We start from the raw sequence: 121,920 nt of genomic DNA, 5'->3' as shown, positions 1-121,920 counted from the left end.
ATCAGAGCTCTAGTTAGCTAGCCTCAGGCAGAGATAATAGGGTTCCCCCGTGAATGTTATGGCTTTTTCCAGCAAATCAGCTTGTGATCATCCATTTATAGACATAATGCACAGAGTACAATATGGCTTGAAATGGTAATGCATCCTTATAAATAAGTTTTTCCTTGGATCTCTATTTTAAGATCAAGCATTTCCCATATAACCAAGATTTGGCAAGATTAGTGATGAGTTAAATATTGACTACAGTAAGAACTGAAATAACATTGGACAAATCATCCTTATTCAGTTTGTGTAAAAATCATCACATGAAAAAAAAATTTCGTCACACAAGCATAATTTTTGCAGAGTTTAGTTTTCAATGAAAAATATTATTTTTGTTTCATTAAAATAAGTCATATTTTTGAGTTCATCTCATATTTATAGCAAACAGATATCTTGCTAGCAGCTAAGGTGTAAGGTTAGTTTTTAAGTTTAAACTTTAAATCTATAGACTTAAGTTTATTATAAACTCTTTTCAATGACTATCATGAGTAGAGAATGTGAGGATATTTATTTTTTTTCCAAGTAGCGTAAAATGCTACATAGCTGACTGTGAAATAAATTTTGAGCACCTCAATCCCTGAAGCCCCTTATACACCCCCTAAAAAAATCTATGTAGAGTATTAAGCATTGCATATATAATTGTAGGCTAGCTGATTAATAATAAATATATAAACACACTTGATTACTATTAGAATTAATGCAATGTATGATAACACCTAAAAGATAAAATGCATTGTTTGCTGTAATGCATTATTTATTATTAACCAGTGCCTCGTTAAATTAGAATGGTGCATACAGCATGTAGAATTGCCAGTTAGGAATACAATTTGGCTTAGTAGTGAATGCCTCCTTTATTTTGGATCAATTTTTTTTCCTAAAGTGCATTTTATATGCTGTGTAATTGATTAGGCTAGCTATGTTAACATCTTTAGTGCGAGAATTATTCTCATTTGAAACAAATATTTGGAGTCTGCTCACCATAAATATCCCTTCTGTCAATACATAACCATTTGCTTCATGAATATCAAAATTTCTGGATTTGAATTGGCTTGGAGTATACACTTTGGCAATGATTAGTTGAATAAAAATCGAATATGCTACGTTGAAAATGTGCTAGTGCTGTCTTTTTTAGAATCCCCCCCCCCCCCGCCCAACAGTTCGCATTTATTCAGAAATAAACTAAAATTAAAAAAAAAAACAGTTTAAAAAATTTAGGCTTTTTTTTTTAAAACCATCGGTGAGACCAGACCATCATTCACCAGACATCATTGATAAATGTTGTCTGGTGAATAGATGTCTCGGTGATGGTTTGAGAACTGCTCTCCCCCCCATTAATTGTCAATCCTGTACGGCACTTGGCATCAACATAAAAGCATTACTAAAGAGTTAAGCTTTTTTTCCCTTTTTTTTTTTTAATAATGACATTAGTAACAAGTCTGCCAAAAAAATTACCTCTTAATAGGTTACTCATTACTGAATTTAGGATGGGAGGATCCTAGGTCTGACCCCAATACTGAGTTCAAGGTATTGAGAGTTATAACTGTTATTTTATTTAGCTTCCAACATTAGAAAGTATGACTTTGGGATTCTGTAGATCTTTTAGATATACACTCAATGTGCAGTAGCACCCTGTAGTGAATTTTTGATGAGATTAGGTATGTGTGGAGTGAGAACATGTTTATTATATTTTGAAGCTTTGCAGAAAAACTTTATATGTACTGTACATTCTTTTAACCCTGTATTGGTCATGCAAGAATGCATGACCAACATTAGAGTTAAAACATTTATGCCCACAAAAAATAAAAAAATCAGAAAAAAAATAATTCTAAATTATTTATTTTTCATATGAAAACATCTTTGGCAGCACATAGTAAATTTTGCGCACTCAAGTAAAACTAATTGGTAACAAAAATTCAAGATGGAAATGCTTATGTCACTCCCAACTAGTCTCTGACTTTGAACTGGCTTATCTGCTTCCACTCCACCTCATTTCTCCTACCTCAGTCACTAACGTTGATTTGGTAGAGTAAGTAGTGGGTGTGAGCATAAAAGGTTACATTGTTCATAACTTCAGTTCTAACTGCTCGATTTTAAAAATTTAAACGGTTTTGATTTTCTTTCATCATCCACTATCGAAATGTGAAACTACCAAATCTAATTTCGAGTGTTGAAAAAACCTACAAGAGTATTTTAAAGATGGCTAAAACTCCAGCTGAGCGAAATTGAGCATATCGTGCAAGAATAGTTTCAAAACCATCAAGAAGCCTCCCATGTTGATAAAAGAATAAGTTCAAAAACAGAGAACAAAAAAAAAAAAAATAATAAATAAATTCTTTAAAATGATAAACATGTTCTGATTCTTTTCATTCCTAAAACCTTTTAACCTCATCCAAGCCAAGGATGTTTTCATATAAAACATCTTTTGTCCGTAACCACACTTGAAAAGTAACTCACTTTAGACCCATCAGAGAGTGAATGCAAATTTAAAAACTGCACTTTTCAACCTACAGTTTGATTCGGGAGAGCGTGTCAGTAACAGGAGCATTTGCTGCATGAAACGTGAAGTGCATATGTAAACAGTTTGATTTCCAGATGATGCATCAGTCACAAAGCCAGAGAGCATTACCAATTGGAGAAAAGTGTGCAGCAGTAAAGCAAAATTACTATCAATATCTCTTCATGATGTGTCAGTCACCATATGCATATAATTAAATTTAACTTAACCATACATTTTTACTAATTGTGTGATAATTTTAACACATTTTTAGAATTTTCTATGACCATTTCAAAGAAAACGGTTTCTTTGAAATGGGCACAGGTCATAGGAGTTTTGGCTTTGTGGAAGGAGTAGATGAAGCACAAATCGCTTAGTCATGCAACTCTACATACAGTCAATTCAACTCTACATGGAAAAATACATCCTTATTTTGTAAAAGAAATGCATTATTTTTTTGTAGCAGTTATACCCTTACATCTATTACTCAATTTTATTTCATCAACTTCTGGATTTAAATACCCTTACATCTATTACTCAATTTTATTTCATCAACTTCTGGATTTAAATTCAGAGGATTTAAAATTCATAAACCAAAATCAGACAACAATGTCCAACATGTATGTCTCCATTCTATTTTCAAAGCTAGTCTTGTGCTGCTATCTGTTAAAATAGTGCATTATTTAGAAACAGATAAACGATCACAGTGGCAGTTTGTACATAAAAGTACACATTATTTGAAATGAACTGACCTTAAAATCCTAGCTCAATATACACACTCCCCAGAAAGGGTTAATGTTAAATCCTTTCCCCCCCTCCTCTATATGAATAAGAGTTATTGCCAATGAGATAGAAGATATATCTTTCATGAAATGTATTTAACTTCAATTGGTGGTGGACTGTGGGTGAGCAAATGTATTTACAAATTAGGTTGTATGATAATTATTTGTGTTCTATGTGTGACTGGTATTAAAAATTTTAACAAATTTCAAGCTTAATGCTCCTTTTAACCTCATCATCATTATACTTTTTTCCCCACCTGTCGGAAAGACAGTCTGGAATAATCTCAGGCTTCATTTCTAGCCATCATATAATAAAAGTATGTATGCAAATGATATTAAACAGCAACCTGTTCAAAAACTTGAATATTGTGTAATCAGTACTATTTATATGATTTTATAGTTTTTTTTTTAATATGTTCATCGGAGTTGGTAGTTAGAAATGATCTTTCGTTGACCTGTAACTTTAGCTGCCAAGTAAAACAGTTTTGGGGGAAGTTGTAGCAATTTCTCTCTTATGAGTATCTGTTATGTTTATAAGAAGAAAGGAAAAGGAGAGTGGGAAAAAAAAAAATCACGAGGAATTGAGAAAAAGAATTGCTTGATGTACTGTTCAAAACTGATAAAGTAAGGAAATGAGGGAGTGTAAGACTTGCCAAACACATATATTATACTACTTTAAAGTATTTCCATTGTGAAATATGTAATCTAAATATTGCTAAGACAATGGATAAATTGTAAAATATGTAGGATATATTCTGTAGTATGTATTTATTGAGAGGAGTTTAAATTCTCATAAAAGTATGAATGAATGTGTGCATGTATGTGTGCAATTTAACTCTGCCATTTACTGTATTGTTGTGCATTTAAATGGAATTACCCGTGAAATGGTTGTTGGCCAATAGAAACTTACAAATAAAAATTTTGAAGATTTGTTTGTTGCACCTCTTACTTTTATTGTTAAGAATCACTGAAAACCAATGGACACCTTATGAATATTTAACCTTCTACCACTGGAATGACATCTGACAGGCACCCATCTATTAGTTTTTTAGATTTGTAAATGAAAATCAAATCCTCCCACGTACTCGTACTGGTTGCACAACATTTTCTGCTTTAATTTCAATATACAGTGGATGCCACTTATTATGATCACTCAGTTTATTGATGAAAAGTGGAAATATGTACACAAAAAATGTAGCAGTAGACAGAAAGAAAATTAAAATAAAGAAATTTAAAAAAAACTTTAATTTGACTGTCCACTATTTCTTTGAGAAAATCATTAATAAAAAATGAAACTCTCAATGTTTCTGGAAATCCATAAAATCATTAAAATCAAATAAAATATGAAATTCATTAGAATGCTCTAATGTAAAACAGTGACTGGTAGAAAGTACCAGTCACTATACAAAGCAACATCAGTAACTAACCATGCAATGCGTAAGAGTATAAGAACAAATTGGGATGTATTGCTTCTGCTGCACATATGTAAACTGCAATAAGGCAAAAAGAAAAAAGTGCTGATTACAATAAACTACGTATTGTGAGTCTGATTGGGACATCACAATAGTGGCACGCACTGTACTACGAATTACAGGACATAAAATTTTTGTCTGACATTTAAATTTCCACTGCTGTCTGACACGTTACTTTTCTAATTTCTCTGTTATTTTAAATCAAAATTAAATCAGATCCTCCTATTTACCTTTCTCCACCAATATTGTCCTACTGGTTATTTTGTGTTTATATTATATTTTCTGTTTTCATTTCAACATGCTATGAATTCCGACACATTCCACTTTTATTTGGAGTTTAACAGATGCCAGGTGAGCAAAAGTGCCTACCTTTCTTCTAAGCAATGACGGGAGTATAATCTTGCTATAATGCTTTGATTTTGCTGGCTAAACATGAACAGCTGACAAAAATACTTTCACGTTGCATCTGTCAGATGCCACACAAGCAGCAAATTTCAACCTGGGGGGAGGGGGACCTTGAAAATTGTAGAAAAATGCTGTAAAAACTTTCATATTATTTGTTTCTCTTATTGAATATCAATTTTTGTCCAACATTTTTTAATTGGGTTTAGCAAATCATAATTAATAGATCACCATTTTCAGTTCAGTAAAAATATTTTTTGGATTAAATAGACACCATGCCAAGTGTCTTTGTTATAACTGAAATGTGAGTGAGTGAAAGCTAACACACATCAGGTGAGCAAGAGTCTACCTTTCTTCTAGGCAACTATTCCCACATGGCATTTGTGAGATGCCAGCAACAGGTGTCTAATCATGCAACAGAGCTTTGGTTTCACCAGCTAAATGTGAAAAGTTGATAAAAATACATATGTTGACGATGCATCTGCCAGACACCATGCAAGTGTTTGTGTTTCAATCTGAAGGATGAGTGACTTATACGGGCCCAAAAACTTTTCATAAAATTCTGCGCTCGAACACAGAGTTGGACTGGTTTATCTGCAAACCTAGGTAGGTGAAATCCTGAACATGCTCACATGAGAAGCCGCTGGTTCTTAAATTTTCCACGTTGTCTGCCATTCTCCAGACTTCAATATATTTTGCCTCCGCCTCATTTATCCTGAGTCCTCTTCTTTGTGCTTCACTATCCAGCCTGGCCACTATTTCCTCCAATGCTCCTTTAGTCCTACTGATAACAGTGACATCATCGGCATATGCACAGACCTGCACTGTCTTTGCGCCTGTGTCCAGTCCCTTCTAATTTTCTGACAGCCACCTCTAAAACCAAGTTAAATAACACAGTAGATAGTGCGCCTTGTCTAACACCAGCGTTAATGTCAGAGGAAGTCGACGACTAAACAAATTGTTTTTAACAAAAAATTGAATTTTACTATAATTTCAGACTTATGTACCGAGTATGCCACTTGTGTTCATGTTTCTACCAGGGTGATATCTTTTTGTGTAGTATCATTGTATTGTCCTTCCTCCATTAATATAGATATTTCAGTACATTATATGGAGAGGGTTATGCAGTTTGTCGCTTCAAGTAATATTATCTTGGCATTAGATTCTAATGCTAAGTCAAGGTTATGGTATAGTAATAGTTGATTATAGGGGGAGATATAAGAATTTGTACTATGTCAAAATTTTACTATTTTAAATGAACCTTATAAGCCACCTTTAACAACATTCATGGGTCTTCTAATATCGATATCACCCTGGTGTCACGTCAGTTGAGTAGAAGGGTAATTGCAATTTTAATTAGAGTAAATTTGGATGAGGATAATGACATGAGACAGCTGATGATGTCACAAGATGCTGTTATAAAAATATTAAGTGGAATAAATTTAGTAATGCTTTGAATATTAGTTTTTCTACTGAAGTTAAGGTAATGTTAAACGTGCTTAATGCTTGTGAATATGCCTATTATGCCCAGAGTTCCGTATTTAATGCTTTAAATTTGGCTTCTAAAAAGAAAAAAAAAATGTTTGGTCACTAGGTACCTTGGTGGTCTTTATAGTTAACTAATTTAAGGAAAGAGGTGTTTAATTATAGGAAGCTCTTTCAGAGAGTTAGAAGTTGAAGTAATAGAGATGCATTGTACTATAAAGAGATGTACAAAATTAAAAGGCAAGAATACCATAAGGCCATTTATGTACATAAGTTAAATGCATGGAAAGACTCGATACGTACAGTTGGAAATAGTAACCCTTGGAGTTTAGTGTTCAAGCTTACCACGAATAAACTGATCTGCAAATGTTAACAATCTAATTAGCACTGTATACAACAATGACTGTGAATCAACTGATTGGTATACAACCATTAATACTATTACCAGTGTTTTATTTTTGAAGGATAATTGTGACAAGGATTCTGTTGATCAAAGGTCAGTTAGGCAGCTGAATGAACATTATGTGGGGGAGGGGGAGTTGATCTGTTTAGAATATATTAGTGAAGTGAAAACAATTTGTTCTAGTGTGAATGAAAATAGGACACCAGCAATTGATATGGAGAATTGTATTAGTAAGTGTGCTGAATTTTATCCGGAAGTTTTGATGAGTATGCATAATAAGTGTATTTTACAGGGAGATTTCCCTGGTTTTTGGAAGATTGCTTTGTTAAAATTGTTGAAGAAACCTGTTAAACTCATTACAGATCCATGTGGGCATAGACCCATTTCATTATTGACAAATTTGGGGAAAATATTTGAAAGGCTGATATTGTTAAGACTAGAACAGTTGTTTAGAGATAAGGAGTTAGAATTTAAGCATCAGTATGGTTTTAAGAAAAAATGTTCTACTGAGGACGCCATAGAGGATTTAATTAGTTAGTGTTAATACTGTAGACAAATATGCACTTGTTGTGTTTGTTGATTTTGAGGGAGCATTTGATACCGTTTGGTATCAAAGCATTCTTGCCTCACTCAGAGATTTAAGTTGTTCCCAGCTATTGTATCAGATCATTAGGAATTATTTGATGGGGAGGAAAATAATAGTTAAATCTCAACACTTAAGGTACAAAAGAGATATTAATCGTGGTTGCCCACAGGGTTCTGTTTTAGGTCCCAGGAATCTTGTTTTAAACCAGTGGTTGAGTAGATCCACAGCTCACTGCTACAAGGTGGCTTATGCAGATGATCTGGCTTTATGCGTGACTGGAAAGTCAAAGGCAGTTTTGGAAAGTAGGTTAGATATGATTATTCCGGGTTTAATCAAGTGGGCTGAATTAAACAAATTAAAGATCTCTTCCAATAAACCAGTTATGATGTTATTAAAAGGAAAGCTGAATTACAATAGACCACCCAAATTAAAAATAAATGGTAAACAGATTCCTTTAGTTTCTCAAGTTAAATACCTAGGAGTAATTCTTGATGATAAATTGCAATTTACACCGCATTTAGATTATCTGAGTTCTAAGGTTAAAAATTATGCCGCTTCCATTATTAGATTAACTAGAAACGATTGGGGTTTAGATAAGAAGGTTATACATTTATAATGCTATTTTTATAACAATAGTTACTTATGCTGCCTCTATTTGGTATGCAAGAACCACTTGGGTAAAATGTAAGCAGAAATTATCGTCTCTGCAAAGAGTTATGTTACAGATATGTAAGACGGTGTCGACCAATGCATTGCAAGTTTTAGCTGGGGTGATACCTTTGGATTTATTTCTTGTTTATAGATCATTCTGTTATTATTTACGTAAGGGAGGTCAAATAACGTTTTTGGGTATTACTGTAAATCCATCATTAACGATTACAGAAAACAAGCAGGATATATTATCTACGTTTATATTATTATTTTATTTTTGTGGGCATCCTGGCACCCACTAGTCTTGCACTTCACTAGTGTGTGTGTGAGAGTTGGGTACATATCGTACCATCTGTTATGGCAGACCCAGGCCTAGCTTTTCATGCCAGGGCAGGCACCGGGTGATATTTGCCCAATTGTGGTTATCACCTGGTGGCTGAGTGGCCTGTTCACTATAACATGCTACACACATTTACATTAACAGGCCACCATATTTAGATGAGTAATATGCCTTCAATTATATTGGTGGAGATGGATGTAGGTCCAAGTGCCACCCTGTGGCGGAAACATACATATATATACATACATACATATATATATATATATCGATGACTAAACGAGTTATCAACTCGTCAATTCTCACCATCGTCAATTCTCACCACTGCTTTAGAATCAAAAGCTTGTTTGAAATCTACATATAGGTTAAATAAGTGTATATTGTACAAATGCTTTTTTCTGTATCTGCCTCAAGATGGAAATCTGGTCAATTGTTGAGCGATTGGATCTGAAACCACAATCATATTCTCCAGTGAATTTCTCTGAATATGCTACTTGTCTGTTATAAATAACTCCTGACAAAATCTCGTAATGCTTGGCAGTGTAATATCTCTAGAGTTAGAGGAAAGCAGTTTATCACCCTTCTTGTGAATCTGCTGTACGATTCCAAGCATCCATTAGTCCGGGATTTTTTCCTTAGACCATGCTAATAGTATCGGATTACATATTCTTCTCCATAGTGTCACTACACCGTTCTTCAGCAACTCTGCACAGTTATTCCATCAAGTTGTTTACAAAAGCAAATCTATTATGATCTACTAAACTCAAATAAAAAATATCGCACAAAAATAAACAAGAGAAACCAATAATAACAAGGATGTACTGTATCTTTTAGAATTGAAGGTCACTCATCCCCTGAACTGAAATGCAAACACCCATGTGGCATCTGGCAGATGCAACATGAACATCTGTATTTTTATCAGTTGTTCACATTTGTCCAGTGAAACCAAAGCTCTACAAGATGTTGGTACCACGTGAGAATGAGAATTACCTGGAAGAAAGATAAACACTTTTGCTCACCTGGAATCCATTAAACACCAAACAAAAAATTAATGCCTTGTAATTCATAGTACATTGAAAAGAAAAAAAATATTGAATAGAGAATATTGGTGGGCCAAAGGTAAATTCAATTTCATTTACAAATTCATAAACAGAAAAGTTTTAACCTTTAACAGTTTTCAGAAGTTAAAACTTCAATAAAATGTATTAACCAATTTTGATTTTGATGCAGTTAAATATAAATACATGTACTGTTAATTATTTAAAATCAGGGATTTTAAAGAACATTAGGTGGTCCAGCAGTTTGGAGAAACATTTTAGTGAATATTAAACACTAAAAATTGAACTTATTTACATCTGGAAACATTTGAGTAAAAGATAGTGCTAATAATTAAAAATGTAAATAACAGTTCAATTTGTCAAATGTATACAAAACAGAAACTGAACACAGAAATGCATACAATTCACAAATCATTTTTATTTGATAGCCATGAAGTTCCAATATACAACATCAACAAATATACAACATACAATGTTAACAAATTAAACTTAATTTAACCTGTGCAGCCATTTTGGAATGGAAAAGTAACTTAGGTGAATCATTAATATACCAATTAGGTTGCCTTTAAACATTCCATCTTTAAATGTTCATCCCAATGATACTACTAAACAACATGCTTTCCTAAGACATGCTCGATGCTCTGATTTTTCAAAAAGACTTGTTGAAATCTGGCTAGTCTGCAAAAATGCCTTTTAGTAGTTATAGTTTAATGTTCTACCTATGTGGACAATGAGAAAAGCTTCCTTATGCATAAATGGCTATTTTTTAACCCGTTTTCCATGCCTTTGAAAGGTTGGATGATTCCCGTGATGAGCAGCTTCAGCTCAGAGCACCTTAGAGTTACTGCAAATTTGTTCTGTTTATCTCCACTAATAATCAAGCAATTGATGCAACCCAAAACTGGGGAATATTTTGTGGCTGACTTACACTTCATTGCTTGAATTTGAAGTGCTGGTCAAGACATCAAAGGCGGATAATGTTGGGATATCAGAAATATGGTGTCACATAGATGTAAGGAATGCAGAATTGGAATCTGGGGAGTACAATGTGTACAGGAAGGTAGGAGGGTTTATGAAGTAATCAAAAATCTAATGAGGTGCATCCAGTTGACAAAGATGGACAGTGTAATGTTGAGTCAGTTTGGTGTGACATAAACACTGGGAAAGCAAAAATGAGGGTAGGAGTTTGTTATAGGCCTAATGACTCTGATGAGTACAATCAACAATTATAAGAGAAAGAGTGCGGCAGTAAATCAGAGTGTATTATAATGGGGGATTTTAACTTCCCAGATATAGACTGAAACTTGTTGGTTGGTCACTCCCACGCTAGCAAGGCTTTTGTGGCCTTATTGGATGATTGTTTACTACAGCAGCATTTTCGAGAGGCAAACAGAAGGAGTAATACTCTTGTTCTGATTATCAGCAGTGATTATTCATGCATTAAGAATTTGAAGATAAAGAAACTACTAGGTGGCAGTGATCAGTGTACTGATGTGGGATTTACTTAAAGATGTAATTACCATCAGGGGTAAAAGGAAGGGGTTTTGCTTTTGTAGTGGTCTCAGACAATTTTTAAATTCCATACATTAGGATTGTTGTTGTTTTGGTTTTTAGGAGCTTTAGCAACTAAGGCCATATTGCTCCGGGGATATGCAGTGGTCATTCCCTGACCTTTCCGCATCCTCCATATTTGGTGGCCACGGGCTCGAACCCCGGTCTAATCGAGAAGCGTGTGTTACGCACTGCTGCTCCTGGCTATGGAGGCACCATACGTCGGGATCAACTGACTGACAGCAAATCATAAATGGGAAGCATTCAAAGTAATCTTGGAAGCTACTGAGCTTTTTGTCCCAACGAAGAAATAATTTTCAAGGTTTGGCCTAAATGGATGGCAAATGAACTACTGACACTCAGGGCAGAGAAGAAAAATACATGGGATGCATATAAATTTTCAGGGGGCACGGATGCATATGGTAGATATAAAAGTCTGTAATCAAGTCACAAAGGAGGTTAGGCAAGCAAAGGCAGATTATGAGAAATCTTTGGCAAAGGATGCAAAGAAAAACAGCAAAGCCTTGTAGCCTATAACAGCTACAAGGTGATGTGTAATAGAGCCACAGAAAAGGTTCGACAGGCAAAGGCAGTTTATGAGAAATCACTAGCAAACAGAGCAAAGAGGGGGGGGGGGATAAAGAATTCTTCACATATATAAATGCCAAGAAGAGCAGGACAAACCAGATCGGACCTTTTTGTAAAGGGAAAATCATGTTTAACAAATCTGGTTCGCTATTTCGAAAGGGTCACTCACGAGCTGGATTTAGGGAATAATTTCGACATTTATTTAGATTTCAGCAAAGCTTTTGACTCAGTCCCACATGAGCGGTTGCTTTATAAGCTGGAACAGGTTGGAATCACTGGGAAAATCCTTAGATGGATAGAAGGATGGCTTCAGGGCAGGAGGCAGAGGGTTGTGATAAATGGCTATTCCTCAGATTGGGTTGATGTAAGAAGTGGGGTTCCCCAAGGATCAGTATTAGGACCACTGTTGTTTTTAATTTTCATAAACAACATTGATGAAGGGATAGAGGGCGTGATGTCTAAATTTGCAGATGATGTTAAAATTGGTACAGTAGTTAATGATCACTGTCAAGCTGAGCTTCTTCAGAGAGACCTAGATAGACTTCAGGAATGGTCAGAAAAATGGCAGCTGTGCTTTAATCCAACAAAGTGTAAGGTATTACACCTGGGAAACAGTAATCCCAAAAAAACTTATTCACTTGGTGGAGTTCAACTAAACCCAGTACTGGAGGAAAGGGACTTGGGTGTTACGATACGGTCAGACATGAAATTCTCTGAGCATTGTAAACAGGTTGCAAGGAAGGCCCATGGTGTCCTATCGATGATCTATCGAACTTTTGCAAGTAGAGATAGGGACGTGATAATCCCATTATATAAGGCTTATGTTAGACCACACTTGGAATACTGTGTTCAAGTATGGAGACCGCACCTAAAGAAAGACATCGAGCTTCTTGAAAGGGTGCAAAGAAGGGTAACTCGCCTGGTGAGATCGGCAAAAGGGCGCCCTTATGAAGAAAGACTTTGAATATGTGGGTTGCAGAGTTTGGAAACTAGACACCTTAGAGGAGATTTGATTGAGGTGTTTAAGGCTCTGAGAGGCATCAGTAAAATGAATGAGGACAAAATTTTCAAGATTATAAATGATGCTAGAACTAGGGGACATGAATTCAAGTTACGGGGGGAAATGTTTAGATTGGACTGCAGGAAGTTTTATTTTAGCCAGCAAGTTATAAATTACTGGAATAAGTTGCCTTCATGGGTGGTAGAGGCCGACAGTTTGGGGAAATTCAAAGGTCATCTGGATAGTACACTTTCGGGTAAGGGAAGCGCATAGGATGATAGGTTTAATTTCCTTTTTTTTTTTTTTTTTTTTTATTAATTATTATTATTTAGTTATTTATTATTATTTTTTTTTGTTTTTTGGCTGGTGCAGCATAAGCCATAGGCTTTCTTGCACCATGCAGCCGTTACTAATACTAAATACTAAAGACTTCTTTATTTATGTAAATTCTAGCAGGAAGAAGATGAATCGGATTGGTACACTTATTATCAATGCTTCGTTTGTTGATGAACCTGCTGAGGTAGCTAACAAACAACGAGTATTTTGCATCTACATTCACACATGAGGAATTCTGTAGGGAAGAAGAGGACAAGCTTATTAAACTCTAACAGGGAGCTAAATGATTTTGCAATAACTGAGCAAAGCAGAGGACAAATTGTTGAAGTTAAACAGAGGAAAGGCACCTGGGGAGAATGGGGTCCATTCGGTTATATTAAAGGATGCAGCAAAGGAAGTAATCGAACCCTGAGCCACAATTATGAGAGCATCCTTGGATTCAGGGGAAGACAGCACCCCAATTCACGAAGGGGATCAAAGGATGACATGAGTAATTACACACTTGTTTAACTTCTGTTCTGAGGAAAATAATGGAGTCACTGGTTAAAGAAACATTGTGGGATCATCTAAACAAGATCGCAGTAATAATTCAGACACAGCAAATGGGTTTGTTAAGGGAAAGTCTTGTCTGACTAATTCGATTGGATACTATGATGTGGTCACAAAGGAACTGGATGCAAAAAAATAATTTTGATATCATATATTTGGATTTCAGGAAAGTTTTTGATACTGTTGCACATGGAAGATTACTGTACAAATTGGAGCAGAATGGCATTAAGGGCAAGTTAGATGACTTTCATCAACTGGTGAAATACCACCACTTTGCTTATTGGAGGCTTGAAGTGGTGAAACCCATGTTTAGTCTCTAGAGCAAAGTTTCCGACATCCCCTTCCCCCCATACTTCTCCTTCAACCCATGCACGGTACTAAGTACTATAGGTTTTGATACCTTTTGTGTTTGGGGTTTTCATAAAAAAAAAAAAAAAAAAAAAAGTTGGTACAAAGGGTAAAAGGATGGTTGAGTGGGAGAAGTCAGAGAGTGGTAATCGATTGACACTGCTCTTTGTAAAAACATTATTAGTGAAGTCCACAGGGCTTGGTGTTGGGCCCATTTGTTGTTTTGTATATTTATCAATGATATTGACAAAGGGTTAATGTCAAAGTTTGCAGATGATACAATGGTTGGCAGGGTTGTTAATGACAGTATGCTACTGCAACAGAATCTAGAAAAGTTGGGCAGATGGGCTGAAAAGTGACAACTGAAGTTTAACACTGATAAATACAAAGTATTATTACTGTTGTGTGTTGTACCACATATGTACCAACTATGTGGTACAACACTCAGGGTAGTGGAGAAGGAAAAAGACCTAAGGGTAATTCTGCATTCAGATATGAAGTTTTCTGAACAGTGCAGACAGGCTGCAAGAGTAGCTCATGGTGTTTTGTCAATGATATACAGGAATTTTGCTGGCAGGGATAAGGAAGTGATTATTCCCATTGTATAAGGCAATGGTCAGATCACATCTTGAGTACTGCATAAAGTTCTGAAGACCTCATTTTCGGAAGGATGAGGAGCTGCTGGAATAGGTACAGGAAGGGCAATGAGGCTGGTGAGGGGAACAAAAGGGTGCTCTTACAAAGATCGGCTTCAGTTCTGCAAATTGCATCTGGAGACTAGGAACCTGCAAGGTGATCTGATTGAGGTGTTTAAGGCTTCGAATGGTTGGGCAAACTCAATGTTGATGGTATTCTTCCTCTTGCTCAGACTATGCACATGGAGGGATAAATTCAAACTGAGGGGAAGATGGTTACAGAAATGATGTGTGAAAACTTCAGCCAACAGGTGGTTGATTAATGGAACAAAGAAGAATTAGATAACTATTGGAGGGGATGGATGGGTGAAATGGAAATTTTTCTTTTTTGAAAAATTCATTAAATTTTTTTTTGGCTGATGATGTAAAGTACTACATATGGGAAACAGCAACCCCAGAGCAACGTATCAACTCTGTGGTACTACACCGACAGTGGTAGAGAATGAAAGGGACCTGGGGGTGGTTGTGCAGACAGATAGCCGACCGGGCTAGCTGGGTGGGTAAAGCGCCTGCCTGGCAACCCAAAGGTCGTGGGTTCGAATCCCGCCTCGGGCTTGGATCAAAAAGTACTGCAAAAACCTTGGGAGGTGCATTATGGCCCCAGAAGCCGATGCGCCAACAACTACCAAAAAAAAAAAAAAAAAAAAAAAAGCAGACAGATATGAAGTTTTCTGAGCAGTGCAGACGGGCTGCAAGAGTAGCTCATGGTGTATTGTCGATGATATATAGGAATTTTTCTAGCAGGGATAAGGAGGTGATTATTCCCTTGTATAAGGCAATGGTCAGGCCACACCTAGAGTACTGTATACAGGTCTGGAGGCCTCATTTCAAGAAGGATGTAGAGATGCTGGAACGAGTACAGAGAAGGGCAACAAGATTAGTGAATGGAACAAAGGGGTGCTCTTACAAAGAAAGGCTTAAGTTTTGCAAATTACAGTGTCTGGAGATTAGGCACCAGCGAGGTGATCTGATAGAGGTGTATAAAGCCTTGAATGGTTTGAGCATGCTCAATGCTGATGGGATTCTTCCTCTTGATCAGAATAATCACCTGAGAGGGCATAAGTTCAAATTGAGGAAGGGCAGATGTAGGATAGACGTGAGGAAATTTGCCGTTAGCCAGCGGGTGGTTGGTTGGTGGAACAGACTTCCATCCCTTGTCGTGGAAGTTGATAGCCTAAATAAGTTTAAGGCTCAGCTTCAGCTGGACATGTATTTCGAATGAACAGAGGGGTGAAGTGGAAGTGGTTATTTTTTATTTATTTATTTTTTTTTTCTTTTTTCTTTTGGCTGATGCTGCATAAGCTTGCTTTCTTGCATCAAATGCCTCTACTAATGCTAAAGTTGCTTTCTTGCATCATTTGCCACTATTAATACTAATAATCTGCCATAAATGACCCAAAAAGATTCTCCTTCACCAAAATAATGTACCATTGCACATATTACTCTTTATTCAGCAATTCTGACCAACAAAAATGTTCTTGTCATATTGCACCACCTTATTTTTCTGATTTAGTACTATGAAGCTTTTTATCTATTCCCAAAATGGAAAAAAAAAAAAAGAAAGGAGAACAGTTCTAGTCAATTCAAGAAATACAATCAAACATGAGAGACTGCCTGAAAACATCAACATAAGATGACTTTCAAAAATATTTTAATCAGTGGCAGGCTCAATTCCCTTCATTTAAATTATTAGACTCTAGCGAAATAACTTCAATACTACTAGAAATTGAATCTTCCTGGACATTTTCTACATTGTGATCAGCATCTGCAGAGCGACAAAGAAGTTGACACTTTGTTTTTCTGATAGAATGAATATCACTCTCATAGTGGGATTGCATTTCTTGTACACTGGAAAAGGTTGATGTTCCACAAACATTACAGCCCCGTATAATGTTGTCTGAAAAATATGTTGCATCTCTACTTGGAAAACTGCTGGGATTTATATTCTCGGTAACTGGAAGGTTGCTCTGGATATTTCTATTGCTGGCAATAGAACTGTCACCCCTGTCCACAGCAAAGGAATGCTTGTCTAGATCAACAGTTTCGGCCAAACTTAGCTTTCTTAAATTTTCTGCAAGTGACATTTTCTTCAAATTCTTTTCATGAATATACGACATTAAATGTTGTTGGTATGGTACAGGACCTGAAAATGATTTAAGGCATAAATCACAAGACATAATTAAATCTTTGGTTTTGGTTAAAGAATTATTAATAACATCATTACACGATTCTGCTTCCAGAAGATTCTGCTTCTTGGAAGATGCTGCATCTACAACTAAGCTCTTGTCTGATGACTGTTTATAATCTTCAAACTGGTTCTTTGAAAAATAATTTTGATTAGTTAGGTCCTCTCTCAGTTTCTTCATTTTCAACTGTTTTTGATGAACATCACTGTTAAGATGCTGCTGATAAGGTACTGGTCCTGAAAACTTTTTTGCACAAATATCACATTGTGCATAAAAATAATTAATAGAGCTGGTAAGATAAAAATCCTCTTTAGGCTTAGGATTTAAATCATGATTTGCATTTATGATCATAGACTTTTGATTGTGCTCATTCCAATTCTGTATCTTGTTAAAATCAGAACTTTCAACATCTTCCTTATCTACATTGCAATCTAAGGCTTCTTCAGGTGTTATACCTTCAGCTTCATTTAAGCTGTCTGGTGACTGCTGGTAATGTTCAAAATGTTTTTTTGAGCTCTCTTGATTAGTAAGAGCTTCCATTAATTTCTTCTTTTTCAACTGTTTCTGATGAACCTCACATTTAAGATGTTGTTGATAAGGTATTAGTCCTGAAAATTTTTTTCCACAAACTTCACAGTTTGCAAAAAATTCGGGGTTGAGGAGGTAAGCCATTTCTTCAGGTTTGTGATTTAAATCATGACCTTGCTCTGAGACCATAGACGATGCAGCCTTTTCCCTATCTTGCATGTTGCAGTCTAGACCTTCCTTGAATGGTACACCTTCAGCTTCATTTATGCTCTCAACTGATTCCTCATAGCATTCAAAACTTGAACTATCTTGATTAGTAAGATCCTTCATCAGTTTCTTTATTTTCAATTGCTGCAACTGTTTCAGATGGGGGGCACTGATGAGATGCTGTTGATAAGGTATTGGTCCTGAAAATTTTTTTTTACAAATTTCACAGAATGAAAAATAATCACTCATAAAGTTTGGGAGATAATCCATTTCTTTAGGCTTCGGATTTATATCATGGTCTACTTTTGTAATCAAAGAGTCCTGATCACATTTTTCATCCAGATTCTGTATCTCTTTGTTAAAATTGGAATCTGCAGGATCTTCCATATTATTTTTGTAGCAATCTAAGGCTTCTTCAGGTGTTATACCTTCAGCTTCATTTAAGCTGTCTGGTGACTGCTGATAACATTCAAAATGTTTTCTTGAACTATCTTGATTAATAAGATCTTCCAACAATTTCTTTTTTTTTAGCTGTTTCTGGTGAATATCACTTGTAAGGTGCTGCTGATAAGGTATTGGTCCTGAAAATTTTTTTTTACAAATTTCACAGAATGAAAAATAATCACTCATAGAGTTTGGGAGATAATCCATTTCTTTAGGCTTTGGATTTATATCATGGTCTACTTTTGTAATCAAAGAGTCCTGATCACATTTTTCATCCAGATTCTGTATCTCTTTGTTAAAATTGGAATCTGCAGGATCTTCCATATTATTTTTGTAGCAATCTAAGGCTTCTTCAGGTGTTATACCTTCAGCTTCATTTAAGCTGTCTGGTGACTGCTGGTAACATTCAAAATGTTTTCTTGAACTATCTTGATTAATAAGATCTTCCAACAATTTCTTTTTTTTTAGCTGTTTCTGGTGAATATCACTTGTAAGGTGCTGCTGATAAGGTATTGGTCCTGAAAATTTTTTTTTACAAATTTCACAGAATGAAAAATAATCACTCATAGAGTTTGGGAGATAATCCATTTCTTTAGGCTTTGGATTTATATCATGGTCTACTTTTGTAATCAAAGAGTCCTGATCACATTTTTCATCCAGATTCTGTATCTCTTTGTTAAAATTGGAATCTGCAGGATCTTCCATATTATTTTTGTAGCAATCTAAGGCTTCTTCAGGTGTTATACCTTCAGCTTCATTTAAGCTGTCTGGTGACTGCTGGTAACATTCAAAATGTTTTCTTGAACTATCTTGATTAATAAGATCTTCCAACAATTTCTTTTTTTTTAGCTGTTTCTGGTGAATATCACTTGTAAGGTGCTGCTGATAAGGTATTGGTCCTGAAAATTTTTTTGCACAAACTTTGCAATGTGCAAAAAATTCATTATTTGGGTTGAAGACATAATCAGTTTCATCAGGCTGTAATGAACTTTCTAGTTTATTTTCCAATTCTTCTTTAGATTTAGAGAGCTGTTTATAGAGCTCAAATTTTTTTTTGTGTTTTTCACTCTCAATATGCAACCGGTATGGAACTGGGCCAGAAAAAGATTTCTTGCATATTTTACACATTAAGGTGTCCTCCATTGTTTATATCTGAAATAAAAATAATAATAATAATAAGCAAAAATATATGGCAATCACAAAAAGAAACAAGACAATGCACTCCACTTGTTTAATTTGTGTTTTTAAAGCAAGGGATACAAAAATCAGTGGATTTAAGTATCAAAGGATATTTAAATCCAAGCATTTGATTAAAAAAAAAAAAAATCTTAAAAATTCTAAACATGAAAAATCTCGATTCTTGTCCAATTGTTATTGAAACAGTTTTCACCAAAATACTGACTACATGGATCTTAACTATTCTTTTGGTGGCATGGTACACAGGTATATCAAAAAATGTAAATTGCTGATATTAATGGGCAGTTCAACTTGCATGGAGTGTAATCTGCCTTTAATTTCTTAAAGAATTACAGATTATTCTCAGACATTTCATGGTAGAATCCCATCAGCATTAAGCTTGCTCAACCCATTCAAGGCTTTATACACCTCGCAGATGCCTAGTCCCCAGATGCTGCACCTTGCAGAACTTTAGCCTTTCTTGGTAAGAGCACCCTTTGTTGCCTTCACCAATCTTGTTGCCCTTCTCTATACACACTCAAGCAACTCTACATTCTTTCTAAAATGAGGTGCACACAGTACTCAAGGCATGGCCTGACCATTGCCAAGGGGATAATCACCTCCTTTTCCCTACTAGCAAAATTCCTGTATATCATTAGCAATACTCCATGACTTGCTCTGGCAGCCTATCTGCATTGCTCAGAAAGCTTCATATCTGACTGCACAATTATTCCCAGTTCTTTTTCATTTTCTACCATCCTAAGTGTAGTACCACACAGTTGGTACGTTTCTCTGGGGTTACTTCTACCCATGTGCAGTAATTTGCATTTGTCAATGTTAAACTTCAATTGCTACTTCTCAGCCCATCTTCCCAACTTTGCTAGATTCTGTTGCAGTGGAACTGCTATTGATATCATCAACAACCCTGCCAACCTTTGTATCATCTGCATATTTGGAACATTAAGCCTGATATACCTTCATCAATATCACTGATAAATATACAAAACAGCGGGGCAAACACCAAACCCTGGGGGACTCCACTAATAACATTAGTCCATGAAGAGCAGTGTCCATTGATTACAGCTCTGTCAACCCCCACTCAACCACCATTTTATCTATTGTAGCAACTTGCTCTTAATACCATACTGCTCCAACTTGTACAGTAGTCTTCCACGTGCAACAGTATCAAAAACACTCCTGAAATATAAGTATATGATATCCAAATTATTTTTTGCATCCAGTTCCTTTGTAAGCCCATCATAGTATCCAATCAAATTTGTCAGACAAGACTTTCCCTTAACAAACTCATGATGTGTCTGAATTATTACTGCAGTCTTGTCTAGATGATCCTGCAATGCTTATTTAACCAGTGACTCCATTATTTTCCCCAGAACAGACATTGAACTAACAGGTCTGTAATTACTTGTGTGTCCTTTTGATCCCCCTTCACAGAGCCGTGCTGAGGTGAGGCAACGAGGTTCTTGCCTCAATGAAAAGGTGAAAGGGGTGCCAAAAGAAAGATTAAATAATTGCCATCATTAACAGTAGGGTGCAATTTTTTCATTCTTGCCTCGGGTACTAAAATGGCTTGGCACGGCCCTGGATCCCTCTTTGTGAAATGGGGATATATTTGTACATTGCAGTCCATGGAGACTTCTCCTGAGTCCAAGGCTGCTCTCATAATTATGGCTAAGAATTTGCTTACTTCCTTTGCCACCTCCTTTAATATAACTGGATAGATCCCATCCACCCCAGGTGCCTTACCTCTGTTACAACAATTTCTCCTCCACTTTGCTCTCAGTTATTACAAAATCATTAGGCTCCCCATTAGAGTTTAATAAGCTTCTGCCTTTCACTTCCATTCAGTTTGTCAGCTATCTGAGCATGATCAACAGTCAAACCATCGATATCAAGTGGACCGAACTGATTCAACCCCGTCCTTCTAGAGTTTATATAAGTAAAGAAGTCCTTGCTGTTTTTCTTAACATCCTTTGCCAAAGATTTCTCGTAATCTGCCTTCGCTTGCCTAATCTCTTTTGTGACTTGATTACAGACTAGCTTATATCTATCATTGGCTTCTGTGTTGCCTGATAATTTATGTACATCCCATGCATTTTTCTTCTCTGCCACAAGTCTCATTACTTCATGTGACAACCAATTTAGGCCTAAAATTTGAACAATATTTCTTAGTTGGAACAAAAAGCTTAATAGCTACCAAGATGAATACCTTGAATGCAATAGCAAATTTAGAATTTGATGTTACCAACAGCAATACCACCGAAGAAGTGGTACTTTCTGTACCACTTCTTCAGTGACTGTAAAGGCAGCATAAGTGGTAAATTTATTAGTTATCGGTTATGCTCTGTATAGTCTCAGAAGAAGTGGTACAGGAAGTACCATGAAACAAATAATCTGTAGTTCTTTAAGAAATTAAAGGCAGATTACACTCCACATAGGATGAACTGCTCATTACTTCACCAATTTCCAATACTGAACACATCAGAGATTGGTTTATTTCAACTCCTGTATTAAAATCACCTGCTGTTATTACAGACAGTATTACTGCCATTATTTTATTGCAATCAATAAGAGCTTAATTCTCATTAATCTCAGATTACAACTACAAAAAACCATAGTATTAATTCAAAGAGCAGGCTGGATATAAAAATAAGTAAAATTTAAGTAAAAACATAAAAATAAGTGTTCAATAAAGCAGCTCAATACTGTAACTTACAAGAGCGATTAAGTTCACTTGATACAGCCATAAACAAGGCTTACAAGTTGTGTAAAAAAAAAAAAAAAAAAAAAAATACCAACAATACCCATAAGAAAACAATGAACTAGTATATATATATATACAGGGTGTTTCAGTTAAACGTTTCAGAACTTCTAAGAGGGGTAGGGTACATCCTGACAACTCGAAATCATATAGCAATGTGGGGTCGGAAATGCTTTCCTGAAGCGGTGTTGTACACAGAAGCACCATAAAAAGAAAAGAGACCGTAAGTGAGAAATCGTTTTAATAATACATGAAAAGAAGCAAAAGGTACATGGACTAAAGTAAGTGTTCGAAGTTTCTTCAACCTCGTATTGCTTTCGCACAGTGGTACCTTGGAAAATGTGCTACAAATCCCCTTTTTCCTGCTGAAGTGTTGTTTTCCGATGAGGCATCCTTCACAAGGGAAGGAATTTTCAACACGCATAACGACCATATCTGGGCGGTCGAGAACCCGCATGCAATACGACGTCGTGCAGCACAGATTCGATTTTCGGTCAATGTATGGGCCGGTATTATGGGAGATCACCTCATCGGACATTACCTGTTACCGTGTCGTCTAACCGGACCTATCTACTTGATCTTTCTGCAGCAAGTATTGCCACAACTTTTGAGAGATGAACAGATTTCTGCATCGACGCAACAGACAATGTGGTTCCAACACGATGGAGCCCCTGCCCATTATAGCGGAGATGTTCGTAACTACCTGGATGTCACATTTGGTCAACAGTGGATCGGACGTGGTGGTCCCGTGCGTTGGCCTGCTCGGTCACCCGACCTATCATGTCTTGATTTTTATTTCTGGGGTCATATGAAATCGCTAGTTTATGACACCCCTGTTGACAATGCTGAGGAGCTGGTTGCAAGAATCGCAGTAGCTGCCGAAGAAATTCGAAATTCGCCTGGAGTATTCCAGAATGTTCGGATGTCCATGCGTCGGAGATGTGAGGCGTGCATTGTAGCCCGTGGAAGAAATTTCGAACACTTACTTTAATCTATGTACCTTTTGCTTCTTTTCATGTATTATTAAAACGATTTCTCACTTACGGTCTCGTTTCTTTTTATGGTGCTTCTGTGTACAACACCGCTTCAGGAAAGCATTTCCGACCCCACATTGCTATATGATTTCGAGTTGTCAGGATGTACCCTACCCCTCTTAGAAGTTCTGAAACGTTTAACTGAAACACCCTGTATATATATATTAAATCATGTTATTGAGTAAACCATAATTAATGCAGCTTGATCACAAGCATTATGCATGTGCAAAATTATACAAAAAAAAAAAAAAAAAAACTGTTAACAGGATTTTGGTTAATATAACATAACACAAATTAAAAACTTCGATTAAAAGTACAAAACATTACAGTTAAAAAAAGCCACATTGGTTACCATGGTGTTCAGTTAAGCTTGACATCAACAGTAAAATGAAATCAATTTTTTGACTAACAAGATATCAAAAGTTCAGCAGAAATATTTTTTAGGGCTAGTTCAAAGGTTTACTTGTAAGCAAGAGGTTCTGAATCAAGATTTAGAACAGTAATGTCTTTAACTCTGCAGAAAAGAAATGAGGTTTCAATTTACCCTAACCTGTTCAGAGGAATCATTTTTAAGTTTTTTTGGATCAGCAAAGAATATGCAAACCTATAAAAGTCCATTGATCAGAGCAATGTACTAAGTCGTAAAGACTACAGAAGAGATACAAATTTTACTTCAACAAAGTATTTTTAAAAGTGGTGTAACAAACAATCAGGATATTGAAATTGCCTCTTCATGATAACTGCCTTTAAAACCAATATACCATGCCATCAATTTTATGAAGGCTGCATCAATACCAAAGAAAAAAAAAGGATATTTGGTTTAAATATTCTATTACAGCATTTAATGATTAAATTCACAAAGAATTTTATTGCTATTGACTAATAAAGAATTAAATAACCAAATTATAAGGCTGATTGATGAAGAGAAATATTAATTTTAAACAGGGCACGATAACATGTAACTAGGAAATGTGACTTTAAAGGATTTAAGAATCAATTGAACTATGCTATATATTAGTATCAGTATTGGAAATAACTTTGACAATATCGCGTGATACAGCATGTACTCAGTTACTATTTACAAAAGTGAAATATCGGGTTACCAATGCGAGTTAGAACTTATCGCCATTTACAAAATCAGACAAGCAAAATTAAAAGTATACAAGGTTTAGGTTACAGTTTATAAAGTTCGTATTACTCTTAAATATATGATATTACATTACTTCGCAATTTTCTAACTTATTCTACACTCCAAAAGAGAGAACGCCAAAAAGTTGGATATATAGCACAAATTTTCTACAACTCTACTTACATTTAGACTTATTTTATCTTATTTTCTTACTTGCCTATAACTAGTCCGGAACACAAAAATGCTACGTTAAAAGCTTTTTACTAACACAACAAAAAGTTAACTTTAATATAACTCCTGGACAATTCCAACACCTAAGCCATTTTTAAATCCCAAACCAAAACCAAAACCAAATTACCGCTACAACATAAACACATGTTGCAACTTGTTGCGCAAGTGCGAAATCCGCCCACCTTGAGAAGTACTACACGTGATAAGTGCTTCACTACCCGCTCAGCAGTGCTCAAACTTTAAAAAGATTATTATTATTATTATTATTATTATTAATAGCCATATGGTGCAATGAAGCTTGAAGCTTATGCTGCACCAGGAAAAAAAAAAAAAAAATTCCCACGTTTCCTGACAGAGAGAGAGAAGTAGAAGTGAATCACCAAGAAAGAGAAGGATGATGATATCCAGCTCAGGACCCTGGGTGTGCCAAGCCCATACTCATCAGATGTGAGCCTTTTAGACCTTTCTTCTTTTAAAATTTCATTCGCATCCCGAAACTTAACCTCTATATAAAGCAACAGAGTTCAGCTGGTTTAGTACACCCATTGACAAGTACATTGCAGATGATACAAAAGTTGGCAGGGTTGTTAATTAATAACAGGCTGCTGCTGCAACAGGATCTGGAAAAGTTGGGTAGATGGACTCAAAAGTGGCAACTGAAGTTTAACATTGACAAATGCAAAGTACGGCATATGGGTAGCAGTAATCCCAGACAGTGGCGGATCCAGAAAAAAATGACAGGAAGGGCACCATTTTGTGCACTCGAATGGCGATCACATTAACATTGCTACTGTAGTCAGTTCAAAATAGCTGAGCCACAATGCAAAAATAGATAAAATCCTATGTTAACAATGAAAAAAAAAAAAAAACAACTTCTTTGTAGTTAAAGGGAATTTAAACGATTGGTGTATATTTTCCGAAAAACGACAGGGGGGAAACGTGCTCTGAGCGCCAACTCTGAATCCGCCACTGACCTCAGAGAAATCTACCAACTATGTGGTGTTACACTAAGGGTAGTGGAGAATGAAAGAGACCTGGGGGTAATTGTGCAGTCAGATATGAAGTTTTCTAAGTAGTGCAGACAGACTTCCAGAGTAGTTCATGGGGACTTGTCAATGATATACAGGAATTTTGCGAGTAGGAATAAGGAGGTGATTATCCCCTTGTATAGGGCAATCGTCAGGCTACACCTGGAGTACTGCGTAAAAGCCTGGAAGTCTCATTTTAAGAAGGATGTAGAGTTGATAGAACGAGTACAGAAAAGGGTAACAAGACTGGTGAAGGAAAAAAAGGGTTTCTGTTATGAAGAAAGGCTTACGTTCTGCAAATTGCAGGTTCTGGGAACTAGGCACCTGCGATGTGGTCTGATGGATGTGTATAAGGCCTTGAATGTATTGAGCAGGCTCAATGTTGATAGTATTCTTCCTCTTGCTCAGATTACAAACCTGATTACAAAACTGAAACAGGCAGTTGTAGAACAGATGTGCAGAAGTTTCCCTTTAGCCAGCGGGTAGTTAATTGCTGGAACAAACTCCAGCTGTTGTTTTGGCAGGAGGAAGTTGATAGCTTAAATAAATTCAAGTCAGAACTAGATAAACAGTTGGAAGGAATGGATCAGTGAAATGGGAAGGGATTTTTTATTTTTTTTTTCGGCAGATGCTATATAAGCTTGCTTTTTTGCATCATGTGAGTCTAGTAGCATTAGCATTAGTAGAGGCATATGATGCAAGAAAGCAAGCTTATGCAGCATCAGCCAAAAAAAAAAAAAAAAAAAAAAAAAACCCTCTCATTTCACCCCTCTGTTCGTTCCAAATACCTGTCCAGCTCAGTTAAATTTTTTTAGACTATCAACTTCCACAACAAAGGATGGAAGTCTGTTCCACTGAACAACTGCCCGCTGGCTAAAGGCAAACTTCCGCACATGTATCCTACATCTGTCTTTCCTCAATTTGAATTTATGCCCTCTCAGGTGATTATTCTGAACAAGAGGAAGAATCCCATCAGCATTGAGCATGCTCAAACCATTCAAGGCTTTATACACCTCAATCAGATCACCTTGCAGGTGCCTAGTCTCCAGACACTGTAATTTGCAAAACTTAAGCCTTTCTTTGTAAGAACAACCCTTGGTTCCATTCACTAATCTTGTTGCCCCTCTCTGTACTCGTTCCAACAGCTCTACATCCTTTTTAAAATGAGGCCTCCAGACCTGTATACTTGTATACCTGTCAGGCCACACCTGACAAGGGGTGACAAGGCCTGACAAGGGGTGTAGCCTTATACAAGGGGATAATCACCTACTTATCCCTGATAGAAAAATTCGAGTATATTATTAACAAGATACAATGAGCTACTCTTGCACACCATCTGCACTGCTCAGAAAACTTCATATCTGCCTGTACAATTACCCCCAGGTCCTTTTCATTCTCTACCACTGTCAGTGTAGTACCACAGAGTTGATACGTTACTCTACGGTTACTGCTTCCCATATGTAGTACTGGACATTTGTCAAGGTTAAACTTCTTTTGCCACCTCTCAGCCCAACTGCAACATTTCTAGATCCTGTTGCAGCAGCGTACTGTCATTAATGTCCTTAACAACCCTGCCAACCTTCGTACTCGTATCGTCTGCAAACTTGGACATTAAGCTTGATATACCATCCGTCCTTCTAGAGTTTACATAGGTAAAGAACTCTTTGCTGTTTTTCTTTGCATCCTTTGCTAAAGATTTCTCGTAATCTGCCTTTGCCTGCCTAATCTCCTTTGTGACTTGGTTACAGACCAGCTTATATCTATCATATGTTTCCATGTTACCCATTAATTTATATGTATCCCATGCATTTTTCTTCTCTGCCATATGTTTCATTAGTTCATCTGACATCAATTTAGGCCTGAACCTTGAACAATATTTTTTAGTTGGTATGAAAAGCCTAGTAGCTTCCAAGACAAATTCTTTCGATCCTTTTCATTTTAAATTTGTTATTGGCAGCATCATCAGTTGGTCCCACTGTATAAAATTTAAATACTGTCTCAGACCACCGTAGTCGCCTTTACGAAAGCAAAAACCCTTCCCTTTACCCCTGATGGTTAGCATTAACATTAGCAAAGGCACATGATGCAAGAAAGCAAGCTTATATAACATCAGCCAAAAAAAAAAAAAAAACTCTTATTTCACCCATTCACTCGCTCCAAATGTTTGTCAAGGTCGGCCTTGAATCTATTTAAACTATCAACTTCTACAATGATAGATGGAAGTTTGTTCCACCAATCAATCACCCGCTGGCTAAAGGCAAACTTCCGCACATCTATCCTACAACCGTCTTTCCTCAATTTGAATTTATGCCCTCTCAGGCGATTATTCTGAGCAAGAGGAAGAATTCCATCCGCATTGAGCATGCTCAAACCATTCAAAGCTTTATACATCTCAATCAGATCACCATGGTAGTTACCTCTTTGAGTAAATCCCACATCAGTACAGTGTGATCACTGCCACCTAGTGGTTCCTTTATCTGCAGATTCTTAATACAGGAATGATCACTGCTGATAACCAGATCATGAGTATTACCCTCTCTTCTTGCCTCTCGAACATGCGCTGCTGCAGAAAACAATCATCCAATAAATTCACAAATGTCTTACTAGTGTGCGAGTGACCAACCCACAGGTTCCAGTCAATATCGGGGAAGTAAAAATCCACTATTATAAGACATTGGTATTAAGGTCAAGTCGCTAAAATGGATAAAAGGGTGGTTGAGTGAGAGAAGACAGATAGCGGTAATCAATGGACGCTGGTCTTCGTGGCTAAGGTTATTATGGAGTTCCCCAGGGTTCGGTGTTGGGCCCACTGTTGTTTTGTAAATTTTTCAATGATATTGATTCAGGTATATCAGGCTTAATGTCCAAGTTTGCAGATGATACAAAGTTTGGCAGGGTGGTTAATGACAGTAATGGCAGTGTGCTACTGCAACAGGATCTAGAAAAGTTGGGCAGATGGGCTGAGAAGTAGTTTGCATTTGTCAAATAACAAATCGCATTTGTTAACATTGACAAATGCTAACATAAATGCCATTGACAAATATGGGTAGGAGTAACCACAGAGAAACGTACCATCTGTGTTGTTCTACTCTTAGGATGGTAGAAAATGACAAAGACCTGGGAGTAATTGGGCAGTCAGATGTGAAGGTTTTTGAGCAGTGCAGCCAGGCTGCCAGAGCAGCTCAGGGGTATTGTCAATGATACACAGGAATTTTGCTAGTAGGGAAAAGGAGGTGATTGTCCCTTTGTATAAGGTAATGGTCAAGCCATGCCTTGAGTACTGTGTACATATCTGGGGGCCTCATTTTAGAAAGGATGTGGAGTTGCTTGAGCGTGTACAGAGAAGGGCATCAGGACTGGTGAGGGGAATAAAGGTGTTCCTTTACCAAGAAAGGCTTAAGTTCTGCAAACTGCAGCTTCTAGAGGCCAGGCACCTGCAAGGTGATCTAAATGAGGTGTTTAAGGCCTTGAATGAATCGAGCAAACTCAATGTTGATGGGATTGTTTCTCTTGCTCAGATTATGAACCTGAGGGGGAATAAATTTTGTGTTGTGGAAGTTGATAGCGTAAATAAATTCAAAGAAGAATTAGATAAAGCTTTGCAGCAAATGGAGTGGTGAAATGGGAAGGTTTTTTTTTTTTTTTTTTTTTTGGCTGATGTTAAGCTTACTTTCTGGCATCAGATACTACTACTACTCTACGTGCTTAATTCAAATTAAATAAAAACTTTTTTAGCAAAACGTTTTTACTTTTTGCTAATATTAGTAATTTTAGCAAAACTAAAATTAACACTACATCAAATAAAAACTAGTAATTTTATGTAACTAAATAAAAAAGTAAGAAACTTTATATGAAAAACAAGATATTTGAGTTTTCCACTATAATCGTTTTGTTGATTTAAATTTGTGGAATTATTTAATAAGCACTGCTCGACAAAATTAACAGAATAAAATGTTTTTCATTGTGAACAGTGTCACCAAAGTCGAATGTGTTATATAATAGGCATCCTGCCATGCAAATTCAAGTATCCGATAAAAATCGATTTACCACCATAGAGAGCCGCACACCATGCGACTTATTCATGCCTATAAAAATACGAATGGCGCCCACATCACCTTATTCTCGTTTTGTCAGCTTGCTCAGTGAGACAGTAACATCTCCACTACTCAGGATGGCAAATCATTGTCGTTTAGATGATTCTTTAACATGGCGGGCCGTTAGACGACTTGAAGCCATGCAGTCGCAGACGGCCTACAAACCAAAGATTCTAGACGTTATTTCATCTGCAGATAAGTAGGAATGTGGTACCGTCACCCCAACAACAGAGAAAAGGGCACTTATGTTGAAGGCATTATTCTCGTGCGTGCGGGATTGAATAATGATCAACGGCCGCACCTCTCCATGTTTTTGATAGGGGTACTGTAACTGTACAGAGGTACCGAAAACAACCCTCGAATCCTATATGCGAATTTTTAGGGATGTGTTTGGCTCATATTTTCTTTTCATGCACGACAATGCCACTGCACATAGAGCTCAAACGGTGGAAGAATATCCTGAAGCTGAAGATTCCAACCACTGCCGCGGCCGGCACGATCACTAGACTTAAATCAGATCAAACATGTATACGACACACTTGGACATTGCATTGCAGGTCGATAACCAACTCCTCCCTTCCTGATTTAGACTCTTTACAAATTGTGATATTATGCAGCTCTGCTGACCCAGTGACCAAATGGACAGAAGCCCTGAAACCGTCCCCAAGTCAGACTGCATGAACATACATCTCTAATTTTGACTTAACAAAAGGGACAAATCCGCTGTGAGACCCGTACTAGTGAGACAGTCTAGTGATAACCACACATTTGACGATCAGACCTGAAAGCTCCGAACTCGTAGTGACAAGTATACATCGGGCGGGACACATTCGTACAGTCCCAAGTGTGATAGCTTTGCCAGACTCTGAAAAAAAAAAAAAAGACAAGATGGGACAGGACCTTCGTCCCAGCTATGACACTCCAAAGCACAGCTCAGCTGCTGCCATTAAGCTTTCTTTGCCACGCTCCCTTGCGTGGTTCTTTTTCTCCACCAGCCAGGCAGGGGGGAGGTTACTCCTGGTCGCCTGTCCCCTTGCCATCCCTCTGGTGGGGCATTGGACTGCTCCACTGATTTGGGGATTATCTTCTCTACGGACCCCTTATCTCTGTCTTTTCCCCCTGCCTTCAATCTCCCTTCCCTTCCCTTCTCTATCTTATAACCAGCGTCTGAACCATCTCGAAATTGCCTGAGCCCTACATCTTAATAACACTTAATAAAACTTAATAACAACATCAATTGCATAATCAGCAATCCTTTTGGCTGACCCCTATCTGTAGCGTTTTTTTTAGGTCCTAGCCACTGAAATCTCAGGAAATTAGGTGGCAGGACCTGTTAGAGTAAATATAATACTGGTGTACCTGGTCTGCTTCCACGGGGCAGAGTGTGGACAACGTTGGAACCCATTAGGGGCCCATTAGCTAAATGACCAGAGGAACAATGGTACACGACATTACACATATACAAAATCCATACACTTTTAAACCTCTGGCATTGACAGTGTTCTGTTCCCCACCCACAATGTATACTACGCAGAGATGGGGGAAACCCCTGGTGCCGTTTGACACTAAACACACTCTACACTCTTTCCTCGGTCACTTGGCTCACCAAGTGACCATTGGTGGAAGAATGAGATTTGTTGTCTGTCTCTTCATTTCATACACGCTCTTATATCCAGTGCGGTTCATCGCAGTCAAGCCTCTTTAGCCGTTGGAGGGGATCATACGCCGTATTGATGTCATTGACCATATTTTCGAGCATCCTGTATTGACTTCTTTAATGTGACCGTTTTGGTAATTCTTGTACAACCCTCATAAATGTCCTTTATACCTGTCCGAACTTTCTCGCTGTCTCTTAATTTCATGGTTATTCTGTGGTACACCACCATACCAAATTTTATGCCGCTTCATCGCAAGGTGCACGAGTTACACCACGTTTTAACGTATTATGTTAATTTTGTTGAGCACTGCAGCAACATTATATTAAAATAAAAATCTGTTAATACAGATATGATATAAGCTGGTTTTTTTTTTTTTTTTTTGTAGTTTAGAGTTTCACTACTTTTACAGGCAGTAAACCAACAATTCTATTTTAATAGAATATCTTATTACTTGTGGTCCGACAACTAATTTATCTATATGATTGTCTGCGCGGGTAGCACAGTGGTATTGTTACCGTCCTCCCTACACCGTGGTGGAGAAGGCCTGGGTTCATTAATCCCCTCGATGATGCGAGGAACTTTTGTGGGCTTTTTTTTACTCCGATGCTGTGTTTGTCGGTCTCAGGCGTAGGTAGCAAGGTTTTCCTCCCCCATAAACTGGGGTTTTTTCGTCCAGCAAACAGGCAAGTCGACCAGAGCACACGCGTAATTTACAGACAAAATAAATAGATGGGTAGATGTAATCATTTACAGGGGATCCTAATATATCATTTTTTTTTAATCTTTCCTATTATATCATGTTAATTACAATCCGATGACATGAAGCAAAAATCAAATTTTATCTCTTTTACTGCAAACACTTAAGTACTGATATCATAAATGACAAAGACATTTCTGGAACACTTATTTTGAAATATTCAGAACAGCCATCACGTTTTTTCATCTTTAATACTAGAAAATCTCTTCCCTTTTCAGTTTGTTTTTCGATAAAAGGAGTGCAATGATTAGTAAAAAAAAAACTATCTTATTAGGGCCACTGGAGAACGACTCATTTGCCCATGCGTAATACGTTCATAAAGTGCGTGTGTTCTGTGGTCAATTTGCTTCCTGTTTTGCTGGAGGAAAAACTCGAGTTTCCGGAAGTGGGGGGGAGAGCCTTGCGATTCACGCTTGAGACAAACCACGAATTGAAGCTCATAAAAGTTTTTCGCATCATTGACAGGATTGGAACCAAAGTCTTTTCCACTCAATGTGGAGAGGACGGTGATTATAACCACTGGAATACCTGTGAGGACAGTAGTACTAAGTAATTAAATACAGTGAATAACGTTCAAGACAGAGTGCAAATTCCCTTTTTTATCAAAAACTGTCTTGCAGGTTCAAGTGCCATCAAAATGAATTACTGAAGCAAAAATTGTCCAGTCAATTTTTACTGTAAACACGTATACTGTTACCGTAAAAGAAAAAGACATCTCTTGAACACTTATTTTGAAATATTCATAAGTCATTACAACACCAACTATCAGTTATCTTGAATTCTACTTTAAATGTAATGAAATGTTTCTCTTGACTCAAAACTTTTGTCTTGTTAATTTTATTTTGTACAGTAAATGAAGGCCACTTCAACTCAACAAGTGTTCACTCTGCTTTCTTGCATCATATGCCTCTACTAATGCTAACGTTAAAGTAATATTATGAATATTACGTTCTTAGCGTTTTTTCACCAACCTTTCATGGAGTAAAATAAAATTAAAATAAAATAAAACAAAACAAATCTTGATAACTATACATTTGTATTTACAATAACCTGTATTTACAAAATTAATATACGTATTACAATATTAAAAGTATTAAAACACAAGATTAAAATGCATTAAAATATACTAAGTTAAAAGCGATAAAATCCCGTAGCTTTCAAAGGCTCCAGCCTTCTTCTTCAGCAGTACTCTCTATTATTCAGTACACCTTTAAATATCAGCAGGGTAATGGTAGGCATCACATGTTTCCATTCTCACGTGTTCCGCTCTCTCGCATTGTGGAACCGGAAGTGGCACGAACGGAAGTCGTACGGAACCGTTCATCCTTTTTTAGGATAATAGTCTCTAAAAGGGGGTGAATCCGTACACCCCTATCCCTATTAATGTTGGTTGTAGAGCTGATCCGCAAACTCTCGAGCCACTTACGGTCCCAGAACCTATGCGCCCGATCGGTGATAGTGGCATCGTCTGGGGAGATCTGGTGCTGCTTCTCCCAAAAATGTTCGGCCACGGCGGACTTGTCATATTCCGCATTTCTTATTGCTTTTTTGTGTTCCCCCAGACGATCTTTGAGACGACGTTTTGTCTCCCCTACATAACATTCCCCACAATCCGGGCATCTAATATTATATACGACCCCACTAGCATCCTCTTTTTGAATGGGGTCCTTAACTTGAGACACAACTGTGCGCAGTCTTCGTCCCGGAAGCTGCACACAGCGTGTCTGATATTTTCTTAATACTCTAGTTATATAATCCGTCAAGCCCGGATAATAGGGAATGTATGCAGTAGATACTGGTATAAAAGATTCATCTGTCCTCTGATTTTCATTAATAAATTTATCTATAATCCTCTGGGGGTAACCACATTTAGTAAAATTATGATATCATTTGATGTAAAATCGTTATTCACTTGTATTCCTATTGACCATGGAGTGTGGTGTGCAAACATAGTTTTACAGAGGGATACTACCCTAAATACTAGGACGCGACTTAATCCAGAAGATATTAGGAAGGGTATAGAATTGTGCCTCTCAAGTAACACTATGGTTTTTGATAACATTATATATAAGCAGGTTAATGGTACAGCTATGAGCTCCCCCATTAGCGCAATTATAGCAAATCTAGCTATGGAGGAGCTCGAGACCAGAATATTTAATGCTAGTGTTCTCCCTATGCGCCCCTGGAAAAGGTATGTGGATGATACGTTTACATTTGTTCGGAAGGGGAGTGAAGATCATGTGTTGAATATCTTAAATGGCTTCTCCCAATTCATACAATTTACATCGGAAGTTGAAGATGGAGGAGTTCTGCCGTTCCTGGATGTGTTGGTCTGTAGGGAAGACCAGCAGTTAAAGACAAAAGTCTTTAGAAAAACGATGTGTAAAGGGCAATATACGCATTATAATTCAGCCCTGACCAGCCATCATAGGAACAGTGTGATAAGAACGCTAATTAATAGAGCGAAATCACATTGCAGTAACTCCGATGATAGGAAAGCAGAGTATGAACGTGTCACGGCGGATCTTACTAAATGTGGTTACCCCCAGAGGATTATAGATAAATTTATTAATGAAAATCAGAGGACAGATGAATCTTTTATACCAGTATCTACTGCATACATTCCCTATTATCCGGGCTTGACGGATTATATAACTAGAGTATTAAGAAAATATCAGACACGCTGTGTGCAGCTTCCGGGACGAAGACTGCGCACAGTTGTGTCTCAAGTTAAGGACCCCATTCAAAAAGAGGATGCTAGTGGGGTCGTATATAATATTAGATGCCCGGATTGTGGGGAATGTTATGTAGGGGAGACAAAACGTCGTCTCAAAGATCGTCTGGGGGAACACAAAAAAGCAATAAGAAATGCGGAATATGACAAGTCCGCCGTGGCCGAACATTTTTGGGAGAAGCAGCACCAGATCTCCCCAGACGATGCCACTATCACCGATCGGGCGCATAGGTTCTGGGACCGTAAGTGGCTCGAGAGTTTGCGGATCAGCTCTACAACCAACATTAATAGGGATAGGGGTGTACGGATTCACCCCCTTTTAGAGACTATTATCCTAAAAAAGGATGAACGGTTCCGTACGACTTCCGTTCGTGCCACTTCCGGTTCCACAATGCGAGAGAGCGGAACACGTGAGAATGGAAACATGTGATGCCTACCATTACCCTGCTGATATTTAAAGGTGTACTGAATAATAGAGAGTACTGCTGAAGAAGAAGGCTGGAGCCTTTGAAAGCTACGGGATTTTATCGCTTTTAACTTAGTATATTTTAATGCATTTTAATCTTGTGTTTTAATACTTTTAATATTGTAATACGTATATTAATTTTGTAAATACAGGTTATTGTAAATATAGTTATCAAGATTTGTTTTGTTTTATTTTATTTTAATTTTATTTTACTCCATGAAAGGTTGGTGAAAAAACGCTAAGAACGTAATATGAATATACCCAACCTCAGAGGCCTATTTGAGGAGTAATATTATGAACATACAAAAACACTGTAAAACCAGGAAGTGGCAAATACTAGATAACCCACTTCCAGACTTCTGTCCCTGTTATGAGGTGGCCTCCACTATCTACACTACTGGACAAAATCAGTAGAACAAATATATTTTATGAATATTTTATTGTGAATAGTGTCACCGAAGGCAAATATTTTATAATATGCATTCTGTCATGCAAATTCCGAGTATCCAATATAAATCGATCTACCATCTTACAGAGCAGAACATTATAGTGGGATAGAAACATCTCCAGTACTCAGGGTGGCAAGTCACTGTAGATGATTCTTTGAGATGGCAGTTGGAACGACGCATTGAAGCTGGGCAGTTACAGGCGAAGGAGGTACATTGGCTTAATGTGTGTCCGAAGATCATCTCGGCAATATGGAAGCAGTTTCAGGAGACATAAACCATTACAAGAAGAGCTGGTCAAATTCGTCCGAGGGCTAGGTTAACCAGAAGAGACCGCTATCTGGCTCTACCAACAAAATTGAACTCTACGATGTCCTATCATCAACAGTCTCTTGAGGTTGCTTCAGACACAGGCGAAATATTTACAACCGGACTGTGTTAAGAAGGCTCGATCCAAGTGGACTCTATGCAAGGAAGCCAGTGATTTGTATCCAAAAGTTCGTCGAAACTGGAGCCATGAACATGTGACTTGAGTCTCACAAATGGGATACAGTTCTGTTCGCGGATGAGTCCCGTTTTAGTCTACAAACATATTTATTTCATTTGGCGGCGGTATTCTTGTGTAGGGCAGATTAATGATCAATGGCCGCACCCCTCCATGTTTTTGATAGGGATACCATAACTGTGCAGCGGTCCGAAAACAGATTCTCGTGCATTTGGGATGGTTGAGTGGCAGAAGACAGAGAGTGGTAATCAATGGACACTGCTCAACGTGGACTAATGTTATTAGTGGAGTTCCTCAGGGTTCAGTGTTGGGTCCATTGTTGTTTTCTGTATTTATAAATGATATTGATGATGGGTTATCAGGCTTAATGTCCAAGTTTGCAGACGATACAAAGGTTGGCAGGGTTGTTAAGGACACTACTGATACTATGCTGCTGCAACAGGATCTGGAAAGGTTGAGCAGATGGGCTGAGAGGTGGCAAATGAAGTTTAACATTGACAAATGTAAAGTACTACATATGGGAAACAGTAATCCCAGATCAACGTATCAACTCTGTGGTACTACGCTGACAGTGGTAGAGAATGAAAAGGACCTGGGGGTAATTGTGCAGGCAGATATGAAGTTCTCTGAGCAGTGCAGACGAGCTGCAAGAGTAGCTCATGGTGTCTTGTCAATGATATACAGGAATTTTTCTAGCAGGGACAGGGATGTGATTATTCCCTTGTATAAGGCATTGGTCAGGCCACACCTTGAGTACTGTATACAGGTCTGGAGGCCTCATTTCAAGAAGGATGTAGAACTGCTGGAACGAGTACAGAGAAGGGCATAGTGACATAGTGACATAGTGTTTTTTGACAAGCGGCACCGGTGCTTTCGCACAACTCCGCATTTGAATCTCTTGTGAAGTAAGACAGTACAGTACTGTCAAGGCCAGATATCATATGTTAGTGTATGTTCATGTTTGCTTAGTGCGGGTTATGTTGTTCATCTGGCCGCTTAGCCTAGGGTCTGTGGAACACCACAGACTGCTAGTTACCGTCACTGGCACTGGGAGCCGGACCAGGTATGTGGAAAGAGAACTCTGGCTGGCCGACCCTGGGGTTAGCCTGAGCTTCCCAGGGAGGGCCGAGAAAAAAAAAAAAATAATAAAATAAAATAAAAAAGAATAATAATAAATAATATAAAAAAATAAAAATAATAATAATAAAAAAAAAAAAAATTAATAAAAAAAAAATAATAATAATAAAAAATAAAATAAATAAATAAAATAAAATAAATAAAAATAAAAAAATAAATAAAAAAAAAAAAAAAAATTTTTTTTTTTTTTTTGAAATAGGAGAAGGGGTGAGAGATTGAGGAGAAGAAAGAAGGTAAGCAGAAGAGAGAGGGTGAGGTAGGGTGGGCTCCCCCCTGGGGGGAGCCCACCCTACCTCAGGAAGAAGAGAAAAGGTTGTGAGGTCAAGTGACTCACAAAGTCAGATTGCCTAATAGCATGATCCTGCATTTGAAAGTCAAATGCCAGCCCCACTCCCAGAGGAGTATTTATATGAGTTCCTGCACAAGTAGGAAAATCAGATATTGTCATACACCTTGAAGAGAAGAGGTGCCAGCAAGTGAGTGGGTCCCACAATGGGCAGGGGGCCCAGGGTCAACAATTTAATCTTCTTCATCCAAGGGTGACTTGTAGGCAATGGGCAGTGTCCCACACTGGGACTTGGATAATCTTCTCTTAGGGGATGAGAGGAGGCACATGGATTCATGAAACTCAAGGATTGCTTGGAGTTCTTGTGGCTATTGTAGAAAAGTCCTTTTTGGGTTCGTGGGTTTGTCAGATAGCTTCCTTTGTGAACGTCGAGAGATTCCTGTTAGGTCATGACAAAGATCAATATTCTGTTTGTGTTTTCTTTGATTCCATTCAGGATATGTTCTGTGAATTGAGTTTTGGGTTCATTATAAGATGGGGGTGCGTTGAACAGTTTGCTGTAGGTGAATTTGACGCATTTCAAATACAGTCTGGGCAAAAGTAGTGAAGGCTTTGTAGTTGGTTTCGTCAATTATGTAGAGGTGTTCCTGCCCACTGGGTATATTTCCAGTTTTGGTAATTAGGAGACTTCTGGGTAAATCATAAAGAGGGCAATTATACATGAGGTGAATCCAGTCTTCATTGTCACCGCATGTGCAGAGAGGAGAATCGGTGAGACCCAGACAGAGAAGGGCAACAAGATTAGTGAATGGAACAAAGGGTTGCTCTTACGAAGAAAGGCTTAAGTTTTGCAAATTACAGAGCCTGGAGACTAGGCATCGCCGAGGTGATCTGATAGAGGTGTACAAGGCTTTGAATGGCTTGAGCATGCTCAATGCCGATGGAATTCTTCCTCTTGCTCAGAATAATCACCTGAGAGGGCATAAATTCAAATTGAGGAAGGACGGATGTCGGATAGATGTGCGGAAATTCGCCTTTAGCCAGCGGGCAGTTGGTTTGTGGAATAGACTTCCATCGCTTGTTGTTGAAGTTGATAGCCTAAACAAATTTAAGGCTCAGCTGGACAGGTATTTCGAACGAATTGAAGGGTGAAATGGGAGTAGTGGTTGTTTTTTTTTTTTTTTTTTTTCTTTTTTTTTTGGCTGATGCTGAATAAGCTTGCTTTCTTGCATCATATGCCTCTACTAATGCTAATGCTAATGCTAATTTGGCCCAGATTTTTCTTTTCACGTACAACGGCACCGAACACAGAGCTCAGAAGACACAGATATTATTTACACAATTTGTGCGAGGGGCCCTGTTCGACAGAATCGGTTGAAAATACTTGTGGCCAGCACTGAACATGTGGGATATCCATAGACGTTGCAATGCATGACAACTCCCCCGGTCACTTGGTAAGCTAAGGTCTGTGCTGGAAGAAGAATGGGATTTGTTGCCACAGAATCTTATACAAACTCCTATATCCAGTACGGTTCACCACTGTCAGGCGTTTATCCACTGGAGGGGTCATACGACGTACTGATATCATATGACCATATTTTCGAGCACTTTCTGTGATGTGATATTTTTGGTCATTCTTAGACTCCTATAAATGTTTTCATACCTGTTCAGAGTTTCTTGCTGTCTCCTCATTTTATCGTTATTCTGAGTTATACCACCATACCAAATTTTGTCTCGGTTCGCCAGCTGCACGAGTCATACCAAGTTTTATACGTGTTCTGTTAATTTTGTACAGACCAGGTCTGCAAAATACACTGCAGAGGGTTGCCATTACGTGGATTATTCAAGATTGTCCATTCAATCTTGAATGATCCACGAATCGTCCAAGATTGTCAACATACTGCCTCTGAATGCTCAAATTTCTGACATCTGAAGCATGATAGCGTTCGGTAAATACGGTCAGCCATAACAGTTCAGATGTGGCCTTTACAGAAGTTAGTAAATTTGGTAAGTTGAATGTTAGTATGTTTCTCATTGGAAGTAATGAGCCATCCCTTTTAATTAGGACTAGCTGTACCCATTGCGAAAATTTCACAATTAGTAGCAGTTTTTCTCTAGCTGTCCTAAAGAAATGTAGTCAGTGTTGTGAGCAGGTAAGCCAGTACGCGATGAATACTTGGGAAGAAATATCTTCAATTTGAGACCACTTTTAGCCCGATTGGGCTGAAAGTGGTATCAAAAAATCCCGCCCAACCTCAATGCACTTTGCAACTCTTGTGGTGGTAATATGACATGTTGTTCTTCTGAGGTTGTCTTGGCTTTCCTTTGAGGGCAGCAGTATCCAAAATACAAGTGAACAATTTCTCTCGTATTCATCCTTTTGCTGTATAATACACTGTTCATCCATCCCCAGAAACAAAAATCTAACAGTGAGGTCTGGAGACCTTGGTGGCCAATGAATGGAACCACCTCGACCGATCCATCATTCAGGGAAAGTTCGATTTAGATATTGTATCACCAAACAGGCATAACGTGAAGGAGCTCCGTCATCCTGAAAGTCCATACCAATCCTTGTAGCGAAAGGAATATCCTCCAATGGTAGTGGAAGTTCGTTTTGCAGAAATTCTTGCTAAATGGCCCCTGTAACACAACAGGCCCAATCAACTGATTTTGTCGATGATACCGCACATGTTTACACAGAAGCGATGTTGAAAATTTGTTTCTACAGTGGCATGTGGTTTTTCGTCTGACCACTATGATAGTTACGGGTATTGATACTGTCACGGGTGATAGTAGCTTCATTGCTGAACAGTATTAATGGAATAACCAGCGATTAATAGCATTTACCTACCGACAAAATTACAATCGTCTCCTGGTTGAAGGGGTCGCGTTCGCTATATGTGAAATGTATACAAGCTGTGATCATGTAACATTCACCATACTTGTCTGTGCAACACCAATATGCGTAAAAACCCTTCGTGCTAATAGAAGTATGTTCTACCGACTGAAAACTGTGTTCTATCTCCTCCACATTTTGTTCATTTGTTCGTTCAGAAGATGAGCGCTAGGAACTGTACCTATCTCACGGTTTGGCGTAAACACTAGTAAATGCTCTTGAATTCAGTATTCCTTAGTTAGGAATCTGTTGACAGTATTCTCGGCAAGCAGCAGTAGCACTTCTACCACAAGTGGTAGGAGTCAGATAACCCATAGTGCAACGGGAAAGCCTCTCCCTAGAGGAGCTGCCTTACTGATCATGGCCTCTCTAGCGCCAGGTACATTACACTTGTAACTAATGAAATTGTGTCTGCATATAATACAGGATATTTCTTTCTATTCACCACTAATGCAATGTTTTTAATATTTAAATATTTGCAATCCGATCTTTAAGAGAATGATTATTGCAAAGTTATCGTATTTTATGGAGTTTCTGGCCCGTTCCGTAAAATCAAACCATTCGGAATTTTTGTATTTTCCCATTTTTCTGTATGACATGTTGTTAATAACAGAAAAGTACTGTGCTTGAGACCACTTTCAAACCAATCATTCACAATGGCCGCCTCAAGAAAACAAGTGTTTTCAATTTAGGCAATTGTTCGGTGCTTGTGTTGCATTTGATTTTGGGTTTACTGGCATAACAGCAACCTAGACTATAATGTGCCAACCACGACTTGTATTGCATTGATTCAACAAGCAGGTCACCTGATTTTAGTTGGCAACCTATTTTTGGTGAGTCAGCAGCATTCTCTAAAACATTTCTGGGTCAGGAAAGGAGAGAGCTTACTGATTGGCTGGTCAGTCAATGAATGCATTATAAGAGAGACTAGACATTCTGGTCTGTATTCCTTTACCTTTTAGCATAGGAAGGGTTGTGATCTTCCTGCTCAGAATGTGATGGGACATTGGTTGCACAAGGGTCAGTATTGGCAATCCATATTTTCTCCTTTCAGGCCTTGGCAGATTAATTTTTCTACCAAGGTTTCTGGCCACAACCATGGGAATACAGGAGCAGTGCCTGGTGTGACCAAGTGGAAAAGTTATTAATAAAACTGAGCAATAAAGGTGGCTTTCCTTTTTTGCTCTCGGTGCCTCCGTAGCCAGGTGGGAAAGAGCAGCAGTGCGTAGCACACGCTTCTTGATTAGACCGGGGTTCGAGCCCGTCACCACCAAATACGGAAAGGTCAGGGAATGACCACTACATATCCTGGAGCAATATGGCCTTAGTTGCTAATGCTCCTAAAAAACAACTTTCTTGCTCTGTACGAGCACTTTTGTAACATGAGCTGTTATTAGATTTCTTAACGATAACATAACTATAATTTGCTTGTAAGAAATCAGAGAAATTGTCACAATTGCTTGGCATCTGGGGTCAAATATTTTAGTGTTACGTGCTGTTATTCAGTCTGCTCCTAAATATGTGAAAAAAAAAAAAGTATAAAACAGGTGTCAAATTGGGCTGAGTGTTGTTCTAACAGGCCAACCAAATTAGACTGCAGTAGTGGGTGCAACCTACCAGAAAACTTCTCTGCCCTGTAGTCATCATATGCCATCTTCTAAGATATGACGTTTGATTTGCTGACACTGGCTTCAATTGGCCACTGTGGCATTAATAACAGAAAAGTACCGTGTGTCCATAATGTCATCCCCCACCCACATAGGGTGCCCAGCAACTTCTCTCCTACAATTTTGTCCTTCCCCACCTGGCACTTTTTAATTCATTTCACAAATATATGTGGTCTCAATTCTAATCTATCGGTTGATTCAACTACTGCTCATCTCAGATGCCCAAATTATTTGCTGTTATGATTCCTTTCGCCTCAAAGGTGGTACTTGTGCATGTCTGTTCTGATATTCCGTCAGACTTGGCAATTTGGAATCTCCTCTTTGATCTTCTATGGCTTAAAATCTCTCTACCTCATTGTGTCAAATTCATCTGTTGTCTCTACCGTTCTCCCAACTCCACTAATCACTTGGAGCTCTTTGACTTCCTCTCTTTGCAACTTGGCTTTCTCCAGTCCAACTTTCCTAACAGTGAGGTAATTTTAATGTTCACAAATCCAGCTGGCTTCTGTTTTCTGGTCACACCAACCCAGCTGATCGTGATGCTGGGGGTTTTGCAATTACGACTTTGCACAGATTGTTCATTTACCTACAAGAATACCGGACAATCCCAATCATACAGCGAATACGCTTGATCTTTTTCTCACAAACAACCCTTCTAAGTACACGGTCGAAGTGAGAGGTCCTTTAGGCACTTCAGATCACAACTTGGTGATTGTCTCCTCTCCAATTGAACCTTTATCTCATGGCTATTCCGAACTTCGTGTTGTTTGGCATTACAAGAATGCAAAATGGGATGACCTGCGAGACTTCTTTTCCTTGGTCGGATTACTGTTTCAAAATTTCTGATGTCAACATTTGCTCAGATCGTGTCAGTGAAATTATTCTTGCAGGAATGGAATCCTATATCCCACACTCCACTTTAAAATCTCATCCTTTATCTAAACCTTGGTTCTCCAACAAATGTGCTAAGGCTGTTCAAGAGAAGAATGTTGCATATCATAATTGGCTTGTTTCTAATTCTCCAGTTTCATTTTCTGCCTACACCAGAGGCAGAAATTGCAACAATTGTAAAGCAGTTACTAATCAGTCCAAACTAGATTTTGAACAGGCTAAGAGTAGAAAATTTCCTTCTTGCCCTAATGGTAGGCGAGCATTCTGGTCTCTCGCAAAGCTATTGGCTGCAACCTTTGCCCATCTGTCCAAACCAGATGGTTCTGTTGTCACTTCAGCCAAGGATAAAGCTGACTTGCTAGCATCCCAATTTTCTTCCAACTCGTGTATTAATTATCTTGGTAAAACAATTCCCACCATGCCCCGTGGTCTTCCGTCAAAAGGATGTCAGAAGGATTTTGACTAATCTTGATGCTAAGAAAGCTCCAGGTCCTGATGGTATTTCTCCACTTGTTCTCAAAACCTGTGCTCCTGAACTTACTCCTATTCTTTGCCGCCTTTTTCACTTTCTTATTCCAAAGGTGATTTTCCTTCTGCTTGGAAATTTGCTCATATCCAGCCAGTTACTAAAAAGGGTGATAAATCCCTCCCATCCAATTATCGTCCCATTGCAATTACTTCTACTCTTTCTAAAGTAAGGGAGAAATCAATTAACCGCCAACTCTTAAACTACCTAGAAACCTTCCGTCTGATCAACGATCGCCAGTATGGATTCCGTCAGTGTCGATCCACTGGTGATATTCTGGCTTATGTTACCCATTTATGGACTAATTCAATGGAAAGGTTCGGTGAAACACAAGTAGTTGCTCTTGACATCTCAAAGGCTTTCGATCGTGTTTGGCATAAAGGTCTTCTAAACAAGCTTCCATCTTATGGTTTGCCAACTGTTTTTAGTAATTGGTTATCCAGGTTTCTCTCTGATCGCTCGCCGAGGGTGACAGTAGATGGCTGTCTTCTAGCTTCTCCATTAATGCTGGTGTCCCCCCCAAGGTTCAGTTCTTCCCCCCCACTCTTTTCCTCTTGTATATTAATGACCTTCCATTGACTGGAAATCCTATCCATAGTTTTGCAGATGATAGCACATTGCATTCTACTTTCCATTTTGAGAAATCTTGTCCTGCTCAATCAGCTTCAACTTCTAGAAAATCTGTTACCAATTCCTTAAATGCCGATCTTCACGTAATTCTCCAGTGGGGCAAAGATAATTTAAGTTGATTTCAACCCTTCTAAAACTCAGTCTTGTCTTATATCTCGCAAAAAGGATTCTTCTGTGCCTATGCTTATCTTTAGTGACACTCTGATTTCTATGCAAAATGATATATCTCTTTTGGGGATTACCCTGCCTTCTAATCTCTCTTGGGACAAGCACATTACAAATATTGCTTCCTCTGCATCTAAAAAACTTGGTTTTCTCTTTCGCTCTCGGCGTTACTTTTCTTCCAAACAGCTGCTCACTCTATAAATCGCAAATCGCCCTGCCATACAATATTGTTCCCACATCTGGGGTGGAGCCCCCAAAACCTCTCTCAATTCCATTCAGAAGAGGGCAGTTAGGTTAATTAATGATTCATTTTTAACAGTCTCCCCACTCGCTGTCTCATAGACGTACTGTTTCTGCTGCATGCCTCTTCTACAGATACTTCCATGGGCACTGTTCTTCTGAATTGGCTTCTATAATTCCCGCTCTCTCTTTTAAAACAGTCCGAACACGTGCCGCCACCTGCCAACATCCATTTACTGTCCAGCTTCAAACCCACAGAACCAACTTTTCGTCTTCCTCATTTATTCATTCAACTGCCGTTTTCTGGAACAACCTTCCTTCATACGTATTTCCTGAAAATTACAGTCTACAGAAGTTCAAGTCCAATGTTCTAATACCTCTTGTGTTTGGGGTTTGCATATAAAAAAAAAAAAAAAAAAAGGTGGACTACCCACAAATCTTTTTCTGCACTAATGACCCCCCCCCTTCTTCAACAGGGGTGCTTCTCTATCCCTTTAACTTCCTATTTCCAGGTGGAAAGTGTTCCTATCATCCACCTTCTTTATCTGTTCTTCATGTCTTTCCTTCCACTCCCTTTTCACTTTCCAGTTTTTTACTTCTGGGGTTCCTCCCTGGGAAGCTCAGGTGTCTTTTTTACTTTTTACTATACCTAGTATCTCTGGCCTTTACAGAAATGCATTGTTGGGGGGGGGGGGGGAGATCCTGATGCTGCTTGACAATCAACAGTATATATGTCCAACTCTTACAGAACTTTTCGACCTCCTCACTTATCCACTCTACTTCTGTTCTTTGAAACAAGATTTTTTTACATGTATTTTGCTGACCCTACAATACATAGTAAGTGAAGTCCAATATCAACAAGTATCTTCTCAGCTTTCAACCCATACAAATGCTATTGGTTCTAATACCTTTTTCCATTCATTTTCTATTATTCTTTCTGAAGTAAATTTTTTTTTCAATATTTTTAAAAGATTAGCAAAAGTGTTATAACACAAAATTTTCTGGTTCAAAGAATCAAGAAGGGGGGAAAGAGGGGTTGTGTGTTTAATAATAGAAGCACTGAAGCATTTGTAGCATGTAATTTATTTATGGAATGGCAAAAAGTTTATTCAAAATTCTGTTTGCATTGAGCCGATGCACATTTTGTCATGGAAACTTGGCTTACAGTAATGCTTTCAGAATAGTGAACAGAAACAGCTATATTCATGTTTTTTTTGGTTTTAATCTGGCTGAGTATAAATTGTATTGTGCTATCATCCACTGTCACAAAAATATTTATCAACATGTAATTTTATCCATCAACTACAAAATTGAATCATTGAAAAACTGAGTTTTAATGGTACAAAAAGGCAAAGATCCATATAATCTACAACCTAAATTTGGTTCCTTCAGAAACCTTTTTCTAAACAAATCAATTCATATTGCTTTGAATAATAAATGTCCCACATATATGCATGTTTTAGGGATAAAATAATTTATTTTTCTGCCATTAAATCCAAGACCAATAAGGCAGGAGTCAACAGAAACATAAATGGCAAAAATTTTACACATTATAAATTTGTAGTTTAAGAGATATGCATATTTTTCAATCATCTGAATTGTATATGAAATCATGAGTCATTCATAAATAAAAACAATAAATACCTAAAAAATTTTGAATTTTCTTTCCATAATTATTGCCATAAACATCTAAAGTATAACTATTCTTCAAATTTTCCAGATAACATCACTGTTTAAAAGCTTCAGCTACAGCAAACTCCATGTTATGATATATTCAATAAACTATAATCATGTAACAGATCATCTTTACAACTTTTACATTATATTTTTCAAAGATTAAAAAAAAAAAAAAAAAAAAAACACACATGGATTGCTCGTCGCTTTTCATTTCAGTATCAGTATTTAATTCTTTAGTGGGTGCCCCATTGTTCTGGATGCACCAATAAAGAAAATGGGAAGGGAGGGGGGAAATCAAGAAAATTCTTCATGTTCAATGAATTACTTCATTCTTTATTACTTTTTCACAGAGTTTTGGAAATGAGATAGCTGGGAAATAATTTTTTTGGATACCGAGATTGCTCAACTGTTTCTTCTCTGTTACTAAAGATATTATTTATTCTTATTAATCAAAATTTTAAAATAAAGAATAAAATTTAAGTGCACCATTAAAACTTTTGCCTATCCAAGAAACTTAACCATAGAAGATTAAAGTACCTGGATGGGCAGTAGCTTATTTCTTCCTCTATAACTATTAGTTGTTTCTGTGATATTCATTGAAATAAAGAAGTTAAAGTTGTCCTTTAAATTAACTCGAGCTTTATTTAGCATTATCTACATATGGTGTACTTACACAAGACTGTACATAAAATAAAAAGATTAATTCATCTCATTATTTGAAAGATATTACTCTTTAAAGCTCGGGACTTGAGAAACCAAGTTAAAAAAATCCAAACCTCAATCTCCCAACCTGCCTTTCAAAAAAAGAAAAAGAAAAAGTATACATGCTTTACTGTAACATATGCAGAGGAATCTGCAAGAAAAAGCTTCAGAAAATTCCCAAGTGGTAGCAATGTACTATTTGGAGCCCAGTGGCCATTCCTTCTAAGCTTTCCCATGGCAATCATCATCACTCAGACCAGCAAAATGAAGTTTGAACTATAATCACTGGAAGCAGTCAATACCATTTTTCATTTCACTGGTTATCATCTCATACAGGCATCTTTACATAAAATGTAATACTTTATAATGTGCATGATAATCAGATACATAATTTTCTTGCAGTTAGATTTCTGTACACTTATATCCAAATATTACACAGCCTTCCAAGAACTTTATTTAGGAAATAAATTTTCTTATGGTAGCCTTGTGAGGTACCAAGGATAATATTTCAGTTACTTCCTGAAGGTCTGTAAAAGATAAAATTTAATGAATGAAAGTGCTTTTAAAAGCAAAATAAATAATTTAAGAACATTCACAAGAGCAATTAATTATTAATGCAATTAATTCGTATACAGCATTCTGACATAAATAGTAAATACATAATTAGAATAAATAATTCTGAGTGGTCTGTTATTAATATAAATGGTATTAAACTGCATTTTTAATACCAGTTAGATTTTTCTTGAATGCTAAAATTCAATCATGTCATTAATATGTAATAACTTGTCATTACATGCTCTCATAAAATGGAATCTAATAACCTGTTCTACATACAGAAAAATGAAAAGTGCAAGCAAATGCTTTGGTTGGAATTAGTCTCACTTATCATATCATATGAAAGTTTTTGTCCACTAGCCCAAGGAGGGGGGGCGGCGCTTTTCTGAACAAAGAAATAAGAATTAAAAGCTAGTTATAAGCAGAAATTGCTAGTGTCAACTGAATTATATTGCCTACTTTCATATGTTAAATAGTTTGAAATTGGAAAGTCACACACTGCTTGGAAATTTTTAAACAGCCTAAGAGCCTCCATCTAGAGGAACAAAAATCAAAAGCCGTGTAACTTTTCATGGCACTGATAAAAATTTGATAGTGTTTGGCGTATCTATCATTTAACTGATAAGCATGGTGGGCTTGTCATTTAACTGATAAGGCATTTGGATATAAGTACTTCTGGCTTTTGCATGTAAACAGCTCTGACTGGAATTAGAAAGTCACATATTGCTAGTGCTGTATTCCCCCCCATATATATTCCCTTCTGACAATAAAAAGACAATAAATAAAATTTCATGATAAATGACCCATAACATAACTCTCTTCAATGAGTCACTTGTTATTGCAGGATTTTTTGGCACACCAGCTGACTCAGACCATATTGTATGGGCTGACACATCTTAACTCATGGGATAAACCTACTCCCTCTCCAATGAGCATGCAAGTGTAGTGGCATCATATTTTATCATTATATGTACATAACATCTTGAAAGAGTGCTGATAACAACTGTGAATATCACGTGGTATTCAAGATGCAAAAATAATATAATACTGTCTTTTACCATTAGAATTTAAAGATGTTTAATTGAATTAAAAATGTTTATCCAATGGATAGTTATCACAGTATATATAAAATCTATACACACCATAGCAATAAATATATATTTTCTCAAATAACTAGTCCACTTTTCTTCTAACATATTAAAAGTAACCAAAAATTTGGGCATGTAACTTAATTTGCAAATTTAATCTGAAGCTTGAGATTTCTTCTAAGGCTATAGCTAGATCAGCAAACTCTATTTTTATTAAATCCTGTGTTTCTATTTGCCCATCTGGACAAAGTATTTTGTTTATTACCGATATTTATTAAAACATGACTTGGAATGTGGCACTGGATAAAAACACAGATTCTTTCTTTTGTAAACAAGACCTGAACAGATAATCATAATATTATTTAATGCTCAGTGGAAATTAGAAGTACACTGAAAGGACAGAATTCATGGGATATCTGGATCCAGAACAATGCAATGCTGTCACCCCTCTCACTAGTAGATGAACCCACCACTTGGCAGGTGGGTTCATCTACTAGTTCATCACTGCATTCCCGTAGACAGTAATTTGATGTCAGCATGGATAAACGTCGTGAATTAACTGACTTTGAAAGAGGGATGATAGTGGGTGCCCAACACATGAGTTACTCTATCGTGGAGGTGGCACAGGAATTGCACTATCCCCATTTGACAGTATCAAGGGTGCATCAAGAATGTGCCATTTCCAGAATAACATCTCATCATGGACAGCATCATCTGCGGGCAGAGAAAATCTCATCATCTGCGGGCAAAGAAAATTGGTGGATGAACAACCTGTTTGTCTATGCCTGTCTCGCATTGTTTCAGCCAACTGGAGAGCAACAGTGGCACAAATCAGCACCGACTTCAACGAGGAAAATGTCAGAAACGCCTCCACCAAGACCATTAGCTCTAAGAGGTTATGGGAGCCATTGACCCACCAGAGTACCATTGCTAACACAATGACACAGGACCCTGTGCCTCAATTGGGCAAAAGAACACCGACACTGAACCTTGGATGATTGGAGACGAATCACCTGGTCCAATTAGTTATTTCAAGCGGACGGGAGGGTGCACATCTGGCGGAAACTGCATGAAGTTATGCACCTGTCATATCAACAAGGAACTGTTTAGGCAGATGGACAGTCGGTAACGGTCTGGGCATGTTCAACTGGCACATGTTGGGACCTCTGATACATCTAGACACATCTTTGAATGTGTCCAGGTTGTGTCAATCCGTGCAGACCATCTGAATCCCTTCATGGTTACTAGTGGTGACCAGAACACAGTTCGAAAAACATTATGCACCCACAGGTCAATGTGCCTCCCCACAGTGCCGTGGTGACTAGAATACAGTTTTTCACAGATATTCCACCACGGAATGGACCCACTGGGCACCGGAAAGAAATTGCCAGCCAACTTTGTGTAGCTTGAGATTAGTTCTAAAGTTTGGTACCCTTTACTAGAAAATGCAATCTGTTAAGTATTGTGTGTGTGTGTGCATTCTGCTAAACATCAATACCAAAGGCACATGGTTACGATCTTTCATAGTGAAAAGCAAAATAATTCAAGAGGCAGAAAAAAATCAGGAATCATATCGATGGCAGAAAAAAAGTAAATTCAGATAATTGTTTTTTCCTCTTTATGTCTTAAAAAAAATGGGGTTTACAGCTTCTTTAAGGAAGCAGGGTATTCAAGAAATTGTGGTATATAACAAAAACATTATTTACTAAAACACAATTTGTAAGCAATGTGCTTTAAAGTTGGAATATAACTTGGAAATAGACTAAAAACTAAGACCTGCTAACAAGTACATAAAACAGGAACCAAATAATTCAGGCTATAAAGAGATGATCTATTTGCACAGGGAATGGCAAACAGCTGTATGCTATTCCCTTAAAGGCATTTTTGTCCTTACTGGAATCTCTTCAGTGAGGAGCTAGACAGAACAGAACCAAAAATAGAGACAATCCAATACACGTTTCTTTTATATGAACTGGGCACAACCATTTTTAGTGTCAAGTAAACCATAAACCATACTGTGAATAAATAATGGGGGAAGACAAAAAAAAATCAAATCAGGCAACAAAAAACTTAGGAAAATCACTGCATTAAACAAAACAAAAATCATATAAAACAAGTCAGAATTACTCAAACTAAAATCATTGTTAAAAAAATCACTGCACAAAATGCTGCAAAAATACAAAGGGAATACTGGAATTCTAGAAAACAGGTAAATCAAAATAAGACATTGAAACTGTTGTGTGTTACACGAAGGTACAGTAGAACTTCGGCTGTCCATTAGTGTATGGGACCGAGACAACGACAGATAATAGAATATGTACATTAAAAACATTATACATACAATAGACAGGGGCATCTAACTTGTTTATTTTATTACATAACCAAAATTACATTTCGTTTCTAAAAAAAGTCAGTCAATTTCTTTCGTTTCATTACCCTCTGAGCCTTTTGGGAGGCAATGTTACGATTTTTACGCAAAAGTAACATATCCAGCCAATCATTTACTTCCTCTATCGAAATATTTTTAAAACCAAGAACATTCGAACATAACTGCAAAATTTCAGTTTCTTTTGGAATAGTTTCTACATCACTTGAATATACTTCTGGCCACAACTTATTCCAGCTTCTTTGTATTGTTTGAACTGGAACATCATTCCAGGCATGGGCACATTGAAAATTGAAAACTGGAACATTGAAAATTGCATCGTTTATAGTGTAGCTTTTCCAAAACTCTATCACATCTAATTTATTTTCTGTCGAAACAAGTTTTTGAATGAACACTTTGAGATAACGACGCTTCATACTCTCAATCGCGCCTTGGTCCATCAGCTAAATGAGAGATGTCATGTTTGATGACAGAAAGTGGCATGATATTTTGCTATCATTGCTTTTTAAATCACATGTGTGTATGGGATGAGTAGGCACACTGTCCATCAGTAGCATTGCATATTGTAGAAAATCATTTGATACCAAATGTGACATCAAATTTGTATACATGGTACAAATATTTTATGAAACATCTTGGCTCATCCATATGTTTTGTGAGAAATATTTAACTGGCAAAGCATTTAAATTAATATTTTTAAATGATCTAGGCCTTTTTCGTTTTCCTATAACAACCAAAGGCAATTTATGACTACTGCAGGCATTAGCACATACCATTATAGTGATGCAATCTTTTTGCATCTTATATCCAGGTGCCATATGTTCAGTCACCGAGGTCAGCGTCTTTTGAGGCAATGCCTTCCAGTTAAGGCCAGTCTCATTGCAGTTGTATATTTGGTCTTTAACCAAACTTCGATCAGCTATTTCCTTCTGTGGTTTTTCACGATAAACAGAAATTGCTGCTCTATCTGCACTTAGCTTCTCACCCTGGATACCATGGGGAAAATTAAATTTGCCCAACCATCCAATGCTGGCCTTGAATGAGGATCTCCACCTAGTTTTTTAATTGATTCCAATGGTTTTTTCGATTATTATAGGTCCAGACAATGGAATTCCTTGGCTACATTTTTAAACAAACCATTGAAACATTGCCATATCCAATAGTTCATTTTTAGCAAGCTTCACTGTTTTACGACTTTTAACATTACCATCAGTAGTTTCCATTTTCGACATGTGATTTTCAATTTTTCTGCATCACACTTTATATCATTTACTGTTGTTCTTCTTATTCCATAAACTGATGCGATACTTGTAGCACTTTCATATTTTCTTAGACGATTGATTATTTCAAATTTTTGCGATAACCCCAACACTACTCTCTCACGTTTCTCTGTCATTTCAATGTATTTACTAAATAAAAATTATTATAATATGAAACAAGAGGTTAAAGTAAAACCGTATACAGTGAGTTGTAAACAAAGACTTAGTGACACATGGTGTCAATATCACAATGCATTATGGCGTAGTGGGGTTAGTGATGGTTAACAGAGACTGACGGACAATCGAAGTTTTACTGTACTATATTAGAGGACAGACAAAAACAAATCAAACAGATGGAAATATCATAAGCAGTCTTCATATTCTAATCAAAACAATACAACAATCCAAATTATGACATTACTAGCAACTGTAATGAGTTCTTACTATTGCAAAAAAACTTGGAAAAATTAGGCAGATGGGCTAAGAAATGGCAACTGAAACGTAATGCTGACAAATTCAAATCAGTTTCAAACCAATCAGGATTAGTACTATACTCAGAGTAGTTGAAAATGAAAAGGACCCGTGGGGGGGGGGATTTCTCAGAGGAATTCAGATGTGAATTCCTCTGAGCAGTGCAGACAGGCTTCAAGGCAGTTCATGGGGATTTGTCAATAATATACAGGAATTCTGCTAGCAGGGATAAGGAGGTGATTATCCCATTGCGTCCCAGCCACATACAACCCTCATTTTAGGAAGGATGTAGAGCTGTTGGAACGGGTGCAGAGAAGGGTAACGAGATCAGTGAAAGAAACAAAAGGGTGGTCTTACCAAGAAAGGCTTCTTCAGTTCTGCAAATCGCAGAGTCTGGAGACTAGGCAACTGCAAGGTGATCTGATTGAGGCATTTAAAGCTTTGAATGGATTGAGCTAGCTCAATGCTTATAGGATTCTTCCTCTTGCTGAGACTACTACACAGGAGGGGGGGGGGTCATACATTGAAATTGAGGAAATATGGTTGCAGGATAGAAGTGTGGAAGTTTGCCTTTGGCCAACAGGTTCCAACAATCATGCTGATTGTTAGAACAAACTTATCTGTTGTTGTGAAAGTGAATAGTTTGAATATATTCAAGAAAAAAATAGAGAATATATTGGAAGGGATGGATAATGTGGAATTTTTTTTTTGGCAATGCTATATAAGCTTACTTTCTTGCAATATTTGCCTCAATGCATAATGTATAAAATGGCACTCTGAACATTGTGCCACAATGCACAAATGCATTCAAAATGCACCCAAGAAGTGGGCCATATAAGTGGTCAACCAATAAGTGCCATAAACATAAAGGTATATGACAAAATCAACTATTCAGTATTGGCACGCTGACTCAACACTTTACAATAATACATGGCATTTGTTTATAGACTTGGCATAGTTTTGTTTTTTGTTTGTGCTGATGTTCGTTTATGTACACAAAGAAACTTTTTATAAAATTTTAAAGACTTGTTCTGGTTGACAGATCAGCAAAAGAAAAATTTTTACTTTTAGCAATGAATTCCAAACTTTTAATTTTCAACCATTATGTATGAATTTTCAGACTGCTGGGGATGTCGAAATGTTGATTTTTTTGAACATTCCAAAAATTATGGCACATTGAATGAGTTCTCTCACATTTAGATGGCAGTGAAAGTGTTAAACAACAACAGAAACTGGTTTCTAAAAGCAGCATCACATTAGGGTGGATATTAATTATGCCTGTAGAAAAGACAAACTCAAATTAATGCATTAGTTTGCATTTTCAATTGAAAATGCAAACTAATACATTATTTGGTGGCTAGAATCCATATATACTAACCCATCATGAACAAGACCCTTAAAAGCATGAGACATCTGAGCTATGCAAAAACTCTGCTATAACAAGTGCCAATGATATATCAAAATAACAATATAACTTGTTATATTGTTATTTATATATCAATAACCCAATAAGTGCTGTGAACTGCAATGATAATGTACTTTTGCTCATGCAAGTTTTTGAAAATGTGCATCTCGTTTACCTTGTTTATGTAAAATAAATACAATTATAGGCAATTTTTGTGCATGGGTGGGTGTGGTGGTGGTGGGGGATTTCTGTTTAGTCGTCTCATAATGTGAAAAATATCCTGTGACTACGAAGTATAAAAGTCCAAAAAGTTAAGTAATGTACATCATGACAGTAACTAGTGATGTGCAGAAAATCAAAATTCCTTTAATGCTTGTACTTAAAAATGCAAAAGAGTTTTTACCTCAGTACTTCTTCACAGGATAACTTCTACACAAAAGACTGATTTAAAATTTCTTTAAAATAATTAAATGTGTTCATCACTCTTAGTACATGAACAATCAGATGTGCTGGGACCACAGTGGAAAACCCCAGCTCGACCCTCAACGAAACCTCGAATGACTACAGACATTATGTCAACTATATAATAATATAAAAAATAGACAGTGATAAAATTATATCGTGGAATAAAAATTGCTAAAATTAAGAATGCAATTCCGAAAATAATTTACAAAACTTTCCTTCCTTGAAGGGACCAAGCCTTTTCTACATTCGTCTTGTTCATAGGTCAGAATACTAATGCGAGGTGTATGTACTCTACAATATTAATGGGAGATTACTCATTACTACACATGCATGCAAAAGCCTATGACTCTGAAATGAGAAACAGATGCCATATGTTAATGAAGCTGCTATGTAGTTTCATTTCCAAGGTTCCTGCAATCAGCAATTTTGTATAATTGTGTTGTATGTTTAAAACCTTATCTTCATTGAACAGGAAAGTGTGATTCTCATTTATGGCATGGAAGGACAATTCTGATAGTGTGGCTTGTAATATTCAGACCGACACAGCATGCTGTGCATTTTCATCGTCACATTCTTAATTTTAGCAATTTTTATTTCATGATATGATTTTATCACCATCTATTTTTTATATTATATAGCTGACATAATGTCTGGAGTCACTCTAGGTTTCATGGAGGGTTTGATGGGTCTGAGGTTGGGTTGGAGCTTTCAGCTGTGATCATGGCACGTCTGATCATTCATGTACTAAGAGTAATAAACACGATTAATTATTTTAAACAAGTTTTTATGCATTTTAAATCGGTCTTTTGTGGAGAGTAGAAGTCATCTTATAAAGAAGTACTGAGGTAAACTTGTTTGCATTTTTAAGTATTAATAAACCTTAGGATATGTTGAGCCATAGCAGCTCTAAGTTTCATATTAATATTTTAATGCATGTGAATGATTTCAGTGGATTATTTAAAAATCAGTTCATTTCTCTGTTGAAAATTTCCAAACCAGAATTCCCTAAGTGCTCTTGAAAATAATTAAACATTTTAATAACAGAAAACAAATTAATGTGCACAATAACATATCATGGTCCCAGAAAAAAATTTTACACCAATGTACAAACTAATGTTAAATGGATGTTTCAGAGTGAAATATCCTGTGCCTACTTGCATTAAAAGGACTTACTGCTCAAAATGTTTTTAGCAGATTGTAAAATTTTTGAAATGTTTGTATCTTGAAGAAAATAGTTTTCCAGGTACAAAACCATCTTGAACAGTCTGAATATTTTAAATTAAATATCCCACCATTCAACAGCTTTTGGCATAAATAACACTTCATTACAAACAATAATTTATGCTCTACGTAAAGTTGAGTACAACATAATTGCTGTTCCCAGTAACTGCTCATTATTGACAGACAACTTTGTGGAACTGACTGCCACATTCCACAATAACTTTTTCAAGCAACCAATAACTGTTAAAAGGAAATATTTACAATATAATTATCTTTACAGTATAATTAAGCAAAAAGTATCTCTGACCAGTATATAAAAGATCTTTTACTGTTACTCTACTCAGGGAAATGAAGGGATCCAATTTTTGGCACATGGGAACCTGTATTAAAATTTTGTAGTTCTGACTGTGAAAAATGATTTCACTGCAATTTTTTGAATGATTTCAGTGGATGAATTTTGTTCATCTGCTATGTAAAGTATTACAAAATACTTCTAAAAATAGTAAAAAGAAAAATAAAGAAATTAATATAATAGAATACTTTTCATTTAAATTTGCCAATAAAAAACTGGATAAATCCAAAACAGTGATAAATACACAAGTTGGCCCAAAAGTCCTTTACCTACTTCAAATGACAACTTTTTAAATTTTTAATAAAAACTGTATAAGACAATTTATTTTTCATGGAAATTTTCTTACATATCATTTATGAAAAATCACATCCCTTAAATGTCCATCATCACTGTTTGACAATTTTTTACTCTAATGATGCCACTCTCCATAACTCTATAGTCAATATCTATGGTATTAACCGATTAATTTCACTCTGAATCTTGTCTTCTAACTCATTAATATTTTGTTTTTTATTAAAATAAAAAAAAATAAATAAAACCGGGTCTGAAAAATCAGGCAAGCAGGAAGTTTGGGAGATCTTTTACAAATTCTCATTGTTTCTCTTACTGTATGGTTCTATCCTGTTGAAACCACATTTTCTTGGCCAAAAAGGTAGGTTCCAAACCATGGATCATTTCTCCAGGACACATTTCTCTGAGTCAATGTTTCATCATTATCATGAATGCTTTCCTGTATGGGCTCAAAAGTTGAAGATACGATCATGGCTGATCTTAATTCCAACAGCCTCATCATGAAATTTGGCAACAAGCCCTAAATAACTGAATGTGCTGGTGCTATTCATGAGTTAAAATTCTACCACTTTCACTCATTGCTGAGATGGTAAATTTCCAAGGACTAATTTATACCTGAATATAAAAACATTAAAAAAAATTAATAAGTCATTTCAATGGGTAAGGGACTTTTGGACTACCCTGTATAATGGGCATAAATGTTTCACTGTTTGTGACACGTAACAGTTATTAAGAAACAAGAACTTACTCACCAGATAATAAAATTAAAATCTTAATAACCTCTAAATTACTTTTGTTCCATTATAAGCAACTGTAGTTCAGAACTTAAACAAAAATCCACACAAGCATCAGGTAATCAGTGAATGAACATACCTAATTATATCATGTATAGATTGTGAATTTAGTTCTTGATAGCATCTACTGTATATATCAATAAGTGCAAAATATTATACAGTGAATCAAACTATAGTATATTGAAGAACAAGAATAGCACTAGTGGACCAATGAATAAAATATTTACAACTAAGTTTTCTACAACAAAGGAGTTCATTAGATATCATACCAGTTATTTTATTTATAATATATTACTTACTTTGCCCATTCAACACTAAGAATAAGGTTGTCATAGCCAAAACCATCAACACCATTAATAGCTCGAGCTGCATCTTCACGCCGTTGAAAATTAATAAATGCAAAGCCCTAAAAAAGAAAAAAATAATAAATAATTGCATACCTATACATGAAAGTACATTATATATATAAAAACAAAATTATGCTTATATTTTAACTATTGTACTAACTTTCTTTATTCATATATAGGTTGTCCCATTAACATATCTTTAACCCTTTTTTCTGTTTACAACAGAAAAAAGGGTTAATGGGTTTTTATAATTATAAAAAGATATAATTATTGTAAACACAAGGTTACATTCACTTTAGGAGACAAAGTTTGAATATATTCAAACTTTGTCTCCTAAAAATTCTTTCAGCAAGAGAATTAACTCAGTAACTAACTGATAGTGATATTAATCATGGCAATTATACATAGCAAATGCTAACTATTTTTGAAAAGTCCTCTGAGCAGCAGCCTTCACCCAATATCAATATAGGGTCAAAGTATCAGAAATTACCTAATAGTGCAAGTAAGTCTGGTATTACTTCCTCCTCATGAAATTGCAATTTTCAGACAATACAGAAAGTACATTATCTTTAAGATAAATTTCACAGATTACAGTATCTAAGTAGTAGAGCATATGAAGAATATTATTTAGAACCGAAGGTAACTTAAGTAAACATGAGAGGCCAGGTTTGGTATTAAAATGGTAAAATAATGCAAGAAAGCAGAGCATGTACTTTTTTTTATGGTAGCATCAAAAAATAAAAAATGCGCCTCACTATCATAATTTATCTCGTCGTCATGATAGTACAAATCAGTCCTAAAACACCAGCCCTCCATGCCACTCTATTTTCTGTTAGAATGTCTTATCCAAGCCAAACCTTTGCTATAATGCATGCTAGACAGCAAATCCACATTTCTCTTGGTCTGCCACTATTACAATTCATTTTGCTTCAAATCTGTTTAGCAAATTCTCTTTTCCCATTCTTTCTATGCTACCCTCTAACATGTACTGGGACATCTTCCCCTCAGGAAGTAATTTTAACTTGTATTGTACTTGTCACATAACCACTGTAGTGGTTACGTGACAAGCAGACAGCCCACCCATTTAATGACAGATAGACCACACAGAATGGGACCAGAAATGGACCCAGATCATGATGGCAAACATTTTTTACCCTGCAAGACAAAAATAAGCTGAAACAAAAATGACACTTTTCTTGTGCAATAAAAAAAAAAATAATAATTACAATAATAATTTTCATGTGCACAGGAGGATGGGAGGGGGGGAAGCAAGAGAGAGAGAGAGAAATAAAACATTTGACTAAAATTAGCAGTAATCTTTATTATTATTATAATAATAAAGGCAACAATACCCAAAAGTTTCTAATGGGAAATTTGTTGCTATATAATAGGGTGTGATATCACATAGATGGTATGTTCATTCACCACACTGCAGAAAGTTTTCAGACAACCAAAATCAAATATAGTAGTAGTGGCATGTGATGCAAGAAAGCAAGTGTATGAGCTTATGCAGCATCAGCCAAAGGAAAAAAAAAAAAAAAATCACGTCATTCCCTCCAAATGCCTGTCCAGTTCCTCCTTAAATTTATTTAACCTATCAACTTCCACAACGACAGATGGAAGTTTGCTCCAGCAATTAACCACCCGCTGGCTAAAGGCAAATTTCCGCACATCTATTCTACATCTGTCTTTTCTTAAGTTGAATTTATGCCCCCTTAGGTTCGTAATCTGAACAAGTGGAAGGATCCCATCAGAATTCAGCGTGCTCAACCCATTCAAGGCCTTATACACCTCAATCAGATCACCGTGCAGGTGCCTAGTCTCCAGCCACTGCAATTTGCAGAACTGAAGCCTCTCTTGGTAAGAGGATCCCTTCATTCCTCTCACCAATCTTGTTGCCTTTCTATGTACACGCTCAAGCAAATCTACATCCTTCCTAAAATGAGGCCTCCAGACCTGTATGCAGTACTCAAGGCATGGCCTGACCATTGCCTTATACAGAGGGACAATCATCTCCTTCTCTCTGCTAGCAAAATTCCTATATATCATTGACAAAACCCCATGACCTGCCCTGGCAGCCTGTCTGCATTGCTCAGAAAACTTCAGATTTGAAGTTTTCTGAAATGTTGGAGATATCATACAAAAATAGAAAACAGAAAGTGATTTATCTAGAAACATCCATGCTGACAGAAAACAGTGAGAAAAATCACAAAGGACCCCTAATGAGATGACTCAAGACGCGACAGAACCAACAGTTTGCAGAATGGATTACCATGAGCACACAGCTGTTTATAAGCTGAGGCTGCTTTTTAGCAATACACATCAACTATTCTGGTGCAGAATAGGGAAGAATTGGACACATTGCAACAGTAGAAGAATGTGATGTATAGTGATAAATACATCACATACATCCAAAGAACAGTTTCACCCAGATTTAAGAGCAAAGAATGTATAATGCACTGGGAAATGTTGTTTTTAACTTACAGTTAATATTACAATGGCATTTTATTTTTAAAAAAATGAAATATGCACATTAATGTCTAATTAACATCTATCTGACTATCCTTATTGTTATATTAGGTGAAGAAAGAAACAGGAATCAAAAACACAAAAAATATGAATTAACTGTGAAGGACGTAATAATAAAAACAACTTTTTATGATGGCTAGTTTACCTGCTTTAATAAGTTTAGTTATTTATAGGAATTTTGAATTAACAAGGTAAAGTTATATGGGGTGGACCAATATGTCAGTTACTGAGTAGTAGTTTATACAATTTAAACTGTAGCCAATTTCATACCCATACCACATTATTAATATTATATTTGCATGATTAAATTGGATTTAATTTTTCTGATTCTGATTGAATGGCATCTGTAATTTTCCCACTCCCTTCCAAACCAGTCAGCACTCTTCCTCATTTATCCCTTCTACTTCTGTTTCTGGAATAACCTTTCTTCACATGTATTTCCTGAACATTACAATCAACAGAAATTCAAATCTAATGTCCATAACTATCTTCTGTCTTCTCAGCATTCAACCACTGCATTATATACATTACATACATATTTTGATTTACCTTGTTAATTAAAATTTCCCACAAATAACTTGTAAAGCTCATTAAACCAGTTAAATTAGTTGTGTTAATAAATTTTATTTTATCACTGCATCCTGCATAATGAAGTGCTGTCTTTCTAGTGGTATGCACACTGCTTAGTGATATAAGGATGGAAACTTGAATACAGCTAAGTGGCAGTAATACTGGTTGATGCTCTACATCATTAGGTGTTGGTGCAGTTGAACAACAGCTAAAACTGGCTTTGAGTGCAAAACTGAATGACACAATTATTTATGACGATGCTAATTAATAGCATCATACTATATTTTGAGGTAAATAATAACTTTACTGCAACAATTTTTCTTTCAATATCTAGCTTGCCTTGCCTTGCCTTTGCATCAAAAGCTTTGAATAACACAAGCTTCTTCCTCAGGAAACATTCTATGAATGTGTAAAAAAAAATTTTAATCAGATTTCAGAAAATTATTTTGACAAAAACAAGTTTCCAAATTTTACATTTACTGCTATATTACCTTTGATTGGCCTGTTGCTTTATCTTTAGCTAAATATATGCGAGTAATTGTACCAAATGGTCTAAATAATTCTTGCAAATCAGAATCTCTCACATCTTCAGACAAATTCGTAACACGAATTGTGGCCGTTTCATCTATTCATTATGGGGAAAAAACAAAAATTATATTAAACAAGGTAGTCTGAAAAAAAACGAACACTATAAAATATTTTAACACAAAACTAAAATTAAGAACTAGAGAAAATTTATTAAGATTATATACACATTACCCAAGATCTGAGGATGAGTCAAATAAATATGGGAATTAATAATATATCTGGTTAATAGGACCAAATACATTATTTCTCACGGCCTCCGTAGCCCAGTAGCAACATGCTCTTTGAGAGACTGGGGATCAAACCCGACTGCTAAATATGGTCGATCTGTCAACTGCACTGGACCAATGTGGCAGATTATGGTCCATTTCCCTCAGCATGAATTGTTGAGGAGGCTTCCATCCTGCAGTGGGTTGATAATGGCTGCAGTTTACCCTTTTTTTTTTTACATTATTTCTTGGAGCACAGAATTCCTATAGCAACTGTTCAAACACCTATTTTAACTATCCACAAAATTTTTTATATACTGGTTGAAACATAAACCATAGGGCAGTCTTCTCCATTTGAAATAATTTCCTACAACATTACCTTGCAATTTCCCAAAATAAATAATAGCTGCTGTTGTTGTTGCTTAAGGGTTTTACAACACAAGGGCAAAGGCCAAGATGTGTCACTCCAGGTTTCTTAATGTAACTCATGTTTTGTTATACTTGTTTATCAAATTGGATTTATCCTGTCAGATGCAACTTACAGTTCGTCATTTCCTGGCTGATTGTCCCTTACATTCAACCATCCGGTCAAACACTTTTCAGTCACTCTCTACATTGAATATATCACCTGATTTATCTCGCATCTTAGGAAATGAAGCAAATATTGAAGAACTTTTATTATATCTAAAACATATTGGTTTGTACAGAAGCATATAATTTAATCTCTCTAACAATACGCTTTTGTGAATTAACGATGAAGAGACACAATTTGGCCGTAGTAGCCCTTGTGTCGTTAAACCGAACAACAACAACAACAACAACAAATTGGATTTACTGAATGAAATTAAACAGTTCTACATTTGTAGAGTTATCTAATATCTGTAGAAGGGTAGGTGCATTCTGATTATTACTTAAGCTCTGGAAGCACAGCAGTTTGAAATTTCTAAACTGAGGGCATACAAAAAGAATATGTTTTATTGAAAGTTGAACTTGGCACTGAGCACGGGAGGGGGAGAATTTTCATTAGCTAACAGATGGTAATGTGTAAGATGTATGTGAACACTTCTCTGCAATTTTTACTGATGCTGGAGTCCCATATTTGTGTTTTTATTTCATTTATTGTTGGTTTCTCCATGCCTGGGTCCATTTGTCTTCACTTGCTCTTCTAATAATTGGTCTAAAGTCAGTGTAAGGAACTGTCAACGTTTTGTTTGGCAGTTGTGATGCTGATTTAGTTGCATTATATGCTTTGTCATTACCTGCTATTCCAGGTGCCCTGGGATCTAACAAAGAGTTATTTCAGAGTGATTTTTTTTTGACAGAAGTCAATTAGAATGCCAATTTCCTGGAGGGGGCAATGATAAGAAGGGTGTTTATGGCTGAGATGGCACCGAGTGAACCAGAATTTATTAACACAGAAAATGAATGCTGACATATTTCATTTAATACATGCTGGATAGCATTCCGCAGAGAGTATGTTGTACTCAACCGGAAGGGATTTTGAGACTGCATGTAACAGGAATACAGCTGCTGCACCTGACTCGGACTTAGAACCATCCATATAGACCCAGCGTGTTCTGAAGCTTGATTAGCATGTAGTTGTTGGATGTAATGTGACAGAATGGTATTTTTTGATCACTGAGTAAAGTATAGATCAATGTCTAGCTCATGTCTATCCTATGGGGTAAAAGCATATTTGTACTATGAGAAATAGTACATAAATGGAATTTTGTTTGAGATCAATTTTCCATTTATGTACTATTTCTCGTAGGTAGATCCCAGGAGGTTTACATTCATACAGTGTCAGTCAGAGAGGTTGGTTGGGGTATATACCCAACAGGGTAGGGATGGAAGGTTTCCTATTTTGGCAGCATATTGGCAGAATAGGCTTTGTTTTCTAATGTAAAGCAGGGGATGGGGGTCATGTGCTACCAAAATAAGAACAGAACTTTGCTGTGAACTGGCAAAGTTCTGTGGGCACCTAGTGCAGATGGAAAAGATGGTGGATGGTGTTGAGAGACTGTAAGAGACTCTTTTTAGCTATATGTATATACTATAGCTCCATAGTCTAATCATGACCAGAATAGAGCACAGTACAAATTCATCAAAGACTGTTTGTCAGCACCCAAGACATTGCACAAAGGATATTTAATTTCTGGAAACATATAGTTTGCAGGTAATATGTTTATGAAAATTTAGTTTGGTGTCAAAAACTAAACCTAATATTTCCTTATGGAATTTGTCATGGGTATTTCTTTCCTTTCAGTCTTAAGACAGGTTCCGCAAGAAGAGACCTCAATTTACAGAAGTGTAAATTTCCCCCTCAGTTAATTGATGGTAAAAAGGTTAAGCTTCACACTCTAGCACTTCCCAACAGATTTGAAGAAGCACTGTTAGTGTTTTATTCCATGTGTAGTCATGCCCTTTCCTCTAAAAAAATGACACTTTCACTTAAAACATCTAAATCTCATGTTTTTGATAACATTATGTCATTCATGATCACAATACAGCATTAGAAATGCATTTCCTTCAGTTTTATAACACATCAGATTATGCAGACTTAGTCCCGCACTTGCAGTTATTTCTGGTCACATTCAAGACATTTCAGCATCTATTACATGCAGGTAATGAATTATAGTGCAGACAGACTTATGACTGATGCTCAGCAGCCAAATTGAAATAACAATGTGCTGAAACATAATAGAGACTTGTGCCAGAGTGAAAGCCATCTAGCTCCAATATATACTTACCGATAGTGTTTGTGCCCATAATTCCATCCAGGATGCACATAAATTAACTTCAGGCACTAGAAATTTTGTTTTGTTTGACTCGCACTCATAAGTTTTCCAATTATTAAATTCAATCTGACTGCAAAAATTATAAATTTGGTAATATTAAGTTTTATACTATAGTAGTAATTGTACTTAAATGTAAAATAATAAGCTCAGTATAGTTTCTTACCTCTGGTCCTAGAAGGTGTCATTGACTCCCCACGCCGATTTGCTCCTTCTCGCATCCCAGGAGGTATATATTTACCTTGTTTCACCTTTTCTTCAACTTGTGGAGTAGAAGGAGTGGCTAAAAAAGCAATTTGAAATTATAAGCATTTTAAATAATGCATATTTTTTGTGCATTAATAAAATAATGTGAACAAAGCTCTTAAATACAACAAGGATAGCTAACTTTTTTGGCTAGGGATCAGATTAAACGCTAAGTCACCATCTGCATGTGTTTTTGCAGACAGCAAGTCTGTGTGCAGTAAGAAGAGTTCCTTACCGCTAATTATGAATTTTTCAAAATATGATTTAACTTTTGTGCATCAATTTATATTTACTTTTTTAGATGTAATAATTAAATCTAATAATATTCTTATTATTAGATTTAATAATAAGAATAATATTAATATTATAACTAATAATATTATTCTTAATAATATTCTTATTACACGATTGTAATAATATTGAGGATGACACAAAAAAACAGCATACGAAAGAATAGTATGCATGATGCTGGTTACTGATTTGTCAGGTCTGAGTTTGAATCCTGTCACTAACTATAGAAGTTTGTAATGGTCTTGTTACCTGGAACCAAGTTAGTCAGCATTATTAGGAAGTGTAGGATTTCCTAGATTTTCTGAATTATTTATCTCAAAATAGGCAAATTAGCCTGTGAACACATGCACTTACAGGCATCACACAACTAAACATTCAAGAATTACTATTTAATGTAATGATTCAGCCAATCATGTAATAAAATGGCCTCTTTCATCCAGGCAGAGCTGTCTGTATCTAAAATTCTCATTCACAAGATACTTTGCTCCACAAAGAAGACAGGGCGCCTCAGTAGCCAGGTGGGAAGGAGCAGCAGTGCGTAGCACATGCTTCTTGATTAGACCAGGGTTCGAGCCCGTAAGGAGCAATATGGCCTTAGTTGCTAATGCTCCTAAAAAAAAAAAAAATAAAATAACAAAGAAAACATAAGTAAATTAAAATCAACAGCATTACTTCTCAAACTCTGGTCCATGGAGTTAATATTTAAAAGGTGAAAAATTTACAGGACAGAAACAAATGTTAAACTTGAGAAGGGGAGGACTAGAAAACTTTAAGTTAAAACGATATTCTAAACTAAGGTTTGTGAATCACTGATCTACATGATCACACGATGAAACATTCAATTAATCAATCAATTAATTAGTCTTGCTCACCAGGTTTCTGTTCATCCTTCAATAAATCAGGCAATGCACCTACTCTGTCTTTAAAAGGACACTGCGTAGTCCAATGGTCATCTTTACAGATCCTACATTTAACCATTTTCTGTCCTTTTAACTTGGTAAGAGGATCTTCCTCATTCCTCTGTTCTTCCTATATAGAAAACATGTTACAAATAGATATGATAAAAATTCTAGTTTACACAATAACATATGTAAAGGCAGAGCAATAATCCGATACAAGAAAAATTAAATTACATAACTGTTTAATAAACAAAGAGGCAAAACAGCCTAAGTTTACCAGTATCAAAAGACAGTATATTCCCAACAATGCCTGCTAATAAGAGGATCTATCTTGAACATTTTATACAGGCTGGCCTCGATTAACGCAATTAATTCATCCCACTAGAGCATTGCTCAAAACAGAAACGTGGTAATCGAACATAACAATCAATAGGAAAAATTATAATTGGTCCGTGACCTTCAGGAATGTCCATAAAGAAGTTTAAAAATACTTACAGAATTAATTGTTTATTGCATAAAATAGATAATGAAGAAACTATTTGCTACAGAAATATTTGAACACAGTCATTTGAACAGTGCTGGCTTTGTTGGCTTTCTATAGGCCCTGGCAAAATAATATGCTTCTTTCGACGTTAGGATCAACATCCATTATCTTTTGTTTGAAGCTCTCTGCAAGGCGAAAGATTTCGCCTAGTTCTTTTACCATTATCTCCTTTGCGGTAACATTTTCAGCTGGCTCACACTCTTTTTCTTCAGCTTCTTCGTACGCCCTGTTCCTCTGTTTGAAGGAGATCATTGTCACTTAGCTGTTCTGAATGCAAATTCAATGATTCTTGAACATTAGCCATATCCAAGCCTTTGAAACCAAGGTCATTACCAATATTAGTTATGTCTTCAATAACTTTTTTAACTGCATCCTTGAAGACAGCAAAATTGTTTGCACAATGGGATAAAAGATGCTTCCAAACTGCTCTCATATTGCTGGCTGTCACTTCTTCCCATGCTGCATGAAAGTTTTCAATGGCCACTCGTATGTTATATTATTTCCAAAATTCTGGTACAGAAATTGCATTGTCTCCTGTTGTAGCTTGGAGTGCCTGTGCAAATGTTCTACAGAGATAGTAAGCCTTAAAAGTTGCAACTGTCCCTTGGTCAATGGTTTGCAATAATGAAATCATATTCACCGGTAAAAAAACAAACAACTTTCACATTTTCATTTAAGTCGCCAAGTGCAGAAGCATGTCCAGGTGCAATATCTAAAAGCAACAGAGCTTTAAAAGTAAGATTATTTTTCTTGCAATAGGCTTCAACTGTTGAACAGAAATAAGATGTAAACCAGTCTTCAAATCGGGCTTTGGTCATTCATGTTTTTTTATTTGAATGCAAATTGACTATAAGAGTTCAATGGCCCTTTCCTTTTAAATTCCTATTCAATTCTATCCTCTTAAATTCCTAGTATTTTGTCTATGGTACACAAGCATAAGTTTCAATTTAAAATCACCTTCAGTGTTACCTCCTAATAAAAGCTTTAGTCGATCTTCTGAGACTTTATACCCAGGTTGTGATGCTTCATTTGCAGTCAAATAAATTTTAGTTGGCATCCGTTTCCAAAATAGGCCCATTTTGTCTACATTAAATATTTGCCGATCATTGTATTCACCATCCTGAATGATTTTTTGCAATTCTGCAGGAAATTTGGCTGCAGCATCTTCATCAGCACCAGTAGCATCCATTGTTACTTTAACATTATGCAGTCCTGCTAGATTTTTGAAATGTTCAAGCCACCCTGAACTAGCAACAAGCATTTCAGTCTCCCCTTGATATTTTGTTTCTTTGAGCTTAGTAAAAATGTTAATAGCTTTGCTTTGGATATTGTCCTTGGATAATGGAATTCTTATTCGCCTGCAATCTTCTATCCAAATTGATAAAAGACTTTCCATTTCAATCATTATTGGAGTTTCATTTCTGGTATTTTGTAAAACAAAAGAAGTTAACGAAACTTTACCTTTCTCTTTTTATTCTTCCTTATGGCTAGAGACAATTAATACTGTAGACTCACTGCATCCTAGATCTCTTACAATTTTCGCATGGTTTGCACCACTTTCACATTTTTTAACGTCACAAGTTTTTTTTTATTGCAGTCGCGTTTTTCACTCTGTTTTTCAGTCTTTCTTTTATCCATAATTAACAGGGGTAGAAAATTTGCAATTTTAAATGCATCTGCAAGTGACTTTATTAGCAAGAGACAAACAAGTAACATGTCTGCTTCCGATGGAACACACTGAGGTGGGCAAACACTTGTTCATTGGCCGTCAGACACTTAGCACACGATTCAATTTTTTCAACTATCACATAAAAATGATCGCATTAGCTGGAAATATGCATCTCGTAAAGTAAAAAGTGGTATAATTTTTTCAAATAGCAGTAACTGAAAAATACATTAATTGAACTCGTGTTATGCAAGGCCTGGCTGTAGTACAAATATTTTAGGCTACATTGTGCCAGTGTATTGTCTGAAAAACTCAGAATAACTAATGGCGACAACCAAATCCCCCACTGAGAACAGCTAACTTACAGCCGCAAATGAAAAGGCCTTTAAGAATTCCTCCAATCTCCAATGTGGTTTGAGCTCAGAACTTTCCAAACAAGTAGCAAAACCATTATACACTATGGAGAACTAATAAGATAGCAGTCTTTTGACCAAATATTTTCAGAAGCTTAAAGGAAGCTGGAGAGAATTCATCCTCTTCTTTTTCACTGGCTTCAACATTTTGCATTTTAAGTATAAGGTTTTCTTTTCCTTGTTTTTCTAACAGAAAGCCATAACGTGTAAGAATAATGTTTGCATAAGATTTTTCCAAAGGCAATACAAATGTGTTTCATCTGACACTATTTTGCATTATACAAAACTCTAGTCCTTTACTCTGGTGCAACAAGGAAAATTAGTGAAAATCAGAGAAAACCACAAGTGGATCTTATCGATATATGTTAGAGGGCTTCACCCCTGCTTGCTTTGCTTGCCAACTCCCGCACATACTTTTCTACATAAAATCTAGAGGTATGATAGAGTAAGTCAAATCTTTTCTATGTAAAAGACACACCTGTCGAAACACATTGATTGAAATCTAATCAGGAAATGACCAATGTAATTATTTACTTGTGCATTTGTAGTGACGTAACTGCCCCCACACTTGTACCACATTCCTCTTCTCCCATTGGCTATGCTACCACACGGCATTCTCAAGGTCGAATAAATATCACTATGTAATTATATTTACCTGCATTTACGTAGGTCACTTAGGAAAAGGCCATCTGCTTCGGGTTCCATAATGCATGAGGAATATTGTTGCATCTGAAAGAGCAGGACTAAAATATTTGATAGTATGAATCAGAGCTATAATGCTCAATACATTCTACGTTGATATCAATATTTGTAAAAATATAATAAGAGAAGCTTACCTCAATATGATACGTAGAACACTTCCATATGATACTCTCCCATAAATTAAAATGAAAATTAAAAAAAATTTTTTAATCTTACATTACAGTAATAAATAATTAACAATAATTAAAAATCAAATGAACACAATTAAAAATCAATTTAATGAAAAAAAAAAATGCAAAATGATTTTCCTTCCTGAAGCTGACATACTTTTTGACCATATGTTTTGATCACAGGAATGAAAATTACCGAATAGGGGTGAGCATGCAACTTAAAAAAGGGTTATTTGTCTTCGCGCATGCGCGTAAAGGACCAAGAGTCAGAGATTAGATATGGCTGGCGAACATTAACAGAATTCTCATGTAATTTAATTTTGATGGTTTCTGCAATTAATAGTCTCGTATAATTACGTTGGACACTTAAGTATTTTGGCCTCGTTAAATAAAAAAGTGTTTTTCATTAACGTCATGAAAGACTAATTCTGATGCTGCTGAACAAGAAGCACGAACTGAGGCTGTGTGTTGATTAACACGAAAATTCAGAGGAAACAGAGTAGAACCCTGATAAGATGAGTCACAATCATTGCAAGAAATGTTGTCTAGGTCATTTATTTGTGTTGCAAACGAGGAAAGGACTGAGCAATTGTTCAGTGTAGTGTGTAATTTCCGTATTGGCCTGGCTACAATTTTAAATTCGGTATCTTTAAAGAATCTGTTAAGATGTTTGTGCCACTATTCAATGTATGGGAAAGAAATAAAGTATTTTTTGATATTACTATTGGTGGTTGGTGTATTTTGATATTACTATTGTTGACTGGTTTATTTTATAACTCTGGTTCTTACTATCAAATTCATTTTTAATCTCTTATTGACTATTTCCCATAGGTTGAACAGTGGCACAAACAACTTAACAGGTTCTTTAAAGATAGCGAATTTTAAATTGTAGCTAGGCCAATACAGAAATTACACACTATACCGAACAATCGCTCAGTCCTTTCCTCGTTTGCAAAACAAATAAATGACCTAGTATACAACATTTCTTGCGGTGATTGCGACTCATCGTATCAGGGTTCTATTCTGTTTCCTCTGAATTTTTGTGCTTCCTGTTCAGCGTCAGAATTAGCCTTTCATGCCATTAATGAAAAACATACTTTTTTATTTAACGAGGCCAAAATATTTAAGTGTCCAATGTAATTATACGAGACTATTAATTACAAAACCATCAAAATTACATGAGAATTCTGTTAATGTTCGCCAGCCATATCTAATCTCCAACTCTTGGTCCGCTACGTGCATGCGCAAAGACAAATAACCCTTATTTAAGTTCCATGCTCACCCCTGTTCGGTAATTTTCTTTCCTGTGATCACAACATATGGTCGAAAAGCATTGTCAGCTTCAGCAAGGAAAATCGTTTTGCATTTTTTTTCATTAAATTGATTTTTAATTGTGTTCATTTGATTTTTAATTATTGTTAATTATTTCTTACTGTAATATAAGATTTTAGATTTTTTTTTAATTGTTTTCGTTTTAATTTCTGGAGAGTATCATATGGAAGTGTTCTACGTATCATATTGAGGTAAATTTCTCTTATTCTTTTACAAATATTAACTAAAATATTTACAAACTATACAAATATTTACAAAATACTAAACTATTTACATATATACAAACATTATGGAGGCAGTTGTCTTTCAATGTGCGAACGTTGGCATGTGTCCCACATATGCACTATACATTGTCAACAACAAGTGTTTGATTCTGCCCAGTAACCAATCTGCGTTCCTTCCATTTAATATTCACCAACCACGTGCATGTGCTTCACTGTCTAATACATGACCATGCCCGGCATCATTTGATGCTCTATTGCAACATTTTTTGTATATTAATATAGCTGATGAAGGGACCCATTGTCCCATGATCCATCGGTATGATTGTAAATAGTTGTTTTTTGTAAATATTTCATACTATCAAAAACTATTTTACGCTGCTTCCTGTACAGGAAATGACCTAAGTAATTATTTACTTGTGCATTTGTAGTGATGCAATTTCCCCTGCCCACTTCTATTGGCCCGAATAAATATCACTAGGAGGAAAACTTTTTTAATGTATAGAGTGATATATACCAGGTGGTTATAAAATAAGTTTCCCTATTCGGGAGACCCCAGTGTCAAAACAGTTAGAGTTAGCATTGTGAAAATTGGTGGGTATGTCACTTAGGGTATGGGGAAGCGATTTGTAGAAGGAAAAAAAAAATTAGTTCAAATTTCCACTACCAGGAGAAAAAAAGGCACTGCACATATGTATAAGTTGTCATTTACTTCAAGACACTGCTTACACAAATGACATCCTGTTAGATAAAAGCAGAAAGGTCAACGGCACCGTCATAAACCATTATGGCTTATACAAAAAAAGGAACGAGCTCTTTTAGTAAAACTGTTCTACCAGAATAATAGTAATGCTAATGCAGCACTACGTGAATATCAGAAAATTATGGTTTGTGTAAAGGACCTTTGATGTCAGTGGGGCTTCAAAAACTAATAAAGAAATTTGAAGCAACCGACTGAGGAGTTAAATGCAATTCCAGGCAGGGAACGAACACAATTGGAACAGAAGTAGTGGATGAAATGAACTCCAGGTCAGAATGAGAAACACTACCACTCAGTAGTGCCAGAGGTGTGTCAAGGGCCTTGAACCTTCCTCGCTCTACTGTACGTAAAGTGCTTCGAATAATTTTACGCTGGTTCCCATACAATATTCATGTAGTGCAAGAACTAAAGTCTTGTGATCAGCAATAACGAATGGACTTTGCTCTACGATTTCTGGCTCGTATGGAACTTGACAATACATGGGCTCAGAGATCTTGTGGTCTGACGAGGCACATTTGACCCTTCATGGGGCTGTAAATGCACAAAACTGACAAATTTCAGGAACTTCTCGTCCATCCGTTACAGTATGGCATGGACTCACAGCAGAGTTTATAATCGCACCATTTTTCTTTGAAGAGTCTACACCTCATGGCCCCGTAAGGTGTACGGTAACTAGTGCATGGTATTGCACTCTTCTAAGAGATCACATTATTCCTGTTCTGCAAAAAAGGCAATGCTCGAAGACTGCAGTGTTCGTGCAAGATGGTGCACCTCCCCAAGTTGGTCGACAAATGAAGGAACTGCTCCGTTCAACATTCGGAAATGATCGCATCATTTCTAGAGACTTTCCACAGTTCTGGTCAGCCCGAATCCAGATCTCAACCCCTGTAATTTCTGGCTATAGGAATATCTGAAAGATAGAGTTTGACATGGCGGTTTGTTGTTTGTTTATTTGGATTTTAGGACCATTAGCAACTAAGGCCATATTACTCCGGGGATATGCGGTGGTCATTCCCCGACCTTTCCGCATCCTCCGTATTTGATGGTCATGGGCTCAAACCCCGGTCTAATCAAGAAGCGTGTGCTACGCACTGCTGCTCTTGCCCACCTGGCTGTGGAGGCGGCCTTATCGTGGCGGCATACAGATGCTTGTCAATTTGAAAGCAAGCAAGCATTAAAACAGCATGTAGCCAACATCCCCCAATGAGATGCTATGCAAAACTGTGTCGCATGCAGTCCATTTACAGAATGTCATCTCAAGTGAACAAAAGCACCTAGAACAATATCTGGAGATTTCTAAGTTCTGATATTACAATCTAGCCTAAGTTAAATATTCCATCTCATGTTTACAGTGCCAATCTCTCTCCTGGTGGCAGAAACTTGAACTAATTTTTCTTCATCTACAAATCGCTTCCTCATACCCTAAATGACATACCCACTGATTTTCACAGCGCTATCCCTAACCGTTTTGACACTAGGGTCTCCCGAATAGGGAAACTTATTTTTAACCACCCGGTATACCCACTGTATCTTCAATTAGGTGTTTAAGATCCTTTTCTAATATTAATTATGCTATCATCTTTGTCATGTTTCCTTCAGATAAACTTGTTGCTACCTTATGCTGAAATATTGTTTTTATATTTAAGAGTGCATGATTTACACAAAATTCTATTAGATTTTTACCATTATTGTTAGTTTTATATTTAAAGAGATATTTCAAAAAAAATCTGGCATCCAAATTTTTCTGAAGTATCGCTTTAGATATAATTACAATCACTACTTTGTCATTATGTTTCCACACTCATTCTAACCATATAAAGGTCTCTACTATTTCTCCTCTTTTCTGAAGCCTTCAACTAGGCCATATATATGAACAAATTTCATAACCAAACTTTCATATTAAATTTCTTTAAAATACTTAAAAAATATATTTTTTTAAATTTCACATGGCTAGTGATAATACTCTTAAGTATAAACTTTCTTCCAAACTAGTTCTAAAAGCTATTGCTACACACCTTCCTCATATACTGTATTGTATTCCCAGAGTAAATTAATTTCTAATTATTATTTAGCTGTTGTAGCTCCCAGTATTCATCACAAATATAAATCAGTATCAGTATTAATTATAAAATGTCAGGATATCATGCTGAGATATTTTTTTAATTTAATAGTAGTCAACATCCAAAAACATACCTGTCTTGGTTACTAAGATTGAAGCTACTCCTGGTAAAAACAATTCTTGGTAATAATTCATTTTTGTGTTGACATTTCTTTTCAATCTTTCTAATTTTTTATTCCTTTACTTTACCTAAGTTCTCTGGAACTATTAAGAACTCAAACTTAACTCAACTATTAATAAATTTTATTGTCTAATACACCTTATCCTATAATTATGAATTTTTATCACATGTGTGTATAAATAAAAATTTACCTCTTTGTTTGTGAGGAACTGCATGAATATTTCTTCACACACAATAGTATTTGAAGGGTTTGGACCTGGAGGATCATTTGTAGCTAATCCAAATTTCTTCCATAACTACAAAAATTTAAGATACTTTTTATAAGGGTTGGCAATAATTTTATAATATTCTGAAAGATAAAAGTTTCAAACTTAACCTTAAGTTTTATATAAAATTTTAAAAGAAAGACCATGACTTACCTTTCTCCTAGCAACGGATTTTGAAACTAACTTTCTTTCAACCTTGTAGTAGCGTACAACCTGAAATGAATAAGTATAAAAACAATTATTTATAAAACAGCAAAGGAGCTTAGCACTAAATTAAGAGAACTCTAGATAGTACAATAAAGGTAAAAAGCAACAGGAATAATTATCTGTATAAAAAGGTACACAGTATTCCTTCAATATGATATACATGATTTCATAAAATTTCAATAAAATTCCATAAATCAAATGAATATTCATAAATCTTGTTGACCAGGGTATTTGTGCATTTTTGTAAGAGTCAACAGGATATAATATTTAATACATCCTCAATAACTCATGGAGGTAACCTTCCAGTAATTAACAATTCACTGGTTAAAACAAGTCTCCTACAATTCAGACTAAATATCCTTCCACATAATTTGAATTTATGGCCTCCAGTTCTGGAATTATTTATAACAGTGAAAATTTTGCCTTCATTTTACTATCCCTCTCAGAGCCTTACAGACCTCAATGAGGTCACCCTCTAAGATGACTGATTGCCAAACTATGTAGCCCGCATATTTGATATTTTCCTCATTTAATGCCCTTTTGCATATTTCAAAAAAAGAGGGTTTTCTCTTTGGATCCTTTCAAGAGTCTCAATGTCTTTTTTTTTCAGGTGCAGTTTTCACACTTGAACACGGTATTCTTCCAATTGTGGTCTTACAACTGCCTTAAACACTAGGATTATAACCTTCTGATCTCTGCAAGGAAACATTCAATACATCATCACCAGGAGAGGACACCATGGATTTTCCTTGCCACACTGCAGTATTGGAATACTTCATGTCCAGCTGAGCTGTAACTCCCAAATCCCTTTCTTCCATCCACTACTGTTTTTTTTAATTTAACCTCACCAAGTGTATTTCAGTTGCTATGCCCTAAGTGCATTTCAACCCTGCATTCTGTTGCATGTGAAAATGCAACAAAATGCAAGGTTTTATGAAAATCCTTGAAGCCTATCCATGCTATCCTATTCAGGAACTTGGCATAGATCATTAACCACTCTGCCAACCCCTCTATTCCTTTGTTGATGTCATTTGTGAAAATCCAAAACAGTGGTGGTCTCAAAACTGATCACTGAAGGGACCCCACTTTTAACATTAGACCAACCTAAAGAGTAACCATCAATCACAACCCTCTGCCCCACAGTCACCTTGCAATCCTTCGTAGAGTATTACCTGTGATTCCAACATGTTCCCATTTATATAGTAACCTTTCATAAAGGACTGAGTCAACTGTTTGCTACAATCCAAATAAACAATATTCAAAACTATTACCTACATCCAGTTCTTGTATAATTGTGTTGAAATAGCTAACCAGGTTAGTTAAGCATGATTTTTGCTTATATCTAAAAAGGGTATACTCTTACTTGATTTTCCCTAAAGCTGAAGTCAGACTGACAAGTCTGCAGTTAACCACTTTGCTCTCAGAATGATCTTTAGATTGGAGAAGTGTCAGTGTACTGGCGATATACCAACACTTCTCCAATCCAGAGGAACCTCTCCCAAGTGCAATGTTGCCTTTATAATTAACCTTAATGGTGCAAAGCACTGTTGTCTTCTTCTTCAAGGTTACTGGGTATGTGCCATCAACTCCAGACATCTTACTTTCCCTTACAATCAAAAACCAGTCCATAAGATTTATGATGTGCCATGTTTATAAAGCTGCGTATTCAAACTTACTTGTATATTATGCAGAGATGAAAAGCGCAGAATAACTTATGGAGAAAACCTTACTCCCCACCTGAAAACTGACTAGATACAACTGCAATTGAAGCAGTCTCTAAATCACCAGTGTTAGCACAATGTGATAAAAATTTTCATTTCAGCTATCCTCTTCATTGCCTTTCAGAATAATTTGAAATCAGGTAGTAGCAATAAACTCCATTTACATTACCTCTCATGAGGTAACTGAAATTAAGTTAACACCTTCACTGCTAGCTTAACCTACAACCTTTATGAACTGAATTCAAAAATTACAGGATTGAATCAATCTGGATCAGGGAGGGCAGAAACATTTCTGGGGCTTTTCACTATTCCTGAATCGGTCAGCTACTGGTGAAGGTTGCTTGACAAAAATATCCATTTTTCTCCCCATCAAATTGGAAGAAAATGGCTCTTAAAAGTCAGGTATTTTTTCATCCAAGCAGATTAAAAACCCCACGATGCACCCATGTGCAATTAGCATATTTTGAAATTAACATTAATCAGCAAGAAATTAACATATGAAACGAATTGAGAATATCAGTGACTGCATACAAAGTTATGGTCAAAATACTCTCTGAAATGTCTATCTCTAAACTCATGCTTTATGTTCTTCAATTCTGATTTAGAGGTTGGGATGGTTCCTAACTTGTAGCAATTCATTTGGGACAGTGATGCTAATAATTTTCCACAGCAATGGGGAAGACCACTTGCAGGGATGACAAAAGCCATGCGGTTTCATATTCCTTGAGCCAGTGAAACATTTAACACTTTGATTTTTGTTAGAAAAGGTTGTGTGTGCTACTCATTTTTTTGAAAGTTAAGAAAAGTGATAAGTTTTAGAAAAGTGAATGGAGGAGTTGGATAAATAAAACACAGTTTAAGTGTTTATGAAAAAATTAATTACTAAAACACACATGACAATTTATTTTTAAAACAGTCATAGTATTAATGACCAAAAAAACCCCCTTTAATTCAGAAATAGTTACACACAGCAACATAAGCTTCTAAAGAGTGTGAAAATCACTTCTAAAGTATGAAAATTGGCTTTTTTTAAGCACTTAGATTACAAAATTAAATGGGGGGAAGAAACTTTCATTATGATTATAATATTATGTTAGAGAAAAGCATTCTATTGAGAAATATTCAAAACTGCCTGCACTATAAACATCTTAGAATGGGATGGATTTCTAAACCACTATCAAAATTTGACAAAAACTGATGGGATATTAATTCCTCCAGGATCCAACAGAATTTTAACCAAACCTCTCCAAATAAAATGATAAGTGTCAAATCTACTGTAATGCCACAGAATACCACATTCATAACTTATTATTTTAAAATATATTCAAGGGATGATTTATAAAAGGTATTCCACAAATTGTTGCTTTAAAAAAATTTAAAGAAGCAGCAACAAAATCACTTTTTGCCTGTGGCCACCTTGTCTCTTTTGCCAGTGATATGTATTTGAAAGGTTTTGATTCCCAAAATACTTATAAAAGCAGAATTTCATCTGCTGGAGTCAGTATCATCAGGAATGACAAGGCCTCAGCAAAAGGAAGGATACTGCATTTCAATAACCATTTAAACTTATGATTTGGATTGAAAGGCTGTTCTCAATTTAACTGCAAAGTTTCTAGGCTTTTGTCCCAAGATGATTGTATCTTCTCAGTGGAAACTTATTCAGAAATGTTACATCTACAATATGAGGCCTTAATGCACTTAATACTATTGGAGGGGAGGGGGATGAGGGAAAAAAAAAAATGAATGAATAAATACTTTAATATCAAATAAATTATTATGTTAAATAATAATATTAAACTTCAATACTATGTTACCATCACCAGTCTGGCTGCAAAACCTAACAGAAATAAAATAATTCTATGCATGTTAAGTTGAAACAATACAGACAACACAGGCCTTAAAAGCTACTTAAGGAACACTGAGTAGCTTTTGAGCCTGTGTTCTCTGTATTCTTGTTTCAACTTTACATGCATAGAAATGCATTTTATTTCTGTGTCAGATTTTATTACATCGATGAGCGCTAGATGTTTGCAGTGGTACTTAGCCTACTGTTCTTGGTCACTAAACAAGTCCAATGGAGTGAAAAGTCACATTACACATTTATGTCATATATTGCAACGTATTGTGGTTACAAGTTCAGTTGTTTTGTTGGTTGAACAGTGCATCAGCATCTTAGCCCATACTGCACCAGTGTATATAGTCTATAACAGTGTGTGTGTGTGTGTGTGTGTGTGTGTGTGTGTGTGTGTGTGTGTGTGTGTGTGTGTGTGTGTGTGTGTGTGTTCACAAGCTGATCTGCAGGTAAAACTCCATTCCCTTTGCCCGAGATCAGCTAACTCAACAGAAGAGGCCTCGCAGACTTCTTCCAGTGTAGGATGGGATTCAAACCCAGACCTCCAAATATAAATGCCAAGTAGCAAAGTCATTACCTGTCATGAAAGACACTGAAGTTGGGGTGGCAGGACCATAGTGTGCGGTGCATCATGGCCTTAGTAGCCCTTGTGCCATAAAAACCATAGTGTGGTTTGGACAGGGATCATTGCAAGCTAATAATTTGGACCGGAGGAAAAGGAATGGATACAAATTACTGAAAAAAAAAGGAACTGATTAAAAGTATTTCCACAACAGATCAATGCTTTAATTAGAGACAAAGTTGGGTCCTTAATTTTTCATTAAAACTCAAGTTTTTTCCCAAATGTGATGGCAAATACTTTTGGTATCCTACCAGAAGTATTCCAAAGTAATTTTAAGATTTCAGAATATTTCCAGTCTAGGAAGTATTCTCGTGGACTGGAAGTATCTATTCTGAAATCTTAAAATTACTTAAAATTCAACTCATCTTATGAAGACAGCTATTAAGGACCTCCCTACAAGTTCTGTTGTAAGTTTCCACGTTTTTGTACTAAGATCACACTTTTAATGTTAGATGTTCTTATTGCTTTATTAATAAAGTGATTGACAACAATTTTTTCAAATTCCTGACATACTTACAGGTTATATTCCGAAGAAAGTTAAACCCTTTTCCACATTTGACTTCTAATATTCCAATATCAGAAGAGAAACCAATACACTGAAATAGATATTCTAATATTAATTTCCCTTCTCTTGAAGTTGTTGGAAAGGTTATTACATAAACATTTCATGGAACAGATTTTTTTTTTTTTTTTTTAGTATGTTTTCTTCAGTACTGTTTGATTTAACTACATGTTCTACTTTTAACATGTTTCAATTTGCTGCCTTTTGTAATACATTACGCACTGAACTTCATGCTTAGTTTATATTCTTACTCTTTCTCTTTTTTATGCTCTTAGTAGCTTTTAATTGTGTTAATTGCTCTGCTTTTAATAAATCAGGTATGTATTTGGAATTTAGGGCTCTATTTTTAAGTTAGTGTCAGCAATCTTATCTAATCTGTAAGGAGGCATCTTCTTCTGCCAGTTGGAATCCCTCAAGGAAGCTCCTTACTGGCATTCATTATTATTCTCTGCTTTTGTGTGTAGTAATGATTTTTTTGCACCTGCCGATGAACTGAGTCATTTTGTAACATTGCATATGTGGTTTAGTGTCAGACTGATCATTTGTTGTTTATTTACAGTATGGTTTAAATATTAATCCACTCAAAACTTCATTATTCTCTTCATCAGGTAGGTTTCTGTTCATTTATTTTTTCCCTCTGATACCACACTAGCCTTTAAGGAGCATTTTATTGCTTTTTATTTTAGCTGATTTGGGCATGCTAGGATTCTAAAGCTGATATATCTGATGTCTTGGATCTAAAAGTTATTCTTGAATATTTTCATCTATTTTTAATTCACATTTACTTAAGGTGCAATGGTCTGGCTGACCACTGCACCTCCAAATATAAATATCCTGTTAAATGCTGGATACTGGGTATTAAGTTGGTTGGCAGTCATGCTGTGTACTGTTTGCTATCAAAAACTGAGTTGCTAAGTCTTATCCTTTCCAGCAGTACAGAATGTGTGGTGCTTTCTTCATTTGAAGTGTCTGATGAATTCAATGTTTTACAGATTTGACCTTTTGATTTTTCATAGGTCTTTACCAATGGGACTTTTGTCACATCCCAAGGAATCATTTACATGTAACATCACATAGGCCGCCGTAGCTGAGTGTTCACGCGCGCGGGTGCATAAGTACACATGCCTTGAGTGACCGGGGTTCAAGCCAGTGACTGCTGAATACAGTGCTGTTTCTTGTATTCTCTCTACTTTGTGACCTCCTCTGACCGTGTGGTTGTCCCAGCGTATAAACAGAAATTTATTTATGTATCTGGTGCCTTTAATGAATAGAATAAGAAAGTGCATCAAGTTCTTTATTAATGCTGCTTTGACTGTTTTTAATTTGTCAAATCTGGACACTGACTTAAGAAACTCTCTCTCTCTCTCTCATTATCGCAAATTTTTAATAAAAAATAATAATAATAAAAAAATAAAAAAAATAGAGAAAGACTGTAAACACCTTTGAAATTTCTTGTACTGGACTTTCACATATGTAATTATGCATTTAATTTGATAATAAAGTGATTTTATATTATCATTCAATCTGTACAATGTACTAATGGTGCATATTATTAATAAATTCATATATAAATATATACACCTTACTGAACATGTCACTATATTCAACATATACCATTTAAAATTCAAACAACAATATACTTACTTTCACTTTCTTTCCCTCCTCATTTACTTTATATTCAGTTACTACCTTGGTATTTTCATTTAAAACTTCACCAGCAGGAGTTATGCCTCCATGGAAAAAAAAGTTATAAAAATCTTAGAATAATGAAATACTTCCTCTTGAATTGACAGCAATCAAATAATTGTAAGAATAAAAAAAATTGATAAAAAGCTGCATTTCTTATACACATTGCATGGAAAAGCATTACATTATACAGTACCAATGGGGTAAAAATAATAAAGTAATTTCTCCACCCATTATAAGCAATAAATAGAAGTGAGGGGGGGTGGGGGTTCAAAATAGATTTTTATTTGCCCAGAAGCAGTTGTGATAGAAAGACAAGTTTTTTCTTTTCTTTTATACCTTGAAATCTCTATAGTAACCACACAAATTTTGGTTTCAATCTGACAAGTCATTTTTTTTTTCTTTGCAGCATTGGACGAAGTATCACAATGGATAAAGTGGAATACAGAGAAATGAGCTGATTCCCCTTTCTGCAAGGGAAAACACCCAAAACAATTCACAAAGAAATGGTCGCTACTTATGGGGAAGACTGCTCAGGGTTAGTGTTGTGGCACATTGGTATAAACAACCCAAATGTGGAAGAACATCAGTGTACGATGAAGAAATCCTAGTATGTCCAGCAACTGCTGTTAACAGAAGAGTGTTGCAAAAATGGAGGCATTAATACTGGAAGATTGCCATATTAGCACCAATGAACTAGCTACAGAACTCCAAATTAGTGTAGGGTCTGTAGAGAACATCATTCATCAACAGTTGCACATGAGTAAAGTGTCTGCTAGATGGGGCACAAGACTTCTGACCTCTTATCAAAAGAAGGAAAGGGCATAATGTGCACATGAAATATTATTGATGTGTCAGGAAAAGCAAGGGAGTTTTTTTTTTTTTTACACAGCTGGTCACCATGGATGAAACTTGGATCAATCACTATGATTCCAAAACTAATGTCAAAACAATGGAAGTATGCAGAATCACCAACTCCACCCACCCCAAAAAGGCAAAGGTGCAACTAAGTGCTGGAAAAGCAATGCTGTCAGTTTTCTGGGATCAGCCTGGTGTAATACTAGCAGAATACTTCAAAAGGGATGTACTGTGATGAAGTATTATTCCAACCTCCTCATAAAGCTATGTGCTGCTATAAAAGAAAAGAGATGGGGAAAGTTGTCAAAAGGTGTGTGCCTGCTCCATGATAATGCCACTGCATATTCCTTGCATGCTGCAGTGAGGTTAGCCTATAAATGTAAGTTTGAAATATTGTTGCATCCTGCTTATTCTATCAACCTTGCACTCTCGAATTTCTTCCTCTTTCCTGCCCTGAAGTCCTTTCTTCGTGGAAAACACTTTGCTGCTGATGATGAGGTGATTTCTGCTGCCAAGTCATGGTTTGAAGGACAGTCAGTGGACTTCTACAAAACTTGCCTGCAGAAGTGAGTGTATCAAGAGATGGCAAAAATGTGTTTTGTCTGGTGACTATGCTGAAAACATGTAACACATGGTGTTTGTTACAACCCTCTATCACAACTACTAGGTGAATACAAATCATTTTTTAAACCTCTGTATAATTAAACAACTTTTTACAACATGAAAAAAATTATAGTTTAAAGCAAGAAATTTTCTCTACAAATTTCATAACCCTGTACAGTACCTGAATAAACTATTATAGATATTTCTGAATTAATCTCTGGAAACCTGTCTTTGGGTCAGGAAAAGAGTTCCTCACTAATTGAAGAGTAACCTTTGCAATCACACTACATGAGTTCATTTTCATTTTATTAATGTCTTATTATATTTATTTCATTTTATTTATGAAATTATGCTTCTGTGCTACTCTAGTTCATAAACACATTTGCATTTATGAACTTGTGTAGTATGAATGTAAACACAATAAGTTATGTCACCCTAATGCTTCTTATTCAAATCAGAACTCCAAAATTCTGGCTTCACAGCTAATTAACAGTACACAATTCTAAGATTTTCTAAAAAACGTCCCCATGCCACAAATTTATTATAACAATGCAATCATGCTTTAATTCAAAAACTGTATTGTGTGTTACTGTCTTCCTGTCTAATTGGTTAAGCACAGTAAAACATTTTTTCTTTTCTTTTATGGCTTTGGCATGAAATCAGTTCTCTGACTGAGTGAATGGACAAATCAACCAAGAACTAAATTTGACTTGGGTGATTTACTGGATTTATAACACAATCTGCTTCAAGTGTTGCTATTGAACCAAACAGGGTGAATTGAACATGATTCATCAGCTAAGATGTAGCTATCAGACCTGAATTTCTAGAAGAACCACTGGCACTTTCACATATCCTGCCATACTATTCCCTTTCTTAAATTCACAAAGCATTATATGGTCAAATAAAGTTGCAACAAGTATTTCAAATGAATTTCACACAGCAGATACAATGCAACTAATTATATGCACATTCTAAAGAGGCAATGGGTGTTGCAGGAATTTTTATTTAACATAAAAGAAGCAGCTGTATAGAAGCATTGGTCTTTATTGCTTATAGATATGGATGATATAAATAAGGCAACTAAATAAGCAATGAAGGAGGCCTGAAGTGTTAAGTACTGAAGATGTATTATATACCCCCAAACCACTGGCAATTCCAATTAAGAATTACCTTAAGAAACATAAAATGATTTCTATTTAACAGAAAAGTAAATAACTGTATAGAGGGGAACGAGGTGAAAAGCTCTGACACTAGTCACTCAGATACCTCTACAACCATAATACCTTACTGTTGGAAGTAAAGCAACCAGCTTTGAGAATCACTTAATTAAGGCTACAAAATAAGTCATTCCAAACTTCCAGTAAGTAAGTTTACAAAGTTGCTTATAATATTACTTTTTCAACAGCAGATAACAAATCAATATTCACATATAAAAAGGAAATAAAAAAAAATGTTCTATATAGATTTTGTCGTATAGTATAGCATCTTACAACAGCAACAACAACATTTGGAGTGACTGGATGGGTGAAATGGGAAGGGTTTTTTTTTTTTTTTTTTTTTTTGGCTGATGCTCTATAAGCTTGCTTTCTTGCATCACATGCCTCAACTAATGCTAATGCTAACTACCACCACCACCACCACACATATAATCTAAAAAAAAGTAAGAAATTATGCTTCCCAACCTAAAATCTTCCACACAGAGAAACAGAAGTCACTCATTCTACATAGTATAGAATATCATCAGTTGTGGAGGAGTTCTATGGTTTAACTTATCACTGATGAGAAGAGTATTTTCTGGTCTCTCTCTCTCTCTCTCTCTCTCTCTCTCTCTCTCTCTCTCTCTCTCTCTCTCTCTCTCTTAACGAGCACAAGACAGTCAATCAAATGGTGATAGGTTTTCAACAAGAAACAAAGGTTTTTTTAAATAATATAAAAATAATGGTAAATGGCGATACTTAAAAGAGAGTTACACTAAGGTAAAATTTGTATAGCATTCACAAATTATACAAACCTTCATAAATGTTTCTTGTCATTACAGTATATATTTTTGTGCAGGAGAAAATACAGGAAAATATTTAATATATAAGGCATGTCCAGAAAGTAAAGACAAAATTTTCATAAACACAAATATTAGAAAAACAAAATTTGAATCAAAATTATTCATTCAGATTCCATTTCAGTTTTTTTGGTCCTTGAGGTTGTCTCAGACATTCTCTCAGATATGCCAGACAAGTTGTGCTTGCTACCTGGGAGTCTATAACGCTGATGGCACTGATATTGGTGGTGACAATCAAGTCAAGTGGACCCAATTTCAGAAAAGTCCGGATGGTCTGTGACAGCCAAATTCTCTGCGTGTACCTTCACGATGGTGGGACTGTTAGTAATCCTTGGTATAACCCACATGTGCACGCACACTGTGGGTGACCACCCAGGTGTGAACCAACGTAAACAGGGGTCGAGGTGTGGCATATGCCTCAACACACGGAGGAATGCCAACCCTCTGTGTTACCAGGTAATATGAGGTGCTAGATGACTCATCAATGGGTGCAATACCATCACTTTGCTTATTAGAGGCTTGAAGTGGTGGAAGTCTCCAGAGCTACGTTCCAGTCAACTCTTCCCCATCTCTTCCATCATGCAGTATGACTGATATCTTTTGAGGCTATGATTAACACCAGGGTGAGATCCAAACTTCCTTATGTTTCAAGAGTGCAGCTCTAAAACAGTGTTCACAGGCCGGCCACTAGTTAGTACACTGGACTGAACCTATTGGTAACTCTAGGAGGCTTCTGAGATCAGCTAGTGTATAATCTTGCTACCTCTACTCTGCCACATAGTGACTGGAGGGAGTCCAAATAGTGTGTATGTGGGGGGGTGGGGTTGTCGAGGCCACGTTATGTCAAAGATCTGGGATATTCTTATCATGTGTACACCATATCTAAAAATTTCATTACTTCACACAGCATGACCCCCCCCTCCTTTTCTTAATATCGAATACACCATGAATTGACAAACTAATAGAGCAAGCTTATCTGCAAAAAGATCTAAACCTCGCAAACACTTCCTAGTTCATTTCACAAATATACGTGGTCTCAGTTCTAATCCCAATGATGTCCATTTCCACTTGCAGTGTGCCAAACCCAATGTACTTTTTCTGATAGAATCTCAGTAATCAGTTGATTCAAATACAGTAAACCCCCGCTATTCGCGGGGGTTATGTTTGAGAAATGCCGCGAATACTGAGTTATGGCTCCCATTGTAATAAAGGGGTTCCGTTTCAAAGTATGACATATATAAGAAAAACTAGTCTAAAATTTTGTCTATGTATTTATTATATGTACCTTCATAATATGACTATGTACATTGACAGTACATAGTGAAATGCAAGCATAAGGCATCGAAATGAAAATAAGAAACAATTTAATATTAAATGTAATATTTATTAGAAATTTCAAACAAATCTTTCAAACCAGCATCTTTGCTAGCTAAAAAACTAATCCCGCCAGTGCTATCACCAGTTTCACTAAAGTGTTGATAAAGGAGTTTTGCCTTTTCACGAATGATGAGTGAACTTAACGGAATTATATTTTGAGTTCGGTCTTCTATCCACAGATTTAAAGCTTTTCCATTTTTTCTAATTTAACATCACAAGTTACAGAGCAAATTTTTGAAGCAATTAGCCCGTTTTCATGGACACTATGGTGGATTTTTTCTTCCGATTTCTTGATTGATCGTACCGTTGACTCATTGATTTTATAATATTTTGCCACTGAGGAGACACTTTCACTATTAGAAATTTTATCTAATAACTCAATTTTATTCGCAAATGTCACCTTCTTTGATCTTTTCACATTTCCCTTGTTATTCGTAGCCATATTTTTGTACGGGTTAGAAAGAAGAACTTGTCCACAATAAAGTCGCTTTCTTCCATTAACACACTCGAAAAAGTCTGTTTTACACTGCAAAACAGTAGATTTATCACTTTTGTAAGCATATCAATTTATAAATTTATTAAATTTTTAAGCATATAAATTAAAAGCAAATGACAAAAACCTTCCATGACAAGCGCATAACACATACTGAACAAGGATTAGCGAGAAACATCCACGCTCGCGATTTTGTCACCCCTCTCCCCCCACACCCACTGAGCGCTGTTTTGACCGGGAAAGATAATTTTAGCCACGCCCACATTTTTTATGGCGGAAAATGTTCACGGCACTTTAAAATTAAAAATTTTTTAGGTTTCATTTTATATTAAATCAGTGACTGCGAATACAGATAGCGTGAATAGCGGGGGTTTACTGTACTGCTCATCTCAGTTGCCCAAATTATTCACTGTATGATTCCTTTCACCTCAAAGGTGGTACTTGTGCATATGACTGTTCCGATATTCCCTGTCAGAGACTTGGTAATTTGGAATCTCCTCTTTTCAATCTTCTCTGGCTTAAAATCTCTCTACTTCATCCTGTCAAATTCATCTGTTGTCTCTACCATTCTCCCAATTCCACTAATCACTTGGAACTCTGACTTCCTCTCTTTGCAACTTTACTTTCTCCAGTCCAACTTTCCTAACAGTGAGGTAATTATCCTTGGTGATTTTAATGTTCACAACTCCAGCTGGCATTTGTTTTCTAGTCACTCAGACACAGCTGGTTGTGATGATGAGGATTTTGCAATTACTAATGACCTTGCACAAATTGTTCGTTTACCTACCATAATACCGGACAATCTTAACCCTATAGACAACACCTTGATCTTTTTCTCACAAACAACCCTTCTAAGTACACGGTTGAAGTGGGTGGTCCATTAGGCACCTCAGATCACAACTTGGTGATTGTCTCTTCTTCAATGGAGCCTTTATTGTCATGGCTATACCCAACCTCATGTTGTTCAGCATTACAAGAATGCAAAATGGGACGACCTGCGAGATTTCCTTTCTTACTGTTTCAAAACTTCTGATGTCAACGTTCGTGTCAGTGAAATTATTCTTGTAGGAATGGAATCTTTTATTCCACACTCCACTTTAAAATCTCATCCTTTATCTAATCTTTGGTGTTCCAATAAACGTGCTAAGGCTGTTCAAGAGAAGAATGTTGCATATCGTAATTGGCTTGTTTCTAATTCTTCAGTTTCATTTTCTGCCTACCCCACAGCTCGCAACAATTGTAAGGCAGTTATTAATCAGTCCAAACTAGATTTTGAACAGACTAAGAGTAGAAAATTTCCTTCTTGCCCTAATGGTAGCCGAGCATTCTGGTCTCTTGCCAAAGCTATTGGCCACAACTTTTGCCTATATCTGCTCCCACCTGTCAAAACCAGATGGTTCTATTGTCACTTCAGCCAAGGATAAAGCTGACCTGCTAGCATACTATCTTTCTTCCGACTCATGTATTAATGATCTTGGTAAAACACCTCCGACCATTCCCAACACGCTCCATTCAATGCCTCCTGTGGTCTTTGACGAATCTTGATGCCTCCTGTGGATTTTGACGAATCTCAATGCCTCCTGTGGATTTTGACGAATCTTGATGCTAAGAAAGCTCCAGGTCCTGATGGTATTTCCCCACTTGTTCTCAAAACCTGTGCTCCTGAAGTTACTCCTGTTCTTTGTCACCATTTTTCACTTTCTTATTCCAAAGGTGTTTTTCCTTCTGCTTGGAAATTTGCTCATATCCAGCCAGTTCCTAAAAAGGGTGACAAATCCCTCCCATCCAATTATCATTCTACTGCAATTACTTCTAGTCTATCTAATGGAGAAATCAATTAAACACCAATTCTTAAAACTACCTAGAAATCTTCTGTCTAATCAATGATTGCCAGTATGGATTCCATCAGTGTCAATCCACTGGTGATATTCTGTCTTAATGTTACCCATTTATGGACAAATTCGATGGAACACAAACAGTTGCTCTTGACATCTCAAAGGCTTTTGATCATGTTTGGCATAAAGTTCTAAAACAAGATTCCATCTTATGGTTTTCCAACTGTTTTTTTTGATTGGTTATCCAATTTATTCGCTCTGACCATTCACTGAGGGTGATGATAGATGGCTCTCTGTCTTCTAACCTTTCCACTCCTGCTGGTGTCCCCCTAGGTTCAGTTCTTTCCCCCACTCTTTTCCTCTTATATATTAATGACCTCCTTCCACTGACCGGAAATTCTATCCATATCTTTACCGATGATAGCACACATTGCATTCCACTTTCCAGTTTGAGAAACCTCACTCTGCTCAATCTGCTTCAACTTCTCAAATATCCGCTATCAATTACTCAAATACCGATTTCCAGGTAAATCTCTAATGGGGCAAGGACAACTTAGTTCATTTCAATCCTTCTAAAACTCAGTCCTGTCTTATATCTTGCAAAAAAGGATTCTTCTGCTCCTATGCTTATCTTTGGTGGCACTCCAATTTCTTGGCATCATGATATATCTCTTTTGGGGATTACCCTGACTTCTAATCTCTCTTGGCACAAGCACATTACAAATATTGCTTCCTCTGCATCTAAAAAACTTGGTTTTCTCTTTCGCTCTTGGTGTTACTTTTCTTCCAAACAGCTGCTCACTCTGTATAAATCGCAAATCGCCCTACCACGGAATATTGTTCCCACATCTGGGGCGGTGCCCACAAAACCTCTCTCAGGTTTCTAGATTCCATTCAGAAGAGGGCAGTTAGGTTAATTAATGACTCCTCTAACAGAGTTTCTCCACTCTGTTTCATAGATGTACTGTTTCTGCTACATGGCCTTTTTTACAGATACTTCCACGGACACTGTTCTGAACTGGCTTCTATAATTCAAGCTCTCTCTCTCTCTCTCTCTTTCAAAACAGTCTGAACATGTGCCACTACTAGCCAAAATCCATTTACTGTCCAACTTAAAATTCACAGAACCGACTTTTCATCTTCCTCATTTATTCATTCAACTGCTGTTTTCTGGAACAACCTTCCTTCATACATATTTCCTGAAAAATACAGTCTTCAGAAGTTAAGTCTAATGTCAACAAATATCTTCTTTCATCTTCTGAACCTACAGCTCATGCACAGTACTAAGTGTTTTTTTTTTTTTTTTGTTAGTTGTTGGTGCATCGGCTTCTGTGGCCATAATGCACCTCCCAACGTTTTTGTATTTTCTACTCTGATCCAAGCCAGAGGCGGGATTCGATCCTGCGATCTTTGGGTTGCCAGGCAGGCACTTTACCCACCCGGCTAGTCCGGTCAGTGCACAGTATTAAGTACTATAGGTTCTAATACCTCTCGTGTTTGGGGTTTTCATTAAAAAAAAAAAAAAAAATTGTATACGTATTTTTTTCCCTACATAATCACCAGGGACACGTAATCACTTGTCACATTTAGGGTCTAATTTTTATATTTTTCTGGTCATAAAAGCCTACAGCCTAATCTTTTAACCATTTGTGACTTAAATTTCACCACTTCATCATTGTTGAACTTTTTTTCTGCCAATGTGCTCTTCAAATGCAAAAAGAAGTGTTAATCACTAAGTGCCATGTGTGATATATGACAAGTAACCAACATTTTCTAACAAAATTACATTAGTTCTTGCATGCAAGCAGAAAAATGAAGTGTTGCACTATTGTGCAATAAAGAAATTCCCTCAGAGTAAACTGTGCCTTTTGTTAAGTTACTTGGTGTAGTTTCTGTAAAGTTGTGCAGCATGTGTTTACATTTATGTCATTCCTTGAAGCATAAATTAAACTAAAAAAAACACCCATGTTGTCTCAAAAAATAATAGCCAATTTTTCTCACCAAAATGTTCTGTCTGTCTGAATTTCTTAATTTGAGGTGGACCCATATGCTTCAATTGTAGTGACTGCTGTTAACTCTGAGCTGTGCTGGCTAACTCAGGTCTTAACCCCCCCCCCCCACTAATCAGCGTAACCAAGAATCGTCGCCCTCTTCTGTGTAATGCTGCAGAAATGCTAATGCTCAGATAACGTTTATGGTACCCATGTGGCAATTTAGATATTTTTTTCATAATTTCATGAAACAATGACCTTTAACTAAGGCACCTCCGTAGCCAGGTGGGCAGGAGCAGCAGTGCACAGCACACACTTCTTGATTAGACCGGGGTTCGAGCCCGTGACCACCAAATACAGAGGATGTGGAAAGGTCAGGGAATGACCACCGCATATCCCCGGAACAATATAGACTTAGTTGCTAATGCTCCTAAAAACCAAATAACAACAACAACAACCTTTAACTATCAAGGAAACTGTTATGAAGCTAGGAATTCATGTCCTCCTGAATTTTCATCCACTCCCTGGATCAGACTGAAAACAATAATGGACAGTCACTCCTTTTCTCATTGTGGATACAGGTCCTGCCTTCATCGAATTCATGGCACCACTCTGCAAAATTTCAGCAATCACATTTTATCCACAAGTCTCTGCGAACTGCTGATGACTGTTGGGAAACTGAACATTCTTAGCATTTGAAAATCTGATAGAGCAAAATCTTACATTTGGTGGGATTTCTGCCATGTGCACTTACTGCTAACTTGTTAGCTAACACAATGTGTAGCATGATTCAGTTGCCACTTCCCACCACTTGTTTGTAAAGTTGCTGTATGCGCTGGATCTTACTTCATATTTCTTTCAATAATGTTATGCTGACATGCACTTTTGAAAGGCAACTGGTGCAGTCTGCAAGCAATTCTGAGTTTGATACACTCAGGTTATAAACTATGAAGCACCATTTCTTTGTATAAAACATTCCCTGTCAGATGGCTGTTACAGATTACAAAATTAAATTAATTAACAAACAAAATATATTGTATTGACCCATAATTAGTTGCTATCCTGATGGCACTACAATCATATATGTATAGGTGGAGTGTCTGGTTTATACCTAAATGAATTTTTCATATATTTTAGAAAATATGTAGTCACTGAAACATTGTTGATCCCAACAACTAACTGGGGTGGGCAATCAGAGACTTGCCAATTTACCAAGAAGTGAATTACCTGAGTCACATAAAAGGATATCTATGTAATGCAAAATAAATAAATAAAATAACTGTATAGAGGGGAACGAGGTGAAAAGCTCTGACACTAGTCACTCAGATACCTCTACAACCATAATACCTTACTGTTGGAAGTAAAGCAACCAGCTTTGAGAATCACTTAATTAAGGCTACAAAATAAGTCATTCAAAACTTCCAGTAAGTAAGTTTACAAAGTTGCTTATAATATTACCTTTTCAATAGCAGACAGCAAATCAATATTTCACATATAAAAAGGAAATTAAAAAAAATGTTCTATATAGATTTTATCAGTATAGTATAGTGTCTTACAACAACAACATTTCGATGCTCTATAAGCTTGCTTTCTTGCATCATATGCCTCAACTAATGCTAACAACAACAACAACAACAAATCTATTTAATACAAAATAAATAAATAAAATAACTGTATAGAGGGGAACGAGGTGAAAAGCTCTGGCACTAGTCACTCAGATACCTCTACAACCATAATACCTTACTGTTGGAAGTAAAGCCACAGGCTTTAAGAATCACTTAATTAAGTCTACAAAATAAGTCATTCAAAATTTCCAATATGTGAGTTTACATTAGCTCACAACTGAGGTGGGCAACCTTTTTAAATTACAGGCCAAATAAAATGTCTGTGAGGTACATGAGGGCCAATTTTTTTTTTCTTTTTAGCTTACCGCAATTTTTAGGATTATTAAAATGGTGTATAATGAAAAATTTTCATAGAGTTTTATGTCATTTATTGTAATATTTATACATACTTGTATATATAATTAATTTTATTAATAAGACAAAATGAAATACAAATTCAAGATAAAATTACAAATACAATTACAGCATGCAATTATAAAAAAAATTAAATCAAAATTATTATAATTTTAAAGATTTTATAAAACCTTAATAATCTTAAATTTTCAATTATGCATTGTGATAGATTTCGATAAATACCTTCATAAAAATAAAATGGCAAATGCTCTCCAAATTGTTTACTCTTAGCCGTCGATTATTCACTGACATCTGCCGTTGAAAGAACAATACACTTGCACTGCAATCACATTCTGTAGAGCCGACACTCTGGGAACCAATACTCACCACATGCAAGTCTATGCCCACTTAGTGTTGCCAGAAGAAGCTATGCTTGCTTACCGTTTGGCAACATTGCTGCTTACTTGAGTCATGACATATGGCACAAATTCGAATGATTCATTAGACATCAAGCAATCAAAATGTTAAAAACAATTTTATAACGGTAAATATAATAAAAATTACGATAAACAATTTCATGATATATATTCTTCGGTGTGCCATTTATTATATATATTTTGAAAATGACTGTGGGCCGGAGGTTGCCCACTCCTGGCTCACAACTTTTCAATAAAGCAAATTAATATTTAACATACAAAAAATGGGCTCTATACAGATTGTCAGTGTAGCATGCCTTACATCCAAAATCCTAAACCTTCCCAAACTCATATCTCACAGTCAAAGAAACTGAAGTCACTCCATCATGTGTATCATAATGAGTTATGAGTTTATCACTTACCATAAGTTGTGAGGGAGTTATAAGTTTTAACTCATCTCTGATGAGAAAAATCTTTTCTGGGCATGTTTTTTTTTTTTTTTTTTAAGACTGAATTGATCATCTCAGATGGTAATTGCAAAATATTTTCAACTAAAAACTAAGGTTTTTACTATACACAAATAAGCAAACTGGCAGCCTGCACATAACCATGAAATGTTATGGTTCCACACCTAACGTTGGTTTGCTATGATTCAAAACATTATGGTTCACTAATGTTGTCAAGTTTTACAGGATAACAATAAGAGATTTGAAATGAGTGTTAAGCACTGAAACCTTGTTGATCTCAAACCAGGATTTGGAAAATGCAGCAAGTGAATTTATGTGAGTCACATAAAAGGATTTCTATTTAATGCAAAATAAATAAATAACTGTACAGAGGGGAACGAGGTGAAAAGCTTTAACACTAGTCACTCAGATACCTCTACAACCATAATACCTTACTGTTGGAAGTAAAGCAACCAGCTTTGAGAATCACTTAATTAAGGCTACAAAATAAGTCATTCAAAACTTCCAGTATGTGAATTTATATTAGCTTACAACATTAACATTTCAATAAGAAAATTAATATTTCACATATAAACATTGAATAAAAAAATAAACTCTATACAGATTATCAGTGTAGTATGTCTTACATCCAAAACCCTAATAACCTAAAAGCCAATAAGAAATTATGCTTCCCGACCTCATATCTCCCAGAAAGAAACTGAAGTCACTTATCCTGTGTATTGTAATGAGTTTATCACTTACCATGAGTTGTGGAGGAGTTCTAAGATTTAACTCATTTCTGATGAGAAATCTTTTCTGGACTTTTTTATAAAGTAAGTCTGAGTTCATCAACCTCATATTGTAACTGTAGAATATTTTCAACTAAAAACTCAGGTTTTTATCATACACAAGTAGCCAAACTGGCAGCATGCGCATAACCCTGAAATGTTATGGTTCCCCACCTAATGTTAGTTTTTTATGGTTCTCTAATGATTAAGTTTTACAGGCTAACAATGTAAAGGCATATATAGAAATAACAGTAAATGTTGATACACTAGATGGTACTTATTGTGATCACTTTGGGATTCAGTTAAAGTGATAATAATAACCAATGGAACAAGAAAGCAGCTGTTCAGCATTGTTTACTGATGCGGGGGTGGAAATGTGTTTTTTTTTTTTTGCTATGAAAACCCCAAGTTGAGCAGATGTGCTGAGAGGTGGCAACTGAAGTTTAACATTGATAAATGCAAAGTACTGCATATAGGTAGCAGTAACCCCCCAGAGTAATGTACCACTGCGCAGTACTACACACAGGGAAGTGAAGAATGAAAAAGACCTGGGGGTAATTGTGCAGTCAGATATGAAGTTCGCTGAGCAGTGTAGACGGGCTGCCAGAGGAAGCCATGGAGTCTTGTCAATGATATATAAGAATTTTGCTAGCAGTGACAGGAAGGTGATTACCTCTCTGTACAAGGCAATTGTCAGGCCACACCTTCAGTACTGTGTACAGATCTGGAGGCCTCATTTTAGGAAGAATGTAGAGTTGCTAGAACGAGTACAAAGAAGGGCAAGAAGATTGGCGAGGAGAACAAACGGGTGCTCTTACCAAGAAAGGCTATATGCCTCAACTATAGTTCTGAAAATTGCAGCACCTGGAGACTAAGCACCTGCAAGATGTTCTAACTGAGGTAAGGCCTTGAATAGTTTGAGCAAGTTTAATGCTGATCGGATTCTTCTGCTTGCTTAGATTATGAATCTGAGGGGGCATGGAGTCAAACTGAGGAAAGCCAGTTGTAGAACAGATGTGCAGAAACTTGCCTTCAGTCAGTAGGTAGTTGATTGCTGGAACAGACTTCCATCTCTTGTTGCAGAAGTTGATAGCTTAAATAAATTTAAGGCTGAGCTAGACAGGCATTTGTAGAGAATGGATGGGTGAAACGGGAGGGGTTTTTTATTGGCTGATGCTGCATAAGCTTTTCTTTCTTGTATCATATGCCTCAACTAATGCTAACTTTACAGGGTTAAGGCAGAAACAGTATTATCACGTCACACAAGTTCACATTTTGCTAAAGCACATTTCTGGAGGTCACTACCATAAAACAATGAAAACAATTTGCAGTTTCTAGTTTATTGGGCTTTTCTGTTAGTGCAATTCATTATAAACGGGTAGCAAACTCAATCTTATTGCATTTTCGATAATACTGATTGCTGGAATTCTGTGAGTTTTTATGTCATTATGGTGAAATGTGAGTCCCCTTCACTGACATCTTCAGTCATATAAAAAAAAAAAAAATTTTCAGAATCTTTTTTGTTCATTCTTTTTTTTTTTTAAGCTTGTTACTCTGTATCTCACTTGTACAATTTGTGTGTGCTGTGTTCATCATTACTGATTGCTTATCGTTATTATTTTTTTTAACTGTTTTAAATTTTACAATCCAAAAAAAAAAAAAATTACATAAATCAGGGATAAATATAGAAAACAACAATGGTCCCAACACCGAATTAATGGGGAACTCCACTAATAACATTAGTCCATGAAGAGAAAAGTGTCCATTCATTACCACTCTTGTCTTCTCCCACTCAACCATCTCTTTCTCCATAGCAGTCAACTTGCCCTTAATGCCATAACTCCTCCAATTTGTAGAGCAGCTTTTATGTGCAACAGTATTAAAAGCTTTCCTGAAATCCAAGTGCATGATATCAAAATTATTTTTTGCATCCAGTTCCTTTGTGACCACATCATAGTATCCAATCAAATATGTCAGACAAAACTTCCCCCTAACAAATCCATGCTGTTTCTGAACTATAACTGCAGTCTTATATTTGTTGAGAAGTATTGTGATTGTTGAGGAAGCTTCCATCCTGCAGTGGATTAATAATGGTTGCTGCTTATGCTAAGAAAGATTAGAAGTGAGGATAATCCCTAATAGAGATTATCCTCATTTTGTCTAGAAATCTGAGTGTATCTTGCCTAGAAATCTGAGTGTATCATTGAAGATAAGCATATGAGCAGAAGAATCCTTTTCATAAGATATAAGACATAAGAGTTTAAAAGGATTGAAATTAATTAAGTTATGTTTGCACCACTGGAGAATTACCTGAAGATTAGCATTTAACAAACTGATAGCGGGAATTCAAGATGTTGAAGCTGTTTATGCATGGAAAGATTTCTCAAACTGGAAATGGATGTAATGTGCTATGATCAGCAAAACTACGGATAGGATTTTCAATCAATAGAAGAGGGTCATTAATATATATCAGCAGATTATAATATATATCACCAGAGCTCCAGACCTGTGAAGCATAACCCTATACACATCACAATGCACAGTAGACCAGAGCAAAAAAGAGACTTGGCCACCTGTAGGAACTCCAGTTACTATGACTACCACCATTCGAATTGTCTATCAAAATGCAAGGAGTATTTGTAATAAGCTAGACACTGTCGAACAGCTTCTCCTTTCTAAAACCTTTGATATTCTCTGCATTGCCGAAACGTGGCTTGGGAATGGGCAGGACTCCCTTGCCTGCGCTCCTCAGGCCAGGTACCAGATGCTCTGTTCCTCTAGGGAGGATCGTAGAGAGGGGTAGTTGCAATACTCTATAATAGCACTATCTTCTCATTGGTACATTCTGTGGTAACCCAATCCCTTGCATTTGAAGCTGCTATGGTATCCCTCAAGTTCAATGCCAACCTGATAGCCATAGCAACAGTATACATTCCACCAGGCCCAAACAGTGACATCAGTGAAGATGTGATCCACCAGCTGGTAAATCACCTCCAAGCCTCTGCTAAGCACATTATTTGTGAAGATTTCAATCTTCCACCTACTCTCACACATCTTAGTAGGAAACTCATTAGCAGTATGGATTCATTGAGTATCAGCCTACTTAACTGCCACCCCGCAAGAGGATCTAATCTCTTGTATCTGATATTCTCTTCAGCACCATGCGACCTCAAAAACAGTCCTCACAATCTATTTCAAACCGATCACGAACCAATTGCCATACTCCTGCACTTAGCTATGCCTAACTTTGATATCCAAGGCCCAAAAAAGAAAAAAGACATCGCAGCACCCAAATTCATTGATCCATCACGATGTCTCAAAGCCGCATCCTCGATACTTTGGGAGGCTCTCAATAATTGTAATCTCGAGCTAGCTGTGGACCTCATGACCAGATGGATTCAAACCATTGCAAGTTATGGTGCTACAAAGACTGTCTGAATCACAATCGTTTTTAGAGCTTGGTGGATACCAGTATTGAACAACAGCTTTCAAGAAAAACAAAAGCTGCATAAGAGAAGGAAAAATTCAGGCGCTATACAAGATCGTATTGCCTTCTCCAGAGCCTGGGCAGTATTCAACCGCCAGAAATCATTTGCAATTAAAAAGCATGTAAATGCAACCCTATGAAAAGGCAAATTGTTTTATGACTGTCAGGAATTCCTAAAACACTGGACTCTGAACTGTGGATGGAACACACTGCATGGTTCTCAAACACTGTGGCCTTGACATACTTAGGCAACTTACCCATCAACGTTTGTACTGATATGCTCGCCACCGTTTGCATCACCAGGAAGCAGCTTATAACTGCTATAAATGGATTGCCACCTACTGCAACCCTCAGGTCCCGAACTTGTGCCACAATTCATGATCAAATGTCTCAGCTTGTTTATCATCAATCCTCTATCAATTTTTAACTGTGTTTTAACACAGCACTAAGTTCCCCCTCTCTAGAACAGATATGCTGTGAGGCCACACCATAAATGCCAATCTGCAACCCTCATTAAACAGTTCAGGCCAATCTCTTTCTTCCAGCCTCTTGAAGCTCATGGAGAAAACATTACTTTCAACCATCACCAATCAAATCATGTCTCACAAACACCCACAGATTCACTATGCCATTCCAGGAAGCTTCAGTCACCAATTTAACATCCATAACCAACACCATTCTCAGTGCACTAGAAGCTAAAGCAGAGCTTGCCATCACGTACATTGACCTGGAAGCTGCCTTCGACTCCATCAGTATCTCCTCGTTTGTTCACCTCCTAGAAAATTACTTCTACATAAAAGGTGACATGTTGTGGTTTATCACAACCCTGCTAACCATTCTTCTCAAAGCAGATCAAAACACAATTTGGAGAAAGATCACTGTGGGAGTTCCCCAAGGTGTTCACAGCAGTTATTATTCTGTTTGTGCAACAGAAAGAAGACATACTCTGCTATGCTGATGATATTAAGATATATACTCAGATTAATTGACTGGTCAAACATCAATAAAAAGATCAATGAAAAGTTACACAACTTATGGACCTATCTCCATCAATTTGGCCTCCTCATCAACCCGGACAAATCGGCCCAAATTGTCTTTTCTCTGAAGTGCCAACCCACTGAAATCCAAGCTTCTCTAGACGGCATTCCCTTTCCAATGGTCAATATGTATACATAATTGGGAGTTGTAGTAGTAGTGGCATGTGATGCAAGAAAGGAAGTGTATGAGCAGCTTATGCAGCATCAGCCAAAAAAAAAAAAAATTTACAAAACAAATCCCACTAAATGTTTGCCCAGTTCCTCCTTAAATTTATTTGACCTATCAACTTCCACAACGACAGATGGAAGTTTGTTCCAGCAATTAATCACCAACTGGCTAAATGCAAATTTCAGCACATGTATTCTACATCTGTCTTTCCTTAATTTGAATTTATGACCCCTTAGATTCATAATAGTAGTAGCATATGATAAAAGAAAGCAAGTGTATGAGCTTATGCAGCATCAGGCAAAAAAAAATAAAAAATAAAAAACAATCCCCTCTAAATGTTTGTCTAGTTCCTTCTTAAATTTATTTAACCTATCAACTTCCACAACGGCATATGGAAGTTTGTTCCATCAATTAACCACCCGCTGGCTAAAGGCAAATTTCCGCACATCTATTCTACATCTGTCCTTCCTCAGTTTCAATTTATGACCCCTTAGTTTCGTAATCTGAACAAGTGGAAGAATCCCATCAAAATTCATCGTGCTCCACCCATTCAAGGCCTTATACACCTCAATCAGATCACCTCGCAGGTGCCTAGTCTCCAGCTGCTGCAATTTTCAGAACTTAAGCCTCTCCTGGTAAGAGAATCCCTCCATTCCCCTCACCAATCTTGTTGCCCTTCTCTGTACACACTCAAGCAAATCTACATTCTTCCTAAAATGAGGCCTTCAGACTTGCACGCAGTACTCAAGGCGTGGCCTGACCATTGCCTTATACAAAGGGACAATCACCTTCTTTTCCCTGCTAGCAAAATTCCCGTATATCATTGACAACACCCCATCACATTTACTCCCATGTCTTTTTCATTTTCTACCACCTTAAGTGTAGTACCACACAGTTGGTACATTTCTCTGGGGTTACTTCTACCCATATGCACTACTTTGTATTTGTCAATGTTAAACTTCAGTTGCCACTTCTCAGCCCATCTGCCCAAATTTTCTTGATCCTGTTGCAGTAACACACTGCCATTACTGTCATTAACAACCCTGCCAACCTTTGTATCATCTGCAAACTTCAACATCATCATCATCAGCCATTTTCAATCCACTGCAGGATGAAGGCCTCTCCAGCAACTTCCCAGTTCCTTCTGTTTTGAGCACTGGCCATCCATTTACTACCCAAAAACTCATGAATTTCATCTATCCATCTCCGCCTTTGTCTTCCAGGTTTTCTTCTAGCTCCTCTTGGGTACCATTCTGTTATTTTCTTAGTCCATCTGTCATCATGTCTTCGAGCTATGTGTCCTGCCCAAGACCATTTTAGTTCTTTAGTTTTGATAAGAATGTCTGTCCTTTACTTGAGTTTGCTGCCTAATCCATGTGTTTCTCTTCTTATCTAACAGTCTGATTCCCAATATAATTTGTTCCATTCTTCGCTGTGTAGTTCTCAGCTTCTCTTCCATTCTTTTGGTGAGTGCCCAAGTTTCACTTCCATAAGTCATGGTGGGGAGTATACATTGATTCATTATTTTACGTTTCAGACAAACTGGGATATTGCTCTTCAGTATGTGACTATATTTCCTGAATGCTATCCATCCAAAATTTATTCTTCTCTTGACTTCCAGCCATTTATCATTATTACAGCTAATAACTTGTCCCAGATAAGTATATGACTCCACCTTTTCAATTACTGCTCCTTCAATCATTATTTCCCTTTCCGTGGCATACTTGTTCATCATTACTTTTGTTTTAGCCATATTCACCTTTAGTCCAAAATCCTTACTAACTGTGCATAACTGATTAAGATTTTCCTCTAATTCTTTGGGATCATGGCTTATGACCCCAATATCATCTGCAAATCGTAAATGGTTTAGGTACTCTCCGTTCACATTGACTCCTTTCTGCGACCAGTCTAATCTTCTGAAAGCTTCCTCAAGGGCAGCAGTAAACAGCTTCGGAGATATTGTGTCTCCTTGTCGAACTCCTTTCTCAATTCAACACTAACCCTAATATACCTTCGTCAATATCATTGATAAATATACAAAACAACAGTGGACCCAACAACAAACCCTGTGGGATTCCACTAATAACATTAGTCCATGAAGAGTAGCACCCATTGATTACCACCCTCTGTCCTCTCCCACTCAACCATCCTTTTATCCATTGTAGCAACTCATCCTTAATACCATTCTGCTCCAATTTGTACAGTAGTCTTCCATGCGCAAGTGTGAAAAGCTTTCCTGAAATTCAAGTATATGATATCAAAATTATTTTCTGCATCCAGTTCCTTTGTAACCACATCATAATAACCAATCAAATTTGTCAGACAAGACTTTCCCTCAACAAACCCATGCTGTGTCTGAATTATTGCTGCAGTCTTGTCTAGATGATCCTGCAATGCATCTTTAATCAGTGACTCCATTATTTTACCCGGAACAGAAGTTAAACTAACTGCCCTTTGTGAATTGGGGATACATTTGTACATCTCCAGTCCGTGGGAACCTCCCCTGAGTCCAAGGATGCTCTCATAATTATGGCTAAGGGTTTGCTTACTTCCTTCGTCGCCTCCTTTAATATAACTGAATAAATCCCATCCACCCCAGGTGCCTTTCTTATGTTTAACTTCAACAATTTCTCCTCCACTTTGCTCTCAGTTGTCTTTAATTATAAACTGAGCTTCAACCCCCACATTGATGAGCTCACAGCAATATTTCTCTCAAATGTGCTGGACCACAAAACAACAACTGCTCCACGTTAGGGATCCGGATGTGACTCGTTGGTACGCATACACCTCAGAATATTCTGTTGTATTATATGCCTCAGAAATTTCGAGGTCCGCAGCCCCTACCAACATCAAGCACGTGTACTCTGCCGAATACTGGCCCCTTCATTGGATCACGCTATACATCATCGTCCACCCCAGCAAAGGAAAACTGCGATGGATGGCGATCTCACTAAATTTTGTCAGACTTCCAGATTTTATATTGAAAAAACGCCTTGTTCTCACTGCCAAAATGACAACCGGAATGGTCTCGGAGCCAAGCATCTGGGAACTGTGTGGCTGGAGAATCCCTCTACCCGGACTGAGGTCAGCTCCCATGCTCACAGCCCAGTATAACAGACTAGCCCTTAGTGATCGTTTTCTCCCCCAGGCAGATGCTCCCCACAATCCAATCAATTGACAGCAACCTCTGCAGGTTTGTGAAGGATCAGAGGTACCGAAGACAGATCCTTAATCTTGGCCAGGCAAACTACACATTGGTATGGGCAGCATAACAATGCCCAATATATTGTAAATAATTGTTTAAAAGTACGATGTCTTTATGAAACCCTGGCATCGCTGCTGTGAAGGGTGTATTGTATATACCACTTTGTATACAATAATATATATATACATAAATATACAAGAGAAAAAGTGTGGAAGAAAGAACTGAACACCAGCATTAGTAAAGTTAGAAGACAGAGAGAAGTCTATTATTACCAAAAATTTCAGAGAAAGGAAGTCAAAGAGTTCCAAGTGTTTAGTGGAGTTGGGTGAATGAGAGAGCCAAGAAATAAATGTGACAGAATGGGATAAAGAGATTTTAAGCAAAAGAATATTGAAAAGAGGAGATTCTAAATTACTAAATCTCTAACAGGAAATATCAGAGTGAACATATACACAAGTACCACCTTTGAAGTGAAAGGAATGACGGTGAATAATTAGGACAACTGAGATTGTGTAAGAAAAAGCATGTGATGCTTGACAGACTAAGTGGAAATGGGCATCACTAAGATTGGAATTGCAATACCATATATTTGTGAAATGAACAAGGAAGTGTTTGGGAGGTTTAGATCTTTTTGGAAGATAAGTTTTTTTCTATTAATTTGTCTATTCATGATGTATTCAGTAGTAAGAAAAGGTTGGAGAACATGTGGGGAGCTGATGTATGCCTCACAAAATTTTTGGATATAGTGTACACATGGCAAGAATATACCCAGTTCCTTGACATAACATGACCTCAAGAATGTGCCCTGCATATATACTACTTGGACTCCCTTCATCACTATCTGAGAGAGTACAGGCAGTGAGATCATCATCTAGCAGCCAGTCTGTAGAGACAGTTTTAGAACTGTACTCTCAAAATGTAATCAAGATTGCATCTTGCCATGATGCCCATCATAACCTCAAAAGACATCAATCATAATGCATGATATGGGGGGGGTTGCCAGAGCACACTGCTCTAGAGACTAAACGTGAGTTTCAACACTTCAAGCACCCAATAAACAAAGTGGTGGTATTGCACCAGTTGATTAGTCATCTATCACCTAGAATTGTATGGTAACATGGGGGAGGGGAGAGCAGCACTCCTCTGTGTGATATATATGCCACACCTTAACCCTGCCTATGCTGGTTCACAAATGGGTGGTCATCTCCAGTACACTAAGTGCTATATTTCAGGATTTGCACACAGGGGGGGGTGTACCCAGGGTTATTCACAGTCCCATCATTATGAAGGTGCAAGCAGAGGATTTAGTTGTCACAGACTGTCCACTGTTTCTTCAAGAAATAGTGGACATAAAAAAAAAAAAAAATTAATCCATCATAATGTTTTTGGAAATCCATACAAACCATTAAAAACAGATAAAGAAAATATTAAAATCAAGAATTAGAAAGGGGTTAACACAGTCAGATCAATAGGAATAGTGATACAGTGCTTTCTTTCAGAGTAATGGCACTAACAACCATAAAACTGTATGAAGAAAAATCAGTAACTAGTCATACAACATGGAGTTTAAGAAGAGATCAAGACATAATCACTTCCACTGTGAAAAACCACAATAAGGCAACAAAGCAATAACATACACCGAAGCCTGATTATACTGAACACCATTTTTTCTATATATTCTTATACATCTAATCAGGACTTCAAAAAAGTTCTAACACCCACAATTATAATAAGTGGTATGCACTGTACTTAAGATAGATGCACTAATATAAAATCTATAAAAAAATTCATGAAGTATGCAAATCTTCATGAAGGTTGCTGGTCATGATGTTCCAGACTTTTATTCCAAATTAACTGTTAACTAATTAATTCCACACCAATTGTGTGTTATCATATGTTGCAGCAGGATCATGAAACACTATAAACAGTATTTTAAAGTTTATTGCTTCATTTATTTATTTTATTTGTTTTTCTTTTCAATTACACAGTACTGGCTAAAGCAAAATCGTTACATTTCATGGCATTAAAACCAACTGTATTGCACCTTACCAACTTACATGAACCAACTACCACAGTGAAGTTTCAACACAAACAAAGTAATCTACCTTTCATATATAAATTCTCTCTCTAAAAAAAATAATTAAAAAACTTCCATATTTAAACTAACTTAACATTCTTCCAACAACAACTACTGTATAAAATACACCTAAATAATAACTAGTAAAAATGATGGTGCACTAAACTCCACCTGTGTTATTAATGCTACTTACAAAAAAAAAATAAATAAAATAAAATAAACAAGCAATTAAATTAAGGTATTAAGTGTTAATATCTTTATCATAAAAGAAAACATATCTATTACAACGTATGACATACAAAGACCAGAGTATTTTTCACTTAATATCATATACTGACTAAACTTAGTCAGTATATGCTTATGACTATAACACAAGTGGTCACTATACTTAGGCTAAATACAGTATACATAGAGCCAACCAACATTGTCTTTCGATATACAATGGGGAAAAAAAAAGAAAAAATATATATAAAACTACCTGTATAGAGGGGAACGAGGTGAAAAGCTATGCCACTAGTCACTCAGATACCTCTACAACCATAATACCTTACTGTTGGAAGTAAAGCAACTAGCTTTAAGAATCACTTAGTTAAAGCTATAAAATAAGTCATTCATAACTTCCAATTCATAATAAGTATGTTTATAACAATCGACATTTCAATTTATAGTAAATTTATATTTCAAACGAAAAGAATCAAAATTACAATCCAAGTGGATTTTGTTATCTACTAACAAGAATTTTTATTCATCACAAAAATAATCTATATGTGTCTGAGTAATTATGTCACTAACAACTCAGATACTTCTACAACCATAATAATTTGCTGTTAGAAGTAAAGCAACTAGCTTTATAAGAATCAGTTATTTTTGAAATTTTAAGTCCAGCATGAAGAGTAATGGTAACATAACAACATATGTTATATTACAATTAAGCTAACTTATAATGCCAATCATGGTTTCCACATCATCCATTATTGCCAGTTATGGTTTTCCAAATCATTATAAAAATTAATAATGGGAATAAGTGGCAACAAATAGTGGTAACAGTTTATATCACTAGTAATAAATTTATTAGTAACAGGCTAAAGTGGCCAGGCAAACCTTTCATATTAATACGAGCTAGTCTGGAAAAAAAAAAAAAAAAAAAATCACACGATCTTGAGTTTATCTATAATACCGTTTACTAGTGCATTATTTTAAATAAAATATGCTAGCTATAGAATTATTTATAATTTTCTATTATATAAAAAAATATGTAGGTAGATAAAAATCTGAAATAAATTTAAAATTAAATCAGGCAAGTAATTAATTGGATTTCTGGCACTGGTGTTCTCCAGAAAATTTTATTATATTTATATTTTTATACACTATGATCGAGCATGTTTTTTGATCCAGATGACTGTGATCAGCCATTTACAACTCCAGATCTAAAGCATGTTCTGTTCTTATTCACACAGTGCAGAGTCCTGATGTGAACTCTATGTTCCACCTATGGGATGAAGTGGAGCACTAAGGAAGAGCCAGAGCAACATGTCCCAAATCAGTAGCTCAATTGCTCACTATTCTGCAGGAGGAGCTACTGATTTGGAACATGCTGCTTGAAATTCACTGGCATTTATAACATAAAAGAAAACTACATTTTAAAATTAATTCTGCTAATTACAAATCTGGATGCACAGCAGACAAAGGGAAACTGGACGCACAACAGTTTCACATTGACAGTGATGCCAATTTAAAACTGATGTCTCACATTATTTTGGGAGGTAGTGCATATGTCCAGATTTGAAATGACCAGAATTAATACAAAATTAGCTTTCTTTTACAATCTCTTTAGCCAATGCAGTTGAGGGCAATGGACAGAACAAATTCAAGGTCTAACAGGAGCAGTGCTTACAAGCGAGAAGGAGGGAGTTTTTTTTTTTTTTTTTTTTTGACTGGTGCAAAAAAAGACCATCTTCCTGCTTATGAATAACATCACCATAATAAATTTTACTACTATTCTTGTACATTTCAAAACTTATACCTTGAGTTTGAGGATACCCACATGGTATACAAGGTGCTTTTGAAAAGTTTGTGGCCTAAATATGAAAGGGTAATGGTACCGAGTTTAAAATTTCTGTACTTAATGTGTAACATTTCAAGTAGTAACCCACCAAGTTTCAGTTTCAATAACATATTTTTTTAATTACAAGTGCTGAAGTCAGCAAAGTTGTGAACGAGGAAAGATGGACAAAATCAGTCACCATGCAGTCATCCAATATTTGGGAAAAAAAAGGGCCTAATGTCAAAAGACATTCTGAGATACAGGTACAACACAGGAGAAGGATGCACCATCGTATTCCACGATTAAGAAGTGGGCAGCAGAAGTTAAATGAGGGAAGCAGATCCTGGATGGTAACCCGTTGTGGAAGATGCATGTCAATCACTCCAGAAGTTGACAGTGAGCATGATCTTGTGATGAGTGATTGATGAGCGGCAGTTTGATATGTTGGAAGCATCTATTATTATTATTATTATTATTATTATCCATATGATGCAAGGAAGCCTGAGGCTTATGCTGCACCAGGAAAAAAAAAAAGTTCCCGAGTAGCCCTGAGAGAGAGAGAGAGAGAGAGAGAGAGAGAGAGAGAGAGAGAGAGAGAGAGAGAGAGAGAGAGAGAGAGAGAGAGAGAGAGTCAAAAGTAGAAGGGAATCACCAAGAAAGGGAAGAATGATGATATCCAGCTCAGGACCCTGGGTGTGCCAAGCCCATACTCACCAGATGTGAGCCCCCGGGGTTATCTTGGGCATCTCGTCTGACTGTACATAACAACAGAGGCTCTAACTATAAAAAAAAGTGTCAGAAGATCAAAAATACAAAAGAGTTCTCAAGTCAAGTGAACATTTGCGACGTTTTCAAGCAGATCCAGCAAATTACCTTGCAAAGTTTGTGACCACAGATGAGACGTAGTGCAATCACTTTCAGCCAGAGACAAAGTAGCAGTTCAAACAGTGGAAAGACAAGTCGATTCCTTCTGCTGGCAAGGTGATGCCATCAGTTTTTGGAATGCTGATGGAGTGTGGCTAGTGGATTACATTCAGAAAGGACAGAGTCATGGGGGCATATTACTCAGACCATGTGAGCTGTTTGCATGAAAACAACAAAGACAAAGGCCAAGGAAAACTCAGCAAAGGACATTGTTCTGCTCCACCAGGGCAACATGCCTGCTCACAAGTCTATCATTGCCGTGGCTGGACTGCATGAGACTTTCACCCATTCCTGATTTGAAATAAATACCTGGCTGGCATCCATTTTCCCACTGACAGTGATGTCATTGATGCAGTGGATACATTCCTGGAGGCCCAAGGGAAAATTTTCTCCACAGCTGGAATCAACACACACTGCAGCAACAGTGTATTGACTCTAAAGGGGACTATATTGAAAAGGAACATGTTACCAGACTCCTCAAATAAATCCTTCATACTTGGGACATGAATTTTTCAAACATCCCTCGTATATCTGGAATTACTGATATTCAAATGAAAGACCTAGCATTTACCAGTTTGTATGTAATATTTCGACTAACATTTTTGCAGCTTATCCAAATAATTTATCTATATTTTGCAGCAAACAACTTGATGCTGGAGGTCACAGTACTCATCCATGCTACAGCTTTCAGAATGCAGAAGGTTACTGTAGCAGCGATAATGAATTTATTGTTGTTCAATGATGAGATAGAACCATTCATATTTCAGATGATAAACTTGGGAGGGGGAAAAAATACTTATGAAGTGTTTGTCAAGAAATACACAAATGCTTACAATTTACAAGCTATCATCAACATAAGAGAAAGTCACCTGGGATTGTTGATGAGTCACAGAAATCTGCTGCTGGTACATTTGCATCTTCCTTTTCATCATGAATTTTTTTTGTAAACAATATTACTTCTGATTTTCTATCTAGATAATTAGCCATCAGATGGTGTAAAATTTTCTTTTTTGCACTAAATTTCAAACTCCACAGCTTTCTCCATAAGAATTCCTTTACTTATGGGAGAATTTGACATTCTAATCACTTGGATAAACCAATGTAACAGAGCAGGTTCAACATTACATCTTTTTCCTTGGTATTTTATTTTTCTACTACAGTTTTTTAGAATCCTGTATAATGTAGTTTGCAATATGTTCAACTTCATGGAAGCTTGAGATCGTGGATGAGATAATGCATCTTTTTAAAAATTGTGTTTCTGAAATATACTTAAAGCCTTTTGATGGTTCTGCTGACATTTAAAATTTTTTGATTTAAAAGTTTATAAATAAAATATATAAATTTAAACAAAGTTAAAACAGTTATAAATCAAGCACTTTTTTGTTAACATTTTATATGACACAATTACATCCCTCGCATAATAATAATGGATTAGTCGAAAATTAATAAAGCACCCTCTTTTTGAAAGTTCTCTCACCGGCATTCTAAAATTAACTTAATTACTGTTCATACAGTGCAGTCCATCCACAGAAAGGTTGATTGATCGATTTTGATTTTTTGTTGCGCAAAAACAGCAAGGTTATAGTGCACCATGAGAAGGTTAAAATTCAAGAAAGATAAGATTGGTAACCTTTTAAAAAGGTTACTTCATCGAAAGTGCATATATATATATATAAAGGCATATCAATAAATAAAAGCAGTACAATGATAAAAGCAAATTGTATATTTCATATGAGTGTATATATATTAATTGATTTTAAAAATTTTAAAACTGCTAACACATTGTCATTGTCATTTAAAATCTGACCGAGTGTATAGGGCTCAACAGCTGAGTCAACAAACAAAGTTTACTTGAAAAAGCTGAGAATTGTTGGTGAACTGCAGAAAATTATCACTAAAGAAAATTAGTGATAGTGAAAATTGGTGGAAGTGTTCCAGTGAACTTTCTTTCACAATCAGTGGAAGCGCAAGAAAAATATTCAGAAAGGTTTGTTGACAATGCTAGTGCCTATGTTTAGATTTGAATATGTTTATAAAGTAAATGGTATAAACTGTCTAATAACACTAGTCAACAGCTAAAATGTTTCAGTAATAAAATTAGCCTATTTCGACTAATATTAATGTGCTAAATACAAATGAGTTAAAAATGGATTATGAGCTCTAGTTTTGATGATACTATACATGCCACTTTGTGTGCTTTTGCTTGATTTTGCAGGAAAATTTGGCCTTGATGTACAGTTTGTGTAGCAACACTGCAGCAATTGGTTCTGAGTCACACTATTTCCTGTCTAGATGTGTCAATCAGTCTGAGCAGAGCATCTGTCCACGCTACATGTGTTATTTCTGACTGAGCAAAAACTTTAAAATTTAGCATGCTGCATGTGTAAATAGTGTGGATAATTTTTGTTATGTTTGTGGTGAAGTGACATTTTCATCACAGAAGCATGCCATTAATCTGATAATAAAAAAAGCATACAACATGTTATTTTGGCTGCAAGGTTGGGAACCAAAACAAAAGCTGGGCATCTCATATTTGCTGCAATACTTGTGCTTCTCATCTCTGCAGCTGATTAAATCGCAAAGGCCTCAAATGCCTTTTGCAGTGCCTATAATATGGAGAGCCTTCAGATCATATAACAGACTCATTTTTGTAGGTACCACCTCTTCAGCAGAGGATTTCCAAGAAGAAAAGGTGGACCTTAAGCTAAATTGCAATGTACCATTTGCTATTCGACTGGTATCTCACAGAAAAAGACTTCCCATTTGTGAGCCACCAGCTGAATATGTTTTAGAATTTGAAGAGTGAGGTGATGGCTGAGATAAATATGAACCCTCCACATCAACAGATCCTGATTTTATTTTGCATAACCACACGAATTACACAAAATGATCTTATCAGAGATCTTGATTTACCAAAAAATAAGGCAGAACTTATTCAGAACAAATTCCACTGTTGCAGAACAGGACTGCAACAATAGGCTCCTTCAAGATAGTGTTAAAGTGTCTATATACCAGGCCATCAAAAAGATTTAACTCAGTTTTTTAAAATGGAAAATAACCTTCTTGCCTACACTGACATTAATTGTTTAATGGAATCACTTAATATTGACCATAACCCTCAAGGCTCTTCTAAAATGAGTTTAAAAACAGTGCTACCACATAATGGCAATGTATTACCATCAATTACAATAGGCCATGCAGTTCGTATGAAAGAATCATACGATAACATGAAACTTCTTATTGAATCCATCAACTACAAGGATATACAAATGGCAGATTTGCAGTGACTTAAGTTATTGCCATCTTGTTAGAAATGCAGCAGGGAAGCACAAAATTCTGATGTATTCTTTGCAAATGGGACAGTAGAGCACAGTCTGATCATTACATAAGGAAAGACTGGCCTTCAAGGCAATCACTTGATCCAGGGATAAAAATGTCCATTATTGTCCACTAGATGAGCCATGCAAAATTTTGTTACTTCCCCTATACATAAAATGGTCGAGATTCAGAAACGGGTACCCCTTCCAGACTGCTAGTGATACGGCCGTGATTGACGGGTGCTGACTCCGCCCACTGTCACATGATCTGCTTAACAGATGGAAACAGCTGGCATGGGCGACACGCACTGAGTGCCATGTACCTACTGGCACTGGAAACACGAGGCATGCTGAGGTTTTTTTGGGTTACGAAACTGAAAAATAAAAAAAAATTAACTATTGTTTATTGGTATCGTTCTCGGCTGAATAATTCCGGGGGTGTGGGGGCTGAAGCCCCACATAGATGGGGGTCTGGGGAAAAAAAAGTAAAAATTTTATTTTTTTTAAAAATTAAAGTAACTTAGCTCTGTGATTGGGTGATTACGATTGCGTAATCACATTTTGGTCAGTTCTTGATTTGCTTGCTGCCGTGAAATCTCCTTTGTCATAGGCATTTTTCACGGGAAAACAGGGGCAAACACTAACAAAATCAAGGGAACATGGAGTGCCATTAAACGGCAACTGTCATTAAGCAAAGTAAATGATCAGTTCGACTCCTACCTCGGAGAGTATATGTGGCGAAGGAAACATTCTGGCAGCAGCAATTTAACTATGCTATGCAATTTTTAAAAGCTGTGAGCTTTTAAAAATTCCATAGTTAACCGAGGACACCCGACCAATGAGGTGAGTGGTTTTTCTTTGTCTCAGTTCAATCTGATTGTTTTTCATAGAAATAGCATAGAAAAACGTGCATTTTTGTTTCTGTTTCGTAAAATTTCCTTTTAAATTACCTTCTCCCCTTTTCAGCTATATCCGACTTATTCAAATGTTGCGTGACATTTTGTGATCGCGAAAAACCTGCATTTTTCTAACTTGAATTTTTAAATTTATTGGATTTATCCTTTGTTTTCAGCCGCCTTATTTGTTGCTGTACCATGTGCCATATGTGTGTCACTTGACATTCACCGAGCGAGAGGAGGGGGAATGCAGTGAGTGGGCGGAGTCACAATCCGTCAATCATTGCTTTCCCCTCCTCTCCTCGCCGCCATTTTGAAAGGGATACCCATTTCTGAATCTCTACCCATAAAATTGGGAGTTACAAAACAATTTAAGGCCAGATCAAGATGGACCAGCTTTCAAACACCTCGAGGAAAAATTTTAAAGACTTAGTGAGGCCAAAATAAAGAAAGAAGTGTTCACTAGCCCACAGATATGTGGCCTTCTCAAGGATGAACACTTTGACCTGATCCTCCATAGTAATAAGAAAGTGGCATGGGATGCTTTCAAACTTGTAGCAACAAACTTTCTGGGAAACAACAAAACAGATAGCTATAAACAGCTTGTGAGAAACCTCTTATCATACCATAAATTAGGCTGCAACATGTCATTAAAAATACTCTTTCTTCACTCCCATTTGGATTTTTTTTCTGGACAACTGCAGCACATTAACGCACTTCACTACTGAGCATGGCAAGAGATTTCATCTAGACATCTTGGCAATGGAGAAGCAATACCAAGGCAAGTGGAACTCCATAATGCTAGTTGACTATTGCTGGACTCTGACAAGAGATGCCCCAGATGTAGAGTACAAACAACAGGCAAAGAAGAAACGTAAATGCGAGTCGTGATTTTTATGTATTTTGCTGATCGATGTGATTTAATTTTTTTCAATAACTAAAAATGTATCAATTCTTATTATTTTAAACTGTTTTGTAAAGTTTTTTTATAATATACTGTGTTTTTTAATATATAATATATTAAAACAGTATGGTGAATGTTCTTTATTTATCCCATTTTAGGCCTATGTAGTGTATTTTATAGAATATATGACAGCAAATATTTTCAAAACTTGAGCAAAATAATTTTTTAATGCTGATTTCTCAACTCTATATATACAGAACAATACAGAAAATATATTTTTATCAAATAAATAAAAAATGTTGAAAATTTTTGCCTGATTAAATCTTTTATGTTCCATTGTACTCCAACAATACTTTTTTAAAAACAGGTAGTGATTTTTGAATCACTACCTGTTTTTAAAAATCTCCTTATTACCTCTCCTTTTTAAAAATCTCCTATAACATCTCCCAAAAAATCATCCAAGAATACATTATTACCTATGAGAAAGTATTAGTCAGCTGCTAATTTTATAGGAAAAGGAGAACACTACAATCAAGTAACCAACTGTAATGGGAGACCATATAATATACAACTGATGATTCTGCCGATACATGATTTTGTGTTCATCACCTTTACAAAAGTAAAGGTGATGAACACAAAACCAATTTTTGTTCCTTAATTAATTTCAGTCCCCCCCTTCAGCTGTTGAAAATAAGAACTCAACAAGGAATAGAAGGAAACAGTATATGGAAAACCTTGTATACATCTAATTCATACTATCAGTGACCTATATATTCGCTGGATAATAGAACCCTACTTGACAAACTAACCACTGGCCTATGATGTTCTACAAACGGATGGGCATTAGTTATTTTTTAACCTAGTTATATTCTTATATATATCTTATTATTATAACTAAATCGATATGTAGTTATATTTTTAACCTTAATTATTAATAAAAATGGAACCGATCTCTTGTTAACATCTCCCAAAAAATCATCCAAGAATACATTATTACAATGTTTCCACACTTTCGTGCTTTGTTTGAGACATTTCACTACTGAACATAGTTATCAAAACTCCGAAGCATGTAAAAGTTCCGTATAATCATAGTATTAACCAAAAAAAAAAAAAAAAAAGGAAACCTCACTCAATTAATTATAAGCTAATGGTAAACCTTGTCTTTATTTATTTTATTCATGTGTTTTCAAGATCCATAAGATGGGAAGCAGAATAATCATACCTAGAAGTCTAAACCAAACCTAGTTATTTACTAACGATTCAATTTGTTTTTCGAAGCTTCTTAAATATTTACTGCATCCTAATTACCCACATTTCAATGTACCAAAGTTTGTCATCCACTCAATTTATATCAATGCACAACTTACCTAAATCATCGGGCGCATCTTCTCCCTCTTCAACTTGATCAGCCCAGCTAGGGAGGGCGCTGAAATAAATAACGTACGTTCTATAACCTCAAAAATCAAAAGTTAAAACAATGTAGAATAAAAAATATAACTTCGATAAAATATGTTTGTAATCTACTTACTCTATTTCAGACGGCATTTTTCTTTCTCACAAATGTAACCGTGTCATAAGCAAGCAAACATGAAAGCAACTGAAAAAGAGGGAGCCACTATTCAGATATTAAATACAGTATATTAAATGGCGCTTATTGTCGCCTAATATACTGATTACAACGACAGTTTGGGCAGAATTTGTTTTCGTCCACAACGGTTCAATTTTTGAATAAATAATAATAATAATTTCTCTTATACTCCACTACGCCCTACAGTTCTCAACTTTATCGTAATTATATTGTACCAACTTAATACTACACAAGTTAACAATGGATCGTACATTTACCGGGTACTTGTCAGTATATGGCCTCGACGGTGCCGGATTAAGGTACGAGCTAGCAGGGGCCTTTCCCGTGGTGTCATTCCATAAGGGGCGCCAAATTGTACAAATCATGAAAAAACATACATATATATCCTTACTAAAGGGGCGCAGAAAGATAATGACAGCGTCATTGAGTTCTGCAAAGTGCTAATATCTCCCCAAATATCTTGGTCACGGCCTGGGGTTCGATTTCGCAATGGAAACACCCCTGTCCACGTGCGTTACACCGTGACCACAGCCGCCCTCAAGAAACCATACATTCTGCTGCATTGCTTTAATGAGAAAACCCACGACTCTGATGTGGACGCTGTGCCACTTAGAAATACAAGATGGATTTCATTTCGCTGAATATTGTATGTAAATAAGAGATAGCTAAAGACAGATGGGGATGAAGGAATGATTCTTCTAATCAAAGCTGCTTGAAGGTAACAGGAATCTTCCCTGAGTCAAATCAAGATAATGTAGACGTTGAGTCAGTGTGTAAACTAACTGGCAGTGAAGAAAATTTCATAGTAGGGTATGTCATAGACCAAACGACTGTAAAAAGTATGACAAAAATCTTTTTAGGCAATTTGAATGGTGCTAGCAAATATGACTGTCTTAATATGAGCGACTTCAACTTACCTCTTATAAACGTGCGAAAGCTAATTAGGAGAAAGCATTAACAAAGAGGGCTAGGAATGGGGACACAGAGTTCTCATATGTGAATACAAGAAGAAGAAAGTAAGTACAATAGATCCCTTAACTGGTTACATTGAAGGGTCCAAAAAAGCCCAGGTGCGTTCAGCAGAAGATCCAGCAAAAATGGCAGATGATTTGAACGGATACTTCTATTGATATTTATAGTTGAAAGCAAAATACTCTAGAGAATGTTAAGGTATCAAAATGCTGTAAAATAAGTGATAATTATCACTTTATCACACAATCCCAGACAAGCTTTTGTCAAAAAGACTACTGAGATTAAAGGATGGCAAAGGTACAAAGAATGATGGTATATATTCACTTTTAATTAAAATGACTACATATCAGTATATCAAACCTTTGGGAAAGATAATGACAACGTCATTGAGTTCTGCGAAGTGCTAATGTCTCCCCAATCCTCAAAGGTGGTGCAGAGAGTAGATGCCTGTAGGACAGTGTGTTTGACTTTTGTGGTAGGGAAAATCTTAAACTCTATAGTTAAGGATGCCATTCAGAATCATCTCGACAATAATAGTATCGTGACAATTCAAGATACCATTGTTGATTCAAAATTCAAGATCCCAGCATAAGTGCGCTAAAGGGAGGTATGGCCTGACCTCCCTTCAACAAACTTATGCGGGAGGTCTAACGAACCTGTGAGGAAAAAGGGAAGTCAGGCCAGGTAAATTATTAGGATGTAGTTATTAAGCAGTTGAATGCCGGTAAAAATTTTTGATATTATATATATATGGACTTTAACAAACTTTTTATACCGTCTCACATGGAAGACTGCTATATACTGTGTGTATAACACACAGTATATAGCAGTCTTCGCAATGGTTATAATGATTCCTCATGCCATTTAGAAATGGTCACCGTTCGAATCCCGTGAAGGACCCGAGGAACTTTTATGGGGTATTTTCACACTGCAGTCGATCTGGTTTAATTGCATGAGCTACCTCGCGGTTAATAAGAAGCTAAAAAAAAAAAAAAAAAAAAAATGTTTCCTTGCCATAAACTTGAAAATAACATTCTTGGTGCCTCTAATGCTTACATTCAATGTGTCAAGGAAGGCGATTTCAAGTCATCTACCACTTTGAATGTTTTAAACATTTACGTCTCTTTCCACAGGAAGATAAACCTAACCACATGCAATGTACATCACGTAAGATTAGAAGCAAGTGAGGTGGCTATTTGCATATTTTTATAGCCTGCGTGTTGTGTATGATTCGAAACACAACGTATCTTCCTACAGATTATGTGCAGTTAAGATTTTGTTATGTAGTATCGTTCTCATAAACAGGGCAAAACTGCAAACCCTTAACAATTTTTGTGTGGTTCAAATAACAGTGGAATAATCTCTTTCTCACAATTTTTGTACCAGGGAAATGAAGTTCCTGGGACGTTCCACAGCAACTAAGGCTATGAGGCGTCATTATATTTTAGTTGTAAATTGCCCGTATTCTGTGGCCCATTTGTTTGTTTGTCGGACGAAAAACTTGAGTTTCCAGGAGAAAAAAAAAAAACATGCTACCCTCACCTGACAGTAGCATGTTCTGAAAAAATCCATAAAAATTATTCAACATCAACGTGATTCGAACTCAAACCTTTTTGACATGGTGTGAGAAGGACTGATTATAACCACTTGCTACCTACGACCGAGGGTCTCTCGTCAAGAGCATTTGCAGGCTAACACCATCCACGTGTTCAGCCTACCCAACAGTCTAGTAGAAAATATGTCCTCTACAGTGAATGTACATAGGCGTTAATTTATATGAGTTCACCAAAGAGTTCACCATTAAGAGTTCACCAAAATCTCAGTGTTTCTTTTATTTTTTATTTTAGTCTGTAACTGTTGCTCCATGCATTGTTAGTATTCTGTAATAACTTGCTAATATGTATAAATGTTATAATCTTTGTTATATTCAGATAGTTGGGGTCTCCGGGAGAGAACTTACTTCAAGGTTTGAGAAACTTTTCTCTCTGTATGCATAATTTAAACATGACCAAACTGAAGCCAGACAAACTGAAGACAAACCAAACTGAAGACCAAACACAGATATAAGGAATGCAGACCTGGAATTTGGGGAGTACAACGTCTACAGAAAGGATAGATTGGATAGGAAGGGAGGAGGGGTTAGGTTATTAGTTAAGAAATACATAAAATCCAAGGAAGTGAATCCAGTGGACATTGCTGGACAGTGCAGTGTCGAGTCAGTTTGGTGTGACATAAGCATTGGGAGATCAAAATTGAGAGTAGGAGTGTGCTACAGGCCTAATGACTCTGATGAGTATAATAAGAAATTGTACAGGAAAATAGAGCAGGCCAATAAATCAGAGAGCCTTATAATGGGGGATTTTAATTTCTCAGATATTGACTGGAATTTGGGGGCCGGTCAATGATTGTTTTCTACATCAGCATGTTCAGGAGGCAATTAGAGGGAGTAATACTCTTGATTTGATTATCAGTAGTGATTCATCATGCATTAAGAATCTGCAGGTAAATGAACCACTAGGTGGCAGTGATCACAGTGTGTTGCAGTTGGATTTGCTCAAAGAGGTAACTACCATTAGGGGTAAAGGGAAGGGTTATTGCTTTCGTAAAAGCGACTACGATGGACTGAGACAGTATTTAAATTCTATACAGTGGGACCAACTGACGATGTTACCAACAGCAAATTCGAAATGGGAAGCATTCAAAGAACTTATCTTGGAAGCTACTAGGCTTTACATACCAACTAAGAAATATTGTTCAAGGTTTAGGCCTAAGTAGATGTCAGATGAACTAATGAGACATATGGCAGAGAAGAAAAATGCATGGGATACATACAAATTAACACGTGACACAGAAGCCTATGATAGATACAAGTTGATCTGTAACCAAGTTACAAAGGAGGTTAGGCAGGCGAAGGCAGATTACAAGAAATCTTTGGCAAGGGATGCAAAGAAAAACAGCTTTATGAAAACTCTAGAAGGAAGGGGATGAATCAAATTGGTCCACTTGATATCGATGGGTCAACTGTTGATGATCCTGCTCAGGTAGCTAACTAACTAAATGAATATTTTGCGTCGACATTCACACGAGGAGTTATTCAGTGAGGGGAATGCCAGAGGTGTATTCAACTTTGGCAGTAAGCTAGAGAATCTTGTAATAACTGAGAGTAAAGTGGAGGAGAAAATGTTGAAGATAAATACAAGAAAGGCACCTGGGGTGGATGGGATCTATCCAGTTATATTAAAGGAGGCAACAAAGGAAATAAGCAAACCCTTAGCCATAATTATGAGAGCTTCCTTGGACTCAGGGGAAGTACACATGGACTGGAGATCTGCAAATGTGACCCCAATTCACAAAGGAGGATCAAAGGGCGACACAAGTAATTATAGACCTGTTACTTTAACTTCTGTTCCCGGAAAATTCATGGAGGCACTGGTTAAAGAAGCACTGCAGGATCATCTAGACAAGACTTCAGTTATAGCTCAGACACAGCATGATTTTGTTAAGGGGAAGTCTTGCCTGACCAATTTGATTGGATACTATGATGCAGTCACAAAAGAACTGGATGCAGGGAATAACTTTGATATTATATACTGGGATCTTAGAAAGGCTTTTGATACTGTTGCACATGGAAGACTGCTGCACAAATTGGAGAAGTGTGGCATTCGAGGCAAATTGCTGCTATGGATAAAGGGGTGGTTGAGGGGGAGAAGTCAGAGAGCGGTAATCAATGGACACTGCTTATCGTGGACTAATGTTATTATTGGCGTCCCTCAGTGTTCAGTATTGGGTCCATTATTGTTTTCTATATTTATAAATGATATTGATGATGGTATATGAAGCTTAATGTCCAAGTTTGCAGACGATACGAAGGTTGGCAGGGTTGTCAAGGACACTACTGACACTATGCTACTGCAACAGGATCGTGAAAGGTTGAGCAGATAGGCTGAGAGGTGGCAAATTAAGTTTAACATTGACAATTGTAAAGTACTACATATGGGAAACAGCAACCCCAGAGCAACGTATCAACTCTGTGGCACTACACTGACAGTGGTAGAGAATGAAAGGGACCTGGGGGTGGTTGTGCAGGCAGATATTGAGTTTTCTGAGCAGTGCAGACGGGCTGCAAGAGTAGCTCATGGTGTATTAGCATTAGCATTAGCATTAGCATTAGTAGAGGCATTTGGTGCAAGAAAGCAAGCTTACGCAGCACCAGCCAAATAAAAAAAAAAAAAAAACCCACTTGCAGTTCACCCCGCTGTTCGTTCAAAATACCTGTCCAGCTGAGCCTTAAACTTATTTAGGCTATCAACTTCCACGACAAGGGATGGAAGTCTGTTCCGCCAACCAACCACCCGCTGGCTAAAGGCAAATTTCCGCACGTCTATCCTACATCTGTCTTATCTCAATTTTAATTTATTCCCTCTCAGGTGATTATTCCGAGTGAGAGGAAGAATCCCATCAGCATTGAGCGTGCTCAAACCATTCAAGGCTTTATACACCTCTATAAGATCACCTCGCTGGTGCCTAGTCTCCAGACACTAATTTGCAAAACTTAAGCCTTTCTTCGTAAGAGCATCCCTTTGTTCCATTCACTAAACTTGTTGCCCTTCTCTGTACTCGTTCCAGCAGCTCTACATCCTTCTTGAAATGAGGCCTCCAGACCTGTATACAGTACTCTAGGTGTGGCCTGACCATTGCCTTATACAAGGGAATAATCACCTCCTTATCCCGGCTAGAAAAATTCCTATATATCATTGACAATACACCATGAGGTACTCTTGCAGCACGCCTGCACTGCTCAGAGAACTCCATATCTGCCTGCACAACCACCCCCCAAGTCCCTTTCATTCTCTACCACTGCCAGTGTAGTACCACAGAGTCGATACGTTGCTCTGGGGTTGCTGTTTCCCATGTGTAGTACTTTACATTTGTCAATGTTAAACTTCATTTGCCACCTCTCAGCCCATCTGCTCAACCTTTCCAGATCCTGTTGCAGCAGCATAGTGTCAGTAGTGTCCTTGACAACCTTGCCTACCTTTGTATCGTCTGCCAACTTTGACATTAAGCTTGATATACCCTCATCAATATCATTTATAAATACAGAAAACAATAATGGACCCAACACCGAGCCCTGAGGGACTCCACTAATAACATTAGTCCACGACGAGCAGTGTCCATTGATTACCACTCTCTGTCTTCTCCCCCTCAGCCACACCTTTATCCACAGCAGCAATTTGCCTCCAATGCCACACTGCTCCAATTTGTGCAGCAGTCTTCCATGTGCAACAGTATCAAAGGCCTTTCTAAGATCAAAGTATATAATAACAAAGTTATTCCCTGCATCTAGTTCCTTTGTGACTGCATCATAGTATCCAATCGAATTGGTCAGGCAAGACGTCCCCTTAACAAAACCATGCTGTGTCCGAGCTATAGCTGAAGTCTTGTCTAAATGATCCAGCAGTGCTTCTTTAACTAGGGCCTCCATTAATTTTCCTGGAACAGAAGTTAAACTCACAGGTCTATAATTACTTGTGTCAGCCTTTGATCCTCCTTTGTGAATTGGGGTGACATTTGCACATCTCCAGTCCATGGGTACCTCCCCTGAGTCCAATGAAGTTCTCATAATTATAGCTAGGGGTTTGCTTACTTCCTTTGCTGCCTCCTTTAATATAACTAGATAGATCCCATCCACTCGGGGTGCCTTTCTTGTGTTTATCTTCAACAATTTCTCCTCCACTTTGCTCTCAGTTATTACAAGATTCTCTACCTTACTGCTAGAGTTGAATACACCTCTGGCTTTCCCCTCGCTGAATAACTCCTCATGTGTGAATGTCGATGCAAAATATTCATTTAGTTTGTTAGCTACCTGAGCAGGATCATCAACAGTTGACCCATCGATATCAAGTGGACCAATCTGATTCATCCCCTTCCTTCTAGAGTTTACATAAGTAAAGAACTCTTTGCTGTTTCTTTGCATACCTTGCCAAAGATTTCTCGTAATCTGCCTTCGCCTGCCTAACCTCCTTTGTAACTTGGTTACAGATCAACTTGTATCTATCATTGGCTTCTGTGTCATGTGTTAATTTGTATGTATCCCATGCATGTTTCTTCTCTGCCATATGCCTCATCAGTTCATCTGACATCCATTTAGGCCTAAACTTTGAACAATATTTCTTAGTAGGTATGTAAAGCCTAGTAGCTTCCAAGATAAGTTCTTTGAATGCTTCCCATTTTGCATTTGCTGTTGGTAACATCATCAGTTGGTCCCACTGTATAGAATTTAAATACTGTCTCAGTCCATCGTAGTCGCCTTTACGAAAGCAATAACCCTTCCCTTTACCCCTAATGGTAGTTACCTCTTTGAGTAAATCGCACTGCAGCACACTGTGATCACTGCCACCTAGTGGTTCATTTATCTGGAGATTCTTAATGCATGAAGAATCACTGCTGATAATCAAATCAAGAGTATTCTTCCCTCTAGTTGCCTCCTGAACATGCTGATGTAGAAAACAATCATCCAATAAATCCGCAAAAGCCTTGTTAGTGTGTGAGTGACCAGCCCACAAATTCCAGTCAATATCTGGGAAATTAAAATCTCCCATTATAAGACTCTCTGATTTACTGGCCCACTCTATTTCCCTGTATAGTATCTTATTATACTCATCAGAGTCATTAGGCCTATAGCACACTCCTACTCTCAATTTTGATCTCCCAATGCTTATGTCACACCAAACTGACTCGACACTGCACTGTCCAGCGATGTCCACTGGCTTCACTTCCTTGGATTTTATGTATTTCTTAACTAATAGCATAACCCCTCCTCCCTTCCTATCCAATCTATCCTTTCTCTAGACGTTGTACTCCCCAAATTGCAGTTCTGCATTCCTTATATCTGTGTGACACCACATCTCTGTTTTCCCAACAATATCTGCCTTTGACGTTTTGAGCAATACCTCAAATTCATCAAATTTATTTACTAAACTCCTAGCATTGGTGTACACGCAAGTATACATGCACCTATTTCTATTCTTAGCTACCCTAAAACAACCCATGTGTTTACTTGTACCTCAATGACTCCTGGCAGTCTCTGAAATATCCTGCATCTTGTTTTTCAGGCTTCTGCTCATTCCAATAGATGCAGTGCAAGAATCTCTTTCACCTCTGCCAGTGGCTACTGTTAATCTATTCGTCTTTGTCTCCTCCCAAGCTAGCAGTTTTCCGACCCACCTAACACTGCCTCGATAGCATCAGCAAATATTCTTGCACCCTTTCTATTTAAGTGTATCCCATCCCTGTAGAAGCAATCTCTCCTGTTAACACGTACAGTCCAGGCTGAAAAAAAAGTCTACCCCTTGAGCCTTGCACAATCTTTCCAGGGCCGAATTGATCGACAAGGCTCTCATCATATACTCCCTCCTATCGTGTCTGGGCAGAATTGCAGATACTTTCAAATTCAACCCTATTTCACGGCTTTTTTTCAACAGTGACCTGTACTTGTTAAGCAATTCTGCCGGTCTCCTACTCTTGATATCATTAGTGTCAACATGTACAACTATATCACCTTTTGTGCCCTTAAAAGATGATATCTTCTCTACAACGTCATCAACCTTTGCCCCTGGCAGACATACCCTGGTCCTGTTCCACCTATCGTTTTTAGAAAGCAAAATGTATTTTCTGTATTTATAAATGATATTGATGATGGTATATCAAGCTTAATGTCCAAGTTTGCAGACGATACGAAGGTTGGCAGGGTTGTCAA

General features: G+C 36.7%; 2 protein-coding genes across 2 annotated transcripts; both read right to left on the bottom strand.

The window, feature by feature from the left end:
• Positions 1 to 16,446: 16,446 nt before the first annotated feature.
• Su(var)3-7 (Suppressor of variegation 3-7) lies at positions 16,447 to 42,154 on the bottom strand. The gene is made up of 3 exons (XM_090388567.1): positions 42,118 to 42,154; positions 23,054 to 23,080; positions 16,447 to 19,073 (listed from the first exon to the last, which is right to left on the bottom strand). Exons 1-3 carry the CDS (start codon positions 42,152 to 42,154, stop codon positions 16,447 to 16,449), a joined length of 2,691 nt encoding a protein of 896 aa, XP_090244693.1.
• Positions 42,155 to 46,918: 4,764 nt separating this feature from the next.
• LOC150075584 (eukaryotic translation initiation factor 3 subunit G-A-like) lies at positions 46,919 to 113,206 on the bottom strand. The gene is made up of 10 exons (XM_090388833.1): positions 113,130 to 113,206; positions 112,969 to 113,027; positions 80,679 to 80,764; positions 74,224 to 74,283; positions 73,996 to 74,100; positions 65,730 to 65,886; positions 64,487 to 64,603; positions 61,223 to 61,356; positions 57,585 to 57,691; positions 46,919 to 47,525 (listed from the first exon to the last, which is right to left on the bottom strand). The coding sequence occupies exons 1-10, from the start codon at positions 113,144 to 113,146 to the stop codon at positions 47,507 to 47,509; spliced, it is 861 nt and encodes a 286-aa protein (XP_090244959.1). The 5' UTR covers positions 113,147 to 113,206; the 3' UTR covers positions 46,919 to 47,506.
• Between the last annotated feature and the right edge of the window lie 8,714 nt (positions 113,207 to 121,920).

The sequence above is a fragment of the Mastigoproctus giganteus genome, chromosome 14 (assembly GCF_048544385.1).
Source record: "Mastigoproctus giganteus isolate SK-2022 chromosome 14, ASM4854438v1, whole genome shotgun sequence".
Classification (NCBI taxonomy): Eukaryota; Metazoa; Arthropoda; class Arachnida; order Uropygi; family Thelyphonidae; genus Mastigoproctus; species Mastigoproctus giganteus.
Note: the sequence above shows the minus strand (reverse complement) of the source record. Positions and strands in the feature narration are given on the sequence as shown.

What these genes read in the sequence shown, in the direction of transcription:
- LOC150075584 (XM_090388833.1), bottom strand. An exon ending in AGATGCGCCCGATGATTTAG is followed by an intron (nt 80,765 to 112,968) that starts GTAAGTTGTGCA and finishes TTTTCCATGGAG; the next exon opens with GCATAACTCCTGCTGGTGAA. An exon ending in AAGCAACAGGCCAATCAAAG is followed by an intron (nt 57,692 to 61,222) that starts GTAATATAGCAG and finishes TTTCTTTTTTAG; the next exon opens with GGCTTTGCATTTATTAATTT.